General features: G+C 49.2%; 2 protein-coding genes across 2 annotated transcripts; both read right to left on the bottom strand.

Annotated features, from left to right (window-relative positions):
* Positions 1-42,011: 42,011 nt before the first annotated feature.
* Positions 42,012-55,467, bottom strand: CIMAP2 (ciliary microtubule associated protein 2). The gene is made up of 10 exons (XM_061564158.1): positions 55,393-55,467; positions 53,713-53,800; positions 52,619-52,792; positions 52,283-52,405; positions 50,649-50,765; positions 49,845-49,988; positions 48,904-49,065; positions 46,278-46,409; positions 45,946-46,073; positions 42,012-44,481 (listed from the first exon to the last, which is right to left on the bottom strand). Exons 1-10 carry the CDS (start codon positions 55,440-55,442, stop codon positions 44,412-44,414), a joined length of 1,188 nt encoding a protein of 395 aa, XP_061420142.1. The 5' UTR covers positions 55,443-55,467; the 3' UTR covers positions 42,012-44,411.
* A 2,413-nt stretch (positions 55,468-57,880) lies between these two features.
* LOC133350105 (dual specificity testis-specific protein kinase 2-like) lies at positions 57,881-110,325 on the bottom strand. The gene is made up of 10 exons (XM_061564130.1): positions 109,114-110,325; positions 93,691-93,812; positions 89,215-89,263; positions 86,429-86,575; positions 84,284-84,366; positions 78,360-78,450; positions 76,218-76,301; positions 63,957-64,043; positions 62,204-62,342; positions 57,881-61,509 (listed from the first exon to the last, which is right to left on the bottom strand). The coding sequence occupies exons 1-10, from the start codon at positions 109,468-109,470 to the stop codon at positions 60,212-60,214; spliced, it is 2,457 nt and encodes an 818-aa protein (XP_061420114.1). The 5' UTR covers positions 109,471-110,325; the 3' UTR covers positions 57,881-60,211.
* Between the last annotated feature and the right edge of the window lie 33,854 nt (positions 110,326-144,179).

Below are 144,179 nucleotides of genomic sequence, written 5' to 3'. Positions count from 1 at the left end.
CACACAGACTCGTTGTGCGTGACAATTTATTTTCGTGAAAATTTTTTTCCTAACTTTTACACTTTTTAGGATTTTTTTTATATTTAATTACCAATTGCTTAATGGTGACAGGCAATCATCTGACCCATAGGTGGCAGCCATCTGAAGCCAGAGGACGAGAGGACTCTAGCCGCCCGTTTCAAAGACCAATGTGGGCTGGGTTGTGGCCCATTGAACACGCATATAAAGGATTTATAGTGAAAAACGTTGTTTTTACGGGTTAACATTTTCACCGTTCCTTTGTGCCGGATATTTTTGTTGTTTTTAAAGCAAGGCGCACCAGAGACGGTGGCTTTCGCACGAAGGCTGCTCCCGAATTGTTTGGGCCTTGTTTGTTTCATTCTCCAGCTATCCCGGCCACATGTTGAGTCGAGTGACAATCAACTGCCAGCCCTAAATGCGAGGCGACATGAAACACGGCGTCAATTCGAGGCGGCGCGAGAGGAGAGATCCCTGATACGAGAGATCCGCTAGACGAGGAATCCGCGCCTCTTGCCCCGAACGCGAGAATTCGAACGCCACGAACGCCACGGACCTCATCATTGGACCTCCTTTGCCAGTACCAAAATATACTAATAGGCTTTTTCCCCTTTTTTCTGGCAACAAAACTGACACTTTTTTTTGCATTTGACTGTAAGTATTGTAGGTTAATGTAAGCATGATTCCTTGCAAAAGGTGTCAGTTTTGTTGCCAGAAAAAAGGGGAAAACCCCTATTAGTATATTTTGGTACTGGCAAAGGAGGTCCCATGATTGCCTGAATTATGACTTGACATTATTTTACACCGCTTCTTGCGTTTATTAAAATATAAATTCTAAACCATTTAGGCAGGGTCTAAGCACCCTGCAGTGCACCCTTTGTTTGGGATCGCCCTAAAGCACGCCCTACACGCGCCCTGCCTCGCACCCCCGATGAGCAAGGTTGGCTACGTACGGTGCGAAGGAAGTCCAACGTGCACACACCGACATACATCTCGTCAGATCTCGGAATCTACGCACGCTTTTTTTTTTTGGGAGCCCAACGAGTTCCTTGAATTGGTGAACACCACAAGGGCTTGCCAGGTGTTGTAGGTGCGGGCCTGGGTGGTGAGGCTTCTCGAGGGGGCCCTCCTGTTTCCTCCCCACACGAAGCCCGACTCTCACCGAGCGCCACGGCGACAGCGTCGTCTTGCTTCGCGAGGAGCGATGAGAATTGTTAGTAAACTCGACTTTTGCCCGTCCAAAGAGTAAATCTGAAACTTGCAAGCGAAAAGCCGACCCCGTGACGTGATAATCATCGCATCGATTCGGGTGCAATTTGTAAGGTCGCGGTGACACAGACCTGTTTCATTTAAACTTAATTTGGAGCTTTCGTGACTGCAGGAATTACTCTTTTGTTCTTTCGGTGAAGTCATGTATAAAGATAAAATAATAAATTAAATACTAGCATACGACGTTTCGATTGCAACACAAGCAATCATCATCAGGTATAAATGAAATAGAAACACAAATCTAGTATACTTAGAAATGTGATGTAATACAACAGAGAGTCGGATAACATAACAGTCAACACCCTACCTGGTTGATTACGTTCTTCCTGAGAATGCTATTTCATTCAAAGGTTATATAATCCCTTGTTCATCATGACGTCCTTTTTACTTTGATGTCTCAACAGCGTGACGGAGATCACGTGACGTGAGGGTTCTGCCTTTGTAGTGAAAGTTGTGAGTTTACGCCTTGGCCCCCCATGTGGAGTGATGTCACCCGCTCATCATTATTAATGAGGGGGGCTGTTCGATTTGGAGTGACGTCAGTGAGAGGGGGGGGGGAGTACGACGTCACCCGCTCATGATTACGAATGAGAGGTGGGTGGGGGGGGGTCCATTTGGAAGACGTAATTTGATAATGAATATTAATGAGGGGGGATGGTCGATGTGGAGTGACGTCACGAGCGTTAAGGACATTCCTGGGTGATTATAGTAGGTATGCCGGAGGAATGTGCAGGCAAAAAGACAAAGATCCCCCGTGTAGCGCTTAACAGACCATCGGGGCAAGTGCTGTTAGCGAGCACCTATGAAGGCACACGAGGGGTGGGTGGCCAGCACCACGCCCGGCCGCCTTTGTCTCCCCAGTGGTGATGTTTACACACCGCATTATGTATTCATTTGAGGCCGAGTCGACCTATGGGAGGCCCAAGACCGGTTCAGATAATCGTCACTGGTGTTGGTCGTGAGCTGGAATTGAACTCGGGGCGCCGGGTTCGTAGCGCAGTGCGCTAACCGCTACACCACCGCTCCCCACACACACACACACGCAACAACAACCGCCATTCGCCACTACGTGGCGGTGACGTCACCATGACGCTCGTGCCAGGCTATGTGCACGTTGAGGCCACGTGAAGTGTCGAACGCCCGCCGACAGGTCACGGGGCAGACCCAGGTGCCACGGGTCGACTGACTGAGATGAGTGGCCGATGCACCACCTGTGCCCCCTACTGTGCCAACTTGCTGTGCTTTAGTCACCCGGCGCTCCGCTCGTTGTTGTGAGCGTCGCTCCTCTGCTCTCCGTTGTTGTTGGAAAGCGACTGCCCCCAACTGCCCAGTAGCAGCAGCGTCCTTCACGAGCCTCCTCCACAGAGGCCGATCTTGACACCGCTGGTACCAGTCATCGGAAAGTCCACTCAGCTCCACATCGTCTTGTACCACATCACTCCATCTCTTCTCGAGCCCGTGCCGCGCCCGCTTAGCCCCCTCGATCCGGCCAAACAAAAGCTGTTGAGGCATGCGGTGGCTGGATATGCGGGCTACATGACTTAGCCAACGCAGCCTTGCCTGCCGGAGGAGCTCACCGATGGGATTTTGTCCATATCTTTCAAGGATATGTGAGCTCCTCACACAATCCAGCCTGGTTAAACCCAGGATGGATCGTAGGCAGGCCAGCCTAAATGTTTCTAACCGGCGAAGATGTTCCATTAGGGGGGGGGGGGGTCCACGTTTCGCATGCGTAGAGAATGGAGGGAATGACCGTGGCCGAGAAGACCTGAAGCTTTGTGCGGAGCGACAGACCAGGTAGCTTCCACACCGCGTTACGCAGCCCGATGAAAAGATAATGCCGCTCGACTGATTCACGCGCACCCACATACACACGCGTGCCTTTCGAGACGGGCCTCTTTTAAACGATGACACAAGTCGCCGGGCCCGCTGCTGGACGCCCGCCCGTGATCCAGGCGAGGGTCGGTGGATCACGCAGAGATTCGTGAAACTTCCCAAGCCTCGCCGTGCTCTGAGGTGGGCTGGAGCTGGCAGTGCGGTGAAGTGACTGAGACCGTTGAGGGTGGGTGGGTGGGTTGTCGGAGATTCTCCCGGGCGAAGAGCGAGCGTGACACAACGTCACATATTCTTAGGTTTTTTCGGTAAAGTCACGTAGGTAAAAAAATTTACATTTATAAAAGTAAAATAAAAAATAAAATAAAAATCACGACGTTTCGGAGGCAACGCAAGCTCCACCTGAAGACGGAAGCTTGTGTTGCCTCCGAAACGTCGTGATTTAAATTTTATTTTTATTTTACTTTTATTAAATTTATTTTTTTTACCTACGTGACTTTACCGAAGAAACCCAAGAATATGAATCCTTGCAGTCACGAAAGCTTCAAATCTAGACAACGTCACATTGCCGATGCACAACGACGCGACGCGGACGTCACCACGGCGATGACACTACGCCACCACTCGTGACGAGGTGGTCTGTGCTCGACCCATTTGAATGTTGAAATTGCCGTCGTTGCTTTGCATCGACAGCAGCCGCCGCCGTGCGAAAGAAGCAGAACACGACGACGAAGAAACTGGATCTATCTTTCTAGAGCTTTGAGGGTTGTGGATTTTCTCTAAGTTGTCTTTTTTTTTTCCCCGTACGGAGCCGAAACTCTATATTCATGGAACTCACGGACAAACATCCCACTGCAGCAGCACCTGGTCTTGGGAGCTCGGCGAGGATTTCCCAGGTAATCGCTGGCACAACCATCGACCCACGTGTCTCTGCAGTTTTGCACAGAGCCTTGAGGTGCGATTTGATTTCGATTCTAGATCAGTGGGTTCTTAACCTTTACTGCAACCTTGCAGCCCTTTGGTTCTCAATCGTAAAAAAAAATTAACCCGTAAAAACAAAGTTTTTCACTATAAATCCTTTATATGCGTGGCGGCTAGAGTCCTCTCGTCCTCTGGCTTGAGATGGCTGCCACCTATGGGTCAGATGATTGCCTGCCACCATTAAGCAATTGGTAATTAAATATTATTTATTTTTTCCTAAAAAGTGTAAAATTTTGGAAAAAATTTTCACGAAAATTTATTGTCACGCACAACGAGTCTGTGTGCAAAATGTCAGCTCGATTGGATCACGGGAAGTGGGTTTAAAAACGACCGAAAGATTTGCACGGTCGTAAGCGCGCAAGCAAGCAAGCAAGTGGACTTAATATAAAGGATTTAAAAAACATGTCTAATCGTTATAAATAGACAGGGCTTGATGAAACAATGTCGTTGTACCCACGTGCTTATTTACCCTCGAAAACAATCTGGCCATGCCTCGCACCCCCCAGAAAGGGCATCTCGCACCCCACTGTTTTAGATCAATACAAATTGTATTGCATCATGACCAGTAGTAGCAACAGCACCATCACCATTATGACCATCTTCACTTTCATCATCATCATCATCAATGTTTACTCTACGAAACAAAAAGTTTGTTTTTGAACGAGTGAAACGTTTCTTAAATAAATACGTTCCTGACATCCATGGTTGTCGCCCATCCAAGCCCTAGCCAGGCTCAAACCTGCTGAGTCTTTAGAGATTTGACCGGGTCCATTGAATTCCTGGTGAGTTTGCAATAGGCACGGAATAACTACATCTCGAGAGCAAATACACAGATGGTGGTGGGGGGACATCTTCAATGTTGTCCGTTGTTCATTTTCACTTTAAAGTCTTCAACAAAAACAAGAATTGAGCGAATTTCCATGAATTTTATAAAGCCTCTGTCTCTCCATTTCACATCACTCATTTGGCTCCTGGAGGTAGAGTGTTGGATTTGTGGAGGAATGGGGGGGGGGGGGGGTCTGACAGGGGTCCACCCCGCTCCCCTTCATCCCCCCATCCCACCAATCCCCTCCGCCTACTTTGCAACTTTATCTGCCGGGAGGCTTGCTGTTGACTGAGTGCCAGAGAGCTGTTGTTACATAAACACTGAGATAATTTTCTAACTTGCCTGTGTTTTGTTAAGCTTGAGGTGGGGTGGGGGTATAGAGACGGCGGGGGGGGGGGATCTACAGTTGTTAGCCTTGCAGTGGCTTCGTCCTGTTGTTTTTGGCTGTTTTGTGTGCAAAGTCGACAAACCGAGGCGGCGGGCAACCGCGTTTTAATTTTTATTGAGCAACCTCCCCAGCTCTGCTTATTGGTAGCAACAGAAAAAAACAACTCAATGTGATTTCGCGGTCGTGCCGCCGCGCGTTCCCACTGCTCGGCCCGGCGTCCCGACGTTTCGCGTCTACCCGTTCAATGCAGTTCGCTGTAGAAAGCTCCCAAGGGGGGCGTAGAGGCGAAACGTCGCGACGTGGTGCCGAGCAGCGCGCAGCGGCACGAACTTGCGGGAAGCGCAGCGGAGGAGCCGTACGAGCTGCGCGGCTGCGAAAAAAACAAAAACCGGGTGACTTGCTGTCGAAATCTTTACCGCCGAGACTCAGAATCGTCGCTTTGTTGTTGTTGTTGTTGGTGGTGGTGGTTGAGGCAGCAACGACAACGGAAAGCGAGACAGAGAGAGGAGAGAGGGGGGGGGGGAGCACACGGAAGGGCCACAACTGAATTTGATGAAAACGTTTCTGATTTTCGGGACAATGAGATCGGAGCGCAGAATTAATCCCTGGCGTGGTGATGAGCCGGTGGGCGGGCGGGCGGGCAGTATCAGCCTCATCCCAGAGGTAGATAAGCCCTTGCTTACAAAAGCCAGATAAAAGGCATCCCACTAAGGCAGGCCCAGAGGGCAGAACGGTGGTTGTGGAGTAAAACAAAAGCGGTCGGTGGGGCAGGATTGCGAAAAGCAGAAGGGGAGAAGGGAAATCGTGCGAGGGAAAGAGAGAGAGAGAGCGAGCGAGGAGAGAGGAGAACGAAAAAAAAGGTCTGCACTGAGTGGCGGTTCTGGAATGTTCAAAATTAAAACAAGGAGACAGGCCGACAGGACAACAAAAGGATGTGGTGGTCTGACGAGAGACACGGCTACAATTGGGGTTGAAGGGGCGGAGGGAGGCACGCACATAGAGAGAGGGAGAGATGGAGGGAGGGAGGGAGACACACGCCCACTTATACCGAGGCAAATTTCATTACGGTCATCAAAACTGGAGTCGTCTTACAAAGCCATTATTGATCGCTGCCTGTCTCCGCGACGCGCACTTAATTTACCCAGATTGCTTTGGTCACGATCGCGTGTTTTGCACAGCGTCCGCTTGAAAAGTATAACCGATGCCATTTAGGATATATTAATATATTTACTTCTGGGAAAAAAAAAACCCCTCTCCTAATCCCGAGGAAACGTTAAGCATTTGCAATAGCTAAAGTAATTTCCTTTCGATTTACTGAGCGCGCAGCGCAGACGCGGGGTGGGGGCATCAAAGGAGGGCTTTTCGTAGAAGAAAAAAAAAACGTCAGTGCCACGCGATGCATGTACTCTACCCTTTGCCGAGAAGAAATTGTTCAGAAATTAAATATCTGTCATCCGTCCAAAAAGAAAACATCGTTCGCAAAAGCCCTGAGGAGGCCTCCGAACTGCATTTTTCAATTCCATAAAACGGGCGTCAAAAAAAGCCTGGCAAGCCAAGGATATGGGGGGGTCACCGAAGCGGAGGTCAACATCTCTCTCCTCCACTCTCTCTCTATTTTCCTTTCCCAAGTCTTGAGTTCTGAGCAGCAAAAAAAAAACCCCAACACGAGGGGAGTTGAGTTATTGGGAGTTGTTGTCGATGAAGAAAAACACACGTCAATCGCCATTTCAGCCAAAGAACAATTGTCGAGTGCTCGCCGACGCACACGTGATTTGCATTTTTGTTTCGGCCGAGGTATAGATATTTATATTATATCTTCCTCTTCTTCACTCTCTCTCACTCACAGACTTTGAAAAATAAAAAAAACTGCCGACGCAGCAATCGGAGACGCTCGACTGCCTCCCGAGTTTGAGTTTAGCCGGTGGAGGAGGTGGAGGAGGGCTGGGCTCTGCTTTGCCTTCCACTGGAGCGGTTCACAACCGTTTATAGCTGGGGAATGTTCAAGTGAGGTTTGGGTGGTGGTGGTGGTGGGAGGGAGTTATTTTCTCTCTCTCTTCTCCCTAAGCCAGATGCAAACACAGCTGGAGGGAATTCATTTACCCTCCCATAAACACGCTGTTACTGCTTGACAGCTATTTTTTTCGCCTTCCTTCTTCTTCAAATTGCGGAGGGGGTCCGAGGTGTGGTGGGTAGGGAGGCGACGATGATCTGGAGGAGTGCTCCTCGCAAAAGGACGTCGCGCGGACGTTGGGTGCGACTCGACGCGACTGGACCTCCGCTCAACCTCGGCTCGCCACATCCCGCAGACTCGCTTCAGCTTGTGATTTCGCCTGCCGATGGCTCTGTGTGGTGGGCCCACCCCTGTCGCACTGGCGGCGTGACGGGCATCACGGCGGGCCTTGCAATCCAGAGGGTTCGACGGTTCGATTCCATCTCCCGGCGCAGGAGTTCAAACAAAGCGGACAGGTTTCTAAACACCACCCCCACCCACCTCGGCTCCTCTGTCCACCCAGCCGAATGAATGGATTCACCGCTGTCAATCAAGTTGGCCGCGTGATGGAAAGTTATGACTTCGAATCTTGGGCGGGTGTTCATTCAGCCGATCTGTGGTGAAGTCAACAATGGTGGGGGTTCCTTTGGATATAACTCGCTCCGCTCCTGCCGTAGGAATGTGGAATTTCCACCACTGGCTCGAGGCTGTAAACGGGAGATGAGCACTGGAGCAGGGTCTCGCTTCCACTTCAATTCCCCAAAAAGCCAGCGTGGAAGAGTAGGCCAAGACACCCGCTTGGCGACTGACTCGCTCGAGCTGCCTCTTTGTACACGGCCTTCCGCCAGCAATGGCACGAGCAGGCAGTTGCAGGGCTGCGCCCTTACCGATGGCCATGGATAGCGGACTCACAAAGGCCCGTGTCTAGGTCTATTCGCCCAAGGCAGCCTCATGACTAAAGCGATGTTTGTTTAAAACAATGAAGATTTTTTCACATCGGTTTTTATTACACGCTTTCTTTTAACTCACTCTGTCTGTTGTTATTGTCGTTGTCGTTGTATCCTCAAATATTGTAACTCAATTTTAATCCACTTCCCAATGTGGCATCGACTGCAAACTTGGTATACTCTAGTCATACTGATGACAATACTATATTCTATCATAAAAAAAGATATATATTTTTAACATTCTTTTTATATGTTATGTTTCGGCTTGGGTCTAATTGTCCACGCTCAACTCACTACGGCCCCTTACGTGATGGCAAGCCTCGGGGCCACTTCCTGGAGTCGTAGAGTTCTGCCATTATTAGTACATTTCATAAAAGCGTGTTTCTAAAAAAGTTTGTAAAAATATTACTCATTTAATAATATAAATCGGAGGAGGGAACTCACAGCCCACCTGTTTCATTACAAAAAAAACGGCACCACCTGGGTTCCACACCGACCACGGCTGACATCACTTGCTGAGTGCGGACTGAATCAGTCCCACCGCCACTTCATTAACCCGCACTGACAAGCTTGGTGAAGTAGTAAGGGTTGTCACGTAAACGAAACTTGCCAATTTGTCACTAGTGCAGCACTAACCGGTGTGTTGGAGAGCCAAGCCACAACATTTACAATCTGAGTACGACGTTTCGCCTGATGAAGCACCACGCCCGTCCGCCTTTGTCTCCCCAGTGCTGATGTTTACACACCGCACCAGGTACTCATTGAGGCTGAGTCGATCCTAGGGGAGTCCCAGAACTGTTTAAGATGATCATCAATGGTTTTGGTGGCCGTCATCACAGCGCGCTAAAACACGAACGCAAAAAAATTTAGTTTTTAAAAATATAACATTCTGGAAGAACTGTGATGGAAGGGAAAAACATTACGGCATTTCTCCTCGCGTTTCACTTCGGCCCTGTAAATGGATTCAAGTCTGGCACACGGCCTGGCCATTTAACACCGCGCAGATGGGAGATTTAAATTCTGACAAATGTTTGCTTTGATCGCCATTATATTTTACTTCGCTCCCTCTTGTTTTGTTTGCGCGGGAGTGAGTGAGAGTAGGGAGGGAGGAGGAGGAGGGAGGGAGGAGGGAGGGAGACTTTCACTCAGAGGCCGCGTCGCGACGCACGCGAGCCGTGTCACCCTCACGCACGCCGTGTCACCCTAACTCAAGCCGCGTCTCCCACACGCACGCCGCGTCATCTCGCGTGCCGTATCACCCGAACGCCGCGGAGCCCTCGGCCACACAAAGGCGAAGCGGTCAACGCCCACGAACGCCGCCACCTTTGGACTCCGTCACGAGCGCTCCCTCGCACGCTCGCCCGCTCGGGTTTCAGGTCACCAGGTCCGGCCCATGTTGCTTTTACACCCCCCCCTGACCAACCACCACCACCACCGCCACCACCGCCCACCAAGACAAACACCGTCACGCGACGAACACTGCTGTCACGCGACCGACATTACGCGCACGTGGCAGAGCGGGTGGCAGAGCGCTGCTCGCAGTTCGAAGGTCACTTGAGGAAGGGCCGTTCCGAGGTGGTTCTATGCCATCCGCTTCCGCGGGCGGCCGCTGTCTCCGACGGCGTCTGTGGTGCTGCTTCTCCTACCAGAGAACCGACACGGGTCAACGAGGTCGCCGCTACACCAACAACTCCCGATGCTTCGTGGTTGTTTTTGTTTGTGGTGTGCAGCGCGCTGAGTCTCTTGTAGGAAGGCGCTTTGTAAACGTGGTCATGTCACTGTGTAACAAAAAAAACGTTTGTTCCTGGGTAGTAAGTGTTATTTTCTAATTGCTTTATGCCTCAAAAGTACGGAAAATGGACATTATTATTCCCATTTAAAGCTTTCGTGACTGCAGGGATTCATCTCCTTGGTTCTTTCGGTAAAGTCACGTAGAATGGAAATAATAAAATAATAAAAATTAAACATAATAAAATAATTCTCACGACGTTTCGGCCACAACGCAAGCAGCCGTCCTCAGGTGAAGAACAGGTGGCCGAAACGTCATGAGAAGTATTTTATGATGTTTTATTTTTATTATTTTATTATTTCCATTCTACGTGACTTTACCGAAAAAACCAAGAAGATTATTATTCCCCACAAACTTTGCTTTTGTGACCAAGGACACAAAAGCAAAGTTAATCATCCAAACTAGATTCGAATATTAATCCACTCAATTAATAACACCATGTAACAAATTTATTAATTTCTTGTTCCTGGGCTGTAAGTGTTATTTTCTAATTGCTTTATGCCTCAAAAGTACAGAAAATGGACATTATTATTGCCCACAAACTTTGCTTTTGTGAGCAGGAAAGTGATATTTTAAAATCCACCTACTTTCAATGAGAAAAACGTGGTGTGCATTGGTGTCTTTCCTTAACATAAATTCCTGGTCACAAAAGAAAAGTTTGTGGGGAATAACAGCCATTTTCTATACTTTTGAGGCATAATTATTAGAAAAAAACACTTACTACCCATGAACAAAAACCGTGTTACATAGTGTAATGTATTGTTATTATCACAGGCAAGCTCGCATGTCCTTTGGACGCGTTCGGTCCTCCGTTACCCCCCGCCCCCCCAGGCTGCCAGTCCGCCAACATTTATTTTAATATATAGCAGCCTACGCTTACGTCTCAAGACGTGACACCGTTGATCAGGGGCCCCTGTAGTCGAAGACGAAGCGCTGTCGCCAAGAGCACCTGACAGCCCAGCGTCAACGTGTCCAACGAGCCTGCTGATGAGACCCAGGAGGAGGTGAAAACCCGTCGCTCGCTTGAACAAATGCCGATGCGGACAGCCAACACGGGGGCCCCCGGGGGGGGGGGGGGGTGGTGCCGTCGGGTTTGCTGCGCACGGCGAGAGCGCGCCGCGCGTTCCCAGGGGTGCCGTGACACCACCCCCAGACGTTGTCCAGAGCACGCGGGTGCCGTGCCCCCAGGGCACCGTGCGGCCACGTGCAGTCGGGCCCACGGGGCGAGGCGCAGCGCGCGGGGCTGTCAACTCGAGCCGGGCCTTTGCGTGTCATCGCTGGGGGTCGCCGATCTTTACATTCGCAATGCGAATTTTTCGATTGAAAGCTTTCGTGACTGCAGGGATTCGTCTTCTTGGTTCTTTCGGTAAAGTCACGTAGAAGGGAAGTAATAAAGTAATAAAAATAAAACACAATAAAATAATTTCTCACGACGTTTCGGCCACAACGCAAGCAGCCGTCCTCAGGTGAAGACCAGGTCTGTCGGGGAGACAGCGTCTGAAATATCAAATTCACCAGACGCTGTCTCCCCGACAGACCTGTTCTTCACCTGAGGACGGCTGCTTGCGTTGTGGCCGAAACGTCGTGAGAATTATTTCATTATGTTTTATTTTTATTATTTTATTATTTCTCTTCTACGTGACGACTTTACCGAAAGAACCAAGAAGATGAATTCGCGATGCGGTTTACAATTGACGATACGATATCGAGTTCACGTGGACGATGTCGAATTCGCGGTACGATTTAAACTTCGCAATAAGAAATATTCACAATACCTTCTTTAATTTACGCCAGATCATATTCACGATATGATTTAAAGTCCACGATTCGATATCATATTCCGAACACGATATGAAATTCACCATATGATATCAAAGACGATACGATGCAATATTCACGATACGATATCAAATTGACGATGTGATATCATGTTCACGACACGATATCAAATTGACGATACGATGACGATCGTGACATGAGTTTTTGCCGTACGATTGTAAATGCGTTTTGCATTTGTCCCCCTTCTATCTTATTGGTGTGGTCGTACAAATAAAGACGAAAGACGTTCAACTGCTTTTCGCTCGCACATGAACCTTCTCTTCTTGGTTCTTTCGGTAAAGTCACGTAGGTAAAAAATTAAAATTAAAATTAATTAAAGTCAAATAAAAATAAAATAAAAATCACGACGTTTCGGAGGCAACACAAGCTTCCGTCTTCAGGTGGAACCGTCACAGCAGGATTGCTGTATCAAGTGATACAGCAATCGTGATACAGCAATCATGCTGTGACGGTTCCACCTGAAGACGGAAGCTTGTGTTGCCTCCGAAACGTCGTGATTTTTATTTTATTTTACTTTTATTAATTTTAATTTTTTACCTACGTGACTTTACCGAAAAAAGCTAAGAATATGAATCCTTGCAGTCACGAAACCTTAAAATCTAGAATATATATATTTACAGTTCAACACGTAGGCTTTCGCGACCAATATCATCCATAATATAGGTTTATTTACGCGATCTATCCCCAAAAAACCGAAATGTATATATATATACAACGTTAACCATTACAACTTTAGTGATTTGCTTTTCACCGTGAATAGAACCTTTGAGAAACACAACGTGAGCAACAGTCATCGCGAGGTGGCGACGTTGTGAGAACGGGACGATGGTCGTGATTGTCGCGGACCTCGCGTCGTGCGATGATATCCCATCGTGGTATCGCCTCGTGGCGGCATCCTTCGCTGGCTACGCGAGTGGTGCTGCTGATGATGCTGATGATGATGCTGCTGCTGCTGATGCTGCTGCTGATGATGCTGCTGATGATAATGATGCTGATGATGATACTGATGATGATGATGCTGCTGCTGCTGATGAAGATGATGATGATGCTGCTGCTGATGATGCTTCTGATGCTGATAATGATGATGATGCTGCTGCTGATGATGCTGCTGCTGATGATGCTGCTGCTGCTGCTGCTGATGATGATGATGATGATGATGCTGCTGATGATGATGCTGCTGCTGCTGCTGATGATGATGCTGCTGCTGATGATGCTGATGCTGCTGCTGCTGATGAAACTGTTGATGATGAAACTGATGATGCTGCTGCTGCTGATGATGCTGATGCTGCTGCTGCTGCTGATGATGATGCTGCTGCTCATGATGCTGCTGATGTTGATGATGCTGCTGATGCTGCTGATGATGATTCTGCTGCTGCTGATGCTGCTGATGATACTGCTGCTGTTGATGATGATGCTGATGATGATGCTGCTGCTGATGATGCTGATGATGATACTGATGATGATGCTGCTGCTGATGATGCTGCTGCTGCTGATGATGATACTGCTGCTGCTGATGATGATGATGCTGATGTTGCTGATGCTGCTGCTGCTGCTGATGCTGCTGCTGATGATGATGATGATACTGCTGCTGTTGATGATGATGCTGATGATGATGCTGCTGCTGCTGATGATGCTGCTGCTGCTGATGATGATGATGATGCTGCTGCTGCTGCTGCTGCTGATGATGCTGCTGATGCTGCTGCTGCGTAACGAGGGATCGAATTCGGCCAAACGAGCAACCACTCTTTTGTTGTTGTTGCCCGGTCTTGGAGTTGGGCCATCTTACACCTGGCCCAACTTAGTTCTCAGCTTTAATCAGGCAGCGAATTATTAAGTTGGCCCGGGTGCGCCAGCGTGTGTTTGACGTGGAATTCAGGTGACACATGCCTGGTTGCTCGGGCATGGCGCGAGGCCACGTTTGGTGGCGTCAATGAGGAGTGTGCGACGTGAATTGACTCCTGGGCAATTGAAATAAACTCTAGAACTATTAAAAAAATTTGTTAAAATTTGATCAGATAAGGCTCCATTGAGCTACGTACGCGACCTGGCTGGAAGCTTGTGTTGCCTCCGAAACGTCGTGATTTTTATTTTATTTTACTTTTATTAATTTTAATGTTTTACCTACGTGACTTTACCGAAAAAACCTAAGAATATGAATCCTTGCAGTCACGAAAGCTTCAAATCTAGAACAAAATGAAAGCTCAACAAAATTGCTTATATGGAAATGTATAGCAGCTAAATACTCGAAACGCACGTTTCTAAATGTGGGGTTGAATAAAAACCGGAGGACCCGGAGAAAAATCTACGCGACCACGGGGAGAATATGCAAACTTCAAATATACAGCAGGCATCAGGGTCAAGATCGAACCCACGACCTCTTGCATACCATGGCGAGGTAGTTAACATCTCGCCACCGTGGCACCCCAATCACTTTATGCGGCCACCGTCTCTAAGGTCTCGTTATTTATCGGTTCAAGCAGTGAGTGGGTCCTAACAACTGCAGCCACTCGTAGCGATGGCAAAGTGTAAGTAAGTGTACATCCTCACCCTTGACCTTCGACCTCCCCGTGCTGTGCAGCACATCGGGCACCGCAGCTGCGCCACCGCTGCTGGTCTTGAGCCAGCTGGCCCACGTCGTGGCCTATACGTGTACATCTGCTCGGTTAAAACACGACTGTCAAGAGGGATGATACACAGGCATTCAGGGGGTCGTTAAAAAGGCACCACTGTTAGAAGGCTGGGTGATTCAGCTGTCAAGAGTGGTGACCAAGCACCGCTGGGATCCTGGGTTTGAATCCAGACGGCTGCCTGTGATTGAACCTGGTTGTCGAGTGGAGTGAGTCCGTGGTCTCAGCCTGGTCACGTGTGACATCAGAAACTCCGTCTCTGAGAACAAAAAAAAATCTCAATTTTGTTATTTGACGAATATTGTTCTGCAGCAGGGCGGGTGAGAAAGTGCTGCCTCCGTTAGAGGTCAATGGAAGGAATCTCACGGGTAGTTTTGTGATATCCCCTTCTGCGGACCGTTCTCTAGCGTATAGGGTCACGGGGCTCTGCGAGATATCGGAGCGGGAGCTTCGTCTCGTGGCAAAGCACTTTTTCTTCACTCGATCGAGATAAAATTGGGGAAAATGAGATAATTGTAAGAAAAATTGAACCAGTGAGTAAAATCGAGTGTGTGTAAGATTGAGCATATTTCCGATTGTCTGGCGTTGAATTTAAGATACAAATACAAATGCTTAACATTTTATTCTTAAATCTTGACTTAAAGCTTTCGTGACTGCAGGAATTGATATTATTTGGGTCTTTCGATGATTGCTTGTATTGCGATCGAAACGTGGTAGTTTTTAATTATACGTGACTTTACCGAAAGACACGAAGAATATGTTATTCTTACTGATAAAACAAACACCAGGTCTACAAGTTAGGCAGATGACGACCACCACCATCATCGTGTTAACAAATAAATGCCCCCCCCCACCCCTGAAAAAAAAACCAAAGTAACAACGGCGACCTCTGAGACTTGCTCCCGGGGACTCGGGGTCAAGACAGTGATCCCAGCGAAGACGGTAATCACGTCAATCACGGACGAAGCCCTGGGTTATGTGGCGGTGGCGGCGGCGGCGGTGTTGGTGGCGGTGGCAGTGGTGGTGGTGACGGTGGTGGCGGTGACGGTGGTGTTGATGGCGCCGGTGGCGGTGATGGTAGCAGTGGTATTGGCGGTGACGGCGATGGCGCAGGATGGTAGCGGTGGTGGTGGCGGCGGTGGTAGTGGTGGTGGCGGTGGCGATGGTGGTGGCGGTGACAACAGCAGTGGCGGTGATGGTACCGGTGGCAGTGACGGTGGCGGTGATGGTGGCGGTGACAGTGACGTGGCGGTGACGGCGGCGGTGACGGTACCGGTGGCAGTGGTGACGGTGACGGTGATGGTACCGGTGGCAGTGATGGTGGCGGTGATGGTGGCGGTGACAGTGACGTGGCAGTGACGGTGGCGGTGATGGTGACGGTGGCAGTGGTGACGGTGACGGTGCCAGTGGTGGTGACGGTGACGGTGGTGGTGACGGTGGCGGTGGCGGTGGTGGTGACGGTGGCGGTGACGGTGATGGTGGCGGTGACGGTGGCGGTGGTGGTGGCGGTGATGGTGATTGGTGGCGGTGGAGGTGATGGTGGCGGTGATTGGTGACGGTGGTGGTACCGGTGGTGGTGGCAGTGACGGTGGCGGTGACGGTGAGGTAGGCGGTGACGGTGGCGGTGACGGTGATGGTGACGGTGGCGGTGGTGGCGGTGGCGGTGACGGTGATGGTACCGGTGGTGGTGGCACTGACAGCAGCGGCGGCGCTGCTTCTCGTCCGACGAGAGGTGCCGTTAGCGGCGGGGCACGACGACGTGGAACACCGCCGCCGGGAGACGCTCTGACTTGACGCGACAACAACAACAACGACAACAACAACGACAACAACAACAACGACAAAAAAAAATCAACAACCCCCAAAACAAAACCCAAGGCCCGCAGGTGACGATTGAGTAGCAGCTACTGACGCTGCCATTATCCCGTCAGCGTGAGGCTGGGCTCGGTGACACGTGTGCGTGTGTGTGTATGTGTGTGTGCGTGTGTGTGTGCGTGTGTGCGTGTGTGTGCGTGTGTGTGTGTGCGTGTGTGTGTGTGTGCGTGTGTGTGAGTTGTTTGTGCGTGTGTGTGCGTGTGTGTGTCTGTGCGTGTGTGTGCGTGTGTGCGTGTGTGTGTGTGTGCGTGTGTGTGCGTGTGCGTGCGTGTGTGTGTGTGTGCGTGTGTGTGTGTGTGCGTGTGTGTGTGTGTGCGTGTGTGTGTGTGTGCGCGTGTGTGTGTGCGTGTGTGCGTGTGTGTGCGTGTGTGTGTGTATGCGTGTGTGCTGTTTGTGTGTGTGTGCGTGTGTGTGTGCGTGTGTGAGTGCGTGTGTGTGTGCGTGTGTGTGTGCGCGTGCGTGTGTGCGTGTGTGTGTGTGCGTGCGTGTGTATTGGCGTGTGTGTGCGTGCGTGTGTGTGTGTGCGCGTGTGTGTTTGCGTGTATGTCTGTGTGTGCGTGCGTGTGTGTGTCTGTGTGTGCGGGGAGCGGTAGTGTAGCAGTGAGCGCCCTGCGCTATGAACCTGGCGACATGGGATCGATTCCCGCTCACGGCCAACACCGGTGACGATTATCTGAACCTGTCCTAGGCCTCCCACTCGGTCGACTCAGCATAAAATTAGTACCTGGTGCGATGTGTGAAACATCGCCACGAGGAAGACAAAGGCGGTCGGGCGTGGTGCTGTCCACCCACCCCCACTCGTGTGCCGTGCCGGACTTCATATGTACTCGCTAGCAGCACTTGCCCCAAACAGCCTGTTAAGGCTACACGGGGGATCTTTGTAATTGTTGGGTGTTGTTGGTGCCTGCATACCGCAACGCAAGACCGGGGGCAGGTCTGTAATTTTTCCTGGCAACCATTGGCCCTGCTCGCCTCTCCCGATGGGTAACGGGATCCTTCGACTCGCATCAGGGAAGCGCGTTTGTTTTGTAATAATAAGCGCTCGCAGTGGACAGGACAGGCCTGGGAATTGGGATTTATCGAATGAGTCTCCGAATGGGGAAACTCTTGTTTTACTTGGGAGCCGCGATGCACGGCGTCTGCGTTCACGCCAAGACCGTCGAATTCTTCAGCGATGGTATTTGCGATCGTTCGGGATTTCGAGAATCGCAGATTGACCAGGGTGATCGATTCATTTGGTGGGAGATTTGTAACGGAGAGGGTGGGGGGGGATATGGGAGGGATGAAGCACTGGCATGATAGCACCCCCGTCGGGCGAGAGGTGAGTAGCATGCGTGCTTCGGAGGATGAGCAGCTCGCAAAATGCGTTCACACATTCACACACGCGTACACGTTCACACATTCACACACATTCACACACGCGTACACATTCACACACATTCACACACATTCACACACGCGTACACGTTCACACATTCACACACATTCACGCACGCGTACACGTTCACACATTCACACACATTCACACACGCGTACACGTTCACACATTCACACACGTGTACACGTTCACACACTCACACACATTCACACACGCGTACACGTTCACACATTCACACACGCGTACACGTTCACACATTCACACACGCGTACACGTTCACACATTCACACACATTCACACACGCGTACACGTTCACACATTCACACACATTCACACACGCGTACACGTTCACACACATTCACACACATTCACACACGCGTACACATTCACACACATTCACACACATTCACACACGCGTACACGTTCACACACATTCACACACATTCACACACGCGTACACGTTCACACATTCACACATATTCACACACGCGTACACGTTCACACACATTCACACACGCGTACACATTCACACACATTCACACACATTCACACACGCGTACACGTTCACACATTCACACACATTCACACACGCGTACACATTCACACACATTCACACACATTCACACACGCGTACACGTTCACACATTCACACACATTCACACATACGCACACGTTCACACATTCACACACGCGTACACATTCACACACATTCACACACATTCACACACGCGTACACGTTCACACATTCACACACATTCACACATACGCACACGTTCACACATTCACACACATTCACACACGCGTACACGTTCACACATTCACACACATGCACACATGCGTACACGTTCACACATTCACACACATTCACACACGCGTACACGCACACACATTCACACACATTCACACACGCGTACACGTTCACACATTCACACACATTCACACACGCGTACACGCACACACATTCACACACGCGTACACATTCACACACATTCACACACATTCACACACGCGTACACGTTCACACATTCACACATATTCACACAGGCGTATACGTTCACACATTCACACACATTCACACACGCGTACACATTCACACACATTCACACACATTCACACACGCGTACACGTTCACACATTCACACACATTCACACACGCGTACACGTTCACACATTCACACACATTCACACACGTGTACACGTTCACACATTCACACACATTCACACACGCGTACACGTTCACACATTCACACACGCGTACACGTTCACACACGCGTACACGTTCACACACATTCACACACGCGTACACGTTCACACATTCACACACATTCACACACGCGTACACGTTCACACACATTCACACACAGTGAATGTGTTACGCGTGGTGCCACTGTGCGTGGTGTCACCGTGAGGGGTCCCAGCCAGGTGCCACTCTCTCCGCGGGGTTCACTCTCAGGGGTCACGGACGCCCGGTGACCGCTCGCGGGTCAGCGGAGGTCCACGCCAAGTGCCCCCGAACGCGACACAAAGCGAGAGGCCCACGGTTTGCGTGCAGCGATAAAAGGGCCCAAAACAAACAAGCAGAACAGAACGGCGTCGTGAAGACAGATTAGCCCCGAAAGGATTTCAACAACAACAATAATAACAACAAAAACACACGCAACAACTAAAACTTTGCCCACCAACCCTCCCACCCCCCACGGGCACGGCACGGCCGCTCCGAATCGAAGGGTCGCATTGTGCGGCCGCCGTCAATCGGTCGGTCGCGTGCCGCTCCGCGCGTGCGCCTCGCGCGCCGTGTCGAGTTCGCGGGCACAAAGCTCATCGCGTGCGAAGGCGCGCAAAGTTCGCGCTCCCAGACTTCTTGCCAGGGGCACGTCGAGGCATCATCGGTCGGTCGGTTGGCATGGGGCAACGACGTTGCCCGCCGATGTTTCAAAATTTTGTAAAAAAAAAAAATGTTTGGGGCTTTGCCGGGTGAGCTCAGTAAGTCACGAACAGCCCGCGTGGAAGATTGTACGAAACACAGAGTTCCTCGTGAACATCATTCACATCGTCGTCACCCAACCCCCCTCCCACCCGCCCCCCCCTAAACCGCCCCCACCCCCCTCCAATAACTAAACTCCTTGTACACACACTAAAAACTCCCACCCCACCCTAATCTCTCTGCGTCAATCGCCGCTGGATTAAAATCACACCGGCAGCTTTCGACTTCGTGACGGGATGGCACATTTCGCGAGATGCCAAATAATCCCCGCAGCCGCAGGAGGCGTTCCCGCGGCCTGGAGCCGGCGAAGAAGATGAATCCCAATCGGTGCATCGCTCCGACGTCCCGTCGCAGCGTATCCGGCAACGAAATCGTCGCTGTCGTCGGCCACGTTCGCTCCACTGCTGGATGAAAGCCTCTCCAAGCCGCCACCGTTACCCTGCGCTATGAAAACTTCACCCAGTACCTGCATACGAGATGATTTAACAACAACAACGCTGACAAATAAGTTAATGCCTCATTGCGCCTTGCCTGTTCGGATGGGGATGGTTTAGTTGAATTTTAGATTTGAAGCTTTCGTGACTGCAAGGATTCATATTCTTAGGTTTTTTCGGTAAAGTCACGTAGGTAAAAAATTAAATGAATACAAGTTAAATAAAATAAAAATCACGACGTTTCGGAGGCAACGCAAGCCTACTGGTTAGACGGAAGCTTGTGTTGCCTCCGAAACGTCGTGATTTTGATTTTATTTTACTTTTATTAATTTTAATGTTTTTACCTACGTGACTTTACCGAAACAACCTAAGAATATGAATATTAGTTTAATTTGTATATTTTTGGGTGATTTGTTTAGCTTTCTTGCACTTTGCCCTCCTATCGTGTTTCTGTACGTTCTGACCAGCCCCGACTGGACATCCGTGAAAAAGAGCCTTCATAGCTCATCGGATTCCTGCCGGATAAATACACATTCTGATTCTGATATGCACTATTGTTGTCCACACGCGTTGCCATGATTATCTGCTATGGAACGAGTTCCTCCTTATTCTGGACATTTTTTTCAAAAACCTTCGGCCTTTTATAACTGGTAGCGCGCAATGCGGAGGTATGTCACGGAAGGGCATGACAGGCACATCGGAAGGTCCACACGAGCACGCAGGCAGGCACGTGTTGCAGATGTAATCGCACAGAGGAGGTTGCGATTGGCTGGACAGGGCGGTGTATAGGATGGAGGAGGATCGGGTAAGCAACTGGGAGGATGGGAATCGGGCACGGCAAGCGCAGCGTTTGTCGACTCAATCCTGGGAGGCTGCGATGGGTGGGTGGTGTGCACGGTGGAGGAGGAGGAGGCCAGGTTGCCGAGACACGCCTTGGAGTGGCACCCAGAGGGGGGGGGGGGGCGGGAACCAGTGGCAATGAGCGGTGGTATAATCGACATTGGCCCCGATGACCTCTTGACCTAGACCCCTGTGCGATAGAAGACCGAGACGGTAATTAACAGGCCGCTTGCGTGCTTTTTGGCCACCCTGTAATTACGCTCGGCTTTCCCTATCATCATCATCATCAACTGCTGCTGCTTGCCGCTAGGCGTTGTGATTTTCCTGTTTTAACATTTCATTGCCGTGTCCTCCCGAGCGACGCGTTGAAGCGGCCGAAATTGATGCACCACCCTCCCGCCCCCCCCGTGTCATCAGTCGGGGTGGGGGTGGCGGGGTACGTGCGTGTCCCATTGGCGTCGACGAAGGAATGAAGCAGAATGTCTCCGGTTACCACCAGGACAATGCTTGGACAACCCCACGCCACACGCCGGGCTTTCATCATTTACGGTGGCAATTCGGGAGGTCAAGCGACGCGATGTCAGCTGATGATCCATCAACCCGCGGCGTCGCATCCGCCTGCCTCTCGTCGCCCTCTTGTTACCATTTTCGATTTTGAGAATCGGTTTTGCCCATTTTTTTTCTGGCAACAAAACAGCTGTGTTAAGATTTTGATTGAAAGCTTTCGTGACTGCAGGGATTCATATTATTGGTTTGTTCGGTAAAGTCACGTAGAAGGAAAACAATAAAATATAATTGTTTTTATTAATCAAGTTAAAACACCAAACTGAATCATGTCTGCATTCACCGCAATGCTTGCGGTCAGAATGCAAACAAAAAAACGTACTCTGATAATATATGTATTGTCTTTGAAACTGATTGGTCCACACCAGAGACAGCTTTCTTTTGAGCCTCGTCTCAAAACGGTGTTAGACCAGAGGACGCCGATGTTGTTTGTAATGCTCTTCGGTGCTTGTGGTGTACTCGCTCCTGTTCACGGTTCTCCACGCGGTGTGGAATAATTTCCACCCCGCCCCTCCTCCGCATCTCCACCCCAGCGATCCGTGGTGCCGATTCTCTGGCCCGGTTCAAGTCCAGACTCCAGACGTCTCCCGTTGCCACTCATCGATGTCTTCCCGAAATCCGTGAAAAAAAAAAGAAACAGAGCTGCGCACCTGCTCGGGTTCTTCCAGGAAAAATGAGCAAATAACGAGTCTCATTTTGAATACCGTCAGCGCAATGCACATCTCAGTTTTCAGTTTTATTCATTAGGTATAACCCTGTGAGCCATGCGGATCTTGACTCGGGTGCAACCGCAGCAAAACAAAAACATGAACAAGAAACAGCTTAAAGTGACTACGCGCAACAACAAAAATCCTGGAAAAAACAGCAAAGTCTTCCAGAAAAAACACCGTATTTCAACGCTGTGTGCAAAAATCCCAGTGGGATGCAAGTCAAACAATAACAACCATAAGACAATGTAGATTAAAGTTACCAGGCTAACTCTGTACTACAAAAAAACAAACATGGCTAAACCGAAAAGTGTTTTCAAAATCAACCAAAATAATGCTCTAAAAAAATGTAACAGTGATCATAGGAACTGCGATTCACACTGTGTCTGTGCAGCGTCTGCGCATGCAGTTGCATTTAGACTCCACGAGTGTATATATACACATCGACGCCTGTGTTGTATTTTAAGGGAGAATGGACATGGGAGCACGCAAGTACAATACAACAACAACAACGGCGGATGCTGCGGCACTGCCCTCTGCTGTTCCGGTGCGGGGGTTGGGAGATCCGAGCTGCGAGGAGAGCGAGGCGCGTCTCTGTCCGCCTCCATCAGTGGAGTGCGCTAGCGTCTGTGCGGGTCAAATCGTTACGTGGGGAGCGGTAGTGTAGCTGGTGAGGGCACTGCGCTGCACAGCCGATGACCCGACTTCCATTGCAGCTCACAGCCAACATCGGTGACTTGAAGCGGTCCTGGGCCTCTCCTTGGTCGACGCTGCCTTCAACGAGAATCTGGTGTGCTGTGTAAACATTGTCATTGGTGACATGAAGGCGGCCGGGCGCGGGGCTGGCCACCCACCAACTCGTGTGTCGCGCCAGCCTTAATAGGTGCTCGCTAACAGCCCTCGCCGCCACAGTCGGTCTGGGGGATCTTTGTCTTTGCGTGGATGCGTTTGCAACTTCCGCGGCATTGCGAAGCTTCGGGTCTTATGGGCCATAGTTGTGGCCTCGTTTCTCTGCGCTCGCAAAACGCGGACCGCCTTTAAAGCAACGCGTGAGTCAGCTGAAAGCAATTCGGCTGGCTTTTCTTATAATTCTTCCTGGGTTTGACCAGGCTGGGATTGTGCGAGGAGCCCACAAACCCTTGAAAAAGCTGTAAAAGGCCCATAAAGTGAGCTCCTCCGATGGGCGAGGCTGCATTTGCTGAGTCACGCAGCCTGAATTCCCAGTCTCCACATACTCATGCAGCTTCTATTGGCCGGATATAGGGGGTGGGGGGGGGGGTAGACGGGCAGGGCATTGGCTAGAAAAGAGATAAGAGCCGATGTGGTACGGAAGCGATATGGAGCTGAGTGGACTTGCCGAAGACTGGTGCCAGTCATCGGCCTCTGTGGTGGAGGATCGTGAAGGACGCCCACGGGACAGTTGGAGGCAGTTGACCTCTGGAGGCAGTTGACCTCCGTCCACAACGGAGGGCGGCTCTGTGCGCTCGTCAAACAATCAAGCTGCGCGGCGAGACCACGTCAGCTTGCCCAATGGGATTCCGACTGCCAGTCATCTCATTAAGATACCCCATGACACCTGGGTCCGTCACGTGACTCCCTGCCGATGAGCCTTCAACACCTAACGGGTGGCATCAAAGTGTCCAGAGCCTGTGACTGTTCGTGTGTGCGCTTTCGGGTGTACCGTGCCGGCGTTCATAGGTGCTCGCTAACAGAACTTGCCCCAAAAGGCTGTTAAGGCTATACGGGGGACCTTTGTCTTTTTTGTTTGCGGGTGTGTGTGAGGAGCAGTGACATCGTCGTTCCGCACACTTCAAGTTTTTCAAGTTTCATGTATTAGGTATAGCCCTGTGAGCCATTCGGCTCTTGAATCGGGTGCAACCGCAACAAACAAAAAAACAAAAACATGAACAAGAAAACATCTTAAAGTGACTATGTGCAAACAGAAAATCCAAGAAAAGACAGCAAAATATTGCAGAAAAAGCACCGTACACCAACACTGTGTGCAAAAATCCCAGTGGGATGCAAGTCAAACAACAACAACCACAAGACAACTTAGATTAAGGCCATCAGTCTAACTCTGTACTACAACAAACAAACATGGCCAAACCGAAAAACTTTTCAAAAATCACCAAAATAAAGCCATAAAAGCAATGAAACAGTGATCATAGGAACTGTGACCGAATTTTCACAATAAAACGCCTGGTTCGTAACACTGTGGTGCTACGAACCAGGCAACCCGTGTTGGATTCCCTGCCACTGCGAGCATCGGTGTGAAGCAGTTGTCAGAGCTAATCTCCGAGGTCTGATCGCCAAGCAACAAGAAGAGCCAATTTTTTTTTCTCAAATTGGGTAAAACAATTTTTGTTTACTTAAAACTTTCGTGACTGCAGTAATTCATATTATTTGGTTCTTTCGGAAAAGTTACGTAGATAAAAAATAATAATAATAAATAAAGTGAATACAAAATATCATGAAAATAAAAGAAGAATGTCTTTTATTTAATTTTCATTTTTTTCATTTTTATTCACTTAATTTTGTATTCTTATTTTTCTACCTACGTGACTTTACCGAAAGAACGGATGAATATTTTTTTAAATTTAAAATCCGCAGTGCACGTGGTTAACAGGAGACGGTGGTGGTCCTCAATAAATCACGCGTCACGAAGCAGCAGTCCTTCAAGAGGCGCATTCGGCTGCGGAGCCGTAGGTTGCTGACCCCTGACCCCTAGACCGGCCGAGCTTTCAAATGAATACCTGGCGCGTGGTTGTGACCACCCCCACCCCACCCCCACTCCCCTCGTGTGCGCTTGCTCGGCCTTATTAGGCTCTCGCCCGCGGCACTTTCACCGAACAGTCCATAATAAAGTCTGCACAGGGGAAGCTTTGTCTCTGTGGTGCGAGCGAGCGAGCGAGTGAGCGCGTGTTTGTGCCACGTTGTAGCGGATCGCACCGAGCCACGAAACCCCGTGACCCGGTTTCAATTTTTTCCGCACGCGGGCAACACTCGGGGGATGCGTGGCGTCTGTATCCGTCTCGGCATTCACTCCCCCCGGTGCTCTGAGAGCGTGCGAACAAGAACTGTAACCGGAGATACAAAGGCAGCCGAGGCACGGCGCTCGCGCAACATCGCCGCCACCATGCGAAGTGCTGGCAATGCGACGCATTCTCTGCACGGTATTCACTCCTCACTCTCGTTGAGAGAGAGAGGGGAGGAACCACAGACAAGCCGGTGAGCTGGCGCTAAGGCATTGCCCACGCTCTGCGCTCCTCTATATGTTAAGGTGTTATCGGCCAATGCTCGTGAGTGATTCGCACGTGGGAGTAAAACCGGAGCACCGGGAGAAAACGCGGGTGGCTCCCCGCCACTCGCAAAGAGGGCTCGGTCACAATCGTCTCCGTGGCGAGCAGACGGTGCCCATTTCCTTTGTGTGTGGATGTAAGCGTGCATTGTGTGCGCGGCGTGCGTGTGTTCACCCGTGTTGAAGCCGGCGAACGCCTGTTTTCACTGCGCTCTGACACAAACACGTGGGTTATTAAGTAACTACACACTCGCGTAAACTCTTGTTTGTTCAGCCGACCGGTGCGCAAATATTATATTTATAATCCTCAGCCAGCCTTGCATGGCATAACCAGCAGACTTACGTACCCCGGCTGGCTAGCTGGCTGCCTGCGAAGTCGCCGTGAGTGTGATACATTCCAAGCGATCGGTAAAAATTCCCGGACCTCCAAGAGACTTTCTTAAAGGCCCTCTGTTCATCACACTTACGCGTGGCCCCGAAACCACCACCACCTCTAGATTTGAAGCTTTCGTGACTGCAAGGATTCATAGTTTTTTTCAGTAAAGTCACGTAGGTAAAAATTTAAAATTAATAAAAGTAAAATAAAAAAAAATCACGACGTTTCGGAGGCAACACAAGCTTCCGTCTTCAGGTGTAACCGTCACAGCACGATAGCTGTATCAAGTGATAAAGCTTGTGTTGCCTCCGAAACGTCGTGATTTTTATTTTGTTTTTATTTTACTTTTATTAATTTTAATTTTTTACCTACGTGACTTTATCGAAAAAACCTAAGAATATGAACACCACCACCTCCACACACACACATCACGCAATTCTTACAAACTACCTTAACGCATCGGTCAATGGCCTTAAATGAAAAAAAGGCCGACATTTCGGGAAATGGACCTTCTCTCTTCTGTTGATGATGCTGCCAGAGCGGCGGTGTGACGGTCAGCACCACACATGAGGCGCACCGGTTTGACACCATCACCAGGCGCGGCAGCTGAAGCAATGGGGGCGAGTTTCTTAAATACCCGTGTCCCCCCCACCCCCGCCTTTGTCCTTGTGGCGACCCATGTGACCGTGGCAAATGAGACTCTTGCTGATCTTTTTATGACACGCTTTCTTTTAACTCACTCTGTCTGTTGTTGTTGTCGTTGTTGTTGTCGTTGTCGTATCGTCAAATCTTGTAACTCAATTTTAACCCACTTCCCAATGTGGTATCGACTGCAAACTTGGTATACTTGTGTCATACTGATGACAATACTATATTCTATCATAAAAAATAGATATGTTTAAACATTATGTTTTATATGTTATGTTTCGGCTTGGCTCTAATTTTCCACGGTCAACTGACGTTGGCTGTAATTGGGCACGGTTCCTTACATTATGGCAAGCTTCGGGGCCACTTCCTAGAGTCGTGAAGTTCTTCCATTACTAGTACATTTCATAAAAGCGTGTTTTTTAAAAAAAGTTTCTGTTAAATATTACTTATTCATTTCTGAGCTGGTTAAGTAAAGTAAAACAAACCAAACTTGTGTTGTTCAACATAGAGGGAGGAGTTGGTCAGAGCAGGCCAGGATTTGCCCTCTCGGAGGAAAATCTCAAAAGCGCCCCCCTCCCCCCGAGTAGTGGAGGCCATTCATCCGGCAGCAAGCAATTGCAGGGGCTGCACCTCTACCTTTCCTTACACTTCTGCAACACAATTGCAATTATATTTCGTGTGGCTTCGGCGGCGGCGGCGTCGGCGGCGCAGAAACCCGACACAACCCAAATATTATTTTTCGCCACGTCGGAGGGGGTGCTGCCGAGCCCTGGGGCGTGGGGTCATTGGACGGGGCTCTCGGGTTGCCAAACAATTTACGCTGCGCCTGGGTGGTCCTGAAGGACTGGCTGGAGCCAGGGAAGGGGCCCAGTTGCGCGCTACCCCTTCGCAAGAGTCCGACGGAGTCTTCCTGTGCACCACCGACGCCTTTATTTGGGGCCGTCACGTTGGCGAAATGTTAACGACCTTCGCCTGGTGTGCAGGATGTCGTGGGTTCGATCCCCGCCCTGACGCCTGCTGTGTGTTTGGAGTTTGCATGTTCTGTCTCTCTCTCTCTCCTTCCCCGTGACCACGTGGACTTTTCTCCGGGTCCTCTGGGATTTTCCCTTTGCACGTTGAGAATCAAAATCACGCGTTTAGAATGTTTGGCTGCGATACATTTCCACGTGATAAGCCACTTCGTTGAGCTGTCAATTGTGGCCAGATCGCTTTTGAAAAAAAAGTTTCGTTTATTGACTGTGATCGTAACCGGGGCCAGGGTGAAGAGCACCGGGCCCCAGACGCTGAGATGCTTGGTTAGAATCCGTGTCGTGTCTCAAACGGCCTCGTGAGTAAAGCTGGTGTGTCACAGTTGTAGCGTTGCTGTTACGCCAACTCCTCAAGTCTAGAGAGTTGTTAGGATCAGCTCGCGCACCAATGAGAGACCGATAGACTCGTATAGAGAGACCCATGGCGGTACGTACTACGTAGACACCCGTAGACTTGCACGGAGACCATGAGACTCACACAAACCGACTGGTGGTTAAGCCGGGCTTTCACGTGAAGCGAGTTGATGCGTTCAGCTCGGTCACAAAATGGCTGCACACACAAGAAAGCCATTGTATTGAAATATTGCTTTTCCCTTCTTTGGCACACAAAAAAAATTCCACCCCTTAAAAATTCAACATTTTGCTTTCATTACCATCCGATGGACATCTTTGCAGGGGCGGGGGGGGGGCGAGAAGATGCACGGCATGTGGAAAATAAATGTGGATTCGAGGCCGCTGAAAGGGCCTCAGAAAACATTTCTTCTGATTTCACCTTTCAGATGCGGTTCTCCCACACGGTGGTGCACTGCTCTCTGGAGCGGAAATTACGGGAGTCTTCTTTGACCAACGACACGGCGCGCGGATTGCACAACTGCGATGCTATTTCGCAGGACAGGAACACGTCTTTATCTTCCGAAAACATAATCAACCCCCACGGAGTGTGTTTACATGGCAGCGGTATCGATAAAGAATTGGAACATGACTTTGGCAGGGAAGAAAACGAATGTGCAAATACTCACGGCAATCTCACATGGACATGCAACCAGCAAAGCGTGGCACAGAGTAAGCAGCGCGGGGAACTGGAGTGGAATCCGCAAGTTAAATCTGCAATGATGAAGCCGATTGATCATCTTAATATTTGAATCAATTAGGCAGGTCCCTTTAAAACTGGTGGTTGCCCCTGGCAACCCCCCCCCCACCCTCATCAATATCCCCTCTACATATCCCCTCTCTTCCCATATACCCCCCCCCCCATATCCCCATGCCATCCCCCCATCCCAACCCAATCCCACCCATCCCCCCCCCCTTTATGAGCAACGCCCAGCATTACACGGCAGCTGACGCTGATGGCGTCAACCAAGCCCCAACATGTCACCTCCCGTCCAGCGGCACACATAGAAACAAAGGTTAGACTTCATTTTATTTTTGTCCATCTCGTTTCTTTGCGTGTGATCGGATTCGTCGAGTAATCGGACTGATAATTAGCAATCAATGAGGAAGTTATGCCAGCTCTACTGATGGCGCGTTCTGTGGAGGTTTGCAGGTATGTGGGTCACTGTAAAGACCACGGCATTTGCCCCAATGAGTCACACGCACGCTTACCCCTCCCTACAGCCTCCATGTGATGAGGCGTGGCTGCCGCGGATCTTTCCAGTCAAGTCTCCATTCTGGAGCGAGATGGGGCTGCTGCAGATTTCTCCGGGCCAAGTTTCAGTTCTGCCCTGATCGTTTGGCTGCCGCAGATTTCTCAGGATGCAAGTCACCTTGCTGGGGTAATACTTCGGCTGCCGCAGATTTCTACTGAAGCCAAATGTCCATTCTGCATTTAGGCTGGGCTGCCGCAATTTTCTCTCCTCGAGTCTCCCATTTTGCCTATGAGACTTGGGTGGGCTGCCGCAAATTTCTCGGGCAATGTATCTCTGCTGTTGCGCCAGGGAGGGAGGCTGGGGCTGCCGCAGATTTCTCCGGCCAAGCGTTGGTTCCGCTCGCTGATCAAACGCGGGCGCCGGTGCCGGACGTGCCACGGGTGTCTCCTGTGCTGGCGCGGGCTGCAGATGAAGGCGAGCTCGTGAGCCAATCCCTTGACGAAGCCGACCTCCAAAATCCTCATCGAGTACCCAGGATGCAATGCGTCGCGACAACGGCTGATGATTTGACTCGTGATGCAAAGAGTATCACGCGCACAATTTTTTGTGACTTTTATCTTTTACAAAAAAAATAAACATCTCTGATTTTGGAACTGCTGTTCCCAAGCCGATTAAAAAAAATTGCTCATCGAGAAACATTAAACTGTGCCTCTTATCAGTGCTGCATTTGTATATAAGTTGTGTGGCGCATCTTCTTGGTTCTTTCGGTAAAGTCACGTAGAATGGAAATAATAAAATAATAGAAATAAAACATCATATAATTATTCTCACGACGTTTCGGCCACAACGCAAGCAGCCGTCCTCAGGTGAAGAACAGGTTTGTCGAGAAGACAGAGTCTGAATGACAACCCCAGGCTTGGAGCGACTATTTAAGCTGGGATAGAGGGGGGGAGAGCGCCTTGACAAAATAATTTATTATTTCATTTATTATTTCCCTTCTACGTGACTTTACCGAAAGAACCAAGAAGATGAATCCCTGCAATCACGAAAGCTTTAAATCTAAATTATGTGGCGCAATCTACAACGAGTATTATTCATGAAGCCAATTAATGATGAGCTGTGCTTATTAGACGTGTGGGAGGAAACCGGAGCACGCGGATAAAAAAGCCCACGCCTTACGCGAGGGGGGAACGCTCGATCCCCGTACAGATGGAATCAAATGTCGATTAGTTCACTTTTGCCGTACCGGCTTCTCCTCGCGAGCCAAATGGAACAACCATCTGTGTGTGATCCACTAACCCTCGGCTGCTGCCATGCAATAGTGGGAGCATTGGCCTACTCTTCCACGGTGGCCAGTTACGTCTTGGGAGGACTTGGGAGTCAGCCCACACTTGATCCCACCACCGACTCTACAGCACATGGTGCATGGCCGGTCGAGATCGATGCGATAATTAATTAATAAACATGCCCAACGTTTCAGCTGCCAGCGCCGGGAGATCGAGTGTGCTAAACAGTACAGCCACTGCATCATCTCAGTTATCTCTACGCTGGCGTAGAATAGTGATAATAACAATGTCACATCTTCCGTAGGTGGGTGGGAGTGGTTAAGAAACTTGCATATAACTTGAACTGCCGCGCCTGGAGGTCGGTCGACGTACACACATTCTTTACGCGACCTGGGCCATCGCAGCCGCCCTGCGATCGTGTGCCGGTTGTTCCTCCCACCGGACACGGACAAAAGACACAGAGGGCGCGTGGACGCAGACGTTTGGAAGGGACGGACCAAAATGCTTTTCTGGGGCCAAAGTTACATCACGAGTAGCTTATGGGGCTCCTTGTAACAACAACAACAACAACAAACATACAAACACACTCGGGAGACGAGACGAGACCGGGCAGGCTGTGTGCGTATTGCCAGGGTCGACACTGATGCGCACGTGAGCAGTCCCAGCTCTTCCAGTTTGCCGTCGGGTGCCTCCAAGTGAGCCTTACGGAATCCGCGGAGATTTGACAAAGCTGTGTTTGTTGTGCCGAGCCTTTTCTCGCTTGACAGACACGCCTGCCGAGCATTCCAAGACACCTGCAGAGGTATCCTGGACTCTCTCTCTCTCATCTCTCTATCCGTCTCTCTATGTGTACACGGGACCATTGTTCCCTACGATTAATACACCGCGTGTGATGGTGCGGCCCAGAGCAATCGCTCGCTCACGACACTGCTGTCAAACTGGGCCTCCGCTATAGGGAGCTCTATAGAGCACATCTGCAGCGGATTTGGCCTACTCTTCCATGCCGATCATAAGTTATATTCGATCATTATCTGAAAATGTACTCGATTAGAATATCAATAGCAACCATCGCCCCCTACTGCAAAACAACTTGGCAAGACCCTCCTGATGAAAGAGTCACGAGACTCGAACTTTCCTAGGTAGAAAATAACAATGTGTGTGTATTTTTTTAAACATGTGTATTTATTTACGTTATCTCAATTATATTGAAACTGCACAAGGACAAAGACCCCATCGCATAGAGTCTCTATTGGGACAGGTGCTGTTAGCGAGCATCAATGAAGTGCAGTTCATGTATTAGGTATTGCCCTGTGAGCCATTCGGCTCTTGAATCGGGTGCAACCGCAAGAAACAAAAACATGAACAAGAAAACATCTTAAAGTGACGACGCGCAACAGAAAAATCCAGGAAAAAACATCAAAGTCTTCCAGAAAAAGCACCAATGCTGTGTGCAAAAATCCCAGTGGGATGCAAGTCAAACAATAACAACCATAAGACAATTTAGAGTAAAGTTATCAGTCTAACTCTGTACTACAGCAAACAAATATGGCTAAACCAAAACGTTTTCGAAATCACCAAAATAAAGCTATAAAAACAATGATCATAGCAATTGTGATTAAAATTTTACAATAAAGATACACATAGCATAAGCCCAGCACGGAGCACGAGGGGGGTGAGTGGCCGGCACCACCACAGCACCAGGTTACTCATTCGAGGCTGAGTCGACCTAGGGGGAGGCCCAGGACCGGTTTAGATAATCGTCAATTATGAATCGAACTCGGTTCGCCGGGTGGACACGTGTGCTGTGTGTTGTTCAATTGCTGTTGAGTTGGCTAATTAACAGGACAAAGTGATTGAAATTGGGCGATTATACAAAGACTTAGACAAAGATCATCCGTGAAGCCTTAACAGAGACTGTTGGGGCAAGTGCTGTGAGCGAGTATCACCTATGAAGGTCGACACAGCTACCACCCCCCCTTCCTCCCACACACAAAGACAAAGATCCCCCGTATAGCCTTAACAGACTGTAGGGGCAAGTGATGTTAGCGAGCACCTATGAAGGCCGGAACGGTACACGAGGGGGTGGGTGGCCAGCACCACGCCCGACCGCCTTTGTCTCCCTAGGTGGCGATGTTTACACACCGCACCAGGTACTCATTTGAGGCTGAGTCGACCTAGGGGAGGCCCAGGAGCGGTTCAAATAAGCGTCACTGGTGTTTGCCGTGAGCGGGAATCGAACCCGGGTCACCAGGTTCATAGTGCAGCGCGCTAACCGCTACACTACCCCTCCCCACACAATGACACACACAATGACGCGCGCGCGCGTGTGTGTGTGTGTACACACTCGCCACGAAAAGCCAAATTCTTTCAGCAGCGCGAGCCGCATTGCTGAACGCGCACAGAAGCTTTGTTGGTGGGATTTGGGCAGCACCTGTCTGCCCAGAGTAGCGGATTAACCCGGGCGCGAGAATCCTTTCAGCCTCCTTTTGTTTTCCCACGGGCAGTGGTGGGAGGTGGGGGGGCATCACGCGTTAGCTCTCCATCTCGCTCCGCGTCTCGCGATCGTGAACTTTAGTCCGTAGAGCCAAAGGGAACGGTGTGTTTTAGGGTTCCCTCCCTACCCACCATCCCCCCACCCACCATCCCCCCCCACCCATCATCCCCCCCCACCCACCATCCCACCCCCACCCACCATCCCTCCCCCACCCACCATCCCCCCCCCACCCACCATCCCCCCCCAGCCCACCATACCCCCCCCGCCCACCTACCCCCCCCGCCCACCTACCCCCCCCGCCCACCATACCCCCCCACCCACCTACCCCCCCCCACCCACCATCCCCCCCCCACCCACCATCGCTCCCCCCACCATCCCCCCCCACCCACCATCCCCCCCCCACCCACCATCCCCCCCCACCCACCATCGCTCCCCCCACCATCCCCCCCCCACCCACCATCCCCCCCCACCCACCACCCCCCCCCACCCACCACCCCCCCCCCACCCACCACCCCCCCCCCCACCCACCCACCACCCCCCCCCCACCCACCACCCCCCCCCCCACCCACCCACCACCCCCCCCCACCCACCCACCACCCCCCACCCACCATCCCCCCCCACCCACCCAGGTGGAGAACAGGTCTGTCAAGTAGACAGACCTGTTCTTCACCTGAAGACGGCTGCTTGCGTTGTGGCCGAAACGTCGTGAGAATTATTTTATTATGTTTTATTTTTATTATTTTATTACATCCCTTCTACGTGACTTTACCGAAAGAACCAATAAGATGAATCCCTGCAGTCACGAAAGCTTTAAATCGAAATCTCACCACCAATAAGTCGTCACACTTATTGGCCGTATACATAATTTGGTGCCACTAAAGGTGTTACAGTTTTTGTGCTCTGGCCAATGAACGACTAAACTTTACACCCAATAAAAACACAATGGGGCCATCCAGCAATGGATCGATCAGTGCTGATCACGAGCCGTACCTTCCAAGCTCGAACGAATACTTTGCCGTGAATGCTGCGTTGCCCTCTGCCGGCAGAACTTGCCGTTCGCCGCTTGCTGCAGAGCTGCACGGTTGGAATCCAGCGGCCGTCCCTGGTTAAAACCGCGGTGTGCATTAACCACAACACAATATCTACGCACCACCTGCGTCACTCACAGGGGGACGTTCGAGATTCCGTGACGTTAATCGCAAGAGTAAGGCCGTTGCATGCCGGCGTCACGTTCCAAATATTCTACATTTCAAGACATTCATAATAAATCAAAATTAGTTTAGATCGCGTAAATATAAATGTGTCGTTAACCCACCGCCACCCGGCGCAGCCAACCAGTAAGGTTTGTCACGTAAACAAAACGCCAATTCGTTATGACCTCATCCCACCGGTGTGTTGGAGAGTAAATCCACAACATTTACAATTTGAGTATCGTGACGTTTCGCTGGTAATTACCTCCAACATCATCGGGCGATTGTTCCAGAATTTCAATAAATGACGCCCGACTGCGGTAATTTGGCAGGACCCTCCTGAAAAAAAAATAGAGTCGTGAGACTCTGGGAGACTTTCCACCGACCAAAAACGAAGCCGCAGTGTCACACTCCAGCCCGGCTTTAATGGAATTATTATGAAGTCCGATGAAAGTCGACTCGTTTGCAATATTTCACGCGTGCTGATGGTCGCATCGCCATGCAAGAGGCCTGGAGTATTCCCACTTGTCACGTCGACACACCGCGGTCTGGTATATTTCAGATGATATCTTTTTGATAATTGTTTTTTTACCCTTCTATCTGGCAACAAAACTGACACCTTTTTACAAGGAGTCATGTTTGCATAGACCGCAATACCTGCAGTCATAATACCAACAAAAAACATAACTCTGATAATGTGCACTGTCCTTGAAGTTGATTGGTCCACACCCGAGACAGCTTTCCTTAGAGCCTAGTCTCACATGGGTTGGACCAGATGGCAAATGAGGTTCCCATACTGATATCTTTTTTGGTTTAAATCATCTCTACAGTTCCATTGGCGGCATTCATGAGACCAAGACGTTTTCATTCGAGCTCGCCAGCTAGCAGTGCACCACCCTGCGTGGGAGAACGGCAGGTCTCTGAAATCTCCACCCCACGCCGAGCCTCTGTCCATCCAGCAGTTAAAAAAGAAAAACAAATAACTAGGTTAAAATTTTTCGATTTAAAGCTTTCGTGACTGCAGGGATTCATCTTCTTGGTTCTTTCGGTAAAGTCACGTAGAAGGGAAGTAATAAAATAATAAAAATAAAACATAATAAAATAATTCTCACGACGTTTCGGCCACAACACAAGCAGCCATCCTCAGGTGAAGACCAGGTGTGTCTGGATATTTATAACTGTCTTCCCGACAGACCTGGTCTTCACCTGAGGACAGCTGCTTGCGTTGTGGCCGAAACGTCGTGAGAATTATTTTATTATGTTTTATTTTGATTATTTTATTACTTCCCTTCTACGTGACTTTACCGAAAGAACCAAGAAGATGGGTTAAAATTCTTTGATTTTTTTTTTACCAGGTAAGGCCCCAATGAGCTCTGTAGCTCTTTTTCAGAAGCCACCTGGCCACAAATGGTAGCTCAACGAAGTGGCTTAACACGTGGAAACGTATAGCAGCCAAATACTCTAAACGCGCGTGTAGAAGTGTGGACGGGGTAGAAAACCAGAGGACCCGGAGAAAATTAAACGTGACCACGGCGAGAAAGAAAATGCAAACTTCAAATATGCAGCAGGCGTCAGGGTCGGGATCGAACCCACGACCTCCTGCGTACCAGGCGAGGTAGTTAACATCTCCTAGCCACTGTGGCGTAGTCGGTCGGCAGAGTGTGGGTAATCCTCCCACCCCTTAGGGCAGGGGTGGGGAACGTCCGGCCCGTGGGCCGTATAAGGCCCGCGAAATCATTTGGTGTGGCCCTGCAAAGGCAACCGCAGATGGGACTCGAAATTCAATAAATCTAGGAGCAAACCTGGAAAAGCAGTTGCGAGTAGCAACATCATCAATACCAGCTAACATCACACGCCTCGCCAAAGAGAAGCAGTTCCAGCCCGTCACATTAGGGGTGAGTTCATTAAATGTTTGACCAAATATAACAGGATAATTTTTAAGTTGATGATTTTGAATGGCCGGCGAATGATGTTATAAATATCCAAGTGGCCCTTGGCAGAATAAAAAGGTTCCCCACCCCTGCCTTAGGGCCTCTCTCAAGTGGAAGCCCTTCCGCTAGCAGCGTCGTGAGAAGGCGATTGGAGGGCTGCTCCATCAGCTCGTGTACACGGCACGCACGTTTCGGCCAAAGGGGTCGGCAACCAAAGACAATAACAAGAGGGAGCCACGTTTGTCGAGTTCGGTCAAATGTTGCAAGGGCCGCAACGCACCGTGGTGAATAGGAGAGGGTGGTGGTGGTGTTGGCTCAGTAGATAACTTGTCACGAAGCAGCAGTCCTTAAAGAGCCGCACGCGGTGCCGGAGCAGCGGCAAATACTTGAACTTAATTCTAGATTTGAAGCTTTCGTCACTGCAAGGATTCATACTCTTAGGTTTTGTCGGTAAAGTCACGTAGGTAACATTTTTTAAAAAAAAGTTAATAAAAGTAATAATGAAAATAAAATAAAATAATAAATCACGACGTTTCGGAGGCAACACAAGTCACCGTCATCAGGTGGGACCGTCACAGCCAGATTTGCTCTATCACTTGATACAGCAAATCACTTGATGCAGTAATTTTAGCTGTGACGGTCCCACCTGATGACGGAGACTTGTGTTGCCTCCGAAACGTCGTGATTTATTATTTTATTTCCATTATTACTTTTATAAAATTTTAATTTTTTTTACCTACGTGACTTTACCGAAAAAACCTAAGAGTAGAAATACTTGAACATTACAACGTGGTGGGCTACAGAGGGCAGTACAGCAAAAAAAAACATTGTTGTACGGTACTGCACTTGCAAGCACCACTAACCCCACCCCCGGGTCTATGATCCTAGCCTTTACGAACCCGCACTGACCAGCGTGGTGAAGCATCGTCACATAGCCCCCCACCCATCCACGACCTCAACGGCGTGGAAGAATCTCTCATCCAGCAGTGGAGTGACAGACGTTGTGCGTGTGCACGTTTTACACAGTCGCTAGCCATGTTGCGAGTTCAAATCCTGTTTCGGAAGATCGACTTAGTCCATCATAGCCCCCCGTGTCAAATAACTAACATAGGTACTTTGTGGAATGGCTGACCCAGCCATGGGATGTGGAATAACCTCTATATTGGCTCGACAGTGAGGAAATTTGAAATAAATAAAAATCAACATCGTCCAGTGGAAGGAGACACCGGCGGTCAAACAGGAAGATACAGAATTTAATTAAACTCAAACACATTCGTCAACGACACAATGGCCTTTAAAATAAAAATATAAATATAAAATTGGTGATGTTTCGGGCAATGGAACTTGATCATAGCTCACGGAGCTCACGAAAAAATAATGGCGTATATGGTCATTTGTGAAAAGTTAAGACGCGTTTGAGATTTGAAAAGTGCGGTTACCCATCACGACCACGGGGTGGCAGAGGCACGCCACACACGCGACCCGATCCTCCCGGGATCCCACGCGCGCTGCGGCGCGGGTCAAAGGTGCCGCGGTTTCCACGGCCGATGGAATCGGACCCGAGCCGTGCCGCGCCGTTCTTGGCCGCGCGCGGTTTCGTTTCATCACGCGAGCACTGCAGTTAGGGGCCATCCATAAATGACGTCACGCACCTAATGGGGGGGGGGGGGGGGGGTCAGATATTTGTGACGATGTGTGACGAGGGGGGGGGGGTGAGAAATGTGACGTCACATCAAAATGTGCAACTTTAAATAAATATAGACAACACGTTCTACTTAATTAAATAGACTTTTTAATAAATGTTTTCTCCTACAACATCAGAGTGCAGCGTCACATTAAATACGCACTACAATGACAATAGTTTAAAGCGATTTGAAGCATGTTTTTGGGGGGGGGGCAGAGCTTTGTGACGTCATATTTGAGGGGGGTCTGACTTTTTGTGACGCCGTGTGACGAGGGGGGGGGTGGGGGTCAAAATCGTCCAAAATTGCGTGACGTCATTTATGGACGGCCACTTAGCCATGCAGCTTTTCCAGCCTGGACCCTTCCCAGGTCGTTCCACACTCCACTCAACTCCACGGCAAGATGGACATATGTTGTACTTAAAAAAGATAATCAAGGTTTGTTTAATCCATGTTCAGAATAGGTAACACTATCCCGAGCTAAAGTATATATATATTTTTAAACGAAACTCTGAAGTTCATCGGAATTGGTTAAGGGTCATTCAGCGCATATATTGTTTCAGGTTGACTCAATCAATTGGGAACCAAGTTTAATCGTCCGTGGATAAAGCAGACGACGTGAATCCCGGATCTCAAACATTGTCCGGACATGGTATGAGCCCCTTGAGCCAAGCGGTTCGGTGCTTTTAAGGGCACGTTCACAAACATTACTAAGGAGCCACAATAAAAGTCTGCAAATAGCACATAGCAACCAAATCCAAGGACAGATTTTTTTTTTACAAAAAAATTATTACGAAATATTTGCCAGTTGATAATTGCTTTTTTACCCTTCTATCTGGCAACAAAACTGACACCTTTTTACAAGGAGTCATGTTTGCATAGACCGCAATACCTGCAGTCATAATACAAACAAAAACATAACTCTGATAATGTGCACTATCCTTGAAGTTGATTGGTCCACACCCGAGGCAGCTTTCCTTAGAGCCTAGTCTCACATGGGTTGGACCAGATGACGCCAAAAGGTGTCAGTTTTGTTGCCAGATAGAAGGGTAAAAACCAATTATCATATTTTTACTGGCAAATGAGGTTCCCATAGTATTTGCCAGTTGTTTTAGGTGCACAGTACAGTGCTTCAACAACGATATCACAGTCGAGCATTTCCAAAGCCTCGTAGATTATCTTCGACATGCATCAACCAGTATGATTATTGATATAACACTGTGTAACGAAAAAAAAAGTTTTTGTTCCTGGGTAGTAAGTGTTATTTCCTAATTGCATATTTCTCAAAAGTACAGAAAATGGCTATTATTCCCCACAAACTTTGCTTTTGTGACCGGGACAGTGATTTTGAAATGTACCTATTTTTAAAGAGAAAACGTGGTGTGCATTTGTCTCATTCCTTCACGTAAAGTCCTGGTCACAAAAGCAAAGTTTGTGGGGAATAATAGCCATTTTCTAGTCGTTTTAGGCATAAGCAATTAAAAAATAACACTTAGTACCCAGGAACATGCATAGTCCCATGGGATGTTGGCTACCAACAACAAGGCAACTCCTATGACTAATTGGGAATGGGACGCAAGCGTAGGATTGATCACCCTGTCGCTGGCCGCCTTTGGGGAGGGTGTATAGTATGAAAGGCCGAAACACCCTAGGAACCAAAGGGTCACTACTGACGATGCGCTCCCCAAATTTCACCAGGCTCACTGTTCATGAACTCTTGGAAGTGCTTGCACAAAGGATAGTAACATCTCATCCTGTGTTCTTTGGAATATGTGTTACATAGTGTAATTCGAGGGCGAATATGTATGTACGGTAAACTTCTTTCGCAGATCGAACGTAGCCAACCGTGCTAACCGGAGGTGCGGGAAATATAACTGCATTGGTATGAAAAGGGTAACTTCCCCCGCTTCTAAATGTAAACTCGGCGTATGATTAAGACGTTGATCCTGCACCGCACAGGATCTTCCTCTCCTCTGCTGCCTCCGACCGCCCGTCTCTCTCTCTTCTCAATAATGAAGCGTCTTTATTCTCACTTACGAGAATAATGGCATCTCAATCCCCCCCACCCACCCACCCACTGATTAACATCACCATCAATTCTGGCTGTAATTAAACAAAATCATACCAAAAAAAAGTACCCTCTTCTGCAAACCTCCACGGAAGCGCGCGCACTTCCCTTTCACCTCCGCGAAACGCCGAGATGTCGTTACGTTGAAACAATGCGTACAATCAGTGGCAATGTGTCTCAAACCCAACTATTTCTGTAAATCATCGTTAAACCTCCATCAAAACAGGGGAATGCGTGCGGGATGGAAACAATTAGATTCAACGGCACGCACAAATGTGCTCACAAAAAGTGTGACAGCACGTGTTACGTGACCACCACATTGCATGTCCAATGCTCTCAGCCTTGTCTAGACCACCAACTCAAGAAATTGAACAACACACAAAGGTGCGCTCCTGCTCACAAACAACGTGAGGGCACGTGGCTCCCACCCATACGCCTTGCGTGTACAATACTAGCCTCATGGAAGCCACGAACTCCGAAGAGCCAAACGTTATTATTTGTTTAGGCCGCAGGCTCAAAAGGTGTCGAAACACATGGCCTTCACAAGGTTTATCTGTGAAAGGAAGAGTCGCTGACGACTCGAGGAGGAGTCGGTTGGTTGGAGTGTGCTTCCACGTGCGGCTGATGAACCCAGCGGCGCGCAAGTACAGACACTTACACGCGCGCGCCGCGCTGCGTAATTGTACGATCCACTGTGCGAAGATGGGGCGACGTGAAAACGGCTGAAATAGGAGCCCGCGTTCAGCACAAACTCCGACTGAAAGGAGAGCCGCGTGTTGCTGATGAGCCAATAACTCACCCCCCCCCGCCGCCCCATCTCCCTCTAAAACGTCCACGCATCGGATACGATCATCACCACCACCACCATCATCATCATCAGTTCACGTGCAACGTTCGCAAAAAGTTGCCCTACGACGCAAAACACCGCAGGTGACGTTCGACGTGGGGGCCGCTGCACGGCTCTCCGAGGCGGGGCTCTTCGGCTCTCGCACCGGCGCGAAGGGCCGATGTGTCGAAGCGTTTCTCAGCGCCCGGACACGTGCGGCGAAACGTCGGGCACCGTCGCCCCGGCAACACGCCGGTACTGCGAGCCGGACGACTCTGGCACGCGTGGGGCTTTTGCCGACGGGTGCCAAAATCGTCAAAGGTCAACGCCGCGTGCGTGGGTCACGGTGCATTCATTGGCAAGGGCAAAATGTTGACCTCAAAGCAGTCGCTCTTGAAATATCGGTGACTTTGTATCACGCTTGTTTTCCCTCCCTCCTAATCATTATGAGTATGTTAACAACTTAATTGCGTAATTGGCCAAAAAAAAAAAACACGTGCAAAGTGGAAAATGCTAATTAGGCCCAAGATGAAAAAAAAACACCTCTGGCGTGGCTTCGCGGGCGCCTGTATTGTGCGTCAAACTCTCTGTGCCGCCAGCGCACATCGGGCACCGCTAAATTATTGATGGCTCCTGAATAATGCACGCGTTGGAGGCGCGACATCTATAGTTAATGCGTCTCCGGGGGGCGGCATTCGCCGCACGAGATACGGAGCTGAGCGTGCATGGCAAAAGCCAACCGCCCAAAGTCATCATCAACTAAGTGGTGATCATGACGATCATTGTTACTGAGACCAGGAGCAACAACGTGATGATCATCGGCATCACCGTCATCACCTCATCATCATCACCACCCACACGATGATCTTCAATCATCATAATCATCATCACCACCACCAATGAAACCACCACCACCAACGCCATCATGTATCTATGTATGTGATAATCGGAGGTGCGGGGGAAGGACAACGAACTAAACACACGCAAAAATAACATCCACTGCAAAGGTCAATTGATCATCATCACCACCATCATCACCAACACGAGTGCACGCCACCTCATCTCGACGACGACTTCTGCCGCGTAACACAATGGGGGCAGGCGAACAGTTTCCATACCGAGGGGCCTAATGGGGCATCCGGATACCTCCAAGCGAGCCTCAGCGTCGTACAATCACAACGCACACATGAACGCGCAGGCACGAAAAGGGCATTGCAGTAACAGAAGCGGCCAAACGAATATCACAGCGTGCTCGAGCCAGATTGACAATATCACCCCCCACCCACCCACTCCTCCTCCCCCCGCCCGCTTGTACCCGATTAGTGCGGCTCAGACGCTTCGCAAGTGGCGAATAAATATACGTCGCGAGCCGTGTCCGAGTGGCCGTGGACTTTTACCAACCACGAAGTCGCCTGCCACGTCCTGACACGCGGGGGCCATCGGCTTCACTGCTTTCCGTGCAGGAACGAGCCAGCCAGCGCGTACTCGGCCACATTTACATCCATAATGCAGGTGGTTTCTAAAATCCTTTATATTAAGTTCGCTTGCTTGCTTAGGACCGTGCAAATCTTTCGGTCGTTTTTTTAACCCACTTCCCGTGATCCAATCGAGCTGACATTTTCCACACAGACTCGTTGTGCGTGACAATTAATGTTCGTGAAATATTTTTTTCCAAAATTTTACACTTTTTAGGACAAAAATATTATTTGTAATTTCCAATTGCTTAATGGTGGCAGGCAATCATCTGACCCATAGGTGGCAGCCATCTCAAGTCAGAGGACGAGATGACTCTAGCCGCCACGCATATAAAGGATTTATAGTGAAAAACTTTGTTTTTACGGGTTAAACTTGTTTTTTAGTTGGGGTTAGATCGCGTAAATATATAAATGTGTCAGAGCTTGAATTAAAGATTTCGTGACTGCGGGAATTCATATTCTTGGGTCTTTTGGTGAAGTCACGGAGATAGGTTATTTTCACCGAAAGACCCAATAATATAACTATAAATGTGTCGTTAAACCCGCCACCGCCCGACACAGCCAATTAGTAAGGTTTGTCACGTAAACAGAACGGCCCAATTCGTTACGAGTACAGCACTAACCGGTGTGTTGGAGATCAAAGCCGCAATGTTTATAATCAGAGTACGAAGTTTCGACAGCAATTTCGCTGGTCGCGAAGGCCTCCGTTGTGCACTCACATTGACATCAGTTTAACACGTAGCAGGCTTTCGCGACCAATATTATTCATAATCAACGTTTTTGGGTTTAGATCGCGTTATTTATAAATGTGTTGTAACCCTCCCTTGTGGTTTCACGCTTCAACAAACCGGTGGGCTAAAGCAGCGAACTATTTGTCTTTTGTCAACGTGACATTTTTTTGCTGATTGGCCGTTTCGGGTGGTGGAGGGTTTCGACACATTTACAAATCACGCGATCTAAACCCAAAAACGTTGATTATGAATCACATTGAAATCGTTCGCGTCGCCGCGTGCATTGGCGGCTCGAGCGGAGATGTTGCTCATTACAGGTCGTGACGCGGGCCCTATTTTGGGCACGGCTCCGTTCTCTGCGTGACTCATCCGTGGTGCGTTAAAAAAAAAAACTAATTACGGAAACAACAAAGAAAGAGAGAAGCCAATTAACACGGCCGCTCATCGACACGAGAGGCGTTGGGGTTTTATTTTTGGTGTTAGATTCACGGCCGGCAGTTTGACGGGCGCCGTCAAACAGCTGACTGCTGCACATGGCCACGTGTTTATCGCTTTACGATCCCGGAGATGGTCGTAAAGAGGTCGGACCATGAACGTCAGACTTGGATCCGAGGTTTAGGCCACCCGCATTTATGTTTCATTCGTTGCTCTGTCCGGCGTTGGCCGTAGGAGGCGCGGTCGTCGAAACGGAGGGGTGTACGGGTCTCGGTATCAAACCGAATCATCCTGCAGCAAGCCCATGTTCACTGACACACACACACACAAAGACAAAGTCCCCCGTGTAGCCTTTAACAGACTGTTGGGGCAAGTGCTGTTAGCGAGCACCAATGAAGGCCGGCACTGTGGCACGCGAGGGGGTGGGTGGCCAGCACCACGCCCGGCCGCCTTTGTCTCCCCAGTGCTGATGTTTACACCCCGCACCAGGTACTCATTTAAGGCTGAGACAATCAAGAGGAAAGCCCAGGACCGGTTCAAACATTCACCACTGTTGTTGCTTGTGAGTGGAAATTGAACTCGGGTTACCGGGTTCATAGTGCAGTGCGCTAACCATTGTGCCACCGCTCCCTGCTCACACACAATCCTATCACCCTCAAAATCATTGCCCGTACCCCCCCCCCCCAGCCCCACATCGTGTACGGCGTAGAGATGAGAGCCTCCCCTCGCCGTGCATGCCTTACTTGACCATACTTCACCAACCTGGTCAGTGCGGGTTGGTGAATGCGGTGGGGGGTTGACGTTGGGGCATAGCAAGAGTACAACAGTTGACTTTGCGGTACCTGCGTGCCCCGGCAGCAGCCTATAATAGCACCCCTGTTATGCACGCTGTTCGCTCGTTCAAGCGCTATCCGGGCTCAACGCTCGCTTCATCTTTTCGAGGTCTACGCAGGGACGAGTTGGTCACTCGCAGGGAAGAAGCAGGGAAACCCGGGCCAAGAGCCTCCACCCGCCGCCCCGCCGGCACCGCTCCGTCAGGCGCTCCGCAATGCCCGGAACGATTCCTCATCATCGCGTGGCGATGCCCAGGCGAGGTTGCCCAACCTCTGGGTAAATGTTGAGTGGTCGGAGCCTCTCTCTGTGGGAGGGGGGGGAGGGGGGTGGAGAGAGTTGGGAGGGGGGGACATGGGAATGGCTAAAGTCGTCATGGATTTCAGTCCTCAGTCCATGTCTCCGTGTCTCTCCCCGTGCCTGTGTTTCTGTCTCCGTCAATGAATATGAACAATCTGTAAACCCTGCGCTGCCGCCGCGCAGTATCCGCTCGCTGTCGGAGGAGAATTTAGAGGTGCGAGGAGGAACAACGGACGAGCGGTGCAGAGCTCGTGTCAATACATGTCAACAAATCTTTGGGTCATGACTTGCTGTGCGCGTTTTCTTGTCGAGGGAGCACAGGTCAAGACATGACTTGATTTGTGTCGTTTTCTTGTTGTCTTACCCCAGGGCACATATGCCCCGCCCACTACGTTGTGCCGCAGGAGCGCTTGTGCCACGCCCATTTTTGAAACCTTTAAAAACGGTTGCCTTCGGTGATCTTCCCCCTCTTTCCTCCTGAAGACGATCGCTTGTGTTGTTATTGAAACGTCGTGGTTTTTGTTTTTTTTATAATTTTATTTTTATTACCGAAAGAACCAGAATAAGTCGACATTATAGACTGCCAGTACGCTCACTTTAGGTTAAGAACCAGGCTACAGTCTACATTATAGACTGACAGTACTCTCACTCAGTTTAATAACCATTGCTACAGTCTACATTATAGACTGCCAATATGCTTACCAAGCCTAAAAACCAGGCTACAATCTACATTATAGACTGCCAGTATGCTCACTGAGGTTAAGAACCAGGCTACAATCTACATTATAGACTGCCAGTACACTCACCCAGCTTAATAACCAGGCTACAGTCTACATTAGTGTTTTTTAATTTTTATTATTATTTTTTTATTTTATTTTTATTCACTTTTTTTTCTATATACGTGACTTTACCGAAAGAACCAAAGAATATGAGGTCCTTTTTATATTCATGTAAGGATTTATGTAAGTACGTAGTCGACCGTGCTAATCGGAGGTGCGGGATGATAAGGTGTTCTCGGCCAATCGATGAGCGTTTACATGTGGGAGGAAACGGCAGCGCCCGGAGAAATTCTACGCATGCGTGGGGGAAACACTCGATCCCAGTATTTTTCCTTGCAAGGCCCACGGGCTACTGGCGGCCGCCCGGTGGCCTCTAGTGCGGCCCCTGACGTACGGCCCACCGACAACACACAAATGGTGACAACAACCCCCATCATCATCATTATCGTGCTGCTGTCAAACCCCAAATGGTTTCAAATGTGTGGCGGCCCTCACACTGATGATGTCTTATCGGTGAAAGGGCCTCTCTATCACCCCCCCACCCAAAAAAAGTATGAAAAACACTGCTCTATCCCATACAGACAGAACAGGCTGAAGCCCGCACTTTGTTGTACCGCCGAAGTCTCGCAACGTGCGTGTGCGGCCCACCAACCCCGGGCGGGGCGGAGCGGCGCGGTGCGCATTCTACGCACCGCATGTACTTGTCCCACTCCAGGTCGGCCAGGTATCGACGCGAGGACGAGGAGGGGGTCGCGTTGGCGCGAGAGGCCGGCGGTCGGGCGGGCGTCCTGGGGTTGTAGCGGCCCGGACCGACGGGGTTCTGATCCGGGAAGCGAACGCGGTGAGGGGGCAGGGGGTGGCGGACAGAGATTTCCGTTAATTTACACGAATCGATCTCAGCATCACACGTCAGACAGAAAGCAATGATTTAGTAACCACAACTTTCTCTCCAGGGTGCAGAATCTGATGGTGTCCTAAGTGGGTTTTGCCTGCGCCACGCCTGGCTTCAGGGAGGGCAAGGCACCTGGCTGCCCATGAAGAGGCGGTCCGAGCGGGAGTTGAACCGCGCCGAGCTGCTGAGGAAGGGAGGCTGGGAGGCGCTCCGCACTTCGCGCGCCTCCAGGTTCACGTCGTAGGTGCCAGGCCCGGGCCAGCTCTGCGGGTCTCGCGAGGGAGGGCACGCACACAGGGGAGGCCGAAACAGGAGGACTCAAGACCGAGGACTTCTTCACAATTTGGCCCAATCGCCTGATGAAGCTGGTTGTAATCACGGGCGAAACATCGTACTCGAATTGTTTGGACTTCTTGCGCACCGTACGTAGCCAACCGTGCTAATCGGAGGTGCGATGTTGTGGGTTTACTCTTCAACACACTGGTGTGCCGAAGTAGCATCTAATTGGCACATCAACATCCCCGTTAGAGCCGCCAATGCAAGCGCGGCGCAAACGATGTCAGTGTGAGTTTAAACACGTAGGCCTTCGCAACCAGTATAATTGCTGGCGAAACGTCGTACTCAGATTGTAAACGTTGCGGCTTTGCTCTCCAACACACTGGTTAGTGCTGTACGAGTAACGAATTGGGCACGTTCTGTTTACGTGACAAACCTTACTGATTGGCTGTGCCGGGTCGTGGCGGGTTTAATGACACATCGATATATTTACGCAATCTAACCCCAAAAAAAATTAACCCGTGACAACAAAGTTTTTCACTATAAATCCTTTATATGCGTGGCGGCTAGAGTCCTCTCGTCCTCTGGCTTGAGATGGCTGCCACCTATGGGTCAGATGATTGCCTGTCACCATTAAGCAATTGGTAATTAAATATAATACATTTTTTCCTAAAAAGTGTAAAATTATAGAAAAAAATTATCACGAAAAGAAATTGTCACGCACAACGAGTCTGTGTGCAAAATGTCAGCTCGATTGGATCACGGGAAGTGGGTTAAAAAACGACCGAAAGATTTGCACGGTCGTAAGCGCGCAAGCAAGCAAGCAAAGTGAACTTAATATAAAGGATTTAAAAAGCCATTCTTTATCATGGATAATATTGGTTGGCGAAAGTCCACGTGTTAAACAGACAGGGGAGCTCAGAACTCAGTTGTGGTGGGCCTGAAGGCCACTGCTAGCCCATATCCACATAGCCACGCCCATGTCCATATAGCCACGCCCACACGATTGCTAGCCCTGCCACACGCAGCGAGCGGTCTTCCTATTGGGGCTCTTCGTGATGTCGGCTCCGCCTACCGTTCGGGTAGCCCCGCCTACTAATTAGTTGGCTCCGCCCTCTGCCCGTATCGTGGATTGAACTACCGAGGCCAGATCATTTACGTGAAAAACGTGGGGGACAAAATCCAAAGTTTTTGATAAATCTTTTGACACGAGGGAGTCTAGGGGGGGGGGGGGGGCACATTTTATGAAATCGGAACTGTCCTGGCCAATGCAGGAGGTTTGATAGCTCTGTCTGCTGTGAGGACTGTAGCCGATGATGCAACAAGCTCGGCAATTACCCAGATGGGTTACCTAAGAGCCCAGCCTACGGAAAACAGGGCTGCAGTCCAATTCGAGCAGAAGCGAGGGCTGTTTGATTCAACACTGGAACTCTTCCAATCCCTACAACTGGTCATAGGGGACCTGTTTGGCCACATTCAAATAAAAAATAATGGACTGCACTGGCAGGATTTTGCAAACAAAAATGAACTCCACCTTTGTCATTCATACTGCTTTATAGCAGAAACAAAATTAAACATAATCAACGTTTTTGGGTTTAGATCGCGTTATTTATAAATGTGTCGTAACACTCCACCACCCGACACGGCCAATCAGTAAAAAAGTGTCACGTTGACAAAAGACAATTAGTTCACTGCTTTAGCCCACCGGTGTGTTGAAGCGTGAAACCAGAACAATTTACAATTTGAGTACGACGTTTCGCTGGTAATTGCATCCAGCATCATCGGGCAATTTGTTAAATTTGTTAAACTAACAAAATTAAAAATAGGCTGTTCTGAAAAAAAATATGGTAATCAACAAAAAGCTGTCCTGTCTGCCATTTGTCCATCTTTCTGTCTATCCATCTCTATATCCTGCCTTTCAACTGTCTTTGCATGTCTCTCCGTCCATACATCTATTTGTACGTCCATTCGTTTGTTCACATCACTCCATCCGTTCATTCACCAGTTTATCACCTGTCTATCTGTGGGTCTGTACATCCGTTTGTCTTTACGACAGTCGGTCAGTCCCTTCATCTGTGTTTCCAGCCATCAGTCCATCGGTCCGTCCTTCCATATCACCTTCATTCTGTTTGCCCATCTGCCTTTCCATTTGTCTTTGCATTTGACTGCCCGTTTGTGCATCCATTCATTCGTCCATCCACCGGTCCAAATGTTTGACAATACATTCGCTTGCCCATGCTTTCATCCACTGCTCCATCAATCGCTCTGCCGGTCCCGTGGGAGTCCAACGGTGCCGATACGGCACGGCAGATGACCGTCCCGGGTCGTGCAGCGGCGTCGTTGGGCGCGACGTGCGACGTTAAGCTCCACGTGCCGGCGGAAACTTCTCTCGCGGAACCGAATCGACGCGCGCCCCGAACAACACGCGGCACAACCCAACGACGGCGTCGCGCGTGCGCCGATCGCGGTGCGGCCCGGTTACCGGCTCCCGGCGGCAGTGGGCCGGCGCGTCCAGGCACAGGCGCAGGCCGGGCCGCGCGTTGGGGCCGGGCTCCGGGGCGAAGCGGCCGCTCCTCGTCCTGGCGGCCAGCGCCTCGGCCATGGATGGCTGGGGGCAGCCGCGGGGGCCCGACCACAGTGACTCCTGAGATTGACGGAGAGGAGAGGGGAGCGCGGTGGGGGGGCGGGGGGGGGGGGGGGAGATGTGAGCAGGGAGCGGGGAACGTGGGGACTCACGGAGGGATCGATTTTTGGAAGTGTGCTGGGAGTGGGGAACACGAATGGCACCGATGCGTGTGGCGTGAGGCTCTGCTCGGGGAGTTGAGGCCAGTGGATGACGCTCCAAGCCATTGGCAATAATGCACTCCCAATGGTGACGACGATGATGATGATGATGGTGCATTAAAATGTTACGGATAATTCCTGGACTTGCATCACACCTCATCTGACACGTTTCAAAAAAGGGCACCCCGCAGTGGCAGCTGTCCCTATTCGGCACAAGTTGCCGCAGCGCCTGGCCTGCAAGCGGGCATCAGTCTGCCAGCGGGGGGGGGGGGGGGGGGGGGGGGGGGGCGATGATTGTCGCTCTGTGTGACATCCCGATTGGGTAAAAAGCGGGGTCATTTCTCCAAAGTGCAGAATCGGGTGGCTACTGGACGTCTGTGAAAAAGAGCTTCATAGCTCATCGGATTCCTCCAGCTAAAAATAAACATTCTGATCCTCAGGAAAACCTTTATCATCAACTGCGAGCGCGCTTCGTGCCACTTCACAGTTAACACAAAACCGCAGCATTAACCAGGGCGGCCCGAACGGAATAGAACCGCGAACCTCCGCTACGAGCGAGAAACGCAGCTGCCGCTTGTGTACCACGTCGCCGGCTACTCCAGCGGATGACGGAGGGCATCCCCCTCCCGTGGTTCTCACCGGTGCCGCGAGCCACCCGGTGCGCACGGGGTCCGTGCGTCGGCCCGTGAAGAGGTCGTACGGACCGCGCGCGCTCACGACCCGTGCGGCCAACTCGTCCGTGAAGCTCCTGTATTCATGGGTCCCCGGGCCCAATCCGCTGCCCTGCGCGTTCACACAAAGACAAAGATCCCCCGTGTAGCCTGTTGGGGCAACTGCTGTTGGCCAGCAGCGCCTATGAAGGCCGGAACGTTACATGGTGGGGGGGGGCAGCACTACTCCCGGCCGACTTTGTCTCCCCAGTGGCTATGTTTACACATCGCACCAGGTACTCATTTGAGGCAGAGTCGACCTAAGGGAGGCCCAGGACCGGTTCAGGTACGTGAGCGGGGATCGATCCCGGCTCGCCGAATTCGTCGCGCTAACCACTACGCTATCGCTCCCCCAACACAAACAAACCCCCAAAGATCTCCGGTATAGCCTTAACAGACAACACACACATACACAAGTTAGAGACGTCGAATTGTCTTTAAATCAAAGCAGCACGGGGGCGTTGGGAGGGCGCGCGTCACGGCCATGAAGGGACGGCGGGCGGCGGTCGAGACGGACGCCGGAACGGCAGCGGAGATGGAGCGACAAGACCGCTTCTCGCCTTGCAGGAGCTGCATGGATTGCCCGTCGCATCTCGGGAACCATGAGAGACAGGCGGCGACTTGGGGGGGGGGGAGGAAACGCCTTCATCCAGCGGTGGATAGCTCATGGCTGACGTTGACGGTGGGGCGATAGAGAGGGGGCCCCAGCGTGACCCCACGTGACCCCACGCACCGTTTCGGGGGTGCCGCGGTTGACGGTGCTGCTCAACTCCATGGGGCCGCGCGAGGATGGATGGTGGGCCCACGCCGCTCCCGGCCGCACGTAGGAGCCCGGACCAGGAGTCGAACTCTGCGGGAATTTTTACCCACACGGTGAGCGTCGCCGCGATCGCACGGCTACGCGTTGCGATCGTCGATTTTGTATTTTTTCTCTCTCTCTCTTTTGGCGCATCCGCAGCGGAAAATGCGATTCCCCCATCTCATCTCCCGTCGTTCAGTCGTTGGCAGAGGAAAGGAGGAGGAAGATCTTTATCCTGGACTTGCAAATACTTACACAGACACTACAGACTTGCATAGAGATCCATAGACTTGGACAGAGACCCGTAGTATATCTATGAAAATGACTTTCAAGCTTCGTAGTTTGAACCGATGAAGGTGGTGGTAAGGATTTTTTTAAATATTTAATTTTCTCAATGCCACGCTGTGTCCCGAGAGGTGACGTGCGACGATGGAGACGCGTAACGAGTTGCGATGTAAGCAGCAGGCAGCTGTTGTGACGATAAACAAAGCCACGCTGGAATTTACGACGGGAGTCGCCGCTGGCACGATCATCATCACATCACGGCGCGTGAGCGGTCGACGGGCTCGCAACGTTATTTACTGCGTCAGCAAACCGCTGACGTGCACCGCTTCACCTTGGCAAAAGTTCGTTCACGTATGAATTCAAGTTGTTTCCTGCCGAACGAGCCTGATGATTGGTAAACAAGCCCAACGTGACGCAGAGTGTTGGAATAAAAAGAAGGCGCTCTATCCTCAACTTGAATCGGAGCTCTCAGCGTCACGTGGCACACAAGGTCAACACCATCGCAAGGTCTCCTTCGCGTAAAAAAAATAAACGGCCCACGGAAGTGGATAACACAGAGCTTCCTCTGAAATTCCTGCAAGTGAACCTCTGTTTTACAAAGTAGGGAGCAGCACTTGACCACTCGTCTTTCCCACCGAGAGTAATGGTCGTCGCACGAGAGTGTCGCCAATATTTGTAATTCTCTAATTTTTTTATTTTGCCAAAATGCAGATTACAATTCAACGTTACGGGTTTGTTTTTGTGTGTGCGGTCATTGGTGGCTGTGCTGAGGACATCAACTCGCCACATCTGAGGACCAGCTTTAATCAGAGGCGGCTGCCTACTTGGATTCAAACCCAGGGTCTCGGTGGTGCAGGCTCAGCCCTCTTAGGCCCCCCGGTCACCTCCTACTCCACATCATCAACGTTAATAAAAAGACGCCAGGACACGATTTTCCTTTAGAGTCACACCAAAAGTTGCGTGTGCATACGATGAGCGGAGCGCCGGGCGGATAAGCGCAGCTAGTTGGCACAGTAGGGGGAGGGGGGTACAGCTGGTGCATGTGCCAGCCATCTCGGTCAGTGAACCCATGGCACCTGCTGCGTCTGTTCCGTAATCTCCTATCAGCGGTGCCATCGAAACTTCACGTGGCCTCAAATCGCACCTAGCATGGCACAAGCGCCGTGGTGACGTCACCGCCACTGAGTGGTGAACGGCGGTTGTTGGTTGTTTCATCGGTTAGGGTTATTATTTGTTGTTGTTGTTATTGCGAGGCTGTCAAACTTCGGTGAGGATTCGCTCACCTTGCCGATGTTCAAGAAGCGCTCCTCCAGCGTGTCGCACACTCCCCTCCGACTCGATGGTTTCTCCCGCTCCAGGTCAATGAAGTCCTTTGTGTCATAGATCCCAGGGCCTAGCCTACTTTTCTGAGGGGGGCGTGGGGGGGGAGGAGTGGAGAAATATATGGGGTGGAGTAGAGGAGAAGCTGGAGAGAACAGAGCAAGTCGGAGCGTGGCTACTTGTGAAAGTGGCAGCAACAATGTCCTGGAGCAACCAGGGAAAATTCGCCGAGGAGTCTCGGGGGCTCATTCTTTGCAGGTTGGACTTTCATCCGTCCACGAACCCCTCCGGACGAGTACCTGGGTTCGCTCCTTCTCCCAGGCCTCGCGGTGTCTGAAGTGAGGTATCCGGGCCGACCGGGACAGCTCCACCTCGCGTGCCCAGCCCGGCCCGCTAGCCCGTCGAGAAACGGCCCGCACGCCGAACCCTCCGGAGCCCTCGGGGTTGTAGCGCCCGGGACCCAGTGCCCTGACCTAGAGGAGTTGGGGGGGGGGGATGCGTCAAGCCAGAGTCGTTTGCCTTCGTCGTCGTCATCAGCAGCAGCATAAACAGCGGTAGCATCGTGATAATTGTTTTTTTACCCTTCTATCTGGCAACTAAACTGACACCTTTTTACAAGGAGTCATGTTTGCATAGACCACAATACCTGCAGTCATAATGCAAACAAAAACATAACTCTGATATTTACACCATTGGAACCTCATTTGCCAGTAAAAAATATGATACTTGGTTTTTTACCCTTCTATCTGGCAACAAAACTGACACCTTTTTACAAGGAGTCATGTTTGCATAGACCACAATACCTGCAGTCATAATGCTAACAAAAAACACAACTCTGATAATGTATGCACTGTCCTTGAAGTTGATTTGTCCACACCCGAGACAGCTTTCCTTAGAGCCTAGTCTCACATGGTGTTGGATCAGATGACGCCAGATAGAAGGGTAAAAAAACAATTATCATATTTTCACTGGCAAATGAGGTTCCAATGGAGCGGTAGCATCATTAGCGCCACCTCTGATTAGCACGGTGGGCTGCGTACGGTGCAATTTTTTTCTTCAACGCAGTACAAATATATACTCCGTGGCGATGGGAGTAGGGTGGCCACCTCTGCGTTTGGCACGGAGAGTCTAGGAATTGGCATCTGCATTGGTGCGACCGCGATCGATTTACACGGAGACCCGCGGTGTTGTGTCGAGCTTTTATCGCTGGAGATTGCAGAGTGTTGACAATAGACCGAGTGCCGACATGACAAACACGTCCACGATGTCGGGGGGGGGGGAGGGGGGGAGAAGGTAACAATCCGACAATGTCAGGATTGGGTTGCTTCCCGCTGGGACCCCATGAGTCCTGGGAAGCCACTCTCTGTCATCATCACCTCCTCATCCTCCTCACCTGGTTGCTCATGGTCTGCGAGCAGTAGGGGGCCTCTGTGTAGGTGCCGAGTGGCTTCAGCTGCGGATGAATTCCAGAGACGTTGAACCTTGATCGGCGTTGCGCAGGAGGGGACATTGAGGGATGTGTGCCGGTCGAGACGGACGGTGAATTAGAACGCGTGATACAGTATCTGTATTGGCAGTGGGTGCACAGGCATTACTAACGAAGTGCACACACACACATCGTTTTCGATTCGTCTCCCTTCCTTGCACTCTGCCACTGGAATAAACTTCCCCTCTGCAATTAATTCCCCCTCCTTTCGTTCCTCTCTTGAAGCCTCACCTCGTTTCCATCGACCATTCTCTTCCTACTCTTAGTTCTTTCGGTAAAGTCACGTAGGTAAAAAATGAAATAAAAACTAATAAAAATAAAACAATCAAAATCACGACGTTTCGGAGGCAACACAAGTCTTCGTCATCAGGTGGGACCGTCACAGCCAGATTTGCTGCTTCACTTGATGCCTCCGAAACGTCGTGATTTTTATTGTTTTATTTTTATTAATTTTTATTTCATTTTTTACCTACGTGACTCTACCGAAAGAACTAAGAGTACGAATCATTGCAGTCACGAAAGCTTAAAATCTAGAATCATTCTCTTCCTCTTCCTTCACCTCGCCACGGCACTCCGTCCCGACCCTCCCCTAGAGCCCTCTCGTGACCTCCACGCGTGCCCTCTGTTACGGTCACTCATTCCTGGGCCCTTGCACTGCCATCTAAAATCACTCGACTTTTTTTGTTACCGCTTTTAAACGATGCCATCGGGCGCATTGAGCCGAGACACTCTATAAATATCAAATAAGATAAAATCGTGAACGTTGCCTGAACAATACAAATAACAATTACGATACGTGACATTCCAGGCAATTGTATTCAGCAAATCTTGTGAATGGCAATCGATTCGAGTGTGACACAGGAAAGGCCACAATGACACCGTTTACAACTGATACGAAATTTGAGAATGAGGCTTGGACCGGATGCGTCACGGCCTAGAAGGGGGGATGGTGGACACAGATCAAGGAGGGAGTGGCAGAGAGAACGTCCACCGTGAAAGAGATGGAGCAATGAAATCGGCTCGTGTGCCGGCGCTGGGCGGTTTTTTTGGTGCCGCGCACCTGGCCACGGAAAATCATGGAATGTCAGCACCTGGGCCCGGGCAAGGCGATACAAAATCAACGCCTGTGTATACACGCGACTGAGGCGGGCGTCAGTGAGCGCATACAGGAGAGACCGAGATATGGGTGACATAACATTCCTCCCTATACCTGATACCTGTGAAACGAGACGTCAGTAGCCGATACAGGTGAGATTTAAATTGCGTCAGTGCCTGAATAACAGGTGAGATTTGAGGGTGTCATTACATGGATACAGGTGAGGTTGGTACAGGTAAGATGACGCTACGGCAGCACCCAAATACAGGTGGCATTTGAGTCTCAGTTCCCGGATACAGGTGAGATTTGAGGGCTTCCAGTACCTCGATCCAGGTGAATTTAAGTGACATCAGCGTCCGTACCTGGATACTGGTGAGATGCGAGGGCATCAGCAAGCCAGACGCAGGCGATATGAGCGCGATGTCAGTAACTGGAGGCAGGTGATCGAGTCGTCAGCATCCGAACACAGATTCGAAAAACACCTCTGTTACCTGGCCGTTGCAGAACCGAATGGGGCACCGTGGAATCCCACGCCGGACATGGCTGCGGCTCTCCCCGTGCTCTCGCCGGGGGTTCTACTGCCTCGGCAGAGCGCGAGAGTGCGGGCGGAGTGCGCGATTTTATTTGTTCTTGACTGCGTTTGTTTCTTCTGGTGTAATTTGCCGGCTGGTCGCTGGGCAACACGAAGCCCCAAAGAAATGCGGGGGGCAAGCGGCATTGGCCCGGAGCTGGCACACGGCGGGGCTCAAGCGAAGGCGAGCGCCCACTCGTTCAGCGGTTGCAACAACGGTAACTACAAACTATTTTTTTTGTTACCAGCTAAGGCCCCAGTGAGCAACGTACCTCTTTGTTTTTCGTTCCAGGAGCGACCCCGGGCTATCGCAAATGATAGCTCGAAGTGGCTTGCTGTGTGGAAATGTATAGCGGCCAAATATGCGTGACGTTGATTCTAAATGTGGAGGTAAAAACCCGGAGGACTCGGAGAAAAATTCACGCGACCACAGGGAGAGAGAGAGAGAGACCCACACACAGACTCCAAATAGAGAGGCATCAGGCTCGGGATCGAACCAACGACTTCCTGCATACCAGGCGAGGTAGTGAACATCTCCTCGCCACCTTGGCAAGATGTTAACTCGCCACTGTGGCGAGATACGTGATCGGCCAAGATCTATCCACTGCTGGATGAATATCTTCCGTGGCCATCTCTCTCTCTCTCTCATGAATCCTGTGACGTCACAATCCACCCGGCACCAGCCTGCACGCCAGCTGCTTTATTATAAGGGGCGAGTTTACTTTTTTGGTTTTACCACAGTTGCTGAGCACAGGTCTAAAGGTCCCATCAACAGACGGCGCTAATAAAAAGCTGCCGAAGATGACTTTAAACTTTTCATGAATTGCGCGAGGTTATTCTCGCTATCATCGCGAGAGACTGATGGAAGGGAATTCCCAAGCGGAACAATGCGTGGATAAAAGAAGCACAGACAGAGAGAGGTGGTGTGAGCTCCGGTGTGGTGTGACCTCCAATATAATAATTGAACAGCGTGGATGAGACGAGTCTGTCTGGTCGTGTCAGATGGTTTAGAGATCATGATACACTCCGTCATCGCATCATTGATGACAATCTGCGATGATTTCCAGTCTATTTTTGTTTTACCAAGTAAGACCCACTGAGCTGTATAGCTCTTTTTCAGAAGCGACCTGGTTATCATAAATGATAGCTCAACGAAGTGGCTTATCATGCGGGAATGTATAGCAGCCAAATACTCTAAACGCGTGATGTTGATTCTAAATGTGGAGGGATAAAAAAAAACGGGAGGGCCCGGAGAAAAATCCACACGATCACTGGGAGAGAGACACCGCAAACTCCAAATATACAGCAGCAGGCGTCAGTGGTCAGGATCGAACCCACGACCTCCTGTGTACCAGGCGAGGTAGTTAACATCTCACCACCGCGGTACGCTCCAGTGACCTCGCACACGAAGGCCGTGACATGGCCCAGCCCGTTGGGGACGATCGCGATTCCGACTCCAAAGGCCGCCCTGGTTATTACTGGGGGCGTCATAACCGTGACAATACTAGGCGCTGTCTGCTTCACGGTGGACGTTAAAGATGCCCTGTGTGTATAACTACGTAGCCAACTGTACTTATGCCCTGACATTGGCAACGGTAGGCCATTGTGTGTCCCGGTGTCACGGTCAATAATTGGCAAATTTGGAATTTAAACCGTAAATAACTCTATTGCGATTATACATATAGCAATCATCGTCTCCAACTAGCAGCAGACTCATGTTCCAGGTCACTGATGCAAACGAGACTCATTCTGGTCTCGAGTTTTCACCTGGTTAACACAAAATTAACTTGAAAATTAAAAGTCCAGCACATATGGCATGTACCGATAGGTTAAACTGTGGTGCGTAACAATTATTTTCAACGACCATACATTGTAAGAGTCGTCCCACAATCATTTGCAATAACTTATTTGGTCAGACAGGTGAGTTGGCGATAGAGTGAGGATCTTTTACAACTCTAATGCCCGCACCTCCTGCTCCTCCTCGGAAGATCGGAGGTCGGCGGGGCAGGAGACGGACGCGGCCGGGGGTTGACGTCAAGAGGTAGGTCCCGGCAGCTACGAAGTCCTGGCATTAAGTTGACCGTCAACATCCGAACCCAGAGAGCCGGGATACGTTGCGATCGATACAGGTGACTCGGACAGTCACAACATCACAATCCCCCCCCCCCCCCCCTAAAAAAAAACTTCTAAATCGATTCTTGAGTCGAATCGCCGCCCCCCCCCCGCCCCGAGATTGCGACGATCGCCGCGCTCTCCTGCCGTCATCAGAAAAGCGTTCTCCAATAAGGCATTCGGAAGCACGCGGCGGCCGTCACGACCCTGTTCACTCTCGCACCGACACGCAGACAGGCAGCGGCCGAGTGTTGAAGAAAACTTTATTGCTGTTCAATGGGGGGGGGGGGGGGGGGGAACTATACAAATTGGGGGTTAACGGACAGAACGCAAACATAAACAATCAATGTATTATCCAACGTTTGTCTTTGGTCTTTTCCAAAGAAGCGGCACTGACGAATTGCGCGCACGCCAGGCCCATCGGAAGGCCTTTGGGCCGCGCTGCACGGCTGCCCCAGCCCACGAGAGCCCCCCACCCTGCACACCTCCCCGCTCTGCTCCCCGCACGGACCTCGCGTTGTTAATGGACGCGGTTGTTCAGCGTGATCACTAATCGCATGAAGATGTGGGGGGGGGATGGTGAAATCGGTTCGTCGCACACAAATATCGAAATGTTCGACGATAAAAACACATTCCAGGACTTGTTTACGTCGCGGACGTCACCACCTTGGGGGGGGCGGCTGCTGATGAGCCGTGCTGCTGGCACCGCCTGGAAGTTGGGGGACAAACCGCGTTCGTGGCCCCGCGCCGATCGGTCCGGCTAGAACTGAACCGGATATGGTTATAGATTCCGAAGACGAACGTCGAAGAACAAAGAAAACCACAATCGACGATGGAACAACCCCTTAACGCAGAATGGACACGAGCTGACACTCCCGACCCCACACCCCCCCGCCCCGCAAGTGCCGAGACAAAAGATAAAATGTCCAAGCTGAAACGGGACGCTTGGGAGAGTCGGGGCCGGCGGTCCGAACGTCCCGTGCACCACCTTCACCCTCACCGTGCGCCATCCTCACCGAAACGCCTCGATCCATCGCCTACTACGGGCACGGTGACACGACCCACCTCCGCTCGTTCGTTACCCGGCTCAACTCGAGACTGCCGCTTCAGTGTTCGGTGCTAGGCAAGGTACCCAAGGCACAGGTGCAAGGCGAAGCAACACGACGTTCGATTACGACGACGTGAAACACGCGGTGGTGGGGGGGGCGGCCCGGCACGGCACTCCTCCTCCACAACGCCACGCAGACGGCCTCGCTCTTGGAAGGCATTTTGACCTTTCGCTTACGCTGGCCGGAGGAGGTGGGCAAGGGAGGTGGACAAGACGATTGTACAAAAAGCAGCCGAATCAGTGACCCGACGAAGGCTCATCGCAGAGATAGCGTTGACCTGATCAACCTATGCGTCATTTACATCGATTCATGGGGGGGGGGGGGGGGGGGGGGGCACGTTGCACGCTCGTTGACGGCAACGGTTTTCGCGAATGCCGGTGACATCAGCGTCTCAACTCCGAGTGGGCCATCGCCAGGGGCGGCTTCGATCGAACACGGAATTGGGAGTCTGGTAAACGACGCACAGGAACAGTCCAACGCTCAAAACTCTGTCACCGTTAAACCTTTACATTGAGTCACTGTTACGCAGACAGCAAAAGTACAGCCGGTAACGAGACATAGGTCAAACGATTCGCGAGGACTTGGGAACGGGTTTTTCCGGGAGGCAAACTTCACCGTGCTTTGTTGCACGGGTCAACGGGCCACGGGACGGGACTCATACCGAAGGGTGGATGCCCCTCCCCGTTACAGCGGCACAGTTACGAGATGAGCCACTGCCACTTCTAAACCGCAGTGGCTGAACGAGCAACGTTGTTGTCATCGCCACCGCCGCGTTAAGGTTCACGTGCATGGACAGCTCACGCTCTGTGGCCAGAGTCGTCCATAGCGGTGCGCTAGGCCCGGAGCAAATCACACCGTGTGCCGCCACCCCCTCCCCCCCCCGACGGCTTGAAACTAAACCGGAAGTATTACATCTGACATCGTGCCGTCGATGCGCGGGCCTCACCCCCCCCCAAAGTACGGGGCCCGGGGCAGTCGCTCTCCGATTAGCCGTACCCTAGAGACGGCTCCGTCTGTGTCAACTGTTTGCCCGCGGGTCGGGGGAGCAGCCGTTTCCACACGCGACGGAGGTGCCCGCATATCAACAGCTCCTTAGAAGCCTGGACTGGTTGCAAGACTGACCTGCCTCGGCTTGCTAAAGAAAATTTAAGACATTCAGCATCAATAGGAATAAATTATAAAATTATTTACAACCTTGACTTTCATTAAATAGATGCACAATTTCTTAGACGGAAAAAAACGAACAATCTCTTTTAGTTTTAAACCAAATTTAGCATAAAGAGTTTGTACAGCCCTTGCATATGTGTGTTCGAGTTCAGAGCGTGTTTATCAGCATTGAGATATGTCTCTTAATCTGGAGCGAGCACGCACGCGCACGCCCAGACGGGCACTGTGCGCATCCGTCTGTGCGTATGTGCTTGAGTGCGTGCGCGCGCGCGTCCACTTTTTACATTGACTTCACAGCAAATAAACGATTACAGAGGGCACGCTGCCGTGGTGTGCGTTTCGCCCCGCCGCCTAAAACAGTTCCTGTTGCAGCGTCGCTCGGTTGCCCATGCCCCCTGCCGCCCTCTGCGTCGTCACGGCCACTTCGCCGGGGCTGGCGCTGCCCCGCAGCAGTACGAAGGGGGTGCTGCTGTTGTTGCTGCTCAGCGAAACGGGCTGCGGGGAGAACAGCGCCTTGCTGTAGCCCGGCACGGCCTTCCCGGCAGCGGACGGTTTCCCGGCACGGTGGTACACCGGCGAGCGAGCGCAGTCCCTGTACGCCGGTGACTCGCCGCAACCGGGCCCCTCGGCGTCCGAGTGCGGGCCGCACCTCTGCCCGTGCGGGCAGCCGCGCCGCTGCTCGTCGCTGTCCTGCCACACGTCGTCCGTCGAGCCGTCCGTCACGTCCTCGTCGTCGTCGTCGTAGCCGCGGAAGCCGTTGCCGTGGAAGCTGGAGGAGCAGTCCGTGGAGCCGTCGTCTCCGGGCTGCGAGTAGCACCCGCTGCTCGATGTCTCGCTCTCGTCGCGCGAGCACCGGTAGCGCGGCGTCTCGGCGTGGAACCGGGACGGGGCGCAGCCGTCGCCGCCGCCGCCGCTCAACTTCATGCCTGAAAAGCGGCTCTCGCTCAGTACGTAGTCGAGTTCCAGCGGGTCACTGTCACTGCTCGTCGATGCTACCGCCACCGCTGCCGCCATGCCTCTGTCGCCGGCGCCGCCCTGCCGTGACGACGTCAGTTCCGGGCGAGGGGAGTCGGTGTGGCGGCGGCGGTCCTGAGTCGCTCGCCACGTCACCCGGCCGAGCGTGGCGTGAGTCACCGGTGCCCGCACTGGCATGTCTCTCCGCGGCAGCTCCGGCGAGCTGGGAAGAGACCTACACGTCCGCAACGGCATTAGAGTGAAGTCCATGTCCAGCGGGCTATCCCACTCGTCCTCGTCCGCTTGCGGCCGCTGCTGCGTTTTCTGCGGAGTCGACTGCGGTTCCGGCTTCATGCCGTCCACGGCGTCTTTCATCGGCTGGTCGAACGCCAGGGGCGCTAGCGTCGGCCGAGTGGGCGTGTCGAAGAACTTGACGCGCCCGCCTTTGAGCTCCTTGCGCGACGAGAAGGGGTTCACCTTCCCGCTGTTGGCGCTGCCCGGCGTGTAGTAGGGGTCCATGACGCTCACCACCGCGCCCCCCCGCGTCTTGGAGTGCGGGGAGAAGACGTCCGAGTGGCTGCGGGAGAGCCGCGTGTCCAGGCGCGGCCGCGGGCTCTTCCACGCCGACTCGCCGTCGCCCGGCGGAGAGTTCAGCGGCTTGCTGCGCTTGCACCCTGGCCCCTTCTCCCGCACACCTGCGGGAACAATGCAGACGCAGAACGTTGGTACGCTGTGCATCGTCGTCATCGTCAGCTACGATAGATCCACCGTTGGATGAAGGCCTCCCCAAAGCTGTCGCCCACTCTCATGGTCTCGCGATGCAACTATCGATTTAACACCGTCACACGAGCATTAGCTTTGTTGAACCCGGCGATCATCCCCTTCTTGCGATGTGTCCTGCCCGAGTCCACTTTCATTACAGGGTGTTGGCTTGCGGGTGGGGGTGCAGGATGGGTGGTACCGTGGATTGGTGGTGATGAGTGGTAAACGGGTGGGGCTGCAGGATGGGTGGTGCTGATGGGTGGTGGTGAATTGCTGGGGGTGCAGGATGGGTGGTACTGATGGGTGGTGGGAAATTGCTGGGGGTGCAGGATGGGTGGTACTGTGGGTTGGTGGTGATGGGTGGTGGTGATGGGTGGTGGTGATAGGTGGTGGTGAATGGGTCGGGGTGCAGTATGGTAATATGGGTTGGTAGTTGGTGGTGTTGTGTGGTGGCGATTGAGGTGGATTGCCAGAATGGGCGGTGATGTGGGTGGCTGGTTGTTGGTAAAGCGTGGGCGACTCCCACCCCTATCGGCACGTCTGGCCAGCGTTGAAGAGTAGACCAAACTACCCTTTAAATGTGGGCGTAGTTGCGGCTGCTGCCTCGGGCGTGAGGCCGAGTCGTACCTGGCTGCCACACGGCCTCAGTGCTGCCCCCCTGGCTGGACGGGGACCCGGTCTCTGTCCTCTCCACCTCAGTGATCCTGCTCATCTCCTCCAGCGCCCGCTCCACCTCCTCGAAGTTCGGCCGCAGCTTGGGGTCCATCTGTGAGCGAGGCGCCAGGCAAGATGACGACGCCCAATGGGGGGGGGGGGGTGGTGAAGGAAATGTTAAGAGTCGCGAGCTACAAGAGGAGTGAACGGTGATGCGAAGGTGCACTTCGAGGCGTTGGTTTGAAGCAGTCTTTTTCAGTTCTCGTTTTATAAAATGTCAGTGTGGGTGAAAATAGAACAGATGTCTTGTTGGGTTTTGCAAAGTGCCTATGACCAGAAACCCATCAGATCTCGTCGCATCTTGCAAGCTAAGCTGGTTTCAGCCTGGATCGTACTTGAATGTGTGACTAACATTAATAAAACATTGTAGGCTGTGTTTACACAGCAGGAGTGTGGCAAATTTCATTTTTGTATTGTGCTACGCTGCGACTGCTCTGTTTACCACCATCAACGACCGCACTTATCGGCATGGTAGAGTAGGTCCTACTCACCCATTCACACACCCGTCCACTCATCACTTTGGAATTCCCCACCAACATGTTGTTTTCCCAAGTCCTTAAGATAATAAAAACCTTACTCAATTTTGCAACAAACGTGTCAACTCTTATCCACCACCGCTTTTGTCAGCGCCGTTTGTTGCTGGCCGCTCAACATTTTGGGCCTTCGGGCCTGCGCTCAGCAAGAACGTAAACGCCCCCAACCCCCGCCCACCCCAATAAGACGGCACCGCAATGCAGACTCGGCAGGCCCTGCCAGGAATGCGTCACAGTTGCCAGTAGCGCGTGCAAACACTGGGCGGCCGGGGGCCGATCCTCGTGACAAGGAGGCACCTGGGTGGGACAGGGTAACGCCGGCTTGCGATTTCACCCATGCACCCGCCCGCCTGCCCACGCGTCTGTGTGCCCACCCGCTCGCCCGCCTGTGACCAGAAGCCTCCCGACCGCCACAGACAACAGCGGCAGCTACGGCGGCGGCCTCCCACGTGTTCCGTATTATATTTCGCCGTCCTCTTTGCGAACGGATACTCCCGGCTCGAACAGATGTCGGGGTGATTTGTGCAATAAACGGGGGGGGGGCGCGCGCTTTCACTCCTCGCTTTGATGTTTCGCGTCAAGATTTTGAAAGGTGGGTCAGACGCAGACGACGCCCCGTGCTGACGCGCAACAGGGACCGCCAGGAGGAAACGGCCCGATTTTTTTTTTACTTACTACAAGGAGGCCACTCAAGAAGAAGGGCGGGGAGTGAGATCCATTTCGGCCCAGCGCAAGGGGCCGGCAGGAATAAAAGATTCAAATGATGCTCATTTGGCGCGATGTCCGACGTTTCGCCCCTCATATGCTGGGAGCTACTTCAAATAAGGGAATGAATGAATATGGTTTTCTGAAATTTTGGTTTGCGATGGCTTTTTCTGAAGAAGTTCCCAGACACGTGCATCGAAACATCAAAAGACATCTTGGCAAGCAAAACGCGGCACAACACGAAAACAAGTCGCAGAGCCGCATGCTCGTCCACTGTTCTTTGTTCTCTCGATATTTTAGCGTGACACGTGCGCTGCCGCGGCAGTCACGGACGTGCGATCGCGGGCCGCCGTGACCTACTCGACGGCCGCCACCTTGCGGGGAGCGGCGCGTGGGAGCTGCACGTGCAAAGGTGCGCGGCTACTCACATTACAGCAGTTGAAGGCGAGCTGCAGGAAATCGGAGGGGCAGTCCCCGACCATGTGCTGGAAAGTCTCGTAATCCAGGCCAAAATTCTGCAGAAAAACGACACAAACAAAAATAAAGAGAAGCGCACTAATTGTCGGCTTGTTCGGCACGTCGTGGCAACGCTTTCGGCGAAAACAAGGAGGTTGACCGCGGGGGGGTGGGGGGCGGGGGAAGGGGCAGGTGCCGCGCGCCGTTAAGAGGCGCGTAGGCGCCACTAGAGCGCTCGGCTAGCTGGTTCCAGGAGTGCCGGAGGAAGTGGTTTGAAAGCCGCGAGCGAGCGAGATTGATCCGGCCCGTATGCTCGTCGAGCCTGCGCCCAGGGAGAACGTGTGGCCAAATGTTGCAACTTGCCCGAAACCACAGCGCGTGTGTTGCGACAACGCACGCGGTTGATAAGCCAACGATAAAGGTGCGTGTGTGAACCAGAGTTGTAATGTCACGGGGCCTCTTCTCAAATACAAAAAAGGGTTTACAGTGACCTCGACGTTGTGAGCGTCATGGAGAAGAACTGGACCAAATGCTAGATGGGGTTTGTCAAAATCGTGGAGCGTGCACACACACACATGCCCCACGATGGATCGACATTTGTTCCGTCTGGTGGATCGACATTCAGAGCAGGGAATATGAAGGAATGTATATTTACATTCAGAAACAAACCGTATGTATCTTTTCATTTCATTTACAGCCCATTGCCAAAACACTGTTGGACGAAGGCCTCCCCAAATCCGTGTTGATCATAGGGGTTGTGTGACCATACTTCACCACATACCGATCGGTGCAGGCTGGTTAAGGAGGGGGTGGGGGGATGGGTGGGACAGGGGAGACCCAGACATCACCCACCACTTACGGAGGTCACTGGCCAATGAGGTTCTCCTGCTCTCCAAGAGGTTTCACAGTGGTTACACAAAACAGACTTGTTAGCCATGGCCAGGGAATCGGGCTCGGGTGGCTGCGTTCAGGCCTCAGTTCGGGCCAACGCCTGCGCCACCACTCCACCCCACGCATCTCGTGTACGGCGAACACGAGCTCAATTACAGATCCGCTCAATAGTCCGCGCATTAAACGACGAGCTGCCATTATGTCCGATATGATATTACGGCCGTGAAAATGAGCGGTCATTAACGTTTAACATGCCACTGCGACCGAGAGCTCGACGCGCATGAAATTAGAAAAGTCCAGCGAAGCCGATAAAAGTGTAATTGCCCTAATTAAAATGAAAAGTGACGAACGCATTTAAGCGGCAAACTGTTCGACAGTGGACAGGGTTGGTTGCGACGCTTCTCGTTTGAGAGCCCCCCCCCGTGAAAAACAAACTCTAATTACCTCTGCCACTTTCCCCAGGGAGTCCATAAATTATTAGCATTAAGCAAAGTCTGACACGTGAGCGCTGCGACCTTGCGTCACTATCACAAACCCCCAGGCCTCTCCGACGTGTTTTCAAGACCACTCGTAAAAAAAAACCGAGCTCTACAGCACAAGCTACGCACTTCTATTTACCATGGTTCTCCTTTACCATGCCATGGTGGTGCAATGGCTAATACACTGTACTTGCAATCCACAGCCCGCCGGGTCGATTCACGTGATACCACGGGGCAAGTTTTTCTTTTTATTCCCTGGCATCTGCCTCTGTCCACCCAGCAGCAGTGTGAATGGGTCAACCACAGTTAGTCGATAGGCAAGGCTGGCCAGTGTGGAAGACTACGCCTAAATTCCTTCTAAAGGGGCTCCCGAGAGCTCCGTCGACAAGTGAAAGGCCGTTCTTTTAGCAGGAGCGCGAGTAAAAGCGATTGCGGCGCAGCTCCTTTACCCATCACCACAAATAACTCTGGCGCTCAGCTGGGCTACGTTAAGAACGGCCCGGGCCGGCTGCGATTGTGCAACGCAAACAACCCGAGCCAACGCGACGGGGCAGAGCGGCGTTACCACTCAACACACACGCGGAGCCCGGAGCCGCGGTCGAGTCGGCACAGGAGCCGCCCCCGGCAGGAGGTCCGCGCCGCGGCCAAAACCCGCCACTCGCAGCGCTCCGTAGATTTTTAGAAAACATCTCAAGTCATGGCCGGAGATCAAAGGGAGGGGCGGGCGGTCTCGAGGGCCTGGCCTCTGACAAAATGCGGTGCGGTGGTGGTGGCTGGCGGCGGCAACGGCTTAGTGGGAGGAGCGCTGGAGTGGACACAGCGTGGGTCCTTGTCATTGGGGCCCAAGTAGATCCATCACTCCAGGGGGAAGGGCAGGAGGGAGATGTGCCAGGGCCCCCCTCTGGTAACCTTGGGTTCATCTTGGTGGGGGTTGGGGGGGGAACAATGGTACCATTGTGCACTCTTGAAACACCCGGGGGCGGTGGTGTTGTTGGCTCGACCACTATTTACATATCGGAATATCGGTGGTATCTGGAAAAGCATTTCCAAAATCTGTATCGTGAAGAGAATAATTTATTTTTACACGGTGAGCCAGACGAAATTGAAAGACGAAGCTTATCTTGCATCCAGATTCTATCCGTACTGCTTTTGTGTAAACTGGTGACGAAAAATGTAAACACCCAGAGCTGGCATTGGGACATCTATTATCAGAAACAATCACCCTCAGTTTTCCAAAGCAAATTGACAACCCACTGCAAAAGCCGAGTTTAAAAAACAATCCCCACACCCCACCACCACTTGGGAAAATCCGATTGCACAGTTCCCCAGGCAGCTTTCCGAAATGCCGTCGTTTTAGAATACAAAATAAACGGTAAACATCCCGATTTAAAGCTTTCGTGACTGCAGGGATTCATCCTCTTGGTTCTTTCGGTAAAGTCACGTAGAAGGGAAGTAATAACATTCAGACGCTGTCGCCTCGACAGACCTGGTTTTCACATGAGGACGGCTGCTTGCGTTGTGGCCGAAACGTCGTGAGAATTATTTTATTATGTTTTGTTTTTATTATTTTATTTCTTCCCTTCTACGTGACTTTACCGAAAGAACCAAGAAGAAGGTAAACATCCCGTGCACGTCGGGAATTGGGCAAGAATAAAAAGCGCGCGCACGGACTCGTGGTCAAAACTCCCGTGCAATGGTCCTCGCCGTTGAACCATCACGAGGAAACTATCCCACGCGCCACGAGCGCTCCGCTCTACTCCGCCGTTGCGCATTCATAAACGAGAAGCAGATGGATGCCGAGCGGGCTTGCTTCCCGTTTTTCCGCGCCGCTAGAAACGCAAACCCCCGACGTAACGCGGCGGTGACGGCGGCACGGGTCCTCCCGTCTCAAGGGCGACGCGCTGATAGGACCCAGGAGCCGCGTATCGTCCGTGCCCGGCCGCTGAAGGGTGGCTCCCGGGTCATATCAGCGCCAGACGCCCCGTGGCTCTCCGTTTTTGTCTGCGCAAGAAACGCATTGCTCCTGGTCACGGATGAGCTTAACTACTACACACACGCGGCGCGGGCAACGCCTGCCCGCCAACAACCCCCACACCCGCTCACCCCAGCCCCGTGAATACAGTATCTCGTGAGATCACACGGCTTGCCCCGTGATGGAGGCGTGCGTGTTTTGCACTGTACCGGTGGTGGTGCTGTTTTAAATTCAACTCGCCCTTATTTGGAATAATGGCAAGGCCTGTGCCAGACAGCCAACCGAGACTTCACAGCAATGCCATATAAAGCCCTATAATTTTTAAAAAATATATATAAAACCTTCTCTTGTTCTTACTACATTGGGCAAACTGAAGCCCAGAGTCTATATTGTTCAACACGTTCGTTTTAAAATGCCATATAAAGCCCTATAAATTATTATTTTTTATAAATATAAATCTTCTCTTGTTCTTACTACATTGGGCAAGCTGAAGCCCAGAGTCTATATTGTTCAACGCGTGCGTTTAAAAATGTTGCTCGTCAGCAGCGCTGGAGTGACTTCTGCTGCTGCTTGATCTGATAAAGGCATCACGCTGCAATCACGCCAGCGACACCCAGGCTGAATGTCAAAGCAAGTTGTGTCGCACCGTCCGCCTGCTGCAGTTCCATCACCCGCCTGACTCACTGCCAGCGTCTCCAGCCGACCTGCTGAAACCGGTACCAAGGGCTGCCCGTGCCAGATCGGAGAGGATGCACGAACTCAACTCCGTAACGCAGACGCCCACACGCGCTCGATTGCTCGCGCTGCCGCAAACACTTGCCAAGTCGCAGCCAATTCCCCCATGCAACTCCGACACGCTTTTCATCCGTCGGGCTGTTTTCTTTTCTTCCGAGCGGCGCGAACGAGCGCTTTCAACGCGGCGAACCCGCACAGCGAGCCCACACGCACGCAAAAATCACGTTCTCTGTCAAACCGTCGCCCTCCGGCGCAGGAGGGGAGCCTCCTCGGGGAGCATGGATGCCTGCGGACTTGAACTCAGACCATCCCCCTACTCCCGCCGCTGTTTTCGCGGCAGCACGTACGACCCGTCGGCCGTGCCATTCTCTCGGCGCGCCAACGTCTCACTCCTAATTGAGTTAAACGCGCCGTTTCAAGTGTCAAGTCGGCCGTGGCTCTGCGTAAGCCATGGAGGAAACGTCCGCACGCTAGCCCTGATCCCGTTGCAGCCGTCGAACGGCTGCACGCGCCCAGAGTCTCGCCTCCTCCGGCGGTTCGCGGTTCGCGGGTGACCTTTGATGCGCTCGAAAAACATAACTTGTTGGACGTACGAATGTGTTCGTTTGCGGACGCCCGCTTTCGGTTCGCGCAAGGGGAGCAGCTTCGCGGTGCGGTGCGCGTCATCGTCGTGCGTGCAGCCATCTCTCTTGCGGCACGTAGCTCGCTCTCCTCAAACGCAGTTGTTTTTTAGCCTTTTGTTTATTTGCTTTCCTGCCCTAAGTCATTTGCATTTCATTGCTTTTTGCCACTTTGGTCACTATTCCAAATGAGACTCATTCTGGTCTCTAGAAGCTCTCACCTGGTTCAAAATGAACTCCAACCTGAACTTTCTCTCGTTATCCCTGGCCGCCAGCTTCTCCCAGCGAGAGAACCTCGTGGGTGGAGCAGGTGGAGGCCGAGGGGGCGGTCGGAGGCCTCTTGACTGTGTCAGATCGACCGCTACAGTTGAGACTTGGCAATAGGAAGAGGGCTCGCCTGGGGGCTTTGCCAGGAGGGACCCCTAGGGGTTGGCATCAGAGAGTGGATGCCCCCAACGCGCCGTGTTGGCGCACGCTCTCACAACTTTGCTATTCCCACCCGTGCCACCGGTGATACACAACCTCTGGACACCGCCGCCACGGGAACCGCTATCTCCTGAATTCACCTCGAGCGGCATTCTCGCACTAACGAATCAATCAATGAGCGCACGTCACTTCCTCGGCTCTCGCCCGTCACTCACTGTGCAAGTACGCGCATTTAACATTTTATATTCCTTATCCTCCGGGCGTCCCCATCCTGTTCCCCGAGAGCACCAGCAGCGTCTAATTGGCTGTCACGAGTGAATAATTTGGTTTCCGTCGAATGTAGGTGAGTTGGTGCCCTTTATTTTTAAGCAGGCGAGAGCTCACCAGGGAGAGAGACGGAGGGTCTCTTCCGGGTGTTGACTAATTCTATCCACAGCCTAATGAGCGCAGCTCCCTAGACGACTTCCGCTTTACGATTATTCAGCCCCACTCTCTGGCCCGCAGGGTTCGTTTTAAACAAGCCACTTGGCCGGCAACATCAACAAAAACAAAGCCCCCCCCCCCTGCGGAATTAATGAGCACGCAGCACTCATTCCGGTCCGGGCTTCTGCTGCAACATTTAAGCGGCTTACAGAGGACAATCTGAGAAATCCTCCACGTGGCGAGGGAAAAAAATCAACTTGAACCTTCACCTCCTTTGTAGATGATCAACGGAGCTGGGCCTGTGCTCAATTCGCTCAAGTTAATCTTGGGTGGCAAGGATGGAGGCGCAGTGGTTAGCGCTTCTGTGCTACGAATCCGGCAACCTGGGAGGGTGGCGGCGGGGACTGGAGTTCGCGCGTTCGACCCTCTGCCGGAGAGGTTCGCGGTTCAAAATCCAGCAGGCCGCCATTAATCACGCTACGCGCCGTCTGCTTCACAGCGGACATTAAAGATCACCCGGGCGTAGATTCGAAAGAGTAGGCCATCGTGTGTAGGCGCCAGGGTCAAAAATTTCAAAATTCCAAAAATCACCCGCAATTGTCGCAAATTGGATTAGAAAAGGTGGCAATCATTGCCCCCCTACAGACAGACTAATGCCCCAGGTCACTGTCGCAACTTGCGACTATCCTGAGTCTCTTAAGAGTTCTCACTTGGTTAAAGAAAATCAACTTGCAACTTGAGTTACATTCCCGGCCATGGCTAACATCCGCACCACCGATTGGCATGGTTAGCTACGTAGGGTGCAAAAGTTCAACATACACACGTACAGCGGACGTTAAAGATCTCCTGATGTCATTCACAAGAGTCAGTGAATGATGTGTGATGTATTTATATCGCAGGCCTCCCAAACCTCTTTCACCAGCCCGCACCAAACAACCATGCCTAACACCACAGTGTGGGTGGTCTATATTCAACAAGAGGGTTGACAAACGGCTGTCAAATATTATTTTGACTACTATCATTATTTAAAAAAAATCTCACAGATGAGCTTGAAGCCAGCGATGGAAATGCCACATTACTATGAAGGGGGGGGGGGGGGGTTGAGTTTCTTTTTAAAGAAGAAGAACAACACCCTTTGACTCTTCTTCACAAAGCGGTATTCATGTCGCTCGCACTAACACAACGGTCTCGCGGGGAGAGGCACTCTGCGGTTACTGCGGACCGCATTATAATTAGCCACCTCGCTTTACAACCGCGTCTCCATGTGCGTGTGTGTGAACGCGCGACGGCTCAGGAGAGGCGCCCTCCCCCCTCCCGCGCGCCCGCCACCACCACCCCTGGGCCTCATGTTGGTGCCACGCCAGCGAGTGCAACCCAAGCTCATGGTGGCGCTGCTTGTTTACCGAGAGGTGGCGTGTCCAAACACGGCCGCCGTCATCCCCTCCCACCAAACCACCACCCTCCTTTCTCTTGCTGCTGCTACAAGCCTGGAAGTAACCCCCCCCCCCCCATTCCTATCCACAACAAAAACAACATCGCCCGCAAGATACCCGGGCGCTTCGTCATCTCCGGTGAATTTTCATGATTTATTTCGTAACAACGCCTTAGGACGATTCACCTCCCGTGTAATTTGGGTTGGCTCCGAGCAAGCGGGCATTGCCACTAAAATCCCAAGAATGTGCAATGCTACGGACTACGGTTTTAGAAAACGGTGGACACCCTATACGGTACTAGTGTACAAACTGACGTGTCAGGAATGACGCTTGTAAGCGACCCCTGTAATTGCTTTATAATTATTCCCGTGACCATTTTGTTGTTCTTGCTGAACGCTGCTCACCACCAGCCCATGTCACACGAACATCTACGGTTCAGAGGAACGTCGCTTTAGCTGCACACAGGCGGTGTAACAACGCGGATTCGTTTTCATTGTTAAGCTCGCAACACGCGTGCCGAATCACATAAGGATGTAAGTGTATTGATTTGGACGTGTTGTAATGGGTGGGGCGGGAGGGGGGGTGTGGAGTGGGTGGCACATTTGTGTGCGCACCTCACTATGAACCCAGCATTCTGAGCTTGATCCCCGGCCTGATTGCTGTCTGCACCAACATCCAAGAACCAGCATGGTGAAGTATGGTCAAACTACACCATTGACTGGCCCAGCGTGGGCAGTTCTTCATCCAGAAGTGGATTGATAAAGTCCCTTGCATGCTGTAGTGGATTTTCTCTCACCCTTGCAGCCACTAAAGGCGTGAAGATTCACCAAAATAGATATAAAAAAAAAGCTAATCGTGAATTGTGAATCACAACAACTCATGAAACCACCCAAAGAGGGGACAACATCTCCGATTCCAACCAACACACACCCACGCTCAACCCCAAACGCTCTACTGCCGCGAGAAATCACAAGTGGTAATACCACGGCGATATCCCTCGTAATGAAGCGGAGGAGGCTCCTTAGTTTGGATCAGACACCTGTGGCGCGCCATCTGTCCAGCGCTAATGCCAGGCCGATAAGACAGGATGTCCGGGATAATCAGAGGGGGGGGGGGGGAATAGCTGCCGCCCCAATGCGCAAGTGTGCCGTGCCAGTCACGCACACAAAGGAGCCGCGAGGGTGGGGGGGGGGCATCGGGGCGCTGGACGTCGGGGGAGCAACAAAAACCACAAAACAAAGAAAAATATGTCGTCAAAGTCTGCGCCGCGCTGGCCCCTGCCTCTCTCGGTTGGGTATGAAAACGCAGATGGGCTCGCGCTCTCGCGTGCGGAGATGGGTCCCTGGTGCAGCCCGTGCAATTGCTCACTCAAACCGCTGCTGGCAGAAGGACCTCTTCCACTAGAGGGAGCTTCTCTCTCTCTCTCTCTCGAGAGAGAGAATTTCCAGATGGTATGTGGCCTACTTTTTTTCCTTGCTGGCCAGATGTCTCGGAGGAGAATATGAACAGCTATTTATACTGCTGGGTGGACATAGGCGGGGAGATTTGGGGTGCCACGTTGCCGGCATGTTAACTACCTCGCCTGGTATATAGGAGGTCGTGGGTTCGATCCTGACAATGACGCCTGTATATTTGGAGTTTGCATGTTCTCCCTGTGGCCACGTAGCTTTTTTTACGGGTCCTCCGGTTTTCCCCTCCACATTTAGTAATTTGGCTACTATAAATTTCCACGTGATAAGCCACTTCTTTGGGATATCATTTGTGACCAAGTCGTTTCTGAAAATGAGCCTATATAGCTCGGTGGGCCTTACCTGGTAAAATAGTTTAAACGTTTTTGTTTTAAAATTCAATAAATAGCTCCATTGTCGCAAAGGCTGTGCCAGAAGTTCGAACTGAACCGGTGACCTCTGGGTTGCAAGTCCAGAGTGCCAGCTATTACACCCCCTGTGGCAGCCTCCCCGATGTCCTGTACCTCTGATTAGGTTATCTTCTGCAAAAAACAAATGTTGAGTCAAGGTTCGTGTCAAGTCGCGGAACACTTTTCGGTTCACGTTACACGCGCTATCGTGCAATGTGCTCAACCTATTTTTACTCGTAATTTCTGGAAAGATCGAATACCCTCCTGCAAAAAGAGTCTTGGGACCCAACGAGGCTTTCTTGGATAAAAAAAAAAACGGTCGCCCATCGGGAGGTTGCGAGTTGAAATCCTTGTCAGGGGTTGGCACAACCCATCATCCCTCCGATGTCGATAGAATGACCAAGGAAGCCGATAACGGCTGTCATATGGAGAGAACTGCGGTGTTCATCTCCAGTTTACAGCCCTGAGCCAGTGGTGGACATTCCACATTCCTATGGTGTGGTCAAGACTGTCCACGAGTCAATCTCTGTTCATCCAGAGGGATGATAGACTGAGTAAACCTCCAACCAGGATTTGAACTCACAACATTCCGATTGCGAGCCGCTTGCTCTAACAACTGAGACACCTGGTCAGCTTGTTAACCAAAAATATATTTCCACACTCACAGAGCAATATACACGCAAACACACACACTCAGAGCAATATACACACACACACTCACAGAGTACTTAGAGAGTAGGTGGCTGTCCAAAGTGCGGAGCAGCCAGGATTAGTTTCGTTAATCATATGCAAACAAAAAAGCTCTCCGTTCTATCGTCTTGGATTTCGGACAGCTGGCTGTGTTGTCATCGTTTCAAAGTGAGTACCATCATCATTTTAGATTTTAAGTTTTTCGCAACTGCAGGGATCCATATTCTTTGGTTCTTTCGGCAAAGTCACATAGGTAGAAAATAAAAAAAATTAAATCACGACGTTTCGGGTGCAACACAAGCGTCCGTCGTCAGGTGGGACAACCACAGCAAGAAACAATTGCTGAAGTGGGAAAAAGGGCTGCCGTGACAAGAGGCTATATAGGTAAGAGAGGGGGAAAGAGCAAGGGAGGAGAGATAGAGAGGGGGGTGTGGGGGGTAGGGGGAGTGGAGCACAGCCAGAGGGATTAGAAGACAAGCAAGGCAAAATGCGGGGGGGGGGGGGAAGTGGGCGGGGTTGGGAGTGGGAGGCTGCCGAAACTGGAGATGCGGATATGAAGACAACTCCATAAAGCAGTTAAGATTTTACCTGGTTAATAAAATCCTTTTGCCTTGCTCGTCTTCTAATCCCTCTAGCAGTTCACCCAAACGCACCCGACCTGCTGATCGACTGACTGTGGCATACACGTTGGCACTGCTGCTGTGTGTTCAGAGATGGGGGGGGGGGTTTGAGAAAACGTGCCCCATTTTTTCAACTGCCGTGTGTGAGGTTGTACCAGCGACCTCCGTATTGCAAGTTGGCTGTCCTAACCGTTGCACCACAAACGCTTCACCATCTTCACCTTTCCCAGCGCTAGGAGTGTGCGAAGTCGCAACAACTCATTGATTACAATTGATTTACGCTCACGCTGCAGGCAAACGGATCATGCGCACAAGAATTGATTCAACTGTGATTTATGCAAATGTAATTCAAACAGTGCGCTAATGCTGGACGCGATCAATTATGCGAACAAAGCAAACAAAACCGTGAACACGAATAAGTAACGGTGAGTACCAACGCAGATGAGAAAGCAAAAATGAGACCAAAAAAAAATAATCTATTTTTAAATCTAATCCCTCCTTCCAATCGTGACCATCACGCACCTGACCGCCAAGCTATCTCGCTCATACCCACACCCGCACTGCACCCGCCAAGCCCCGTAGGTACATTCCTTTCGTGCCACCTCAAGGTGTGTAAAGCACGCACGCGTCTGTGCAAGCGCCTGTTCCGCCGTGTCGGCCTCAGTAGGTGCTCAACTCACGGCACTTACTCCAACAGCCTACGCAGGCAATAAGGGGCAACATCAATTTGTTTTGCCTTTGTCCTGCTGATGAAGCCCTGAATGGACGCGACTTAATGTCCGTGTTCAAGCTCGCTCTCTGGCGTGCATTTGCATGTGGCGCACATGTTACGCGCGCACGCCTGCTCGGGATCCTGGCCGCCTGGATATACAAAGTCACGTACCTCTGCGACCCGCAATTGTAGAACGTGCACATGCCGAAATAACTGCGTGCGTGCGCTGGTGTGTGTGTGTGTGTGCGTGTTGCGGTGGAGCAGTTCGTGCGCCGCACTACGAACCCGGCGTCCAGAGTTCAATTCCCGCACGCGACCTGCCGATGGACTAACTGTGGTGTACCGATAAATACTTCTGGGTGGAGAGAGGCGGATGGGGGGGGGGGGATTTTAGAAACTTGCACAACAGCCACGCCGGGAGATGGAATTGAACTGGCGACCTCCGAATTGCACGCTGACCGTTAAACAATGGTGGCTGTGACCCCGGGGCTGTATGCTATATGGCACGCGTGTGTGTGCGTGAACGCGGCGGTAAGAAAAATATGCAAGTGGTGCTAAGCATTCCGGATTTAACCGCGTAATTAGCAAACGCTTCACGGCAACAGCGGATGGTTAAAGCCCAACTAAGCGATTTCCTTCCGCGGCACAGTTCGACAAGGGACTAGATGCTTTATTGTGTGTTTTGACTTCCAAACTATTCCCAACTCGGGCTCCGTAGGAAACCGATGCAAACGTATCAAATAACGCGCCTCGCTGCGGGGGGCACCAGGGACCTATACAACGGTACGGGGAAGCGTTCAACGCGGGGGCTTTGGAACGTTGCGTTCCTCTGGCTCCGTCGAGCAGCGAACAAGAGCGAGTTTGTCTAACAGTTGGCACCCACGCCCGCTCTCCCTGACGAACGCTGCCTTGGTTCCTGTGGTTTTTCCACGACACTTCGGTGGGCAGTTTCAGCCAAGTCATCTTTCATCTGTTTCGGAGGGTCGAGAGAGAGTGCGTCCGTGCGCGCTAACACAAGCCACATTTGCATGCGAGGTTGGTAAGGCGCCTATTGTGGTCGTCTCTCCCAGCGATCACTTCCCCGTTTGCGGTGCCAAGCATTTCGGTCACGCTGGCGCGCGTACGTGCGCATCACCACCGCGGCTCGCATGCTTGCCGGACCGTACAGGGTGACAACTCAAAAGGTCAAATGTACTCGAGTACATTTAACCTTTTAGAATTTCTGTTCGCTCACTTTTTGTTGTGTAGATGGATTTGCATTGTTGTCGATCGTTGTTGTTTGGCCCGCTTTTGTCCTGGCGCCTCGACACGTGCGTCACGGGAGGTGTAAATAATTCACGATGAAGACGGGCGCACGCCACGGGCGAGACTCACCTCCGTACGCGGAAGGTAGTCCGGGTCGGCCTGTACGCGGGCGATGATCTCGCACAGGATGATTCCGAAGGAGAACACGTCAATCTGTCGGGGTTCACAACAGTCACCAATAAAGGGGCGGGAGATGAGAAACGGGGCTAACCGGAACGGTTGTCGCAACGGCGATCCGTGAGGCTTCACATTACTTAACCTCAACGCCACACACACACACACAACACTGTGACAGGTGCGTGGGACACACAGGAACCTTTCAAGTGTCAACATGACCTCTGCAAAGCAGAGATGAGGTTCTCATCTGCGTGTCACTTTGCATCAGAGCCGGAATGCGATTCCCGGCAGTCACGCAATGCTTTGTTTGGTCGTACGCGTCAACCTTCAAGGTGTTTCGTGGGAGGAATTTTTGACCCTCTGTTAGTGACATACGACAATGTCGCACGCGCATGTGTGTGTGTGCGGAAGGGTTAACCCGTCCCTTGGCTCATTGCTGTGGGTCGAAAGCTTTAAGTATGCACCTACTAACAGCACGGACGCACGCACACGCTGCCCCGTCCTTCCTGCGGGGTCAGGATGCAAATGAGGCAGGGGCGCTGGATGACAGCAGGACTTTTGACAGAAATAAACTGGCTAGTAAATAACCTTTTATGACAAGCGAGGGCTATTCATAGTGTTTAATGACAAAGTATGCGATATTTGTTTGGCTGCAGGCATTATATAAACCAAAGGTAAACGTCTAAAATAGGCGTTCAACAAGCTCGATATCTGTGTGATGAGTTTTCGGGTTTATGGGTTGTAATTCGTGTTGTTTGAGAAGGTCCCGGGCTGCACGTGGAGCGAAACATTGGACATGACGAGCGGTACGAGCCGTAACCACAGCGGGGGAGAAGCCGTACGACAACGCAGGCGCGAAATATTTAACACGGCAAAATAAAGCTCATGCAGATTAAAAAAAAAAAGCCTTCCGATCACGGGGATGTGTGAAATGTTCAACGATACAGATGGCCATTTATTACCGGTGGCGGTTTGGCAATGAAGCGATTAAAGCATCGTTGAGGCCGAAAAGGCTTTAAAAGTTCTCGTTAGCCCTGCGTGCAAGTCAGAAGCGGTGCCAAGACGATAGAAAACTCGAATCGCAGAACTGCCAAGGACTCCCCCCGCACATAACGCTTGGGGGAGAACACGCGAGTGTGGCAGCAACATCTCGCAGTGGGGGACTTGGACTCGCTCAATGTACGAAACGCGTCGCTGGCCTGTGGGGGGGGGGGGGGGGGGGGGCAGGTGAGCCCTAACAAAGCCCAGACAAATACCGAGGTTAACCGAAGAAATTAGATGTTGCATAGGTTCCAGGGGGTTTGGTTGGTGCACATGAGCTGCCGACTCCACGATGAGAGAATAACTCATTAAACGGAGGGCCTTTAACGGTGGTGACAGATAACGAATGGATGACAACGATGCCTATTTACGTAAAGCCTTCACGCTATGGTGGCTATTAAACTAAGTGCGCCAGGCTATAACCAACAGCAATTGCAACACCAGTATTGGTCGTTGTGGCAACCCAGGTCACTTGCAAATGAGGCTCTATGCTGGTCTGATGAGTTCTCACCAGGGTAAATGTATAAAGTCGACTTGGCTGAATTCTATTGGTCCCGAGTGGAATAGGCGCGCAAGTGAGAACCTTCAAACCGTACAACCCACGACGTCCAATATGTATTTATTATTTTAAAGTATAACCCTTTGTCAATACACGTATGGATAAAGGCCTCCTTCTCTAGTTGAATAACGAACATTCCCTCTCGAATGGCTTTACAATATACGAAACTAAATGCTTTCAATTATTTTATTTCCGTCTAAGGTTTTTAGTGCAACTGTGAACATGTTGTAACTGGCGTCACATATAATTTTTGAGTTGATTGATGGAATTACATGTTCCTGTTATGCAATTCATTTTCGCTCCACCTGCGCTTATCTTTGCCCTCGTAAATGAATGAAATGTTTAAGCAGACAACACGCCCCTTTCAAATATCTATCCCTCACCATAAAATTCCATGACAAAGTTAAGCACAACCCGTTTTCACAATAATCGTCAACATGTGAAAGTTGATGTCGTATCCACTTGTGAAAACATGATAAAATTATTGTGCTTACCGTCTCATCGTAGACCTCTCCGCGGAGAACCTCAGGAGCCATCCAGAAGGGGGAACCCACGACGGCCAGGCGCTCCCGCTCTCCCTTCTCACTGGAGCACAAAGACAAAGACACCACCGTATAGCCTCACCAGGACTTCTGGGGCAAGTGCTGTGTGCGATTACCTATGGAATTGGCCAAACATCTCAATGTAGCAAGAACTTACACTATGAGACCTCCTTTACCAGTGGCAAAATATTGAAGATCCCTTGTATAAAGGTGTCAGTTTTTGTACCAGTTGAAAGGGTAAAAACCTATTACTATATTTTGCCACTGGTAAAGGAGGTCTCATAGTGTAAATGCTTACCCCGAGCTCTCAATACTCTGATAGTGCGCTGTTTTTGAGTTGTGCGCCTTTTGGCATCATCTGGTCCCAACACCAATGGAGACTAGGCTCTAAGAAAAGCTGTCTCGGGTGTAGACCAATCAACTTCAAGGACAGTGCATATCATTATCATTATCAGAGTTGCTTCTTTTTGTTTGCATTTTGTCTGCTTGTGTTGTGGTTATTGCAAACATGATCCCTTGTATAAAGGTGTCAGTTGTTGTACCAGTTGAAAGAGTAAAAACCTATTACTGTAGCAGGAACTCTCGTGAAAAATAGTCTTGAGACTCAGCGAGGCCTTCCTTCATATAAAAAGCCATTCTTATGATTATTATAGCCAAAAGCGTTGTGCCAGTGGTCAGTGACCCAAGCATTGCACGCTATCTGGGAGTAAGCGACCCTGCTCCTGCGCTGCCTGGTCCAAATATTTCTTTGGACCCACGACAAACAAATTCCTAAACAATCCCCCACTCGTACCCGATTAGTCTGGCTAAGGTGCTTGGAAAGCGATGGGAAAAATATTGCGCCGTGGGGCCGCGTGACTGTGAAGCCGTGGGCTGTGGGTTTCCCACCCCATGTCCCAAGTAAAGAGGAGACCAACAGCTGTCCCTGGGCAGAGACACATGCCATTGAGTAAAAGTGGTTGAAAAAGACTTACATTATCCTTTGTGTTATTTACAGATCCCCTTTTTGAACACAGGTTTCAAACACATTTCCCACACCTCCGGTTAGCACGGCTGGCAAGGAAGGGTGCGAAAGGCGTTCAACGTACATACAAACATACAGTGGTGAGTGCAAGGTGCCCAGGTATGCAGGTGCATAGAAAGGGCTTCTTGTCAGCGCACGATTGACGTGCAAATATTTAAACTCTCCTCGCAGGGCCTTATTCTTGGCACAAAAACAATGCCGGCGCTCTTGACCAAAGAGGAAATCTTCACACGCCACAAGCGCACAAGAAACTGCTCTCATTGCAGCCGCTGGGTTTAACCGAAGACAGCGGAGGCGGATGAAACACATCACTAGGCAAGTTTCACTTTGTAAACCCGTTGCTCCCGCCACGCCCCCAATTCAATCATTCTTCTTCCGCTAATTCAAGATTTCTGGGGTCGTATTTCCTCGTCGATTTCGGCCTTTTTCTTCACACTCAGCAAGTGCACAAGTAATTCCCAAAACAGTGGCAACAAGTTTAACCGAAGGCTGAAGGGAACAGCTGAAAGACAACACTAAAGAATATTTAACTTATAAATCGTGCTCCGACCACCAGAACCCCAATTCTTTGCAAAATAATTGCAGATTTAATTTTTTTATCATTCTCCTGCCAATTGCGGTTATCTGGAATTATTATTTTTTGCCCCTGCATAGGTTGTGCTGTAAAGCTCTAGAACGCACGTGGCGTTCGGCTTCTATCAAACACCACGAAGCACAGCGCGGAAACGCATCGGGGAGCTGTCGGGGGTGGGGGGGGGTCTCTGTTTTCCTTGTCAGCTTCTCCCATCTCTCCCTTCTCTCCCCGTATCTCTCATCTCTCCCATCTCTCCCGGTATCTCGCGACTCCCCTATCCTCGTCCCAAACTCCACCCAAGGGCAACTCCAGCAATTAGGCAACACCGCGGCCGCAAAATTTTCGAAATCACACTGAAAATGCACCATGGGGTGTATAACTTTGAAGGCAATCATTTATATTTATAGAATACATGGCTCAGTTGTGGAATGCGTAAACGGTTTGACACACACAGGAAACCGAACATACGATTCCAGCGTGCATGAAGAGTCGGGTTGCCCGAGTACGTCCGACACCGCAGTAATTTGAGCACAAATGTGTTGAGTACAGGTCCAAAAGGTCCAAGACGCCAAGGGGCCAGCAACAACAGCACTATTCAACGTGTAATAGATGAGTCAATGTATTTTCTACGAGGTAATTAGACATTTGGGAAATTAGATTATTATGGAGGCTTTCCCCCCCCCCCCCATTGAGCAAGGCTGACATTCTTTGAAACTGAATTCTATGTATGTATATTGAACTTCTTTCGAACCGTACGTAGCCAACCGTTGATTATAATCGGAGGTGTGCGGAATTGGACGTCTTAATTGGTTGATGTGCTGTGTCCAAGTAAGAAGGCACTTCATGAATGGAACGATTGTCCACATCTTTAGTGTCTGAAGTGTATGTCCGGCACCGTGAAACTGCCCTGCGAACATGTCTTTGGGTCCTCCATGAGACTGTCCTATGAATTTCTTATTCGGTCTCTCCTTGACTGTCTCCTCTTATTCCTCTTTTTTTTTTCCCAAGACGTTTTCCCAACATGACCTGCACCCCTTCTCACCCGCCAATATATACACACACAAAGAAATACATGTTAACCTGGTAAAATACCAGATGTCAACTGCAACAGTGGCGGTAAAAGAAAAATCATAGGTGTGACACAGAAACTTGGCAGCGGCGTGAATTGTAGCCTTGTCGGCCGCTCACAGGGGTGACCCTGAACGTAATGTGGGGTTTGACCGAAATCCGTCGCCGCAGCGCTGAGCGCACAAAATCCAGCGGGGGTTCCAATTCCGTGACGAACGTGCGAATCGTCAATTCCACCTCTCCACCTTGGATGGCCCAATACTCCCCGCAACCCCCCCCCCCCCCACCCCCCACCTTTTTTTATCGACGAATATGTCAGCCTGAGATGCAAGCTGGCAGTTGTAGAAGCAGAGGGGCTTTGTGTGAACAGTGCCACTGCTCAGGCCAGGATTAGGGGCAAATAGCTCTTCAGGCAGGGGCAGTGGACGGGAAATGGGCTCTTAGTCACGACTGACCTACAATCAACCTCGGGTCTCGTCCGTGAGCGACACGTCCGAGCACACAGAAGTACGTGAAGCAGAATTGAGACAAGCTAGCAATGCATACATTATCAGAGTATGTTTTTTGTTTGCGTTCTGACCACAAGTATTGTGGTTAATGCAGACATGATTCCTTGTAAACGGTTTCAGTTTGGTGTTTTAACATCTTAAGGTCTGTTTTGTTGCCAGAAAAAAGTGGAAAAAACCTATTATTAAGCTAGCAAAGATTGTTTTATAATTTACAAAATGGATTATCGGGACTGTTCTAAAAGTCACGCAATTGATCATCGCATCCAGTTCATTTTTGGGAACGATCGAACCGATTTGCACACGGCAAAGTAAAAACCGCAAGGCGCGTTGCAATAAAATTGGTCACTAGTGTCATGGGGGCTGCTTGATCATACTTCACCTTGCTGATCATGAGTGTGAATGGAGGCTGCCCAGGACCAGCGCGATATCACTGGCCACTGATGTTAGCAACCACAGCTCAATCCGGACTATTTATAGCGGGGATGTTAAAGATTAGCTGAAGAAATTCGCAAGCGTAGGCCATTATATGCTGGTGCCCAGGGTGCAAATTTTCCAAATTCGAAAATTAACTTACTCAGTTGGGACTATACATAGCAATCGCCCCCTACTGCCAGACTAATTACCTCAGGTCACTCTTGCAAAGAAGACTATCCTGGTTTCGAGTTCTCACTTGGGATAAACATTAATATATATTTTATATCTGCTGACCTTGCTCGTCTTACGTGACCGGATTTCATTAAAACAGATCTCGTGTGTGAGCCAGCCCAACTCTTCAAAGCACTGCTTGGCAAGTCAGACAAACAAAAATGTCATACCTGCCCCTACCCACCTATCACTTGGGATCTTACCTGCCATGTGGGCAGGCTGCTCGACAGCATTGCTCACAGTGACAGCAAGAGAGAGAGACAGACTGGGCATTTCACAATCTCGGTGAACATCATCCCACTTCGCTTGGGCACACAGCGCTGTCCGAGACCTGGCCCTCATGTGGGTGCCCCCACTGCCACTGATTGGATGCACTCTAAAAACCTAATCGTGTGGACTTTATATTAGGCACTGTACGAGTTTATATTACAGATTAATTCTTTTTCCCCCCAACATCAGCAGTTAAACACACCGGATTGTTTCTCCATTATCAAAAGTAATTCCAAGAGACGATTAGTAGCAAACTAATTCAAAAATACATTGGCAATGACCTCTATTGTTTCTGAATACAATGGAATATAGCACAATAAGCAGATGGATAACCCAACGCTCAGTGCTTTTGCCGATAACTCAGTTTGCATTGGTGGGGCGATTTGATTGCCAGGCAATAGGGCAAAGGTAACAAGTAAACCCGTAAAAACAAAGTTTTTCACTCTAAATCCTTTATATGCGTGGCGGCTAGAGTCCTCTCATCCTCTGGCTTGAGATGGCTGCCACCTATGGGTCAGATGATTGTCTGCCAGTATTAAGAAATTGGTAATTAAATATTTAATTTGTTTTCCCTAAACAGTGTAAAATTTTGGAAAAAAATTTTCACGAACATTAATTGTCTCGCACAACGAGTCTGTGTGCAAAATGTCAGCTCGATTGGATGACGGGAAGTGGGTTAAAAAACGACCGAAAGATTTGCACGGTCGTAAGCAAGCAAGCACGCAAGCACGCAAGCAAGCAAGCAAGCGAACTTAATATAAAGGATTTAAAAATGCCATTTATTTACCCAGAAAGACCTCACCGAGTATCAAGACTCTACTGCAGGAAGGGTTTCTGCATTGGGATGTATGGCCAAGCGTGCCGATGAGTGTTTGACATTCGAGAAGAAACAGGATCACCCGGAGAAAACCCACCAGGGCATACGAGGGGGCGACACTCAGCGCTGCTATCTCCTGGCCAACTTTACAACCACATCCTTACAATGCCTGGCAAGCCCCGATGTAACCCACCAGGCTTAAAACAGCTTAGCTTGTGTAAGCTGATAAGATCGATTGCATTTAAAGTGAGTTGGTTATAAGCTGTGGGTCATTACCAAAGTGCCTGCAATTACTTCTTTACTTTGAAGCATGTAATCCTTCACATATACAATACTTCCTTGGCAATATGCGAGAGTTTTCATTGCAGGCTGGGATAGAGCAAGCCTTTTTTTCCCCCCAATGTTCACAGTAAAAGTGTTTCCTGCCCAAATGAGGTATGTGCCACCACTCACAGATGTGTAAGGATTCAAACAACCAGCGATGTTATCAACGGTTGCAATCCAGGGAAACGATTTAATTCAAGAATCCAATGCTTGTTTGCGTCGGTTTACCATCTCATTTGTATTCTCAACCTTTGGCAAACCAAATTAAATCAGTTCCTGAAGCTCAAACAAAGGCAACGCAAAGCGTCAGACATCATGCTTGTGAACATCACGGCGGTAAAACTAAAAAAACACACTGGAGCACGAGTACTGATTTTATCCACCTCTGTAAGTATGATAGACCGAGTTGAGCTCTGACCGGTATTTGAACTGGCAACTTTGCGTGACTGAGTAATCACACACACTCTAACCATGTGGCTTGTGGTTGTACACATAGAGCCCTTAATTAATCCACTGTTGAACGAAGAACCTCCCAATCCTGTGCAGCTGTTGAGTGGAGGTGCGGGAGGTTATTTGACCATACTTCATCACGCCGCGATCATAGAGTGTAAAAAAACAGCAATGTGTCCTGGTGGCGTTATTTACTTGCACTTTGGGATAGTCTCAGCCAGGCCAAAGTCCCCGACGATGCCCGTGTAGCCGCTATCGTCGTACTTTATCAGGCAGTTCTGCAATCGTCAGAAAACAAACGCAAAAAAAAGTCAGACTTTGCACGATCAACTCTGGAGCTGAAAAGCAGAGCGCGATAGGTGGCGGCAGCAGCAGCACAGGTGTGCAGCTGACGTTACGTAACGCGTCTCCGAATTGAATTAGGTGTTTAACCGCAGCGCCGCAACACCTGCGAACACAAGGAGACGCACGCAGGAGCCCCGCAAGACAATTAACATGTCAGTGTCCCTGCCAGTTTTCTCATTCGCCGACGGTTAAAGTTACGCGCCACCGTTGGGAGACAAAAAACACGCAAGTGATACAATGTTCCCGAATCTCTTGAAACGTTGCAGAACATTTATACGAGCGTGGAGTGATCGTGATGGGGGGCTAGGGTTGTCGAAGGAAGATTTTAATAGGTTTTCTTTTTTTTTACTACAGGAACTTGCAAAAAATGTTGTAAAGAAAATAGGAGCAAGCAAACAAACGAGCAAACTCGCCCTCCGGCATTCAAGCACCGCCCACGTTTAATCTCAATACTCCCAGTGGACATTGGGCGTTTTATTATTTTCCTTGCCTTTTGATTGTTCCACCACGAAAACCACTGGGCGTGACAAGGAGCCATGACCCCCTCCCCACCCACAGTCGTTAAAACCACCCAGCGCAACTTTTGTCTGGAAGAGTCAAGACCGCGAGTGCCTGTGAACGCAGTGTCTCTGCGTAGAGAAACGGCCTCATTGACCTCTTAGCCAGTGGCGAGGGCTTCCCCACCCCCCCCTTTGTTGTTCTTAACCACGTCCACAACCGTCACCGGCAATGGTCTATCCACTGCTGGATGCAGGTATCCACGAGCCGTCGCCGTCACGCGATTAAAAAAAATCCATCTCAGGCGGGTCTCATCGCTCTGTCTCCACGGTGGAACTCCCCCCGGAAGCGTTTTCTCTCCTTTGGCTGCCACTCCGTCGTCAGTCTTGACCGCCGGCCACTGCCCCCCTCCTGCTTGGGGCGATGGCATGTCCCCTAAGACACGCCCCTGTCCGATTATAACCTTCGCAACACTCGGATAGCTCTAACTTGAGTGTTTTCTCAGTCCATGTCCAATCGTGCACCTCTCCACGCTCCCTTGCACACGTTTTAGATTCGATTTCCATTTTCTTTGTCAACGACCGTGTTTTTAAATCTACGTCATACAGCAGGTAATATACAAGCTGGTTTTCGTAGCCAGCACAGTTAGGTGTATTTGGTTTTGGGTTTGATGTATGCCAAAATCCTTGAAATTTACAGGTGGGCTTTACCGGTGAGAATCTGATGAATAGATTTGCACGTACAGATAACATCTTTGTAAATGTAACAATCTAGGTTGGGTGGTGGAAAGGTTAACGGCCAAGAATGTTGGTATACAACTACCACGCGAACTAACCCAAAGACAAATATGGATCGGTCAATTTTGATGTCTCTAACCCGCGTACGTTGTAAACCTGCACAGCCAACGCGGAAGTACGAGGCGGCGGCAGGGCCTTCCAGAGCAGACAGGCCCGACGCGATTGATGCGGCATCCGTCAACATAAAACGTGGCCGGATGTGCAGAAAACAAACAGGCGGACCACGCCCTGCTCGGTTATGATAAGGCAACGAAAGGGACTGCAGAAGCAGGCAAATTCAGCTCACTGAAGCGTAGAGGATCGCAACACACACGCGTGCCTGCCCGACAATGGGATTAGATTCCATACCCGACCACGCCCTGCCAACATGTATCCATCCTGCGAGGTAGGCGAACACACGATTTGTTGCCACGCCAACACAAACAGACGCAGGTGCGTTAGGTAAGCGTTCGGCATGTAATGATTCACACCTCCACCACCCTAAAATTAGCCGGGCGGTGGCGGTGCACACGGGACCTCTGCACTTCCAGAGGGCCGTGTGGCTGATGGGATGTGTTAAAAAAAAGAACAATGTTGTTTTTTAAGTGGAGACGCAGGTTACGTGAAGCGGTAGCCCAATTATTCATCTCACTACTTAAATTCTCCACAACGTCCATAATGATTTTACTGCACGCGTAAGCGATGCACCGCTTAACTGCACCTTGGAGGTGAGGTCACGGTGGAAGACGCCCCTCGAATGCAGGTACTTGAGTCCCCGCGCGATGTCCAGGGCCAGCTTGATGCGAACCAACCACGACAGGTACACGGGGCTGTCCAGCAACTGCTCCAGGTTACCCCCGTTGACGTACTGCGAACATAAAGCCACGGGTTACGATGGGCACCACCCACTAAGGGTTCTGGTCGTCACACGTACCAAGGCACAGATCGCCCCGTGTAGCCTATACAAAAATAGTTTGAGACAGTGGTGTTAGCGAGAAACTGTGAAGGCCAGCATGGCACACGAGAGCGTGGGTGACCAACGCCACACCCGGTTTTTGTCTCTCCGGCGGTGAGGTTTAATGCACCGCACCAGGGATGAGGAGACCATTGAGATAGTCGTGGTGCTACCCGCACCGCCGCCCAACCCTGCTCAGCCTCCGAGATCTTACTATTATCCGGTGGCATTCCGGGAGATTTGGTCACAGGCACCGTTTATTCAGAACTCCAACTGTAGCCGTGGTGCAGAGGACAGACGATGACGCACATCGTTGAGGACTGTCTCCGCTAACCAAGCTTAGAGGCGGTCTGAGGACGACACCGCATTCTGAAATTCATGAAGCTGCTGCCCGGCTTGGCGCGAAAGCACAGGCGCTCAATTAATAAATAAAATGCCGAGACATTGCATTCAGGACGTCCTCGCATTATCGGTACGCTCGCATAAAACTGCACACAGATTGCGCAATTCAGACTGCACACCGACTACAACCACTCGCACGCACTCTACCCGCCACAAAATACCTTTATGCGCATTTAAGTAAGACGCCCGCTCGACCATTTCATTCATAATTGATAATGGCATACCATTACTTGAATGTACAAAGAGAAAAAAACCTTCGGTTGAAAGGCAAGAGTTGAAAATAAGAAACCACCCCAGGCAATGAAAACAACGATGTCACCGAAACATTTGAGGACACCCGAACGCGACCCGAGCCTCGAAGGCAGTCGGCAATGAAGCGCGACGACTTCGGTGAAACGTCACGCTGCATCGGTTCAAATCCAGCGGCCTCCATCGTTATTACCGCGGGCGTAATCGCCGTAATCATACTACCCTGGCCATCCGCTGGACAGCGGACGTTCAAGATGCCCACGACGTCATTTGCAAGATGGCACCAATGATCCAAATTTGTTGAATTCTAAAATTATTTGCAAAATCACTCAATTCGGATTATACACAGCGATCGTCACCCTCAACTGACAGACTAATGCCCCAGGTCACTCTTGAAAATGAGAGTCATCCTGGTCTCTGAATTCTCACTCGGTTAAACAAAATGAATTTGAAGCCCTGTCCCCATCATGACAAATTGGAAGGCACAGTTGAAGCCTGGAGTGTAACGAAGCCCCGTGGCATGTTAGAAGTGCATGCGTGTGCAGCCAGCAGCTATACTCAAATGACCTCTCTACGGGCGGGGGGATCACTCGCTCGCTCACACACGGCACACCAAAAAAAATGCACATTTGCCACCAGTGCCACAAACGAAGGATTTTTAAAATAACTCGAAGCAGCAGGTCATGAATACACAGGCCTACTTATTTACAATTAGCTGTTTTTGTTGCTGTGGTTGTGTGTACAATAAGCAGCCAGTATGTAAACATGCATTTTTGTGTGTATGGATTCATGGTTGGTAATTTAGTAAATGAGTGTTATTGATATAAATTCACATGCACAAACACGATAAAAAACTAAATATCATAGGTTTACAAACTGTCACCAACTATCACTGATCAGTGTGGTGAAATATGATGAAAAAGCCTCATAACTGACATGGAGTGGTGGTACAGCCTTCATCCAGCAGTGAAATTGCCAAAGTGCTGTAAGTTCTATATATTTGCATATATGTTGCGTGCAATTGGTTGTCACATGACCAATCACATTGGTCATGTGACAACCATTGGTCACGTGACAACCATGACCGATGTTTGAACGCTCTCGCGTACCAATCGATTACATTGTTACTCAGGTTGAACCAGATTTGATTATCAATTCCACGACTTTTGGAGCTGAAAATTATTCTGTAAACAAACATTCAAAAACTCATAAGCGATTAACAACCCAAGCTGCAAGTATGTTCTGAAACACGCCTACCCAACCCCTCAACCAATTTTAACGACGGTGGGGTCATTTGAAAGCTTATAATAAGTAGCTCATGTGAGCGACATCGAATTTATATTTGATCACTTTGATAAGTGGAGTGTGTGTGAAGGCGGGGGGAGGTGGTGGGGGTGACTTGCAAAAGGCATCCTGCAACATTTAAGAAACTGGTGAGGTTGATTTGAATGCTGGTGAGTAGTGGTGTGTGTGTGGGGAGCGGTAGTGTAGTGGTTAGCGTGTGGTGTTACGAACCCGGCGACCCGAGTTCGATTCTCGCTCTTGGCCTACACCAGTGACTATAATCTGAACCGGTTCTGGGGCGTCCCCTAGGTCGACTCAGCCTCAATTGAGAAGCTAGTGCGATGTGTCTAAACTTTGTCACTGGGGAGACAAAGGTGGCTGGGCATGGTGCTGGTCACCCACCTCCTTGTGTGCCGTACTAGCCTTCATAGGTACTCGCTAACAGCACGTGCCTCAACAGTCTGGTAAGGCTATACGGGGGATCTTTTATCTATGTGTGTGTGCGTGACATCGGTGACGAATGTCTATTGAGGGGTCAGGTGAGTGTTATTCCAGTGTCACCTGACCCCCGTCTGTAGGACGGGCTACCCACTCACGACATTCCTTCTGTGTCTCACCTCCGTTAGCGCGTGCAGCTGTCCCTCGTGAACGCAAACGCCCATGTACCTGCAAGGAAAAGGGAGATGATACCAAGTTACAGTGGTTTATACAACGATCGCATAATAATGATAATAAAATAGAGAACTTTTGTCAGGCCGTTGCCGCCTTGTATCGCTCACAGAATGCGCACGGCCCTTAGGATGTGCGGTACAACTCGGTAGCCTGACCATTATTCGGAAACACGACTTATCTTAATGGCCAGGGCACAATGACACAGACCCACACACGGCGATCAGTTTGAAAAACGAGCACGACTCAAATGTTCCCGAAGCCCATGTGGCTCAACCATCCCCATGAGATTATGCCGCAGTTTCGACAAAAGCCCAAGAGAACACACAGACATCATTAGAGGAAAAAGGGACACGTTCAGAGTCCCCCCCGTCAGCTTACGCCAGTTCGAACCGCTGAAGTGAAACTACACGGCAATTATTTCGTACTTCTTCACGTTGCCCCCCTCCACTCCAACGCAGCGCATTTCCTTATTGCGGTGCAAAGCAGCGGACATTCGACATGACAGCACATCACCTTGCATTATTGTGGAACGCACGGGAGGGCGGCGGTTCTGTACGGCTTTGTTGGCGGCGTTAACCTTTCCCGGTCTTCGGACAAGGCAGCCAAAGCCCCCTTTTGTTCACCGTCCACCGGGGATACGAATATCCGGGGAAATGATGTGTCAACGCTTATTTAAATCCCCAGGCGCAAAAAAAAAAGTTCACAGGACCTCCCAGGACCCCGGCCAGTAACGCTTTAACGCTGGTGCTTTAAATACTTCTCATGAGCGAAAGTGAAAAGGTGTCAGTTCTGGAGCCTTCATGGGAAATGTATTTTAATTTTCAGACGGGAGGGATTTTACAATCTCAAAAGAGACCATTATAATCTGAAATGTTTCATGGACACAAATTGTTAGGCGTTACACAACAAGCCCTCTTACTGCATTAATTGCCGGCGTTTCCGAGACAGGATTAGTGCGGAACACTTTAATGCCGCTTATTAAAGCAAATGTTAACTTTTCAAGTCGAGGAAAATCAAGCATGAATTTGGATCCATATTAATTATTGCCAGTGGGACCCAAACTAATTTATTCCTAACGCAAAATTCAAGTCCCACTTATAGCGATTAATAGTCATATTTTAATAAAATAATTAAAATTAATAAAGCGCACAATCGTTCTCAGGGCGTTAATTTACAGCCCCTTTATCAATTCCCCGGTGGATTAAAGGCCTCCCGAGCAGAATGTATCGGTCATGGAGAGTGGGGTGGGTGGGGGCGTGGTGGCGTGTAACAACTCGTTCACCGACGTTAGCCATGGCTGGGAATCTAACTCGGGTTTGTCGTGAGTTCACGGAGCGGTGCCCTATCACTCCGCCTCCGAGAATGTGCCATCAGTACGTACGCTGTTCAGACAAAACCTCGTATTTGTAAAGTGCTTCGTTTCAGATCACGACCTGCTGTTGTTGTTTTAAAGGATGCCGACCTATTCGTCCGAACAAACTGGCTGCAACTTTACATTGTAAAAAGCAAAAAAAAACGGCTCGCCTGTGAAGGTCATTCAAACCTTTTACCTTCTGGGCCCTGCCGTGGTGTGGGCTGCATTGCATCTTTTGATCGGCAGCCGGGTTACTCGTGCGATTGCACTGGTTGTTGAACATTGTTTAAAGCACCCAAAACCATGCACAACTGGGTTGGCCGTTTTGAATGGCAGTTTTTTTTAATGTATATTATAAATAAGCCGGATTTTGCTCTGTCTCCGTACACAAATAAATAAATACACACCTGGTCCATCATCCTGTTGGCTTTGCCGACCAACATTATCAGGCTGCATGTGCTTCAGCAAACAAATCCTGGGCTGGTTTTGACCTTCTGAGTCTCATCAGCAAGGGATCACCAGATCATACTGGTAAGGGTGGCAAAACTGAAATGTTGGGGCCATGTTTAACCCAAATAAACAATAATGAGCAATAATATAATAAAAGCACACATGAGTTTGTTATGAATTAGCAGGTGCTATAAGCATGCAAGTTTTTTGTTCAGAACACTTGCATGCCACACGAAGGTGGGAAAGTATGGTTATCTTAAAGCTGCCTGGATTTCGTGATATTCAACTGTTCACTATTTATATACCCTACTCAACTCTCAGGGGAATGATTGCAATCACAGGAAATGGCAGGTTTGAAGGGGGGGGGGGGGGGACGTCATCTGTTACATGTTATGGCCGGCGTTACACAATGAGCCGTAATGTACACAGAATATGTCGTCAAAGCGTGACCGTACAAATTCAACACAAACACACCCAGGCGTGAGCAATAGTCGAGTGTCTAAAACTAGGAGGGCTACGTCAGTCACCAGGACGGTACATTCACATCCGCGTCAAGAGGTGGGAGGGTGGGGGTCTATACGTGAGTGCAGGACACAGGCACGCCAGTAGACCCCCCTCCCTTCCTACAGATGACAACGACAGCAAAACAAAACAATTACCATTGAAACCCCCCCGCCACCTCCTACGCATTCCACAAGAGTGACTAATATCATATCTGCATTTCCCATAAATATGCTAAATTCCTCTTGATATGCAAATTCCTTTGTCAAGGCATCCTTCCCCCTTTAACCCAGCTTAAATATACGCTGCCAAGCCTGGTGGTGCTCATTCAGACGCTGTCTTTCCGACAGACCTGTTCTTCACCTGAGGACGGCTGCTTGCGTTGTGGCCGAAACGTCGTGAGAATTATTTTATTATGTTTTATTTTTATTATTTTAACATTTCCCTTCTACGTGACTTTACCGAAAAAACCAAGAAGATGAATCCCTGCAGTCACGAAAGCTTTAAATCGAAAAATTAACATTCAAAAGTGTTCAAGTGACCGGGGGCATCCATGCAGGCAGCATTGTGCGCGAGTTTAAAACGTAGGCCTTCGCGGCCAATATTATCTGTAATAAAGGTTTTTTTTGGATTGGATTGGATCGCGTAAATATAAATGTCTTTAACCCACCACCATCCGACACAGCCAATTAGTAGGGTTTGTCACTTAAACAAAATGTGACAATTAGTTACTACTTCTCAGTACATCAGTGTGTCGGAGAGTAAACCCACAACATTAACAATTCGAGTACGACGTTTCGCTGGTGATTCCAGCTTTATGTATACGTGTCACTATTTGGGGAGCGGTGGGATAGTGATGAGCGCACTGCACTATGAACCAGGCAGCCTGACTGATTCCTGGCCACGACTAACATCAGTGGTGAGTGATATCAAAACCAAATCCGAGGGCCTCACTTAGTTCAACTCAGCCTCAAAATGAGTACTTGGTACACCATGTAAACATTGCCATGGGGGGTAAACGGTGGCTGGGCGTAGTGCTGGTCACAAAAACCCCTCTCTTGCATGTGGTGCACCGGCCTTCTTCCCACTGGCGGTGCCACGGTGGCGAGATGTTAACTACCTTGCCTGGTATACAGGAGGTCGTGAGTTTGATCCCAACCCGATGCCTGTATATTTGGAGTTTGCATGTCTCTCCCCGTGGTCGAGTGGATTTTTCTCCAGGTCCTCCGTTTCGTCCCTCCAAATTTAGAAGCATGCCTTTATAGAAATCGGTTGCTATAAATGTCCACACTTCGTTGAGCTATCATTTGTGGCCAGTTCGCTTCTGGAAAAGAGCCATATAGCTCAGTTGGCCTTACCTGGTAATAGAAAAAATAGTTTAGTTTAGTTTAATTGAGCCATCCAGGATAAATGTGTGCAGCATGTTCTGCCGACCATGCCTGGCTTGAGATCGGTTCAGCCTTGAAGAACTATCATGCGAATGCTGACTCTTAGGGTTTGGCCCGGGAAGAGCAACCAATTGCGGTCGATTCCCAGCAATCGTGGAACTGTGCCAATGGAAGCTCTTACAAAGCAACCGCCGATAAGTCGTCTCCTTGTCATTTTTATCACTACCACCCTAATTACTGTTCCCGTGAACTTCGCTCGTTGATTCTTCCACCCGTGCAGATGACTTGTACTACAAGACTGACTGTCCAGTCTTATCCACAGTGTTCAACCTCGTCCACACTGCAGGTCACAACAACAAACTCATTCACCCACCCACTCACTCGCCACACTGCAGGTCACAACAACACACTCACACTGCAGGTCACAACAACACACTCACCCACCACACTGCAGGTCACAAAAACACACACACCCACTCACTCACCACAACGCAGGTCATAACACTTTTATTTCCACTTCTTCCCTTACACTTTTAACCTTTGCTCAATTGGAAAAACAATTCACTGTTATTGGCCACATAAATAAATTGGAAGCGCTAAAGTGAAGCCACCTCGGGTGGTGCCGACAAGTGAAATATCTGGTCTAGTCTCACGGACTCGTATAATAATCGCCTGTATGCGTACACGCGCTGCACCTCAACGGATGCAGGGTGTGGGGGTTCGCGTACCCGAGAATGTTCGGATGAGAGAGTCGGTTCATGAGCTGCACTTCACGGAGCATGTTGCCACGGTTGCTGCTCAGGATGTTCATCTTCAGCACCATCACCTTCCCCGTGCCCTTGTCTCGCACCTGAATGGACACACACGTTAATCAAAGGTCATCATGAATGCAAGAATAAAAGATCCCCACCGTGCAGCCTCCATAGGATGGTGGTGGGGCGAGCGCTGTTAGCGAACACCTATGAAAGCCGGTTAGGGGCAGGCATGCGTCAGGTGGTGTGGTCAACACCACGCCCGACCAGCGTCGGTATACCCAGTGCTGACGTTTACGTCTCACACCGGGAACTCCTTCAAAGCCAAGTCTATCAAGTGGCTCTCTAGAGCTCCCCCGAGTGGAGGCCTTTCCGCCAGCAGTGATGTGGAGCAACACATTCCATGGCTGCACCCTTATCTCAAGAGAGGAGGCTCACGGCCATACTAAATGTTTTCCACTCAAATGGCTCCAGACTTGCACCTTAACCTTAGGTACATAAAAAAAGGTGCATTCAGATGTTTGCCGGCGATGTGAGCCGTGGCCGGTAATCAATCTCAGGGTCGTTGGGATTGACAGCGCGGTTGCTAACCACAATGCCACCGCTCCACCCAAAGGTCAGTGGGGGTGCACACATACTCTCTCCGCAACCTGGGATGATTGCTAAAGTTCCCACTCGGCCTGTCAGGAGGCAGCGGAATGTTTACAGTCGCTAAGCAAACAAATAAGTCAGAATGCACCGTGTTAATTTTTAGAAACCACAAGGTTACTTATAACCCCGAATGCATTCAATTGGAGGGCGTTTTTTAGTGCATTCGAGAAATATTTACAACACCGGGTGTATCTGAAGAGGTTTATAGTTTTAAAGGTTGGCCATGACAATAGTTCAATGTTCAGTAGGAAGTTTCAAACCGAGCACTACGATCCTAATCCAGGGTGCACAGTGTGCGACACTGTGCCATCTCGTCTTGTCTACGTGCTATAGTTAAGATGGGATGACGAGGCAAGCCGTTTTTTTTCTCTCGTCTTGGCCACATTAAAATGTATAACTTAGCTCCGTGTAAAAGCGATCATTTATCTCAATCGGTTCTTACCTGCTCATGAATAAAGGGTTGTACGATAGCGTGCCTTTGTATATTACTCCAAGACACACCTAGCCCTCCACCTAAGGCGCCTACCAAAACCAAGCCAAGTATAAAACGTGTCTCGTGGACATTCACTCGATAATAACAATATGACAGTGTCATTTATTTTTACAAGAAAGCCTCACTGAGCCCCAAGACTTATTTAAGGATGGCCCTGCATTGGGGGACGTTGGGCCCATTCCTCTTAAGGAGCGCTTCTGTATGCTAGAGAGTTCCTGAACACAAAGAGAAAACCCCCACGCACAAGAGGGGAATAACAAAGGTTCAAACATGTCGCACACCTACTTGCTGTACTGACAAACTCTTGGCTCCTTCATTAGCTCAATAACTTGTTGGGCTATTGTGGTAATGACACTCAAAGGTCCGCACAGATGGGCTTATAAACCAATTTGTTGTACAGTGCAACGTTGTATATCAGTAATGGACAATTAACCACTCACACCCCGTGCGGTATTTGTGACTGGAAAAACGAATTTCTACAGATGTTCACAAATCCGATCTTTTTACATGCGCCTATGCCTGAGTGTCCTGTACTACAGATATGCGACGTTGTACCATACTTCCATTGCATGGCCAACTCAAAGCCCTCCGGGGAGGTTTTTTTGATCATTTACACGCAATAAACCAACCCTCAGTCTCCGAATTGCTGGATTTGACTGGGAAGACGATGACCAAATTGATTTACTGCGTTGTGCATTGACACTTCACAGCAATGGAATGTGTGCAGTGCCATAAAAAAGGACCTGTACTAGAACACAACCTTTGTTTAAACGTTTAGCCACATTCCACCATCGCAATTAAATCTGAAATCGTAAAGCTTTTACAATCTCAGCTCTCAAAGGGTGCCAAGGTACTGCAACAAAGGTACACAAAAGTACGCAAGCATTCATACAAAGATAAAGATCCTCCCAAATAACCATAACAGACCATGGGGGCAAGTGTTGCTAGCAAGCGTCGAGAGGTCGGCACGGCACAGCATCACGCCCGGCCGCCTTTGTCTCCCCAGTGGTGATGTGTACACACCACACCAGGTATTCATTTAGGGCTGAGAAGACCTAGGCGAGGCCCAGGACTGGTCCATGTATTAGCCACTGGTTATAGGTGGCGAAGGGGAGTCGAACTCGGGTCACCGGGTACGTAGGGTAGTGCACTAACCACGACACTACCGCTTTCCACAATACAGTTATGTACACATGACATTTTTGGTTTGATTAGTACAGAGGCCATAACCATCCACAGGACAAAGATGCAGTGCAGGCCACACACATCAGGGGCATGAAGATAAAGGCTATAAATGACCTATATTATTTGGGTCTTTCGGTAAAGTCACGTAGATAGGTTCAAAGTAAATAATTAAAAACGAATAAATGACCTTTAAAGGTAAGCATTTTTTCGTAAAAAAATCATGCGGAAAATAAAAATAACACATTTTAAGATGGCACTGGGTAGGCGTTTAAGGCCGTGTACTGCATGGTTCCGAGGCGTTCACGTGTGTGCCCGACTCACGAGTCGTCATGCCATGTGGACACAAGGCTTACAACTGCACTTGACATTGGGGGGGGGGGCTCTGTCCACACCACCCGCTAAGCCGGACTCTACCGACAACACGGACGACTGTACACCCACTGGAAAATAAAATATAACATCCTGGCGGTTGAGAAATATTATTTTGGATGCATACCATATTCGTTTTTAAACAATAGACACATGCATGAATGTGTGGAATTTTTTTGTCATACCTCAATTAGTATGTATTATCGTCTTTTCGACAACAACTGCCTGAGGAAAATTTGCTGCATCTTCTTGCCAAACAAGATTTCACACCGGGACCTGTACATCAAGACCAATTCAAGATGCACAACGCGGGACGTAACAGAGAGAAGGCTCAGGTGGCTGGGACATGCGCTGAGAATGGAACCAGAGTCCATAGCGAAAGCTGCCCTTACGGTGGACACCACGAGGGAAAAGACCACGGGGTAGGCCGAAGACCACCTGGCGACGCACCGTTCGAAACCAACTAAAGACCATGGGGAGCCTGTCTTGGGGTCAAGCAAAGAAAGCTGCTCAAGACCATCCGGCATGGCCATGGGCTTGTCGCGGCCTTACGCTCCACATGGGGTGAAGAGGCATAAGTAAGTTGTCTTTTCGAACCATTTCATAACCTCCAAACTCGGAAAAAAGGTGGCCTACGTGTTTCAAATCAAACGTGTATTTGTACAGATATGGTATTGAAAGCAGCTGCCGCCTTTGGATGGTTTCGTTACAGCACAAGAATCTAAATAAGCATGCAAAACCACTACATAGGAAAGTCAGTCATTGATTAAATTATTTATGTGGAGGTCGCCTCAAATAATCCATGTATAACACACGATCAAAAGCATCAAATAAGGTTTTAAATAAAGCCTCTGATGGATGAAGCCGATTTTATCAATGGCTGATAAAAGGCGGGTACAAAGGTAAGGCCTCCTCTATGCCTCTGTTAAGATTAGATTCTACAACGGGTCAGTCTTTTACAATAATTATATATTTTCCCCCTCATTTTTTCCTGATAGTATTATCGGCGTCACGTGATTATTTTTTGTGCAGTCATTGATGACCGGCCTGACACCATAAACTCACTCGTGACTGTACGACAACAAAATATCACATGATGCTGATATCAAGATAGTATATCATTATTGTTAATTTAATTATCAGTAACTGGCGGTCAGGCTAACCCTTTCAACCCACTACACTTGAGAGCCAAGTTCAACGGCAGGTGATTGAAACCTGGATTTAAAGCCAGAGGTCAGCACTGTGAACAGATGTCATCATTCTGACCTCTGAACCACCAAGCTACCTTGCTAAAAAATTATTTTACGCTCATTTTTATTTCCAGTCCTGTATATTCTGCGTCATTTATGCTTTGTCATCAGCTCCGTCGTCATTCAAACAGCTTTTCATGCAATTCGATATAAGTCGAATTAATAGTACATTACTGAACCCTATGTCCGCATTGAAATACATTACGGTGAGCATAACACTCGATTTTAACCAACGCATCGATGAATGTGTGTTAAAGGCTAGGGGGCTATTTTGTCATCAGAGGCCAGTGCAGCAGAATGCGTTGTTGTACTGTACTTCTATGCTCCAGCATCTATGTTCGCCACCTTGGTGACCAGCTTAGTGAAGCATGCTCAAATGACCTTCACGACCGCCAGGACATGGGGGAGGCCCTCATTCAGCAGTGGTTGAAACAAGGGCTGTACATGTACATATAGGATCTTGCAAATCACAAAAAAGCTAAATTATGTTTGTGCCTGCATACCATTTATTTGTTCATCAGCGTGGATCGCGGCGACTCGCGTGACACACGACCACGGTTCTTTTATAGCGTACAAAGAGATCCGCTCGCTTTTTATTTCTACTCTACGGCCCCGTCGAGCAAACCTACAATGGTCCAGGATTTATCTAACGTCCCTAAATCCCCAAATGGTGAAGGTTCAGAACGTTTTGCGAACACATTTTCTCAACGCCCAACATTAATCATCCACGGTGCACATTTACCGTGCCCCCCCTGCTTACACAAACCAGTCATCACCCAACTTGAAATCAAAAGTAATCCGGCGCTTTGGGGGCCCCGTGAGCGCTTTTGGGGCGGATCAAATACATTTCTGCAACTCCCAAAGCCGCCAGGAGCTGCAGGATCATGTTCATGAACAATCCACCGCTGCTACTGGGCAATAGCCTCCCTATGCCGTCTGGTTACGGTGGGGGGGGTGCATGACCATATTTGACCAGGCTCTGCGGTGCGGGTTGGCGAGAGGCGGGCGGGGGGGGGGGGGTGTACAGACGTACCGTACACAACATCGCGCCAACAGCAGCCTTTAACGCCTGCTATACGCATGGTGGTCGCCCATCGAAAAACTAGCGAGGTTGACACCAGTTTCACTGCCGCGATCTGACGAGATGGGGCGCATTCCGGGCGAGTTGGTCAGAGGCAGCAGAGCGGAGTGGATTGACTCCACCAGTGCGGAAACTTAATTATTTGTACGAGTGGGGTTTTTCCTGCAGGTAGCCGTGGTGTTCTACCGCAAGCCAAACACTCGTCAATGGAAGTGGCCAAAAATATCTCCAACGTTGGAGCCTCATAAAAACGAGTCTGAATACTCATCGAGGGTTTTCCTGGACAAACAAAGTGGATGGAATAAAACAAATATCGTGTGTGATTTTGCCATGACCCAGTGTCATTTTGGTGACCCAGGTTCCATCTGGTTAAACAAAATGAACTTGAACCAGAGCATTAAGGCACACAAAAAGGTGAATACCTCCCAAAAGCTGTAGAGCCAGTGGCAATTGATGTAAACAATTGGTTACATTGTTTCTTGAGCTTAAGAAACGAACGACGAAAAACTGAAGGCGACAGTGACTTATAACCATCAAAACCTAACACTGAAAAAACAAACTAAACAGTAACTGGAAGCTGAAAACGCCTTGGTACACCTCAATGTTTACCCATTGCCATCACTGGGCAATGCTCACTTCCCACACTAAATTCAGACTGCACGACATGCTTTGTTGGGGCTGAAATTCGACACCAGACTGGTTTCAAAAGGGGTCCCCCCCCCCATGTCATTTGGTGCACAAAGTGGCGATCCAAAAAAACGCCGGAAAAAAAACTAAGTTACCAGGTCGCCACTCACTCCATTGTGGAAGGTCCCAGCCTCGAGGTTAGCCGCAGGTAGCAATCGGGGAAAGTGCGCTAATTTTTTCACAAGCTGTACAACAGGGGCGTCATGGACAGGTGGGGGACGGAGAAGGCGGAGGGGCGACGACGGAGAGGGAAACGGGCCGAACGTTCGACGCTGAACGTCCCTATGGAGATGGAATGCGCAGCTGTAACGATGACAAGCTCCTACCCCCATCGCGTGGGGGTGGCTCTGGCATGCGCAGGTGAAGCAAGGTGTACGTAACCGGTGCATTTGGTCAAGATCAAGACGTCATCGTGGTCACAGCAGCTAATGCCAGCTCATGGTCGCTACCACCGCGTTCCACCATGCACCAGTTCCCACAGCTGCCACTGCTGCTGCTGCACGGTATACACGTGACGATTTGCCCGAACAGTAACCCTACCATCTGCTCTCAGGTCTTCCTCCCGCGGTTGTTGCACTCGGTCAATTGAACGAATGTCGGAGACCGAGAGCGTGCGGAATGTTAACACGATTGGTCGAGGCATGACTGAAAGGGCACACGGTACGGAGGGGCAGGGGTGGGAATATTCCTGTCCCGGTTCAAATGTACACTTACGTTCAATCTAGACTGAAGACTCATTTCTTTGAGAACTGCTTTTTTGTGCTTAGTTTGCTGCCCCCCCCCCCGCACCACCGGTTAGCACGGTGGGCTACGTACAGTGCGAAAGAAATTCAACATACAAAATACACACAGCAAGACACATGGCAATACATTAGCCCATAACTCTCTAATTAGATCTTGAACTGCAAAAGTTGCCTTATAAATACAAAATCCAGGCATAGCTTGCGATGCATTCATGAATGAAATATTTGATTTGCATCATTACATTATGAAATAAATATTCGCATAGAATTTGCATATTTGCTATCCCCATGTACAACATTGGCGAGTTTCTCAGATTTCGGAGGCTGGATTCCTGCAGTAAGCCATGTCGCAATGGCTGCCGAATAATCTCCCTCCCCTTTATAATTGAGCCACTGGTTTCATCTGCTCATCCACTGGGCGGCAACCTATGGAGCTCGTATGAATGACCAAAGGATTCGCAATAGTTCATGGATTCAAAATAAAGGTGATATAATACACAACCACGGTTTAAAAAAAATAACTTCCCCCAGGATTCATTCATAAATGAACGTGCCTCCCCTGCAGTCAATTCTAAAGCCCTTTAATATGGATGCTGCCAGTGCTTCACTTTCCTGCAAGTTAATGCACACAATGGGTGGCGTTAAAGCAACACAATTTCACGTGTGGAACGCTGTCTGAGGTGACTGCTAAAACAAAATATATCCCAAGCTCCTTTGTGCCGACAACTTTGTGCACTGTCATATTCAAGGTTCTTTTTTACTCTTTTGTCTCGATTTCGGAACAATGGAGGGCTGCGTCTTTCATTGTGGAGACGTGACTAGCGGAGCCGATAAGCCATCTCCTGCGGCCAACATAACGCCCATTATTTGAATTCAAAATAGAAATGCTGTCAACACAAAAAAAACACACCAATTGAGCTATCTTTGGAATAAAAGGGCCATGAGAGAATGTTACTGCATCCATCCCCAAGGCTTTTATTTGGCAAATGAAGGTGACACGAAACTGTCGGTTTAAAAAAAACACAGACAGCACTCACAATACATACACACAATGAATTAGAAGGGCACTTACATAAGTCCTGGATTATAAGCTGGAGAGAGGTCCCCATGTGCAGCTAACACTAATTACTCTCCATAATCGACAATAACCTGTACATCAAGTGAATAAACAAACGAGAGTACGTCTCAGATACGGACCGTCATGTACCTGCCCTGAAAAATTAATTGCCCAACACTCAGTGCGGTATTTGCATATGACACAACTATCTCTTTCTATAGGTATTCTCAAATTCGACGTATCTTTTCAAACTCTTTCTCCCAAATTACCATTAAGCACGTTCCCACGTTTTTAAAGCAGATTGCACTTATTTCTGTCCAGTAATTTACTTGTACATTTAATAGATATCTGTTCACGTACCTGACATTTTCACATGTCCGCCCATATTGGCAGGCCTCTGCGAGTCTGGACGTAAAACGATATTAATAGTGCTCGCGTGACTATTGGACCCGGAATGGAACGGAACGCGTCAAGAAAACCGAGATACATTTGCATACGGCTTGCGGTTTACGGTTCACACCGAGGCTACTCGACCAACAGAGAAACGCAACCTCCAACCTCCATCTCCACCAAAACGGCACCTGCTCATGGCGACTCTGAAAAAGCCCTAGATCCTGCAGCGTTATCAGGACAAGTGAAGTTATTTTGGTAATGAACACTGGGAGACGGATACCCTGCCCCCACAACTTCTCCCCCCCCAGCACTCCCTCCCCCCCCCATTTAGCCCTTAATGACCTCTGGGGATCTGATACCCCCAGCTCCGAGTACAAACGGGAGTTGCCAATCAAAAGCGAACAAACACTGCAGGCCCAAGCGGAGGAGCGCTTAACAGAATGGACGACCACACGGCCAAGTTCACATTCCCATTGCTAATGTATAAATCCACCCTGCCAATCTAACTGGCAGCGTGCGTTATTAAATTTCATCGATTGGTCCTTTTGATGTGTACATTTTTCCCCACCGCGACGTGATTAAACCTAATTTGTTTTCAGGTATTATTGAGTGACTCTAGATTGCTTGCCAGCCGTGTCGTGAAGCAAGCAGAAACCACGATTAAGTTGTTCAGAATGTTACTGGAATGCATAAAACACAACTGATATATGAAGTGCTGGTGAATCTAAAAGTTTAAAGCCAAATACTCATTTGTGGAATTGTCCAACCATCTAATGCAGGAATCTCCTGAAAAAGTGCTGTAAGATTCAGTTAGGCTTTACTGCCTACACAAACCTGGAAAAAATAAGCCCCTCATCTTAATGCAATGATCCATACGACCAACAGAACACCGTCTGGTATGTGGCACAAATCCCAAAACGGTAGACAAATGCATGTGTACGGACCAGAGCAGGATTTCCAGGTGTGCATATTTTGCTTGTACAGGCAGCAATGAGGCTTAGTTTCTTTCATCGAATTTCTCCTGTTCAGTTTGACCTGTCTGACCCTGGGGAACTACATTCCTGCACATACAAAAACACAACGCTCCTTTTTTATTTACACTTCATATCCATTTACCTCGAGTGGGACTGGACATGGGCAGACAATGCGAGACCAAGTCAAGGCCAAGGGCAATGAAGATTTGGGTATCCAAGCAAAACTTTTTTAATCATCGCGCGGGCTCTCCGAGGCTCCCAATGTGCTAGGCCGCGCATCAAAGGTGTGCAACGGACCGAGCATTTCGAAGGAGCCAAATGCAGCCGAGAAGTGTTCAGGCCTCACTTCCCTTTGAAGTGGCCGCTCACGAGGGAGCGAGGATAAAGGGTCTTTTAAAACTAAAATAGCAAGGTGTCATGCCGTCAATATAAAATGACACGTTGCGCGTAACAACTCCTTTACATAAGGACACTTAAGTGCGCCAGCACAACATAAAATGCAAATAATTCCACTTACCCAAGATAGAAATCGGCCAGACCCGTTCAAACATTTGTGGAATGTTAAATCATTACCACCAGCCAAGTCCCATTGAAGGAAAAGGTCATTTCAGAACTGGGTGTGGGAAGAACATCAAACTTATACACATTGCTGCAAATACATCACTCATAACACGTCAAGTCTAACAAAAGGGGGGGGGGGGGGACTGGTGAAGATACAAAATACTAATGCTACAGGTAGCACGGAGAACAATTTCACCGGGCCCTTTGTTCACGTGTAATGGCATTGAACGCGTATCGAGTGACGGGGGGGCCACGCTCAAATGGAGGCCACAGCCCGCCCGCCCGCCCGGGCAAGTGCTCTCACGTTCCTTCGTAGCGACACGCGTGCAAGCGCAGCAAAGATCGCTTCACTGTCTGCTGTCGTTTCAAGCGCCACTGTCATCCGGAAAAGCAAAAAAAACAGGATGCCACCGTACTTGAGACGACGGGCGCAAAGTGCACAAACGTAGCATTACCCAGGCACTGGGTAAGTGTCGGGAGCGCTGTGGTAAAAATTATACGAACGCCTTGCGCGCGAAGCTTAGAAAAAAACAAGACGCGTCAGTGTTGTTGTTGTTGTTGTCACAGGTGGCAGGGTTTATTTACTCTCATCGGCCACAGATCCACACCATGCCCCGCGATGGGAGACTTAATGCGGACGCTTTGTCAACAATTTCCTCCTCACTTGCATGACCTGCACAGTAGGAATTTACATTTAAAGACAAAATCAACCACAGGCAATACTTAACTATGTGTGCTGGCCACGCATATATACAACAACAGCCTGAAGGCCATGATTTTAGTAATTTGACAAGACTCTTGCAATGTTCATTACCTTGAAATGCGGGCTCATTAAAGGGATACCATGCTACCGACATGCAAGAATAGCTTGAAAATGGTGATCCGATTTATTTTCCTTAACATAACTTCCTCCAAATACTTGCTTTGTTACATCAGTCACGTAACATTATACACGGGAACATATTTTCAGCGTGTGCTTTGCTTAATCTCAAACGGCCAGATCAAATTACACTGCTGGATGAGGGCCTCTTCAACCGTTGGGGTTTTTTGACCATACTTCACCAACCTGGTCAGTGTGGGTTGGCAAAGGTTGGGAGTATAAACGTGGGAGCATAGAAATACATTACAACAAAGGATTTTACTGCACTGCCCTCTGCTGATAATATGCCCTGCAACAGCCTACAACACATGCTTTATGCATACTGGTCACCCATCCAAGAATTATCCAGGCTCAACACTGCTTAGCTTCTGCAATCTGACGAAATCGGCTGCATTACACCGCTGATTTGGTCAAAGGCTGGTTGTATTCATACAACAGTTTAATTGTTAAGAGCTAGCTATGCTGGTAAAAGGAGAGGCTCTGCCAGGTGTAGCTATCTAAATGTAAAATCTTGCAGCCAACTCTCAAAGTGTGTGCATTGTGTGCAGTGCAAAAGGCAAAGCCACCCCCTCGCAGAGGTACGACACAGATATGCAAGCCCACTGGAATGTGTCCCCAACTGGCAGCAAGTACTAGCGTGGCTTGCGCCTCAGAAAACATCCACTCTGGTATTCAGCTCTGCCGGTGCCAACCTCATGAACTTCCATATTTTGATTGATTATATTCACTATGTGCCTATTGTGAACCCATGTAGACCTTCAACATTTCTATTCAATTCCAAGATTGCTAAGAATTCTGAATGAAGCTTGCACGTGCACACGCTAAAGGGCCACACTCCAGAGTTTGGGCACGCAATTCATTTTTAGCACGGAACACACAGTCAAACTGCCCGATTGGAGCATGCCCTGTGGTGTGAACTTGCCTCATGCCTGACAGTGTGCAGCTGCATAACCCTGCTGCCTCAACTGTGGGAGGTCCATCAGCAGGCGGTAGCAAGGCCAGCCACGTGCACTGCCAAAGCCGCAAATCAGGCAGAAGAAAGCTCTATTAATAGTCGTGGCTGCTTTTTCTTAAAAAAATTAATTGAAGACAACTAGGTGCAAAGGTAATGGTGCAGCCCTGCAATTGTTTGTTCAAGACACTGCTGGCGGAAGGGCCTCCAGTAGATGGAGCTCTATGGAACTCCCATGCTGACCAAATATCTGGGAAAAGGTGTGTCTACCCACAATTGATCTTGCCACATGCGACACGCCAATAGACTGTGGTGTACCCATTGTAAAATCCTAGTTTTATTTCTTAGTAGATTTGGATAACTCTATATCCACACAAGACCTCAAATACACGACCTTAAAAACCACAGTATACAAATGGCTACCAGACTAGGTCAAACGAGCTGTGGTTTTGCTCAGAGGTGCAACTTATCACATTCCTCGTAAAACTATGATGACTTTCCACACAAATCCATTCCACTGCACTTGCTCATCTTCTCCACGGCAATGGCCTGCGTCAAACAAGTTAAACTGCCAAAATCTAACCAACGGGGTCAAGTGTTTAGGTTGTGCCAGCTGTAGGCAATCCAAAACTTTTACGGCTGGAAGCAAAGGGTATATAGCCTAAGGCAGGGGTTGGCAACCTACGGCTCCGGAGCCGCATGCGGCTCTTTACGGGCTGCTTCTTGACGATATGTACGTATGTACAGTATGTACTCAGATGCATTGCGGCTCTTGAAATACTGAATTTTGTACCGAATTGGAAAGAAATGGCTCTTTTTGTTATTTTGGTTGCCGATCCCTGGCCTAAGGCATCGTCATACAAAACATTATACAGCACCGTTATTTGTTAACACAGCCATGCGTATCATCATCGGAACACTGACATCAACGCCAACACCTTGGCTCCCCATGCTACCGAGCATCATGCCACCCCACATTTGCCGAGCAGTGGCATCATCAAGGGAAGGACAGGGCTACGTCAAACGCCGAACCGCCGATTTGGGACGATCTCAACCGGCTCTCCCTTAACTTACGCGAGTAATATAAAATGCCGACCACATTGTTACCACCTTAGGGGCAGATGGCAAACAGCATCGATGGATGTAGAGGTGACCCAAAAAAGACTTCATCACACCTCAGTGAGCCAAATGAATCCGCTCCTGGTTTCTCGCTGCCCCACGGTGAATCGTATTTAGACATCGCATGGTCGATGCACTTCATCTATGACTGCAGAGTGGAACAATGAAGAACATTGTCAACCCACTCCCCATCAAGAGCATTTCACGAAGGCACCAAAGCAAACCATTAGCTTACAACCAACGTTGCCGAGTAAATAAAGAACTTAAGATATTGACTTTTTACTTTTGTTTCTGTTCGAACTAAACAGTTGAGTATCTTTGCAACACGCCCATATGAAGGCAATGTTGTTACGGGTTAAAGGTTGGGTTTATGCATTAAAGTCTTGCAGAGGTATGGTCTTTTATCTGCTGAGCAGTCACCCACAAGAAAAGCTCTGTTGTCAGTTACATTAATCAACTTAAGTAGATTTCAATCATTTTTCCCCCTTAAAGCAACATAACTAATCATTGCATCTTTAGAGTTCAAGTCTTCATATTTTTTTTTCGTGCACTGAACTTGTAATCGTTTTATGGTTTTGTTTTGGATAGTTAAATTACAGGTATAGTGATGCTTTGGGCTGATTGTTAATGATATATTGAACCTCAGAACATATTGGTGTAAACTATACGTACATTTTCATCTAAACCAGTGGTTTACAACCTTCTGGACCTGCATTGCTCTCACAAAAATGTGCAAATTACAAAGCACCAGTAACAATTCTTTCAACATTTAGACTACCGTACTCAGTAAAATGTCAATTGACCTCCATATAAACAATTGATTTCCTTGCTTTTCATTGCTTTGTATTAATGAGATGGCTGAGGCTACACGGGGTTTTGTGATGAAATCACAGTATACTCAAGTTCCGCAGATGACTTCCAATGGCTTTGCAGATCACCAAGTGTGGTCTGTGAACCACAGGTTGCAAAACACTGATCTCTCATTTCTCAGCTTGACAGCTATAATGCAAAAGCAATGAAAGACCACACACACCTTAAATGAAGCACTCTAAGGGCAGCCTATAGAATCATAAAACGGGGAAAATAACTCCAGTTGAGTTATGGGATAAGATACCAACACACAGGGGTCACCCTGGGTCGGATTCCCACTGCAGCTTAATACTAAAACTAAACTATTTTTTTTACTAGGTAAGGTCCACAATTGATAGCTCAACGAAAGTGGCTTATCATGCGGAAATTCATAGCAGCCAAATATTCTCAATGAATGCCTCTAAATGTGGAGGGAAGAGCCGGAGGACCCGGAGAAAAATCCACACCACCACAGGAGGAAAAACATGCAAACTCCAAAAATACAGCAGGCGTCAGGGTCGGGACTGAACTTAGGACCTCCTGTATACCAGGCCAGGTAGTTAACCGTGGCGCCGCCGTTTTGATCAAAACAGTTGCAATAGCACAGGTCATTTTCTGTTATATAACAAGGGGCTCATGTGTGTGCTGCATTGAAAACGCACACAGCCTAGCAGTGGATAGAACACTGTAGTTGATGATGTGTGCATTGTAACATCAGCCCCTGGAACATGAAATAAACAAGTTTAACACGTAGGAGTTCGCGACCAATATTATGCACAATAAAGGTTTTTGGGTTAGATCACGTAAGTATAAATGTGTCGTAACCCTCCACCACCCGACACAACCAGCAAGGTTCGTCACGTAAACAAAACGCGCCAGTTAATTACTTCAGCCCACGAGTATGTTGTAGAGTAAATCCACAACGTTTACAATTTGTTTGACATTTACAATTATCACGAATGAAATAAACAAGTACAGTGCAACAGTTTTGATCAAAACATTAAAAGAAACACACGCACACGTGTTAATTTCATGCCAACTATTGCATTACACGGTCGTTGACAGCATGGGTGTGGGGAAAGGTCTGCGTCCAAAAGTGGATTGGCCACAGATAATGTTGATGCCGATTAAAGCCAATGTGGAAGTGCAGGGGGGCACTAAATCATGCCAAGCCCACTTGGGGCATCTCTTTCATTCTAGGCCATTGGCGTAGCTTGCAAAATCTTAGCGAAACACTGCAGTTTTGAGACTCAAGTTACTGCTACAGCATACGATTTAGCCACATCTGTGCCACTAAACTGGTCTGCCTGATTAATGAATGGCCCAGCATCATCCCCATCTCGACAGGACTGAGCCAGCCGGAATAGTGCTGGAGAACGAGCTAACACCCATGCGTTATAGCCTGCGTTGCTTCTGGGTCGGCAGCAGACAGCAGTGCCTGGAAAATCCACTGTTGTACGCTACTTCTATGCGACCGCGTCTTGGGGAGCAACTTAACGACCTCAGCACAACCGAGAAGTCATCATCATCACCACCACGACGACCACGAACAGCGGGCAGCTGATATTCGCCACGCAGGGTGACGCCAACACCGTGCTTTGTGCCAGGCTAGGTTCACTTTTACGACAACTAAGAAGCATACTCTTTTCTTGGTTCTTTAGGAAAAGTCACGTAGAAGGGAAATAATAAAATAATATTAATATAAAACAAAAATTCTCACGACGTTTCGACTGCAACACAAGCACTCATCATCAGGTGTGAAATCCACAGCAAGAACATTTGGAAAAAGTGGATTTCACACCTGATGATGATTGCTTGTGTTGCAGTCGAAACGTCGTGAGATTTTTATTGTTTTATATTTACATTATTTTATTATTTCCCTTCTACGTGACTTTACCGAAAGAACCAAGAATATGAATCCCTGCGGTCACGAAAGCTTTAAATCAAAATTTAAGAAGCATACTTTTTGGTTCTTTCGGTAAAGTCACGTAGGTATAAAATAAATTGAATTAAATCACGACGTTTCGGGCGCAACACAAGCGTCCGTCATCAGGTTTGTGACAACCACATCAACAAACAATTGCTGAACTAAGCAACTCACAACCACCACTGCACCACCGCCAGACAACGCGGTGTGACCCCTGCCTCCAATCACCTTGTAGACTTCGGAGAAGAATCCAGATCCGATCTTGAGCTCGCACACGAAGTCGTCCAGGCGAGCCAGCTTGCTCACGGCGCTGAACAGAGCCAGGTAAGAGGACGGCCTCAGGCGGCCAAGGCCGGGGATGTGGAAGGGCACCTGTGGGACGACAGCTGGATGATTGCTAGCGGTGGTAGCCGCCGCCGCCGTCACAACGTGGGCCAGGACTGTGTCCCCACGGCCCCCAGAGCCCGTGTCGGGCTGCAGGGAGCGAGGCTGGAGGAGGGCACCAGACTCGATCCAGCGCTGGGCCACATCGCCCACGTTCACCGCCACCGTCTTGTTGTTGATGTTGTTGTTGATGTTGTTCATCGTAGCTCCGACGGCACCGGCGTCTCCTGCTTGGACTCTCAGCGAACGAGCGCTCCCCGCGGCATCGCCCCACTCGGGCGAGACCGGAGTCGAGGCTTGGGCTTGAGGAGGAGGTGAAGGAGATGGAGGAGATGGAGCTGGTGGCGAGGCTGGAGATGCAGTCGATGCTGCTAGATCCAGGGCTGCAGTCGCAAGGGACGCGGCGGCTTCGGCTGTGGGATACGTCGCGACGAGCACGCCGTAGTTTAGGCGGGAGCTGGAACTAACACAGTGATGTGGGGTGGGGTGGTGGGTTGTCTATTGGAGAGCAGACTGTTAGGTTAAGGTAGCTGAACGATGCAGTTTGGAGCTCTATTCACTGCTGGAGCAGGAGCTCAAGGGCTCTGGATATGATGATACTCGAGCTGCAGCGCAGGCCCGAGTTGAAGCTGAATATGGATCCGCTGCGAGATGGTGAAGTCGACGCTGGAACTATCGTTCAGGCTTGACCCGTAAGAAAGCTGACGCCGCTGGACATCTATCCTATAGTGGCTATGAAGCTGCGACCACTTTGCTCTATCCGCTGCTGAACGCGAAGTTTAAGCTGAACTCGGCGGAGGGGAGCCGAGTTGGGAGCTTCTGAAGCTGCTGCTGCTACTGCAGTCAAGGCCGGAGCCGCTGCACCGATAATGGTTCGATTACGCCTCGGGAACCGGCTGCGACGTGCGCTCCTATTCGCCCTGAAGCTTGGTCAACCTTTCAGCTTGCTCTATCCACCGCTGGACGGGAACCGGAGCCGAAGCGAGAGAGAAAGAGCGAGAAACGTGGGGGCAGCTGCGCTGTAACTCGGCTTCTGGCGCCGTCTCCACGCGGCCACGCCCGGCCACCCACCCCCCACGCCGCGGTGCACGCTGGGATATGTTTACCCCTGGGCGTGACGTCATTAAAGGGGCAGTGTACACTTTGAGCGGTGCAGCTGAAAGGGCGATTGTGCGTGTGTGTGTGTTTTAAAGTTTATATTTTTTGAGCGTGTTGGACGTCGCAAGTAGCTTCGTACGCTTTTGTGCAATGGCACGTTTGCTGCAGCGGTGCTAATGCATTGGTCGTTAGCGCCGTTGCGTCGATCGGAATGGAAATAAGTAACAATTACGTTTTGGCGGCAAAGTATTTGTGGAAGTTGTTGCTACGTTACCGCTGCTGCAGCCGCCATAACGTGGAAACTGAAGCGTTCATTTGTGAGCTCAACCGGGCGATGATTAATCGATTAAGAAGTTAATCGGCCTAAACTACTTGATCGAACGCTTTCCAACATGTCTTGGGAAGTATATACGGGACTGTAAGTCCATAATAAAAAAAAATTGGGTTAGATCTCGTAAATATAAATGTGTCGTTAAACCCGTCACCACCCGACACAGCAAATTAGGGTTGTTATGTAAACAAAACATGCCAATTCACAAGTATTGTACCAGAATGGCATTGATTTGGCATGTTTGCACATAACGCAGTACTTTTATTGCTCTCGCTTATCATGAAGTGTTGGATATACCTTGAATAAATGTATTTGTATATGATGGCAATAGTGTACAGCAGTTGAATGTCTTAGTTCCTTTTTCATTTCTACTTCGTTTCACGGGTTTAATAAAACCGTTACTGGTGTACAATGAAGCATTGTTGAGTGACTTGGTGTTTTATGAATTAGAAAAGTTAAAAATATCTACTGTAATAATGTTCCACAATGCTACTTTTCTTACCCGCTAATCAGCGTAAATATTGGCAAGTATCATAAGAAGAACGGAATAATGTTAATGGCAAATAAGAAGATACTTCAACGATGGATTCCCCCCGTTGCACCGCGTGTTGCTTGGAATGGTGTCTGACGTTTCATTCCCAGCCCAGAATATTCACTTCCTGAAAAAGGCCCCCGGCATGTGGAGTGAAACGTCGGATATTGTGCCGAACGACACCCGAAAACTCCAGAGAGGACTGCACAGCACAACCGCGCGAAGAGGAGTTCAACTATTTTATTATAAGTACTGCAGTATCATTATAATTACCATCTCGAGACATTTTACAAGGTTAAAATAGTCAGGAGTTTAAAGGTACAACAATGAACGAGGTTGCAGGAAACAATGTACACATTTTACAAGGTTAAAATAAATTTTGATTTAAAGCTTTCGTGACTGCAGGGATTCATATTCTTGGTTCTTTCGGTAAAGTCACGTAGAAGGCAAATAATAAAATAATAAAATAATAAACAATAAAAATTCTCACGACGTTTCGACTGCAACACAAGCAATCATCATCAGGTGTGAAATGCACAGCAAGAAAATTTGAAAAAACAACAATGAACAAGGTAGCAGGAAACAATGTACACATTCTACAAAGTGAAAATAGTCAAGAGTAAGTTGCAACAATGAACAAGGTTGCAGGAAACAACATGAACACCGTCCTAAAAAAACCACGACGTTTCTACTGCAACACAAGCAATCATCATCAGGTGTGAAATCCACAGCAAGAAAATTTGAAAAAACAACAATGAACAAGGTAGCAGGAAACAATGCCCACATTTGACAAGGTTAAAATAGTCAAAAGTAAGTTGCAACAATGAACAAAGTTGCAGGAAACAACATGAACACCGTCCTAAAAAAACTACATATTTAAACTAGTGTAACTTATACAGGCAACATAGGCAACTTAAATAATGGCGGAGAACCTCTGCAAAGAACCAAGTTTGAGACTAAATTGAGTGGCTCACGATGCAATGGCTCCCTCTGCTGTTTACCGCAACGCCATCTCTCTCAGAACTCGTTTGTAAGCAATAGAAGCTTGTCTCTCTGCCTTTGACGTGGCCATGTGGGGGGACCACTTATTGCAAGTGCTTGAGTGATTATCAGGGGCTCACCCAGTGGAAATAGATTTAATATCTGTAAAAAAGCGACATTATATTGGCACGTGTCAACCCACGTGCTTTGAACAAGTTTAACACATAGGTTTTCACGACCAATATCATCCACAATAGAAGGTTTTTTGGGGGGTTAGATCGCGTAAATATATAAACGTGTCATTAAAACCCGCTACCACCCGACACAGCCAACTAGTAAGGTTTGTCACGTAAACAAAACGTGCCAATTCGTCACTAGTACAGCACACCGGTGTGTTGGAGAGCCAAGCCACGACATTTACAATCTGAGTACGACGTTTCGCCGGTAATTACAACTAGCTTCATCAGGCGACAGCCAGATTTGTGAAAAAAAACCCTCTATTATGGATGCTTAGAACAAGTTTGCATTTACAAATGCGCACGCACAGCCCACATTGACTCCAATTCTGGTAGGGGGCCTCCCCATATATCCTGCAAGTTGTGGGTGTTTCACCACATTTTCTCCTTGCTGGGTCGCAGCTGCCTGGTGAAGGCTGGGATAGTGTAGGCGTGGGAGCGTGGAAGTACAGCGTAATAATGCCCTGTGCTGCCAACTGCACTGCCCTCCCCTGCCCACAGTAGCCCAGCAGCCTATATCACCTGTCATGCACGGTAGTTGCACATCCAACTACTGTCCAGACTGAGTATTGCCTAGCTTCTGATATTTTACAAGATTGGGTGCATTCCGAGTGATATGGTAATTTTCAGACATATGGATATGATTTAATGTTATGTTTTTCTGTTTAACTTACGTTTTCAAACTTGTACGATTGTATTTGATCCGTTTTTACCATTTGTTTTGCTTTATTTAATGAACCTGGTTGCCCTTAACAGGTATAGATTTAGCCTCAATGGACCCTCGCCTAGTTTAAATACAGACTTTGATTAAATGTTTTCTTTATACATTTATAATTCTATATCATAACATATTAGATATATTTCTCGACAAAAAGAAAACATTTTGGAAAAGTATATTTTCCATCAGATTCATATATAGTCCGGTGTTGGACAAAGAACCAGCCATGCCATCCTCTCCTGCATGACCTTGAAAAACCTCTGTGCTACCTGATTGTTGTCATAGTCAAGGGTCACCACTATATATGCCAATTCGACGTGTGAAATAAAACGTCCACGAAGATGTATGGTCAGATTTTGGTAAATATTCTTCCGTGATTATTGTTAATCCTTTAATGCTCCAGAGATATTAATCATCTTGACGAAATATTTACGAAATAACAAACTCAATAGTTAACGTTCGAAACGAGTAGCCAGTATCCATTAATTTAGTTATTTGCAAATGTCTTTCACGGTAACGGTAATTAACAGCACATGGCAGCCTAATTTTTTAAGTTGATTTCTCGTGTAACTGACAGCACATACGTTCGGCATTAGAGGTTGTCAAGTTGTTTTGATGAAATTGCTTATGACAGCTTTTGGCGACGAGAACAGCATTTCAACAATCTAGATTTGGAAGTTTTCGTGACTGCAAGGATCCATACTCTTTGGTTCTTTCGGTAAAGTCACGTAGGTATAAAATAAATTAAATCACGACGTTTCGGGCGACATATTTCAGTGGTAGGAGGAACAAACTGGAGATTAAATTCACATGAATAAATATATAATTTCAGATGTTTCAATACAATTGCCAATTTTTTGGACAAAGATGACATCACCCAATGCTACGTGACATCACTTTTTTTGGATCAAAGCGAAACTAAATTAATTCCTGATAATACAAAATTGTGCACCTATTTTCAACATTTGGATTTCTCGGGGTTAATCCAGAAATCAGGAACATATCTCCAATACAGAGAGTGCATAGCGGCGGGGCTTAGATACTCCTCATTCCTGGAGCCCAGCTTGCTCCTAGTGGCTTAGTCCATTGAGACATATGAGTGCAGGAAGAGAAGAGGTGTAGTGAATTAACGTCAGGCAGCATCAAGTTTCCTACTTGATTTTCTTCACTGTTTGCCGACCTTTCCAGTCAGCTCCTGGCAGCTGGAGACTTATTTTATAGAAATGTTCAAACACCACACAGTTCCAAGGATTACGTGACATTTTGGACTTTTTTATTCTGGGGAAAAATGTTTCAACAATGTCTCTCTCTCTCTCGCAACACTCTGGTTATTTGCTGTCACAGTATGATGGTCATATATTTTCTGAAATAAAAGATTCTTCGGAAAGTAAAACGCACCCCGGATTTTTTTGTCTGATGTTAATAAAGTTATTGAAATATCTTGAATTGAAGCTTTCGTGACTGCACGAATCCATACTCTTTGATTATTTCGGTAAAGTCACGTATGTAGAAAAATAATAGATCACGACGTTTCGATCGCAACACAAGCAATCGTCATCAGGTGGGACAACTACAGCAAGAAAAAACTTATTGAAATATGGCACCCGCACACACGGGATTCTAGGATGTGTCTTCAACTTTTGCTCTGAAATGCAGGGGATAAACAGTGTATTATTATCCGGAAAAAAAACTGGAATGGTTGTTTGGTGTCTGAGCATTTATTTTTGCTGTCACAGCGTTTGAATTATAAATGCCCAGGTGATCATTGCAAAAGTGACAGTGTCACTCATCTCAATGTACTCAATGCAAATAATGACATATAAAAAAAATATGATTACCTAGTGCTGTTGAGCCAGTGTCAGGACTCAAAGAATAGTAGATACATTGCACCTTTAGAGATGTAACAATTCGCGTCCCTTGACGAGTCAATATTTAGTTTTAAGTTTCAGAGTAATCATCCAATTCAAGAATCATTAGTTAAATTATATTTTTATTTTATTTTGTGATGAATGCAGTGGACTATAGTGGTTGGATTGCCACATGATCAATCCACTTTTGGATGAAGGCCACCAAAAGCCGTTGCCATCACAGATGGTCCTGCAATGCAACAGTGCACCTAGGACATGCACCCGGAGCTGATTTCATTACTGCATCTCCATGATGTATGCTCTCTACTTTGGCTGTCACTCCGTTGTTCGTCTTAACCACCAGCCATGAACCCTTGTTGCCACGTGTCCTGCCCAATACCACTGGCTTTTCTTAACGGTCAATGTGATTAATCTAACTTGCGTATGTCCTGTGATCGCAATTGCATGCATCTCCCCGTGCTTGTTCTGTGCACACTTTTCAAAATTTGATTATATTTTCTTCGTCAATGTCAATATGTATAATACATGTTCTAAAGCAGATAACATACACTGATTAAATTAATCTTCTTTAGGCCACTCCTATAGCTTGTCATGATCAAATTCAGTTTGCGAAGCGCTCCAACCGGCAGTAATCCTCTTTAAATCTTGACTTAAAGCTTTCGTGACTGCAGGAATTCATATTCTTTGGTTCTTTCGGTAAAGTCACGTAGATAGAAAATAATAAAAAGGTAAAAAAAGGTAAAAAGCTTTAAGTCAAGATTTAACCGCCTCTACGGGGAGGGTTTCCACACAACCATTAGATCTTATAACAGACTCCGAGACAAGAGGGCCCATCTGATCGAGTCGCTCACTTCTCTGAAGAGATGCCGCGACACCGAGGTAATACCGATCGCCTTATTTTTGTTTGCATTCTGACCACAAGCATTGTGGTTAATACGGACACAATTAGCCGAGGTATTCCGAGCTCTGCGATCTTGCATTTACTTGCAAATTCCATCTCTGGCCCCGCCTACTCCAAGCATATCTAACATTTGGTTGCAGTGGTTCTGCATTTGGCTCAAGCAGCTCCCTCGCGATATTTCTCTCAACGGTCCGCCAGCTGTATTTGTTCACCTGAGGACGATCGCTTGTATTGCGATCGAAACGTCGTGTTTTTTTTTTACCTTTTTATTATTTCCTATCTACGTGACTTTACCGAAAGAACCAAATAATATAATCCTCTTCGCTTCATCGTTGTGTTCCCCGGTGCGTCTTCAATAATTTCCCGAGTGACGCATGCCCTGATGTGCCTTCCAGTTGTGCCTCACTGCCTCTCGATACAGGCATCTTCAATTAATTAGCGAACGTGTACTACATGACACTTGCTTTGCTCATATTTATCCCGAGGCACACTTTTCAGCCTTCTTCATGAATTGTTTTCCATAATTTCCTGCAGTTAATTTCCATGCATTATTACAACAACTACACATCACCTGCACAACAATTCACAGGAGACGTTGAAATACGCTCTTCTAAAAAAAAAAACATTGTATTGAAGAAATGAAGGCATAATTATAAAAATTGAAAATATTAACGATCTGACGCTTCTGAGTTACCATATGGTATTGTTCAAAATTAAAGTGTATTTAGTTTAACCAGGTGAGAACTCACGGGACCAGAGTCTCATTTGCAAGAATATTCTTAATATGCCCCTCACTAGACGTTCTGGTATAATTACTCCCAGCTGATCAACATCACCACCGCATATCTTACGTGGTGGTGATGATGCCGCTGCTGCTACTGCTGTAATCCAGATTGCCTGCTGAGAAAAGCACATAGGAACTCGTCATGTGCGGGCAGATACGGTTTTCTGTAGAGGTGAGATGCACGTTGTTACTTGGAGAGACACGGTGCGAATAGGATTCATATTCAGCATTGAGTGCCAATCGCGGTAACTGCGTAGATAATATAGTCCACCGGATAACGGAATGCACGCTCGTGCGCAGAGGTTAGCAGATAACGCGGACTGGTGAAATGGGACGCAAGCGATTTTCAACGTTTGGTTTATATTTGTCCTGCAACATTTTGACGGCTTCTGCTGAAATGAGCGCACTGTCTATGGAGTAGCATTTGCATTTTCAACCGATGAATTATAAATTATTATTCAGGAACTGAAGAATATCACAGAGCTATACAGTAGAACCGCACAAAAATCTACGCAGTAATTTTTTTGTTTTAGATATATTAATATGCAACTGTATCTTTGCCACGAAGAAGGGCAATCGCGTGAAATGTCAGCAGTCATTGTCAATCCATTCAATGCCCAAGCCTCTGCTGGATAAAGACCTCCTCCCCATGCCATCACCATCTCTCACGGGCCTGAGATGGAACGTGCATCGAGCTCGGTGATCTCCGTTGCAAGGCCCACTGGTCACCCCTGGTGGCATTCAATGCAGCCCCTGACGTATAGCCCCTGACAATACACAAATTGTGAAAACACCCCATCATGCTGTCAAACACCAATGGTTTCAAATGTGTGGCGACCCTCACACTGATGTCTTATCGGCCAAAGGGGCCGTCCATAAATGACGTCACACGCCTAGGGGGGGGGGGGAGGGGGGTCAGACATTTGTGACGATGTGTGACGAGGGGGGGTTTGAGAAATGTGACGTCACATCAAAATGCGCAACTTTAAATAAATATAAACAATATAATTGTTTTTCTGTAAAGTCACGTAGAAGGGAAGTAATAAAATAATAAAAATAAAACATAATAAAATAAAATAATTCTCACGACGTTTCGGCCACAACGCAAGCAGCCGTCTTCAGGTGAAGACTTCAGGTGAAGACGGCTGCTTGCGTTGTGGCCGAAACGTCGTGAGAATTAAACGTCGTGAGAATTATTTTATTTTATTATGTTTTATTTTTATTATTTTATTACTTCCCTTCTACGTGACTTTACCGAAAGAACCAAGAAGATGAATCCCTGCAGTCACGAAAGCTTTAAATCGAAATTCAATAGAATTGTTATAACAGCAGTAATTTTGATTAATTTTCATGATTAACTATTTGATTATTTAAATTTACTAAGGTCACCTTTTATTTATTCCATAAAGGAGCATTTTGCTTTTCCATGGGAGAATGGAGAAGCATACATTTTTGAATTTTTTTTCATGATTGTTATTAAACATTTTGATTTTCATTCTGTGGAATGAATATGTGATTGTTATAATTGTACTCTCCATTCTGCTTCGTTCTACTACAAAGTTGAAAGTAATTTTTTTAATAGTTATAATTACTTTTACTATTTAATAATTAAAGATAATTTCAATATAATATTCTGAACATCTGCAGTTTTAGTTAGACGTTGAATATTTTCAAGTGGATTTTATGCAAAATTCCAGCTTTCCAACGCCTCCTTTTAATAAATGTTTTTTTAAAGTGGTCCCCCTCTTAAAATTAGTGAAGAACACTGATCTGGCTCCTTCACATGAACCGACTTGATCGCTCCATCTCCACGGTATGCGTACTTTTGGACGTGTTCAGGCAGCACTATTGATGAACGCGAAAAGTGGCCTTATTTATTTATACACATTTGGTCGTATTCCCTGGTAAACTAAAATACGAATACAAAGCTCAACTGAGGAAATGAATGCAGCACTCTGCAGGCATTGATATTTTGTCGATAGGGGTCACTGTGGTACAGAGAGGCAGGCACGCAGCGGATGGCAAGCAACCGTTTGGCAACAGGACCCAAAGAGAAACATGCTCACACACAAACGTGAGGTCTATTTTAAATGCTTACATTTTAAATGTTTAAACGGTGTCAAGATGTTAACTACCTGGCCTGATACACAGGAGGTCGTGAGTTTGATCATGACCCTCACGCCTGTATATTTGGAGTTTGCATGTCTCTCTCCACGTGGTGGCGTGGATTTTTCTCCGGGTCTTCCGTTTTTTTTCTCTCCACATTTCGAAACACGCGTTTAGAGTTTTTTTTTATTGCTATATATTTCCACATGTTCAGCTACTTTGTTGAGCTTTCATTTGTGGTCAGTTCGCTTCTGATAAACAGCTATGTAGCTTAGTGGTCCTTACCTGGTAACATAACAATAGTTTATAGTTTAATAGTATAGTTTACAACACATATAACAGATGGAAGCTGTTCAGATTTTTCTACCAATGATGTTAGCCACGGATAAGCTGAGTGCCTCTGAAGTAAGAACAGTAACCCCACTCTGCTACTCCAAGGATTCCAAATATGAATACCTCCTTATTTAGTACTCAATTGATCTTTTCACCATACCCTCCGATCTCAGATTTCTCCCTGAGATGTAGTTACATTGAAAATTATGTATTGATTCAAATCGCATTCTATTGCATTGTGTATGCGTCGACTTTCTCCTGGATAAATACAGATTTTTATTCTGAAAAGCTTTCGGTGCACATATGCCACATCTGAATGCGGGATTATGGGTGATCTGTGGGCATCTTTAAGGTACAGGAAGACACGTGAAGAGAAAATATAGGCACATAAATATAGGTTAGTGATAGTTTATTGCATTTTGTAGATTCACTGGTGGATGTAGGCCAACCCACACCGTGCTGGTCATGGGGGCTGTTTGACTATACTTCACTACGGTGGTCAGTGTGGGTTGGAGAAGGGGGTGGAGCAAGGACTAGGTCAGATATCGCTCGCAGCTGATGTTGGCCCTGGCCAAGAATCAATCTCAGTGCGCTAACCGCTGCGCCACCGCTCCTTTCCAAGGCATGTGAATAAGTTACAACTTCATAAAAGGATGTAATGCATTTAATTGCCACCCTGCCATCATATTAAATGCAACGCAGAGCGCGCAGTGAGACAATGATTTGATATAACGAATCACATGAGAATTCGCTCATAACACTCAAGTAAACAGACTTTCTGGAAGGAAGGGGGGTGGGGGCATATGCGTGACATTTTGTATTGTTAGTTTCTGAGCGAGAGGGGTGCATGGGATGTCTCTATGCCAACGCTGTGGCTGGTGGTGAAGGGCACGTGACGTCATGTGGCATTAAAGATTGAGCCGTGCAAGGAGAACTTTAACGAGAACGGGTGGCAAAAATAAGCGCGTGGGTTACAGCCGGCCCCGGTGTTACATTACCACGGGGGGAAAAAAAATATCTTCACAAACCACGGTCACTAACGACAACGACGAGAACAACAAAACATAGAACTTGATTTGAAGCTTTCGTGACTGCAGGAATCCATACTCTTTGGTTCTTTCGATAAAGTCACGTGACTTTCCCCCCGTGGTAATGAACATCAAATCTGAAGCAAAAAAAACCGCTCTAAAAACAAGCGGAGGTGGGGACAGATGCATGCGTGGAAATAGTGGCAACAAGACGAGCACATAGATGAGAGAATGTATGTGGTTAATGACATCGTTTGCACCATTTAGAGTAGTAAGGGGGCTCAGGCAGGATGTTACCGTTTAAACTATAAATTTTATTTTATCAGGTAAGGCCCACTGAGCCTATATAACTATTTTTTTTAAGAAGCGACCTGGCTAACACAAGATACCTCAAAGAAGTGGCTTATCAGCCAAATACTTTAAACGTTCCATGGCCAGAAGGGATAATGGCTGATGGTCATCACTGATGAACTGATAGGCAGCCGAGGATTGGGACGAATTTGCGTGGTCACGTCCATTCGCGGAGATGGAGCGATGAAATCAGCGCGTGCCGGGTGGATTGTCACATCGCAGGCTCGTGCGAAATGACTAGAGCTCCATTTGAAGCTTTCGTGACTGCAGGGATTCATCTTCTTGGTTCTTTCGGTAAAGTCACGTAGAATGTAAATAATAAAATAATAAAAATAAAACATTATACTATATTATTTTATTATACTCTTAGTTCTTTCGGTAAAGTCACGTAGGTAAAGAATGAAATTAAAATTAATAAAAAAATAATAAAAACAATAAAATCACGACGTTTCGGAGGCAACACAAGCTTCCGTCTTCAATTATTTTATTATGTAAAAATTGTATTATTTTATTCTTTCCATTCTACGTGACTTTACCGAAAAAACCAAGAAGATGACTAGAGAGCTCTTTATCCAACAGTGGATTGACAAAGGGCTGATGATGATGATGATGGCGATGGCGATGATGACGAGGATGAAATTGATGATGAGAAAAATCTTTGGTTAGCCGTATAACGACCGCCCCTGCCTTCGCGCAGCGTTAATTTCGCCTGCGGGGCCAGCGAGCGCACTGCTCCGCCAGTTACCGCTTCATCAGCTCTGATGCCGGGCATTGTCTTGGACGGCCGTGAAACAGCGTCTAATTTTAACGAGTCACTTGTTGGCAAATTGGCTCGAATGCGGAGGAGCTCTAACGTTGCATGTAAGGGTAATGGAAATTCTGAGCCGGTGCCAGCGTATTTTATGGTAACCGTGCCGTTTCGCCAATATAACATCAAACGTTTCTCTTTAGCTGCCTGTTGCTTAATTGCAGCCATTGATATTTGCCAGTTATTCTCAACGTCAATGACTGAGTCTTCTCATGCGTCCTTCGCGCTCTCGATCGTTCGTTCTTTGTCTCGGAGTCACGAGGCAACCCGTCTCAGCTACTTGGTGTAATGTGGTCCAGGGGCCTGGTGGAATAAGGGTGGTTAGCAGTAAGGGCCAGTGATAGTGGCTGGCTGGCTCGTGTGGTTAGAGCGAGGGATGGGATGACCACGAGTGGGGAGTACAGCTGGTGGTGCATCTGGCAGTCATCTCAGTCAGCCAACCCATGGCACCTCCTGGGTCTGTTCCGTGACGGCCTGCCAGCGGGGGCCTTCGACACTGCACGTGGCCTCGAAGTGTACCTAGCCTGGCACAAGCGCCATGGTGACATCACCACCACTGAGTGGTGAACGGCGGTTGTTGTTGTTGTTGTTGGTTGTGTCATCGGTTAGGGTTATTTTTTTAAAATCACAATTGCTGAGAACAAACCTCCGATGTCCAAAGCAACAAGCGACCGGTAGAAAACGGCACTCATAAGATGCAATCGATGAGAGTTAATGTTTCACGAATTGAGCGAGGCTATGAGTAATTGAGAAAAGAAAATTCCAAAGTCAAGCAGTAAGGGGAAAGACGCTGAAAGAAACATGTTGTGACCAGTTGATTAGGTCAGTGACTGAATCAGTGAGTGGGTGAGTAATTGAGTGGTTAAGTGAATGAGTGGGGGGAAGTGAATGGGTGTGTAGTTGAGTGAATGAGTGAGTATGTGAGTGATTGAGTGTGTGGTTGACTGAATGAGTGAGCGACTACGTGGTCGAGTAAACGAGTGAATCGGTGAGGGATTGAGTGAGTGGGTGAGTCGGTGAGTGATCGAGTGCATGATTTGTTGTGACCAGCAGTGTGCAGGATGAGACGACACAGTCAGGGTCTGGTCAACTGAATCCTCAACGTGGGTGGAGGAATGAATGAGTGAAGTTCAGGGGAACAGCAACCATGGTAGTAGCGATAGAAGAGTGGCAGGGATGCGACTGGCCGCTGGTGAGTGAGCGAGTGATTGGAGTGCATCAGTGAGTGCTGCACCATCAGTCTCCCTGGCCGGACTACTTTGTGTTGGAGTGAGCGAGTGATTGGAGTGCATCAGTGAATGCTGCACCATCAGTCGCCCTGGCCGGACTACTTTGTGTTGGATTCTTCTCCAGTGCAGTGAGGTAGCAACTGGGCGTTCCATCCCCACATGTGAAATCTGAATTCCAGTTTCGGCCGAGTTTGCTGCCTCAGTGGTGGAATGGTTATAGCGTTGGGCTTGCATCATTGCAGATCGCCGGTTAGATTTCATGTTCCGGCTCAGTCGTTGAAACGATTGGAACGTTTCCTAACCCCCCGCCCCCTCACCTCTGTGTACCCAACAGTGTGATGAGTTTACCACAGTTCGTCGATCTGCAGGTTGATGTGCGGTGGGTTAAAGTGTGAGAACAATGTCTCTCTCTCTGGAGAGAGAGAGAGAGAGACATTGTTTGGCGCTGCTGCTGCTGCGTTGGTAATGCTGCATCAGCACCAATGACACAAAACTCAACACATTCGACAATTAACACGGCCTTAAAAGGAAAATAAAAAATATATACGGCGATTATATTACAGGCGATGTTTCGGGCAATAGCCCTTCTTCATAGTGTAGTGATATAGAATGAGTCACTGGAACAAGCGATGTTCCGGGCAATCGTCCTTCTTCAAAGTGTTGTGACATCGAATGAATCACTGGAACGCGTTGCGCTGGGGACTGGTGGAGAGGGGGATTGTGGGTAGCAGCCCGGTCTACCAGTGGGACACGTGGGCGAAGCCCGGAGCCTTCTGGGGGAATCCAGAAGGGGGCGTGGCCGAGGGCGGATCCTGGCCACGCTGGGGAGGATAAAAGGCGAGTTCCGACTCACAGTCGGGGCTGTGGTGGTCTGGAGTGGAACTCGTCGTGCTGCCGTCGTCGTGGTCTTCGCCTCTTCGCGCTGTGGGTCAGGAAGCATGTTGGCTATCCTGACCCGGTGCGTCGTTATCCCCTATGGCTGTGAAGGCTGGAAAAAATGAAAGAGTGCCTCCTACTCGTGTCTCTGAATGAGCACACTACAATAGCACGTGCAATCAACAATTGCTGTGAAGAACGGCCATGGTCCGAACCGTCGACCATGATGTGTGCTTCCACCGGAGACACTTTTTCTTTTTTATTTGAGCTTCCGCTCGGGGTAGCCTCTTCCGCCGGCAGTGGCGTGATCCGGCAATTGCAGGACTGCGCCCTTACCTTTGAATTCGCTACCTGGGCTTGGCGAGGTGGTGAGAAGGGACGGCGCTCCTGGTCGCGGCACGGATGAGGGCACGCACTTTCACGTTGCGCCACATCGATCGGCGATAAAGGCAGGGCTTTTTATTTGTCCGCTGCGTGAGTGCAAAATTAATGGCCCGAGTTTAGCGTGCTATAAACTTACACTATTTAAATTCATGACCGTTGTAACGCAGGAATTCAAGCATCTGCAGTTTTGTTTTTGTTGTTGTTGCTGCTGCTGCTTCGTGCGCAGGCACTACACTGTGGAGGATTCCGAGTTTGCGGTACTCCCAGGAAACAGTGATGCACAGCCGCTATTAATTCCTCGGCACGATTTGTGAATATCCTATACTCAGCGTGGCTATGGGGTGCGTGTTTATTTCATAAAAAAAACACGGAATCAAACACGCTTCATCAGTGTCGGCATGGGCCCCGGTGCAAGGGTCCAGAGGCTAGGGGTCATGGTGCAGGGGTCAGGGTTTCAGGGGCCAGGGGTCAGGGGCCAGGGGTCAGGGTACAGCAGCTAGGGGTACAGGGGTTCAGGAGCCAGGGGTCAGGGTCCATGGTACAGAGGCCAGGAGTACAGGGGCAAGGAGTCAGAGGCCAGGTGTCGGGGTACAGGGGTCAGGGTCGAGGATCCAGGATCCAGCGGCCCGGACTCCAGGCCGCAAGCCCCAGGCCCTGGGGTCCGGGAGTTTGGGGGTCCAGGGTCCGGGGTCGTGGGCTACAGTTTCCACCTCCCCCTGAGATACACAAAACCATACTCTTAGGTTTTTTCGGTAAAGTCACGTAGGTAAAATTTGTTTTTATTAATAAAAGTAAAATAAAAATTAAGACGTTTCGGAGGCAACACAAGCTTCCGTCTTCAGGTGGAACCGTCACAGCACGATTGCTGTATCAAGTAAATAACCTAAGAGTATGAATCCTTGCAGTCACGAAAGCTTCAAATCTAGAATACACAAAACCATGACATAACCATGGGGATAAGGGGGCGAGAACTGGGTGTAAGTGCACTGTCTTGAATGGTGACAAGGTTATGGAACTGACACAAAAAAAAGACGGGATGTGTTTTTTTGTTATGTCCCAGGAATACTTATTTTGTGTATACGGCCTAGAAAAAAAAGAGGTCGTCCAGTAAAAATCAAGACAGGTGGCAATTTTGGCTGGGCCCCCTCTGGCCGCCGGGGTCAGGTGCAGTTGCACTGCCTGCACACTTGTTAGCTACGCCACGGGTACCTTCCTAATGTACCCATGAAACAGACACAAAGGGGCCGAACTCCATTGTTCGCTTTGACTGCAAAACATTTTTTTCAAACAAGAATTAGCTTCTACAGCGGCGATTAAATTTTCAACAAAAGTCCGATTATGCCGCTTAGTTTGATGGCGTGCCGGCAATGGTGAGTGGGTGCACTTTAAACATGTAGATGATGCACAGCTGGTGTGGGGGCGACCCCACCCCTCCTTTACCCCCCCCCTCCTTCCTTACCCATGGGATTCACAATGGACTAAGCTACCTTCCTGTCTGGTGTGGTAAGGCCCAACGTCGATCTGCCCCCCACCCCCACTCTCTCCTTCCCCGCCCCCAGTTTTAGTATTTTTCTGGGAGCGCCGCTTTGATTTATTGCGTTCTTCCGTCTCATCATCTTCACGGCAGATTGCAGAACGCCTTTAATCCCCCACCCCCACGGCCCCCACCTCGTGCCTGGCAAGGCACCCTCGTGGCTAGCACGTGCATGGTGTTTGTATTCATAAGTACACAGATTTCTCTAATGCAAACTTTGTATGTGTCTGTATATGGTGGCTGATTAGAGTGTGTGTGTGTGGGGGGGGGGGGGGTATAACTGTATCAGGAACCCCCCAGTCTCCCCTTAATTAAAATACGTTTCATATTGTTTAAATATAATGCAGTCCATATTACACAATTAGGCCAAATGGTAGCAGATATTCAATGAATACCAAAATCAATTTAACCGATCTTCTTTCACAGATACAAAATTTTGGGCCGCGTGGCAATGTCATTTTTGTAGCTAGCATCTTAGCCACCGATTTAATTCGTGAAAAAAAACTAAAATACACAGTTGTCGTAATGAAGGAAAATGGGAATGAAAAAAAAACAATGCGCTGAGTAAATGGTGTAACACGCGGTACAATCGAGGCGTGGGAAAAGTTGGGTTACAATCTCGGCCTACGGAGCATTTGTGGAAGGGAACGAGGGCCCTGCCAGCCAACACCATTATAAGGTGTGCAGGGACCCCAAATCTGTCTCTCGATGGGCCCGACAAATGCATATACGTAATATGAATTTAAGTAACTGCAGCTGCATCATCGCAATTCTTAGAGTGCTCACACAGGATCATTCAGCCAGGCTATAATCCTGCCATTAAAACTGCATTATTTAATCCTGGTTCACGCCGGCTGATGATGACGATGGTGATGAAGATGATGACAGCGAAAGCCTGAGCTGGTAATCCTTGACACATCCATCAGTGCCGCGCGTTAAGTGCACGTTGGACATTTTTTTTTGTTTAATGTCCGATGCGAGAGAGGAATACGCATCCGGCGCTGATGGGAGTTGGGTGCGAATGGAGTGACGACGCAGGAGATAGATTTCGCACGGAAAACCAATGCCCCACCCTCCCCCCCCACTGTGCGTCTTTCGTAGCGGTGCCACTTATTGATGCGCTCGTTTCGGAGCGGCAGAACCTGAAACAAGGGGTCACTCGGCAGGTAGCGCGCGTGGGTGCAGTAAAGGTCACCTCGCCGAAGGCTCCGTGGCAGCGCGAGCCGTGTGCGTAGCCACGTTTACTCACGGATGAATACGAGCACACACGCACGCACATACACACACCGTGAAATTACAATAATTATTCAGCGTTGGCAATGAATAATTATTTTTAATCTTCCGTTTGCCTGTATTAAACCTCCCGCTGCAGAGAAAGGCTGACGTGAAGAGAGGAGAGGGTGAAAAAAAACCAAGGGGAAGAAATAAAATAAAGAAAGCATGGCCCCCTCGTACTGGTCTGGGGAATACCATCAGTTTTGATGACACCGTGAATTGAATTTTGTAATTATTTACACGGGGAGGAGTCCGTGAGACACGCGCGTGTGCGTGGTTGAGAGGGCTGCGAGCGTGGTGAAGCGGTGACGTGGTGCCCCAATCACCGTGCCACGATCCCGGCGACCCGAGTTCGATGGCCACTCACGTCCACCAACACATCTAAACCGGCCGTGAGCCTCTCCTCGACCGACTCAGCCTCGACTAAGTACCAGGTGCGATGTGTAAACATCACTACCGAAGAGACAAAGGCGGCCGAGGAATGGTGCTAGTCACCTCGCCCGCTCATCGTGTGCCGTGCCAGCCATCATTGATGCTCAGTGAAGCACTTGCCCCTTCAGCCTGCTCAGGCTATACGGGAGAGCTTTGCCTTTGATGCTGTGAGTGGTTCTGCTGAAGCGTGTTCGCTCTGCGGGGTCTGCTGCTCCGCGCACCCGGGGAACGGGTTCCCTCCACAATGACTTTGCCAGACGCGGCAAATGAGGTACAAATTAATTCAGCGTAGGCGATGCTCAGTGACCTTTAATGGGTAAACCTGGCTCTGGTTATTTGTAAGACCCGCACTGGATCACCAAATGTGCAACTGCGGAGCAGTGGCAATTTTATTGTGCGTTGCGGGGGGACGAAATATCCACATACCTCGTACTGCAATGCGCTTTTTGTTGCTTTTGCAACCGACTCAAGCTGGCCAAGGAGATTTGTAGGGGACTCCTCGTGCACCCTTTGCAGACCCTTGAATGTCCGGTGTCAACTGTGCACCGCGTGTTCTTGCCCGCAAGTCGCGCGCTCCGGCAACCACGGCACTTGGATCGCGAGCGGATTGCGAGAACCTATGCGCGATGAAAATTTTAAATTAATCAAATCGCGCCCACGTCAAAATTTGGGGATTTGGCCGCAAGGAAAGTGGCGGGGGGTGGGAGGTGGGGCGATGGCACAGGTGCGGCGGCATGAATATCCTTGTCCGTGATGTCCGCTTTAGCATGAACTTGAACTCCAACCTAGGTCACATGATGACCTGTCTCTGAATGGGGGTGGAGCAGTGGCGGCTCGTCAATAGAGGGCGCAGGGGCGCCGCCCCCATCAATATTCAAGAAATATACATATGCAAAATTTATATAAAAATACATAAATAAAATATTTTTTTCATACGATGTGCCGGCTGGTAGTAAGAAAAGCATCAGCATTTAATAAAAACTGGCTTTAATCGGTCAACTATTTTCTATGTTTTTCAATGTGTTTCATGCGGGGCGCCGGACAAATGGATGTCTATGTGAGACTTTACATTTTCGGACAGCATGTGACCTGAAGCTGGTCTCTAATTGGTTTCTTAAAGATTCTCCTCGGGGCGCAAGTCGTTGCGTCCCTGGCCAATCAGAATTGGATACATGTTATTTTATCCAATCTGATTGGTTCTCGTCACCTGTCATTCAAATTTACGCTGTAGGCCACTACTGCGAGTGCGAAGGCGACACCACTTTGACACTTGCTAGGCTGATCAAATTTTTTGTGTAAACAATGGCAGCAGTTCATCCAAATTCTGTAATTTATTTACAAAAAAACCCTTTCACAAGGCTTTCGCTGGAAGAAATAAAAAAGATAAAGGATCTCGGACCGGACCAACCCGATTTACAAATCCAGCAGCAGGCCAGTGACAGAGGACGAAGCTACACACGAAGCTTCACCCGCGCTTGTTATGAGAAACGGAGGTGGCTGGCTGGATGTGATGTTAGCAATTCTCTTTTTTGTTTTCCCTGTCTTTTATTTCAAAGTGTCGGCACTGAAGTTTTGTGGACAACGACGGGGGTAAGAGACCTCAAACATCTCTCTGACAAATGCAAACGTCATGAAAGTAGCCGCAGCCATATTGATAATAGCATGAAACTAACGTTTTTATGTTCAAGTAAGAAACATGCTTTTTGGTACTTTGGTCTGAAATGTATATAAAAGAGAAACATTTATGTTCAAGTAGGAAACATGCTTTTTGGTACTTTGGTCTGAAATGTATATAAAAGAGAAACATTTATGTTCAAGTAGGAAACATGCTTTTTGGTACTTCTTTTGGTCTGAAATGTAAATAAAGATCATCAAAATTTATATTCAAGTAGTCAAAATGGTTTTTGGTACTGCTTTATATTTATTTGCCCCCCTCAATAAAATAAAAAAAATGCGCCCCCCCAAAAATAAATATCACCAGCCGCCACTGGGGTGGAGGTGTGGAGGCAGAACACGAGAGTGGCAAGTTTGGAGAGGTATGATTTTCTGTTCCTTTGGGGAGCAATGAACCCGATGGGCTCCCTCTGCCCCCCCCCCCCCGCGACTTTGGCACCGATGAGATGTCCCGTACGATTGAAATGCAACGTAGGCAAAGGTTGACTCGGTGAACTAAACACTGCAACCACGATATCTCAGTTAATTAACGAAGCAAGTGTCATTATTATTCAGGCCACAATAGAGCCAGCTGATGTTCCTATTGGTTAAGTTATCGCAAAGGCTGCCGCTGGAAGAGATTCGCCAGGGATTGGAAAGTGATTCGAGTTAGCGATGTGTGCTCACAAAGGGTCCACGGTCTCATGGTGTAAAACCTAAGTGTGCATGCGACGCTCTTTTTTGTCACTCCACTGCTGCTGGATGAGGGCATCCCGACGTCTCCTAACAATTCCATGCTGGTCGTAGGGGGGTTATCCCACCATACTTGACCACGCTGGTCAGTGCCGTGTTGGTGAAGGCAATGAGCATGGCACAGTGCAACAATTTATTTTTCTGCACTGCCCACAAACGTAGGCGCCGCAGCAGTTGTAGCAGCCTATGGCACCTGCTATGCACGGTGGTCGCACAAGCAAACACGGTCCGTGTGTACGTGCGTTGAACCTCGCTCGCATCATATGTACACCAAGTGCGCTCATCGGAGATCTTTTAGCTTCCGAGATCCCACAAGATGGGGGCGCATTTCTGGGAGATTTCGGTCATCGGCTGAAAACGTACACGGTCGTGAAATTAAGTCTCCAAACAACAACAACAACAACAAAAGAGCCGTTTATTGGTTGTAGCAGATTGACGGAAACCGTGTGCCAGTGGATCTCAGAGATTGAGTGGCGGATTATATTAATTGCAAAAGTAGCTACATATGCTACGGGCCCCGCACTTTCAAGGGCTTTCAAGCTATCAATTCCGCTTCAGTGATTCTGCACTTGCTCTATTACTATAGTACTATGCTGCCTTCAACTTTTATGAACGACTGGATGTTTAAGTCTTCTTGGTTCTTTCGGTAAAGTCACGTAGAAGGAAAGTAATAAAATAATAAAAATAAAACATAATACAATAATTCTCACGACGTTTCGGCCACAACGCAAGCAGCCGTCCTCAGGTGAAGAACAGATCTGTCGAGGAGACAGAGTCTGAATGACAACCCCAGGCTTGGAGCGTCTTTTTAAGCTGGGTTGGAGGGGGGAAGAGCGCCTTGACAAAATATTTTGCATATCAAGAGGTTAGCGATTTGTCATATTATCTTGCTGTATAGCAATTAAAAAATGCAATAACTTTACTATGTAAGTTATATTTTACGTGTTCTTTTTTTATTTAGGACCCCTTTATTACATATCCTACAGGCCCCGCGCGAGCTTAATCCGGCACTGCAGAGAAGGGTATCTCAAGGGGGGGGCAGCAGCTCGGTGGGGCGCAGGGGAGAATGAAAGTGATACCGAGCACGACACTCCGCAGACGATGTCCGTCCAAGCTCGGGGCTTTGGGGAGGGCTTGATTGAAAAATAAATTTACCGGTTGCTCTAGAAACCCAGACGTTTGGCACAGTTCGTGCAAATTGCGCACTCGTGAGCTTAATGAAAATTGCGCTGTATCGCTGGAATATTCATGCAGAATCACGAGGTTCAATTGAAGTGCCCAAGGCTCAGAATAGACTCTGGCAGAAGCAGACACTTGTGGGTAAGAAGGAGAAGACGAAATTTCACCGCGGGTACGTATTGCATTAAAAAAATTACGATTTATCTTTCGGCGATTCTCTAATTAGCGGTGCATATGTACTCATCACACACAGCGCGTCGATTGCAAACACGACGAGCACGTGTTTGCAACGCCGATGCGCGGGCGAGCGAGGGTTCGCGGGAGCCACGCGCGCTCGCCACCTCGCTCCGAAAATCCGAGTCTCGAGCGGTGATGGGGCGAGAGTGGCACGCGGTGGCAACCAGGCCGTTAGTTGGGTGCCGAGGGAGCGGCCGAATTTGTACTATTTACATATTCTTGTCACGTAGGTACATTTTTTTAAACTAAACTTATTTTATTATTTTATTTTACTTAAACTTTTATTAATTTTAGTTTTAAATTTTTACCCACGTGACTTTACCGAAAAAACCAAAGAATATGAATCCTTGCAGTCACGAAAGCTTCAAATCTAGAATTGTACTATTTACGTTTATCGTTTGGGGGTCAGGCAAATTTTGACGGGGTATTTCAGTTCCATTAAGTAACACGTGCGCGGTGGCGCGAGGTACCTTTGTAAAGAGGGACCCGGTGAGACTGGCAGAGTGACACGGTGGCCGGCGCAGGAACACGCGAATCTCCTTGGTGAGCGGGGAGAGGCAGAGGGCCCCTGGTTTAATATTCACGTTACGGCAGCGGTTCATAAGAGGATTCCGTTCTTGGAATAATAATGTAATTAAGACCTAGGCACTGGAAAATGTTCGGTACATTATACTCTTAGGTTAATGAGGCATAAAGAAAATCGTGATGGCTATGAAATTAATGGCTTTCGAGAGAGAGAGCGGCTCTTTAAAAGCAGTGACAAGGCGTTTATCCACGCGTGTTTTATTCCGCACAAGTCAAAACAATTAGGTAGTGATTTTATTTCAATTTGCTGCTTTATATCAAACAAAAAATAAAGATGTTGTCACCAGAAGTGATCGCAGACACTCGTTATAAATTTCCGGCCGCGCTGCCGGCTGCGATGTAATTGGCTTTTCGCCGTCTCATAAATTACTCATAAATGCTGCAACCGCATTAGCCCAGAAGATGCTGTGCTACACTACAGAGGCTCTATCATTGGCCGTTTAATGCATATTTTATTCAAAGAGTGTGGGGGGGGGGGGGGAGATAAAGCCAGGGCTATGGTTTGGGATTAACGTCATGAGTGAGAATGTTGGACGTGGGTCAGTCAAGGCACGTGTCCTATGGTGTGGGCGTGTGGACGGGGATGCGGACGGAGGTTGCGGGAGGAGGCGATGCCCCGCGAATGTTGACGGCGAGACGGTGGCGCTCCCTCCAGGGTCGGCGTCCGGCGACAACGTAATTGATGAGCTTGAGTCCTCACCTTGTCCTATCCCCCCCGCACCACCGATTAGCACGCTTGGCTACGTGCGGTGCGAAAGACGTTCAACATCCATATACAGACGTAGTGACTGTAAATGCCACTGTGTGGCGCCGGGCTTGCGAGGCCACGGCGGATACTATGTTGTCATTATGTGCAGCCCGGTTACTGGGCATAGTACCAGCCCTAGTGGGGCTTGGATGAGTGCTGGTTAGCGCAGAGGCACCACGTACAATGTGCGGTGAGGGAGCGAGAGAGAGAGCGTCAGCCAGCCAGGGCTACGTTGGGGCAGGATACGCTGGTTGACCTGCTGACACGTGACCGGATGATATTGGAGGGGGGCCACCGGTGGACGGGGGGGCCGCTGGGTGGTCACGTGGTATAGAGGAGCTCTCGGGAGCCTTCGGGAAAGAGCTCGAGAGATCTAGAAGGTGGGCTGGGCGAGGGGCGGAGCCAGCCTCAGCCCAGGCCGATATAACGAGGGCCCCGTGAGGGGCTTGGGGTTCTTTTGGTTGTTGATGAAGAAGATCTACGTCGGTTTGAAGAAGCCTCTAACCACGTGGTCCGGGACACAGCTCGTGGTCTGGACCGAGATAACGGGACTGTGTCTAGTTCTGCCGTAGCGTGGTTAGATGGGCGTTCAACACCCGAGTGTAGGTCACGTTATGTTGTGTGTTGAGTGGATGTAATAAATAGTGTTGCTCCCAAGACAACGTCTGTGACACATACATAGACTCAGGCAGAGACCCATAGACTCACGCAGAGACCCATAGACTCACGCAGAGACCCATAGACTCACACAGAGACCCATAGACTCAGACAGAGACCCATAAACTCACACAGAGACCCATAGACTCACACAGAGACCCATAGACTCACACAGAGACCCATAGACTCACACAGAGACCCATAGACTCACACAGAGACCCATAAACTCACACAGAGACCCATAGACTCACACAGAGACCCATAGACTCACACAGAGACCCACAGACTCACACAGAGACCCATAGACTCACACAGAGACCCATAGACTCACACAGAGATCCATAGACTCAGACAGAGACCCATAGACTCACACAGAGACCCATAGACTCACACAGAGACCCATAGACTCACACAGAGACCCATAGACTCACACAGAGACCCATAGACTCACACAGAGACCCATAGACTCACACAGAGACCCATAGACTCACACAGAGACCCATAGACTCACACAGAGACCCATAGACTCACAAAGAGACCCATAGTTTGTGGTCCTTCCCTCGTTCCTCAGCACGGTTGGCTACGTGGGGTGCAAAAGAAGTTCAACGTACATGCGTGCATACCGGTCTACTCCTTCCACCACTGTGGAAATTGTAAATGACGATAACATATTATAACAAAGTCAACTAAAGAATGTGAGTGCAACAGGCCGTGAAATACACACAAACAACAGAACAACAAGAGTTTCAACCAAGTTTTTGTTTGATGGTGACCTATGACAACAGGACCACAGTGCACTTGGGCAGGAAGTGGCAATGGTTCTTGCACAACGCGCTGAGGCTGTGCGCTTTCTGATACGCGTGCTTGTGTGTTGTTTGAAACGTACGCGCGCTGTGCCGCAGAGCTATCTGGGACGTGGCACGTGCAGAATGTGGGGAGACCCTCATGCAGCGGCGGATTTATGAATTCGGTTCAAAACTCAAAGTTACGTCCTGCTCAAATATGCATGAAGATTGTTCTCATCACCTGATTACAGCACCGAGCCAGAGGTAGGTGTTCCATTAAATCAGTGCCTTCACGTGGGACTCGTTATTGTGGAATTTCTGAGAACCAACATGATTCTTGTTCTTTTCATCAACCTGGGAAGGATGATGGATTAAGTCAACCCCCCGCCCCCCAACCACGATTTGAACTGATGACCTTTCAATTGCGAGCCGCTTGCTCTATTACTGAGCCACTTCAAAGACCCGATGGGCTATGCATGTATATACCTAAAATAAAAAAATATATAATTAATGTTTAAATCAGTATCCGATTGCCAAACTTCAAACAGAACTGGGCAGTGGTGTTTATGGTTTGTGTAATTTTTTTTTAATGAAGACACGAGGCACTCGATGTGTTCTACGACAAACAGATGGATGGACACACGGACACGCGACAATATTTGCCAGACATCGCAATGAGTATCCAATCGTCTCTTTGAACAAACAAAAAAAGATGCCCTTTAACTCCTCTGGTGGAAAAATGAACACGACGCGATGCCAGCTCAGCCATCTGCGCCAGAGAGACACTGTAAAGGGCAGAACAAGGTGTCAGCCGGGATGATGTATTTGCCAGGGGACCTCGGAATATGAATGTGATGATGATGATGACGACGACGACGATGACGGTTCACTTGATATGTGATGGGTTTCCGTTTAATCAATGAAAACACGTATCATTTTTGCCCTAATTTTAAACTGCTCTGGGAAATAAGCAGCGGCCTAATAGAAACATCACGCAAGTTAATGAAAGTGAGATTGTACACCCAATGAAGGGTTATTGACTGCGCGGGAGATAAACGTGAACATTAGGCTTGGCGTTAACGATTAACGGGAATTAGCCGCGTACGGACGAGATAAGGTGAGGCACAAATCACTTGCTCCACGTGTTTATGAACTGCTGTGCCGAGGTAATCAACTGAACTCTGCGTCAACGAAATGGCTTTTGGGGTAATTAAATCTATTCATATTTCAGATTAATATTTATAATTAATGCCTAATGAATCTAAGCAGAGATCACGCTCGCATTTCTGCAGACGTGCCGACGTTACCCAGGGTCTTTAATAGGCCATTATGAACGCTAATCATTTTTGCAAAGCGAAACAGATAGCAAATACTAATTTAGATTTTAATTTTTTTATTTTCATTGCTGTGCTTCGTCATGAATATGTACTAAAGCAATTAACGTGATTGTTCCCATTAATTGTAGAGCCGAGTAGGATTATCTGACGCTTTTGCGAGCTAAAACGAGACGCGTCTTCGTGCGTTGCACAAACGACTTTAGTTTTTTTTTGCCATGAATAAAAAAAACGAGTGAACAAACGTGCTCATTAATTAAACCGTACGTAACAAGAACCGCAATGGGCACGAATGAAGTGTGGAGAGGTTCACGTTGAGAATCAAAATGGAGAGACGGAAAGAGAGAGAAGATTAGAGAGCACGTGTCATTTAAACCGATAAGAACACAAAGTGGCCTTGGGCTGGATGGCTTATTGACCAAAAAATACTGACGGGAGTGGCGGCCAAGGAAGGGAACGCGTCTGACAGGACATCCACTGCGCAGTGACGGAATCAGCTCGTGTGTGCACAAGTAAATTTTTTTTGTAAGGCCCACTGAGTTGAATAGCTTTTTTTTCAGAAACGACCTGGCCACAAATTATAGCTCAACGAAGTGGCTTATCACGTGGCAGTGTAGAGTTGCCAATTACTTTAAACGCATGATTAAAAAGTACGGAGGGGAAAGCCAGAGAAAAATCCACGGGGAGAACATGCAAACTTAAAATATACAGGCGTCAGTGGTCAGGATTAAACCCACGACCTCCTGCATACCAGACGAGGTAGTTAACATCTCGCTACCCGTGTTGCCATCGACCCAGGTGCTGGGTGGATTGCTACATCTCTAGATCGCGAGGTGGCAACGACTCGGGGAGGCCTTCAACCGGCAGAGGATTGACCACTGCTCCCGATGATGATGATGCTGATGACGTTAAACTGAATGTCACGCGCGTTATGATTGCCCTTCTGTGACAAAGCCGCTTTCAGTGCCAGGCAGGTGCACAGTGCCCGCCGTGTAATGCTGTAATCACAGTGCGCGACAGAGGAGATTATTTTTCAGATATATTTTGCTGTTGCTCAGTGAGGACAGATGCCACTGCCGGCCTTAATCAAAGCGCAGCGCAGACTGCGCGCTCCTGGCTGGGTTTGGACGAATGCAGTGGAACTTGCCGCATAGGGTTTTGTGGTTGTGCTGCGGTTTCGGGTTTGCACCGTGCTTGGTTCTCTGTGATGTCCGACGTTTTGCGCCACGTGCCGGGAGCGTCTTCAGTTACAGTACAGCGACTTGGTTCGAATATTTAACTTTTCTTTTTTGAATTGGATGAATAAACTGGCAAGAGTCTTTTATTTGTAGTTTTCATTACACGAATTCACCACGATGGTTGTTTGACCATACTTTACCATGCTGGTTCAGTGCACGTTGGTGGTGGGAGGGAGGCGCGCGGAGGGGAAGGGGAGGGCAGTGCCCATCAGTAACAGATATACTCTGTTACTGATGTTAGCCCTGGCTGGGAATCAAACTCAGGTCCCCAGTTGCACACAGCAGGCTGCTAACTACTGCACCACCGCTCGCATAGCAAGAAAATAAATGCGTAGTTTTACCCACAATGCTCCACGACATTGCATAATGAATCTGTTTTACGCTTTTGCCGTTTACGTTGAACAGGATCCCATAGTGCGCTTACCAATAATGTCTGGTGAGCCAGCAGCCCAGAAGAGCAAATGTGTGTCCAGAGTTCGCTCGCTTAAATACATTCGGCTTGATGTTGGTCTGGAAGGCCAATTAATAGGCCGGATAAGCTACAAAGAATTGTATCTTGACTTAAGGATTTCGTGACTGCAGGAATTCATATTCTTTGGGTTTTTCGGTAACGTCACGTAGATAGGTTCAAATAAAATAACAAAAAACTACGACGTTTCGATCGATGACGATCGCTTGTTACGATCGAAACGTTGTAGTTTTTTGTTATTTTATTTTAACCTATCTACGTGACTTTACCGAAAGACCCAAAGTATAAATAATTTGTATCTCAACAAAAAAAAAAACACTTAACACATTCGTAAACAACCCTGCCTCACAAGAAAAAACATACTGGCGAACGAGTTAAGATATTTATATGTGCGTGTGCACCAATGCCAACACAGGATCACCAAATAAAACCTGATTATGTGTGTTTCGAATAAAATAAATGTGGCATCAATGGAATTTCAAACAACGACAACAGCAACAACACCAAGCGGCAGGCAGGGCAGCATTTCACAACAGTGCAGGGGGTAAAAAAGAAATTTCAGACAGAGCGGCGCTCGTTTAATATAAAAATAACGAAGCGAGTTTATTGTTTTGTGTGTGTGCGAGACTGGCTGCGTCTAATGATGCTTTGTCGCCCCACGTCGCTGCTTAACAAACCACTACAACGGACAGAGGAGAGCGTGTACGGATGAATCCCTAATCCGCCAAAGGGGCCGTCCATAAATGACGTCACGCACCTAGGGGGGGGGGGGTCAGACATTTGTGACGATGTGTGACGAGGGGGGGTGGGTTGAGAAATGTGAGGTCACATCAAAATGCGCAACTTTAAATAAATATAGACAACACGTTTTTACTTAATTAAATGTACTTTTTAATAAATGTTTTCTCCTACAACATCAGAGTGCAGCGCCACATTAAATACGCACTAAAATGAGAATAGTTTAAAGCGATTTAAAGCATGTTTTTTTTTCTTTTTGGGGGGGGCAGATATTTTTGTGACGTCATATTTGAGTGGGGGGGGGGGGTCTGACTTTTCGTGACGCCGTGTGACGAGGGGGGGGGGACGGGGTCAAAAATCGTCCAAAATCGCGTGACGTCATTTATGGACGGCCCCAAAGCGAGAGAACACCCCCCCGCCCCCGTCCACCTCCACTCACCAAACAATAACTCTCTTCCTTCTTTCAAAAACTAGAGGGCAGCCTACAGCCGCTGGGGATCCGGACGCCGCAGACGACGAACGCTCTCACGGCGCAATGATACCCTTTGCGTCAAGCGCTGGGGTCGGGCAGCTTGCGATTGAGCCGTGGGGGCTGTTGCATCTCCACTGCCCGTGGGGGGTGGGTGGGTGGGGGGGAAGGTCGGAGGGGGGGGGGGATGGCTGGGCCGTGCCAAACCGGGTTGCCGTATCCGGCGGTCGAGCGTCCTGGCCGATAACCCCACACTCCCCAGTCCGTCTGTCCACGTGCGCTCCTGGGTTGATTTGCCGCTGCAGCTCCCACATTCACAGGGGGGGGGGGGGGGTTCTGTCAACCCCTCGGGGTTCCACGTGGGATGTTTGGCTGTGGGTGGTCTTGCGTTGGGGAGCGGCTCGGGACGCAGGGGGCCAGGCCCGAGAGCTGACGTTGACCTCTCGGCGATTGACACGGCTCCCCAATGTCACCGCGGAGCCCCGGAGACTTCGGGGCGAGCCCCACGGCACGCGGACTCGTGGGGGTTGACGCAGAGGTCGCAACCGGGTACCCGATACCCGGCTACCTGTACCCGGCCGGGTACGGGTACCCGTTTGCGACCCTGGTGCGGCCGGGTATGGGTACGGGTAGACCGTGAGTCACTGGTGAGTAACCGTTTGTCACTCAATTCCCAACGTCTTGTCTCTTCTCACAATTCAAGTTCCTAGAATCAACCCACCCGCGCCTGCAACATGGCTTCATCCCAGAGGTCGCAATCAGGTACCCGATACCCGTGTGTGTACACGCGCGTGTGTGTGGGGAGCGGTTGAGTAGCGGTTAGTGCGCTGCGCTACGAACCTGGCGACCCGGGTTTGATTCCTGCTCACGGCCAACACCGGTGACGATTATCTGAACCGGTCCTGCCCCCCCCCCATAGGTGAATACAGCCTTACTTGAGTATCTCGTGCAGTGTGTAAGCATCAGCACTGGGAAAAGAAAGGCATGGCGCTCTCAATATCAGCCCATTATTGCAGCTTTTAGAGGTGCTCGCTAACAGCACTTTCCCCAGCAGTCTTGACGGCTATGGTGGGGGGGGTGGGGGTGATATTTGCTCTCATGCCTTTGCAAAACAATCATTGAGAGGGCAAGGCTTTGGTTTCATTTCTGTGCCAGTTGCGTAAGATTCAGAGATTATAAAAAGAAACAAGCTCCGGGCATGCGGCCAAATTGACTGTCTCAGTGCAGAGGGAGGGTGCCTAACTCATAAGTCTGGTTACAAAGCTGCCAGACACTCCGCTATGTACACACGAGCCCTTACTCCGCACGCCCGGTCACGCTGTCGGGATTCCCGATCAGCTCTCGATTTGAACAAAATAGTCTCTCAGTTTGAATTCAGCTTTAACGGTAGAAAAGAGAAGAGAAGTGATCAAAAAAACAACACACACATATATATATAAATGGGAATAGTAATCCTCACGAGAAATCCGTGATGTTTACATTAGCCGCGGAGTAAGTCCGACGCTATGGATCTGATGACGCCTTGTGTATCTCGCTCTATTTGTATTTCATTTTCTTGATAATACAAAGCAAGATTAGAACAGAGTGAAGTAAAAATAATGGTATATCGCTGTAACGTATCATCATCCGTCTCGGCTGAAAAAAACTGGTCATTTGGCGTCGCTTCAAAGACTTCTATGAATACCAAACCGTGGGAGAGAATACAAAATATAATCAATCTTTGCTACTGACAATCATTCAAAGCGAGCCATCATTTCGGGGATTTTCTAAGTTGTAAACCGCAAAACTCTCCACTAATGCTGAGCTTAGCGTGTAATGACACGCACAATCGCGGGCAGAGTGGCAGGATCAGGGCGGTCGGACTTCTCAAATGCCCGTACGTTGGACCAATGTTGTTGACGTGGTTGGAAACGAACGTTAGCCCAACGTTGACTCAACATTGGGGCATCGGTTCCATGTTTACTGGGTATTCACAATCCACCCCTGTACACTTTTCCATGATGGCCAAGCTTCTGGGTTCGAATACAAATGCGGCCACTGCATGCTACTCACGCCTGATTCTAGGCAATCGCGTCTCGCGTGAGATATACGGCTAAAATTCGCACCACGTGAAGCACACGTGTGCTGTACACATATACACAAGATTCCGATCTAACTGGCGTTTGTGGCAAGTGCTGTTAGCGAGCACCTATTAAGTCCTAAATGGCACACGAGGGAGTGTGTGCAGAACTACGCTCGGCCACCTTCATCACCCCAGTGCAGATGTTTACACATCGCATCATGTACTTATTTAAGTCTGAGTCGATCTAGGAGTGCAGTCCACTAACCACTGCGCCACCGCTACACATCACGTCCGGACATCCACGTGAGGAGGAGGAGGCGGGGGTGGGGGCTATTGTTGAGCAATCATCAGGAGCGTGCAGCGCGCAGCGACTTGATGTGTATTTCGCACGGCTGGTAAAGACGGAAAGGGTGTAGCGTGGGTGGGTGGGTCGCAAGCACTGCAGCTGTGGCAAGGGAACGCAGGGGGCTAGGGTGAGGCGGGTGAATGAGACAATGCTGAGACGGATGCGGCGAGAACGAGCGAGGGAGGGAGGGCACGAGACTCTGTTGCAATGAGAGCGGTGTACGAAGCCTTCCCCCCCCTCCCCCCCTTTTGATCACGTAGTGATGCTGATCATTTCATTGTAGCCGAGTGGAAACGGCGGCCGCTCGCTGGTGGAACGGGGCAACCCGTCTGTGCCACTTACCAGTGTCGGATTATCCTGGTAGTAGCTACTACTACATTTGTAGTAGCTACTACTACTACTACATATGTACTACATATGTAGTAGTAGTAGCTACTACATATGTAGTAGCTACGGGTCCCGCAGTAGTAGCTACGGGCCCCGCACTTTCAAGGGCCCCGCGCTAAATGCTTTCAAGCTATCAATTCCGGTTCAGTGAGTCTGCACTTGCTCTATTACTATAGTACTATACCGCCTTCAACTTTTACGAACGACTGGGTGTTTAAGGTTTAGCGACTTGTCGTATTATCTGTCTGTATCGCAAATGGAAAAAATACAATTACTTTACTATGCAAGTTAAAAATGTGTTTCGATTTAAAGCTTTCGTGACTGCAGGGATTCATCTTCTTGGTTCTTTCGGTAAAGTCACGTAGAAGGGAAATAATAAAATAATAAAAATAAAACATAATAAAATACAATTCTCACGACGTTTCGGCCACAACGCATGCAGCCGTTCTCAGGTGAAGAACAGGTCTGTCGAAAAGACAGCTGTCTTTCCGACAGACCTGTTCTTAAAAATGTGTGTTTTAATATTTACGTCTCTTTATTTATTTATTTAGAGCCCCTTTATAACATGGTACAGGTACCCGCACTCCTCGCTTCATTCGGCACGGCCACTTACCGACGGCTGCCGATCGACTTCGCTGTCGGGCGCCCGTGCGCGCTGCGCGTGGCAACAGCGGCGGCAGGTGGCGTTACTCGTCAGCTCAAGAGAAGCAAATGTTCTCATTTTTTTCTCATTTGTCGATGTTTTCGTTGCCAGATTACGGCCGCGCGGAGACGGCTGGCCCAGACGTGGTGACCTTCAGAGCGACCCCAGGCACAGAAGCAATGACGACGCTTTCTGTGACCCGCCAGTTCTATTACACGCTATCTTTTCAGCTGCTAAGAAAAGCCCAGAGGCACCGTAAATAAACCATCGGCCACTTTAATTTGGTAGTAGTAGTAGTAGCAAAGAAAAAAGACCCAAGCTCCGGTTTGAAACTCCACTACCTCCGTGTATAATTCATTTTCTTAAAAATGAGATCAGATGTAGATGCTGCCACACACACACGTACATTCTCTCTCTCTCTCTCTAAATCGTCAAGCTCACTCGGCTCGAATAGCTTCACGCGAATTCAACAACAAACGATGCAGCCGCTGCGCCTTCACTCTGCCCTGCGTGGGCTCGTAATCGTTGCTATTATTATTATTAGAGACGCGTTCATTCGCGCAAACGGCGTCTCGCGTCGGTCTTCAATCCACAACGCGAACCGAGGCGCGTGCACAGGCCCCGATGTTCTCGTTCCAATTAACGAATTAACGAATTGTTCCTACGGCGCGTGAGGAGACCGGAGCACCTGGAAGGAACAACACCAACAACCGCCATTCGTCACTAAGTGGCGGTGACGTCACCACGACGCTTGTGCCAGGCCATGTGCACCTTGAGGCCACGTGAAGTGTCGAACGCCCGCTGGCAGGAGGTCACAGGGCAGACCCAGCAGGTGCCACGGGTCGACTGACCGAGATGACCGAGACGACTGGCTGATGCACCACCTGTGCCCCCTACTGTGCCAACGTGCTGTGCTTTAGCCACCCGGCGCTCCGCTCGTTGTTGTGAGCGTCGCTCCTCCGCCCTCCGTTGTTGTTGGAGGGCGACTGCCTCCAACTGCCCAGTAGCAGGTCCTTCACGAGCCTCCTCCACTGAGGCCGATCTTGACACCGCTGGAAGGAACCCTCCCCCCCCCCCCCCACACACGTGAGAGTGCCACACTCGATCCCACGCAGATGACACAGATGGACACGAGCTCACGCTTGCTGTGCCGCCTTCCCCTACTAGACATATGTGGGGGAAAAAAGAGCTTCCTAGCTCATCGGATTCCTCCAGTATGAGTACAGATTGTGATTGTGATATGCACCTCGGCGTCCACGGGAAGGGAGTTTCGTAGCATGTTCCTGATCCGCCAACCCTCGCGCCTCCACAGTGCCGGATTAGAGGCCACGCGCGTGCATTGCCATGAGTGTCTGCCCCTAGGTCAACTCAGCCTCAAGTTAGTATCTGGTGCGGCGTGTAAAGCATCAGCATCGGGGAGACAAAGGCGGCCAGGTGATGGTGCTGGCAACACCTGCCCATCGAGCGCCGCTGCCGGCCTTCACAAGCGCTCGCTACCACCACTCGACCCCTCCCCCATAGCGGCTCGTGTTGGCTGTACGGGATCGTATCTTTGCTTTTGTGTTGTCTCCGTCTCTGCAGCAGGGCGAACACAAAGGGGGCTCTCGTGTCCAGCCGACCGCTTCGCCTGTAGCAGAGGAGCGTCAAAATGCAAACAGAAAATTAACCAGTAAAAACTAAGTTTTTCACTATAAATCCTTTATATGCGTGGCGGCTAGAGTTCTCTCGTCCTCTGACTTGAGATGGCTGCCACCTATGGGTCAGATGATTGCCTGCCACCATTAAGCAATTGGTAATTAAATATTAAAAAAATTTCCTAAAAAGTGTAAAATTTTGGAATTTTTTCTTTTTTACGAAAATAAATTGTCACGCACAACGAGTCTGTGTGCAAAATGTCAGCTCGAATGGATCACGGGAAGTGGGTTAAAAACGACCGAAAGATTTGCACGGTCATAAGCGTGCAAGCAAGCAAGCAAGTGAACTTAATAATAAGGATTTAAAAAGCGTCAGTTTAACACGTGGCAGGCTTTCGCGACCAATATTATTCATAATCAACGTTTTTTGGTTAGATCGCATTATTTATAAATGTGTCGTAACCCTCCACCACCCGACACGGCCAATCAGCAAAAAATTGTCACGTTGACAAAAAAACTAATAGTTCACGACTTTAGCCCACCGGTGTGTTGAAGCGTGAAAGCACGACATTGAGTAGTACGACGTTTCGCTGGTAATTGCATCCAGCATCATCGGGCAATTCGCCAGAATGGTGAGGCTCTGCTCTTGCTACCGTGTTGAAGGCACACGGCGCTTCGTCTGCTCAGTGAGCCGCTTCAAGCAAAAGACAACCACGCACAGTTTTAACACGTGGCAGGCTTTCGTGACCAATATAATAACTACTGGCCTTTGTCCCGTCCAAGGACGGGTGTATTTCAGTAAATCTGAAACTTGTAAGCGAAAAGCAGACCGAGACGTAATATTCATTGCATCCATTCGTGTGCAATTTGTAAGGCCGCGGTGACACAGACCTATTTCATTTAAAGGTTATATAATCCGTTGTTCATCACGACGTCCTTTTTACTTCAATGTCTCAACAGCGTTACGGAGATCGCGTGACGTGAGGGTTCTGCCTTTGTAGTGAGGGTTGTAAGTTGACGCCGAGGAGGGGGGGAGGCGCCTCGCCCCCCCTGTGGAGTGACGTCACTCGCTAATTATTATTAATGAGGGGGGGGTGTCCATTTGGAAGACGTCACCTCTTCATGATTATTATTGAGGGGGGCTATTCGATGTTGAGTGATGTCACTCGCTCATGATTATTAATGAGG

Source organism: Lethenteron reissneri, chromosome 4 (genome assembly GCF_015708825.2).
Source record: "Lethenteron reissneri isolate LAM-NWPU_2019-01 chromosome 4, ASM1570882v1, whole genome shotgun sequence".
NCBI lineage: Eukaryota > Metazoa > Chordata > Hyperoartia > Petromyzontiformes > Petromyzontidae > Lethenteron > Lethenteron reissneri.
This window is presented reverse-complemented; position numbering and strand designations above follow the sequence as displayed.

Coding starts and splice junctions, on each gene's coding strand:
- CIMAP2 (XM_061564158.1), bottom strand. CDS start 55,442: ATGTCCGGCGTGGGATTCCACGGTGCCCCATTCGGTTCTGCAACGGCC. Junction 53,801..55,392: donor TTCGGTTCTGCAACGGCCAG/GTAACAGAGGTG, acceptor ACGCCGATCAAG/GTTCAACGTCTCTGGAATTC. Junction 46,074..46,277: donor GCCTCTTCATGGGCAGCCAG/GTGCCTTGCCCT, acceptor TTCCCGGATCAG/AACCCCGTCGGTCCGGGCCG.
- LOC133350105 (XM_061564130.1), bottom strand. CDS start 109,470: ATGAACAACATCAACAACAACATCAACAACAAGACGGTGGCGGTGAAC. Junction 84,367..86,428: donor ACCGTGACCTCACCTCCAAG/GTGCAGTTAAGC, acceptor TGACGATTGCAG/AACTGCCTGATAAAGTACGA. Junction 64,044..76,217: donor ACTACCTTCCGCGTACGGAG/GTGAGTCTCGCC, acceptor GTTTTTCTGCAG/AATTTTGGCCTGGATTACGA.